This window comes from Marmota monax, unplaced genomic scaffold (assembly GCF_021218885.2).
Source record: "Marmota monax isolate L192 unplaced genomic scaffold, Marmota_monax_Labrador192_F-V1.1 WCK01_AAM20220418_F8-fsc00231, whole genome shotgun sequence".
Lineage (NCBI taxonomy): Eukaryota > Metazoa > Chordata > Mammalia > Rodentia > Sciuridae > Marmota > Marmota monax.
This window is the reverse complement of record NW_026693458.1, coordinates 109807-253985: the sequence shown is the minus strand read 5'-3', so window position 1 is coordinate 253985 and position 144179 is coordinate 109807. Positions and strand designations below refer to the sequence as shown.

The window sequence follows — 144179 nt, the reverse complement described above, 5'->3', positions numbered from 1 at the left end:
AGATAATTGTGTATTTTCTTAGTTCTGGTGCCGTTTAGGAACTGGGGTACAAGATAGGCAGGTTCTCTGCCCTTCCAAAGCAGACACCAGTGAGACAGACATAGAGGAGTCCACAAACTGATCAGCTCCTAGAGCTCTGCACAGATGTAAATTCCATGACAACAGTGCAAGGAAACCATGGGAGAGCGTTCCCTGGGAAAGGTGCTGCTGGCCCCTTGGGGACCCCAGCACAGGCCAGTCTCAAAACCCCAGGATCCTACTTGCTGACTCTCCATCTATCAGCCCACCAGGAAGAGAAGCAGCAACGGTCAGCCCTGTCCCCTGATCCAGAATAGGAGTGAGGCCTGCAGTTCATGGGATGCTTTGCCCTAGTAGTTCCTATCAGCACCAGGGACACTCACAAAAATCCTTTATGAGGAATAAATCTCAATTACTATATGTCCATTCACTTCAATTCAGCCATGAGATGTTTTTATTTCAAAGAAGAGGAAACTGAAACAGAGAGGAGAGGCAATGTGACCAGAGTCCTATGGCTAAAATATAATGAAGTCAAGAACTGAACCGAAGGCAGCCCTCTTCAGGGGGCTGGGTGGCTCTGTTGCTCAGTGGCTGGCATTCACGATTTTTACTGATTGGTCTCAAAGGAGATGTACACTGGGGTTGGGCTGTAGCTCAATGGAAGAATACTTGCCTAAGACCCTGGGTTCACCCTTTGTTCACCCTTTGTCCCATATTTTGGGACAAAGCTCAGCCAGATACACGGTCACTAGGTATCTGCTTGGGGATTTGGGTACAGGGCTAATCAGGAAATTACTTTGGCCTGGATTGACATGCTAGCTCTGGCTTCCATTCACTACCTGAACCCCTTTTCTTGAGTTTCAGTTTCCTCATCTGAAAAATGGACTTGGTGGGCTCCACCTAAAAGGGCTTAAGGTAAAAATGGTGGTAATGAAAAGGTGCCTTCACCCACTGGAGCACACAGCTGGTCCCTGATACAAACCGGCTCTTCTCCCTGCCTCTGCTCAGGGAGGGGGCTGGGTTCCAGACAAGCTTCAAAGCAGAGAGGTCCCACACCATGCCTTCACATGGCTTCCTGGAAGATACATGGCCCCAGGAGCAGCCCAAACCTCTCCAGACCTTCCTCCTGTCCATGCCCAGCCACCAGCCACCATTCAGACAGGGAAAGGAACTCTACAGAGATCCCTTGGGAAGGGGACAGAGCCACCTAGCTAGGGGTCCTCCTGGCTCTGGAAAGTTCTGAGCATTCCCAGTGGGAAGAGCCAGGCTGTGACCACAGAGTGTGTCCCTTGTGTATAAGAGAATGCTGGCTCAGCACCTCGGGCTGCAGGGGGCACTAAAAAACACCAAGCAGGGATCCCTAGCAGATACCTAGAGCACCTGAGGGAGGGAAGTCCTAGAGAGCCAGCACCCTCAGGGGTTCCAAGAGCTGCCTCAGGGGACCACGTCTAGAGGAGGAGGAAGAAACTCGGGGGAAGCGCTGAGGAAGGAGGGAGCTGATCATGCAAACGCAGCAAGACGGTTTTCCTTTGGTTTCCATTTCTCCGCTGCCTATCAAGCAGGGAACTCCCACATTTCTGTGCCCAGGGTCACTCCTGGTCTGCCCGGCGGCTTGACTGGGTTCTCTTCCATTTTATCACCACCTTCTGTAACCCTTCCATGTCTGCAGCCTTTCTCCGCCTTCCTCTCCCTTTCTACGCCTTTCTCGCTCCAATCGTCTCTCCTGTGGCTCCAGCTCCCTTTTCTGGTTTTACCTCTATTCTGCCCCATTTCGCACCCTCGCTTCCCCGTCCCTGCCGCCCTTTCTCTCTTCCTCTCTTGGACACTCTCTGCCCTCGACTGTCCATTTGTACCTCCTTCTCCTCTCCACCTCTCCCGCCCCGCCCACCCGGTGTTTCCCCGGCCTCTCTCTCGGGTTCAGGGTCCCCGTCTCTCCGCTCGCCCTCCCTCCACCAACCAGGCGGGTCCCCTTCCCCGGGGCGTGCTCCCGCCTCCACCTGCCCCTTCCTGTGCTCAGCGCCCGCTGCGCGAGCCCAGTTAATGCGTTTCGCATGGCGCGTCAGTCAAACGCCCTTCTAATGTCCTTAAAGCACGCAGAAAATTGCATCCTTATGAAAAAGAAAGGGGGTGGGGGGAGAGCAAATTGCCTGGCGGAGGCGGAGCCGCCGCGGGGCTGCAGCGGCCAGGCGCGCGCGCGGGGACAGTGTTGAATTTGAGAGGCACAACAGGCTGGAGGCGTCTGCCCCAGACTCTCCCTCCCTGGAAGCTGGGCTGGAGCCAGGACAACGCCGCCTCCTTGCGGCCACCTTCCGGGCAACTCCTGAGTCCACCTCTTCTGCTACAACCCTTGCCCACCCGGTGTTCCTCTTCCTTACCTTTAGGACAAGCTCATAACTGCCTCAGGACCTTTGCGCTTGCTGTGCCTGTTCTCCGATGCCAGCATAGTCATTTCCTTCTTGTCACTCAGGTCTCATCTCAATGTCAGCTCCACAGACGACCTCCCCTGACCACCCTAAGTCAAGTCCAACCCCACTCATTGTCTATCGCCTGCCTCATTTTTCCACATGACATCTGTCACTCCATGAAATCACCAAATCGTCATTTGTAACTTCTTCTGCATCTCTCCACCCTGCTCCCCACCTCCTGCCCCCAGGGTAAGCTCCACCTGGGTCACAGGTTGTAAGCACCATACCTTGAACTCCTGGCACATAGCAGGTGCTTAGGAAATACTTCATTTAAAAAAAAAATGGTAAGATGTATCATGGGTGAGAGGAGGCTTTGGTCCCTAAGGTATCTGAGGCATCCCACAGTGGTCCAGGAGGCTTCTGGGCAAGGAGTAGTGGAGACTCACGCAGATAAAATCAGACTCCAATTCTGCTGCTGGATCTGGTATCGCTGTGTAAGTTACCTAACATCTCTCAGTCTTTTCATCATTGGAAAAATGAGAGTAGGAGCATCTATTCACTGGGTCGTCACTGGATCAAGGAGATGCTTCAGGTTAACACTGGCAAGCAATGTCCCCAGTTCTGGAAACTGCCTGCTACCCTTCAGTAAATGCTTGCAAGATGAATGAAGGGTCTACAATATAAGAATTTAATAAATATTAGGGGCCCCAAGCTGCCATTTATATTAGACACAATTATTTCCTGAAGCACTAAGAAAAAAAATTTAAATGTTGCTAATGAAGCCACGACCCATTCCTTTTATATGACCTGGGACTGTTTTTTATTTACCCAAAGATCTCTTTTAGACTTATTAGGACTTACATTTTTAATCACAGATCATTACTAAGTTTACATTTTTAAAAAGTGGGGCAACTGGGAATGTAAGTCAATGATAGAGCACTTGCCTAGCATGCATGCACAAAGCCCTGGGTTCAATCCCCAGCTCTGAAAAATATATAAGTATATATTTTAAAAAAGAAAGAAAGAAAAGAAAACTATTAGGGAAATCCATAAGTTGAGGTGTTCCTTGAATATTTTCAAGGTCAGAGCCACCTCTCTGAATTGATATCCTCCTTCCACCCACACCCTTTTACCACCTCCCCCACTACCTGGTTTCTGCCTCACAGGTGAGCAGATCATTGTTCCTTCTAAGCAGTCCCCCACCCCTACCCCATGAGTTCTCACACCTCTTGGAGGACGTGCGCTCTCTGCTGCTTCTCCTTTGGCTTCCTGGCTTTGCCCACCCAGGGTTTGTGTCCGGGAGGCTAGGGGTCATCAGGGTCCATCCCCAGAATGGCCTCCTTGGCAGTACAGGGGGCGTGGAGTAGCATGGAGCCCACAGTGTCTGATACCCTCATCCCCCACTGTCATAGGAACCCAGAGTTGAGAAATGGGCCATGCTATCTTAAAAGTGAGAAGTAGGAAAATTAAACTTTTGGAGTCATACAACTGAGCCACCTCCAGAAGGCAGGGGCAGGGGTCCGGAAGGGAAGGTTCTATCCTTAAGAGATCTCTGTCGGACCTTATAGCAAATAGGGCTGGGAGTGAGGATCCGCCAGGGTCCTGGGCAGGGGTCTCTCAGCATGCAGCCTCAGGTTTACTGGCCCTGTGATTTTGTCACCGTTTTGCCTCACCCACTGTCTGGGAATGAGGAGTCCGAGCTCCCTTTCCTGATAAGTGGGGCTGGGGCTTGTTGGAGAACTTTCCTGCAGCTCTGAGTTCCCCTCCTGCAGAGGCAGAGCTGGGGACGGGGCAGAAGCTGATTTTCTTGGGAACTAGGGACCTGGACAAGACTTGGGGTGGAGGTTCCTAGCAGGGGCTATCTCTCGACTTCATTCTCCTGCGGTGTTGCTTCTGGGGTAGGGACTCCCTGGTTTGTGGAAACGAAATCAGGCCGCAGGGCAAAGGTAAAGGGAGAAAGTGCCTGGTTTCTGCTGGCATCCCGGAGGTTGGGGACGGTGGCAAGACAATGGAACTGAGAGGTCAGCATTTTGGCCACTCCCAGCTGGCCTCAGTTTCCCGTGAACCCAGTAAGAGAGCGCCCTCCGGCTCCGGGAGACCTAAAACTCGGACTCAACCACCGGGTAACTTCGCCCGGGGCGCGTCCCCCACCCGCTTTTCTCCCACCTTATAAAGTTCCCACCAATGACCCTCCAGGGAATCCAAAACTAGGAAAGGGAGAACAGAGCCCTAGAGGAGGGATCGGGTACCCGTGACGGCCCTGGCGGCGCTGGGGCCTTGCCTGGAGCTTGCAGCGGACCCGCTGTAGACCAGGTCCGCAGGAACAGGCCGTCGCTGGGCCGAGCTGAGTGCCACCTACAGCTCCAGGACCCTGGCTTCTCTTCCCTTCTACGGACCAGGAAAGAGACTTGCTTTGGGGCCAGGGACACCGAAAGTCGGGATGTGATCCAACACCCGCAACCCGGATCCTTCAGCCAGTTTTTCCCCAAAGTCTCCCTTACTGTCCAAACCACCTCGAATCCAGCACACCGAGGGCACACTTCGCGGCGTTGGGGAGCGCGGCCCGCAGCCAGGCTAATCCCAACCCTCCCACCGCCCCCGGTCCTTCCTTTCGGGAGGGTCCCGTAGGGGGCACGTGCTACCTCTTTGCCCTCGGGGCCCGGCTACGCAGGACGCCAGATCCCGCCCTTCCCCCAATCGCCGGCCGGGGGTGGGGGGAGTGGCGGACTCCGGGAAGCGCAGCAGCGACTTTGACCGCGGGTGCTGCCTCCGCGTTTTGTTTCCCAGGACCTTGGGGCGGAGTACAGACTTGTGTGTCAAGAGTCCAGAAGGAACCGGAGGGAAGGGACCTTCTTTCCCCAAGCCGCTGTGCGCAGGAAGGGGGTCTCAGCACTTGGTGGCCGAGCCGGGTGGCCCGCAGGCCGGTCCCTGGGAGCTAGGAAAGCCGGGATGCGGTCCTTTACCCCGAGTCTGGGCTTTGCGTCTGCTTCGCGCCTACGCTTCTCCCGGGAGTGACTTGAAGCTTCGATCGGGTCTCAGGAATTCGCCCAGCCAGGAAAGCCCCCAGCCGTCCAGATAGGACAGGCATTCAGCCCACTCTGGTTTCGGTCTCCGATCCATAGAATCAAGGAGCATAGGGACGCAGTCTGACGAAAACTCCCTCTTCCTACTCCCCCCTGCCCTAGAATCCGGACCCCCTTTTTTGAGGCCCAGCTTCCCCAGTGACCGGCTGGTGACCTCAGGATCGGAGTTCTGGAGTCAGGCTCCCCATCTGTGCCTGGAAGGAGCTGTGCGCATTGAAGTGTTGGGGTCTTAGTGCTCTGTAGCCAGATTCCCCTTTTCCACCTCCTAGAGCTCGGGTGGGAGGAGGACTGATTGCTTGATCCAGGCCAGTGAGGGCTGCCCTGGGAAAAGCCTTAGATGCAGAGTGCAACTAATTTGTGTAACGTTGTATTCCTCAAATTTAGTAAAACTGGGAGAATCCTCAAGGAACTGTGATCAGTGGGGTCAGACACCCCCCCCTTGCCCATCTTAAATCTTCTCTGGATTCCACCCTCTTCCTTCCACAATTCTGCAGAGTTGACAAAAACATAGCTGGAGTCTCAGTTCCCCTGGCCTCCTGGTGACAGAACTCCACATTCACTTTGCTCTCCTTTGAACTATAAAGGATTAAACTGGTCCTGAAAATCACCTGGTTGCCAGAGTCTGGTACGAGAAAGTTATTAAGCACTGATTGCTAGGTTGAACTGACCTGGATGTAACCTCAAGGGCCGGAAGGAATTAGGGGGCACAGTCACACATTGCTGATTCCTTCTTTCCAGGAAGCCAGGGTCCCACAGTCTTCCTTGGACCCCTGGGGAGGGGGAGTAGAGGCCTGGGCAAGTTGTCCAGGAGCTGTTTGCAAGGCTGACTTAAGAGCCCCGAGCCTGCAAGAGATCATTTCCCAGAGTTTTGGCAGAACTGGACACAGAATCCCCTACAGCCCTCAGAAAGCATGGGCTCTCTTCTTTCTCAATCCTTTACAGCTCCAAGTTGGAGATTCTGGGAAAGAGAAGTCCAAGGACAGGTTCTAAGAAGGGATGGACTAGCAGATAAATGAAAAGGAAGCCATCATCGATGTAGGTCTGGGACATACCTGACCATTGCCACATTCTGAAACACAAAGCCTACAGCTCAATGAGTGTGAATATCCTGGACTCTTCCTCATATTTGGGCTTTGAAACCTGGTCCTACTGGGAAAGGCATGGCCAAGTTGTGTCACCTTCCTGAGCTTTAACCACTAAAGTGGCCATCTTCCATTCCCACCCACTTATAATCACCTTAGGAGGCACAGGACAGAAACCCACATGTAAGCTTTGAGAACAGCCTAAATGGGTGAGACCTTTCCCCTGAGGAGGGGTGCCAGCGGGCACACGCTGCCAAGCTGTGCTCCTTAAAGCGTCTATCTGCCCCAACTGTGGGCTCGGGCAAATAGTAGTCTTCTCTCGCTATCCATCAGGTGCCCTCACTGCACGGAGCCAAGTCTCCGCGGCCCAGACGCCACCCTGCTGCGTGTACAGCGGAAAATGTGCAAACAGGTATTGCCCTGCTGAAAGAACTCAAGTGCTGTCTGCAGCTGAAGGCTCTGGGGAACCTGGGCTTCTGGTTCGCTTCAAAAGGGGCTGATCAGGACCTTTTCAAGGACCACACAGTCGGTGGTCTTTCAAATCCCTGGAGACCGAACCAAAAACCTACGCAGCCCTGAACCTTGGGCATGAACCCATGGGGGACTGCTATTGGCGATGGGCCCCCAGGCTGGGAAGGAAGGAAAATGGAGTTCAACTGAGCCTTGGCGCCCAGAGTGAAAAGGATTGGTAGAATCCTGCAGCAGCCGAGCAGCCTTCCCTTCCTATCCTGTGTCTCAGGGAGCAGGGCACCCCTCACTTCCACTGAGCCAGAGAAAAGGATGTTCTAGAAGCGACTGCGAGTGCCTTTCTTATCTTGCCTAGACCTTCAGCCCCCGTGAATCGAGAAGGCCCCGCAACACACCCCACTGTGTCATAAAATATTTTATTGGAAAAAAAAAAAAAAGTCACCGTCTTCGCAAGATGGGGGGGTAGGAGCCCCAGCGACGTCGGGGACCCGGCCTCAGGCCGAGCCGCTGAGTTATCCTGGCGCTGTCTCGGGCTCCGATGTCCTGCGCCCGGCCGCTGGGTCCCCGACGCGCGGAAGCGAGTGTGTGCCTGGCGGCGTCCAGGACCAGAGACGGGGTGGGGGTGTGGGCAAGGAGCGGGGCGTGAATGCACGTGGAGCGCACGGCGCCGCGGAGCTCCAAGGAAGACGAGTTGCTTCCGCGGCGATGGACGTCCCAAGTAAGGACCAGGAGCGCGCCGGGGCCTGGGTTTGGCTTCAGGGTCTCTGTCCTTCCTTGTTTGACCCCTGGTTGTCCGCATTCAAAGTAATAATAAAATGCTTAGAAAGCAAACGGTGGGGACGAGAAGGGACGGTCCGCAGGTTTCCGCGGACTCAGGTGGCCACTGCTTCTCTGGCTCCCTGGCTCCGCACTCTGCCGAGCTCAATCCTCGCGGCTCCTGTCGCTGGGCTCGCCTGGCACCTCCGCCGGCTTCTCCGCCTCCTTGGCGCGCTCCTGCTCTGAGAGTTGCTCGCTTGTGGGGATGGAGTTCTTCTTTGGCCGCCCCTTGGGCTTGGTAGGGGACTCCAGGCCGCCGCCCTGCAGTACCTACACGAAGGATGACCAGTACCTCGATGGGCGGGGAGGTGGACTGGGGACCCTTGTGCCCAGCACCCAGGGGTGACGGAAGGACCCAACCGGGTCATCAAGGACCGCTCCCCGCCCCTGGGAAACGGCAGCCATTTGAGAGCCGTTGGGAAGAGGCGTCCCCTAAGACTGCAGAGGGGTTCAAGGCCGCCAGCGGACCTGAGGGCTCCGCGGGACACCAAGGATTTTTGGCCCCCATAGGGCACCCAAAGAGGCAGAGGGTCCTCATATGCACCAGGTACGGAGGGAATTGGAAGGGTTGGGAAGAGGTCCTCGCGGAGCAGGGAGGAACAGTTCTTGCAGGGCACAGGGGCATGGCCCGGGAAACCGAGGGCCTACAGAGCTACCAGGCACACTCACTATTTTCTTCCACTTCATCCTCCGATTCTGATACCACGTCTTCACCTGCAACTGGCTCAGGCCCAAGGACTCGGCGAGATCTATTCTGGAAAGAGCAGGGCGCACCTTCAGCAGGGCAGATGGCCACCCTCCCACCGCCTACTGGCCCCAGCCTGGCCCAACACTACCTGTCGGGCGTGGAGAGGTACTTCTGCTTCTCGAAGCGTTTCTCCAGGCCCATCAGCTGCAGCTCGGTGAACACAGTGCGGCTCCGGCGCCCCTTCTTGGCTTTCGTGCTCGGCTCACCAGGGCCTGCGGCCTCCAGCTTCCCGCGGAGCTGCAGCTCCAGTGGCAGGTGCGGCGCACCCGCGGCGCCAGGCAACCCAGGCCCGGCGGCCAGCAGCGCTGAGCCCAACCCGGAACAGCCGAGCGGCGCCAGCGGGAACTTGAACACCGCCGCCTGCTCTGCCTTCAGCACTGCTGCAGGGAGAGAAGAGTGAGGAGCCCAGTGAGCTCCAGCTGCGCTTCTCTGCCTCGGGCATCGGCCGCACCAAGGGCCACGGGAGCTTCGGCACAGAGATTTGAACACGCAAAACCTCCACGCCTGGCTGCCTGGAGCAAGCATGCGAGCCACGCGCAAAGATTTGAACTAAGCGCAGAAGACAAGCCTCCTCAATGTTCTGTTCTCCAGAGTCTGGAAGAAAGGACCTCCCCAACCCGGTGCTCTGCTCTGGCATTCCCCATGCCCCAGCCGCCTCTGGATTGCAGCGTTCTCCAGAAACAAGTTCACAGGTCTGAGACGCATGCAGTGTCTCTTTCGTAAAAAAGGAAATTAAGAAGAGACCGGTGCGAATTAAGAAGGTGGGCGTCTTCCCGGACCAAATCCGGCTTGCTGCGTTCGGAAAAAGAACCTAAAGGACTGTGCACGGTCACTCTCCTGTGCTCAACACAGCAGCCACACCGCGGGCTGTGGCCGTGCTGTCCTCTGGGATGGTGTCGGGCGCTTCCTAGAAATTCCAAAGCACCCCGTGAACACGAAATTTGTGTTCTTGTTTTTCTGTTCAGGCTCTTCCCGGTGAAGATGCTTGCATGTTCTCTAATCCTAAAATGTTTTTTTTTCTTTTTGCCCGCTTCAAACGAACTACTAACAATACAACAGATAGAAGTGAAAGGCAGCCAAGACGCTGCGTCCCAAATTAACTTAGAACAAGCAAACTGGCTCTGCCGCCACGGGCGGGACAAGCTCAACCAAGAAGGGACGACAGGAGTGCAGAAAAGGCGGTTGGTGGGGCTGGGGTCCCTGCCAAGTTTAGTAGGCCTCCCTTCCCTTCAGGCTTCTCTGAGTCCCGTCCTAGTCCCTTGGAAGTACGAAGGGGACCCAACAAGGTGCAAGTAGAGGTAAGGAGGAGGAGAGGGGAGAAGGGAAAAGGACTCTTTAGGGGAAAAGTGGGAGAGGCAGACCTACACAACCGAGAGGATGAGGGAGGCCAAACGCTGAGCAGAGCGTAGATGAGAAAGGTTAAGAAGGGAATGGAGGTGGTGGAGAGGGCACTGCAGGCCAGGACAGGCACCCACCAAGAAAGAGATAGGGTGGGCAAAAACGGTTTGAGCAAGTGGTTCAAGTTCTGCCAAGACCCAGCCGACCTGGAAGTGGAAGGTCCAGCCCGGCAGCGGCTCACAGGCAGGCCTCTTGCTCACAGCAAGGCCCTACGGCAGCAGAGGCCTCATTGTCCCCAGCTGCAGCACTGGACTCCAGATACCCTGGGCCGACTTGGGCCAGTGTCTGTACCCAGCATTGGAAGCCGCGGGCCTCTTCTAGAGGTCCCAGCTACCCGGGTTTGGGTAGTCACAGGCTCCTCGTCGTCAGTTCTCCACGGCGAAGCCGAGAAACCCACGGTCTGAGGTCATTTTGACCCTCACTAATCCGCAGACCGGTCGTTCGCCCGAGATGGGAGTGCGGGTTCCGTTCCCGGGGCCCAGCCCCCTATCCTGTGCTGAAGGATGAAGAGCGGCCATGCAGCCAAAAGCTAATGCCCTCCCTGGCCTGTCCTTCGGGCACGAGGCCTGTTTCTACGGAGCCTGTTGCCCGCACTCTCCGCTTCCAGGCTGGAGCGCGCCTAGAAATCTGTCCCGGGGCCTGCGCGCTCAAAGCAATGTCCAGGGACGGTTCTGGGGCCCAGGTAAGAAGGGTAGGTTCTGGGCGCCGCCACGGCGTGGCTCTTACTCTCCCGCTAAGACCGGCCCACAGCCCCAAGGCCCCAAGGCCGCCGCACGTACCCAGGTGGCTGTGGAAGGGCCGCGCCGCCAGCAGCGCCTGCACGCCGAACTTGAGCAGCTCGCCCGCGGCGGCGGCGGCGGCTGCAGGCGCGGCGCCCTTGGGCCCGGGCGGTTCGGTGAGGATTTCCTCGATCATGAAGCTTCGGTAGCGGTGTGGCCGGTGATCTGCACAGCCCTCGGGCGGGCCGAAGCGCACGGCGCCCGGCTCCCCGGGCCGCTGCATCGCTGCGCCCGCGGATGCGCCCGCGGCTGGGCAGCGGCGGCGGCTGGGCTCGGGCGCGGGGCCCGCGCGGGGCTCTAGGCCGGCCCGCAGCTCCCGGCCGCGCGCGGGCGCCGGCTCATGCCCCCTCCCCCGCCGGCGGGCCGGGCGGAGGCGCAGGGCGCGGGCGGGGCGCTCGGGGCTCGGCCAGTCGGACCCGGCACTGCGCCCCCGCCCCGCGCTGCCGCGCCTCTAGCCCGGCCAGCCCCGCGTCACCGCCCCGCCCCGCCCGCGCCGCCCCGCCCCGCCCTGCTCCGCTGCGCTCCAGGCTGCGGCCCCCCACCCGCTAAGCGGAGCCGGAGGGAGGAACCCAGAAGGGGGGGAGGAGGGAAGGGAGGAGAGGCCGGCGTGAGAGGGGCCGGCCGACCGAGACCGAAAGAGAACCAGCGGAGCGCACGCCCAGGAAGGAGCAACGTAGAACTCGGGAAAGGAGACCCTCCCCTAGAGATGAGACACCGTGGGATCGAGAGACAGAGAGGTGAGAAAAGGTCCAGGCGGTGACAGTGGGGACCAGGAAAGATAAGAGAGTGACGGTGCCTGGGATGCCGTGGAGACGTGTGCAGAGAGACTGACGGGAGAGCGAGAGTCCGCGGCCCGGACGTGCCAGAGGGCACAGAGGCAGGCCGGACAGAGGGAGGGAACAGTAAAGAGAAGAGACAGGTAGGAAGGCCCGCGGCCTAGGCAGGGGTTAGGGAGGAGAATGGGCAAAGGCCCCCCGCATCTCAACGGGAAAAGAGTGACGGTGTGCCTCCCGCCAGGGTGCAGGGCCGAAGGCCGCGTAGGGGTGCTGCAGTGGGCAGGGTGCAACTCAAAGAGTGGCAGTCGCACCTGTGCACCACCACCAGGGCCCACCTCCGCCTCAGTTTACCATGATCAGCCTCCTTTCCCTCCGACTTGCCCTGAGAGGAAAACGTTCTGCAGGCGGATTTGATTGAAATGCAAACCCAAGTGATACGTGGACACATTCTCCTTGGCAACACGGGGACGCTGTGGGCTGGGTTATGTCCTCCTAGTTAGAGGATTGATGGAGAGGAAGAGAAAGGATGCAACTTCCCCATTTCCCACCTTTGGAGCATCAAAGGAACCAGGTGGAGCTGAGGGCAGGGATCAGGGGGTGCTCTGAGAGTCTGCCTCCCCATCTCTGAGTCTCAAAGGCTCCTGCAGGACTGAGGAAATCGGCAGCACCTCTTTTAGATCAGTCTTGTAAAGAGAGTATATAATCCCAAACCTGAGGTGAACAATCCCAAAGTAAACTCTCTACCGAGTTTGGAGTTTCGGTCCTTTGACTCTGACACTGCTGGGTAAACCACTGCCTGTTTCTGGGCTCCAGCTTTCTGTCCCTTCCAGAAGAGATATACTTGACACCAAGGAGTTTGTGAGGACTGAGGGAGGGGGTCCTTACCCAAGACCCACAGGATCTCCTTGTTAGGAAGGCGGGGTGTACCTAGGAGGCAAGAGGAGGAGCTGTTGTCCTCCCCTTCCCACTCGGCAGACTGGGTCCTACCTCCAGCCCCAACCACCACAATCAGTCAGCACCTGGCTCCCAGCTGGTGTCTTAAAGCACTCCTACTTCCCAAGTGAGCTCTACACGGAGCCTAAGTCCTCACCTCTGGGAAATGGGCAGCACGCCCTGCCCCCTCCCTAAGCTGATGCAGTTTCGGCAGTTCAGTGGATTGACCAGCGGCGATCTTGAGGCTCGCCCTAGATGGCCCTAGCCGGCGGCAGCTGGCCCAGACTCTGGGGAGACTAGGAGATGACCAAGACCCCTTGTTCATAGGGACTGGGGTAAAAGACAAAGTCTTACCAGAGGCTCTGAGCCACTGCTCCCCAGTTGTTGGGTGACTTCCTGAATCCTAGGGTCATCAGTTGTTTCCGACTCCCCAGGGTAAGTGGTTCAATGAGGAAAAATGGTTCTTTGGAAGGGGTGAGGTGAGACCTACTAAGAGTAACAGTGGCCCCCACCAAGGAGGCCTCTGAGTGATCAAGCGGCAGGGGCTGTGTTACGGCTTCTCTTGGCCCAGCACCCACCCCACCTCCTCCTGGGCAAGCAGAGGAAAGCCAATTTCTCCTGGGGTCCTCAGAAGCCCGGAGGGGCTCTCCCCAGTGAGTAGGCACAAAGAACCCTTCCCTAGATGGGGAGTCCAACCACCTCATTTTTCCGATGGGCAACTGAGGCCAACAAGAGAAAGGGACCTACCCAGGCACCCCAGTGTGTAGGACTGTCTTTCCATGGCCCTCTGTCTCAGGGTCCGTCCCCTGGCCTCTACCCTCCCCAGTGTTCTTTGCCTCCTCCTCTTCCTCTCTGCTTTCACGCCTTCCAAGGAGCTTAGACCAGGGTATTCTCTAGAGATTTAGGCCCAGACAGCCCCCACCCACCCCTCACCTCGTATTTGGATTCTGAGAGAAGTCACCCAGATTTGAAACGTCTGTGCGCAGCCCAGTTGCAGCCCTGAGGGTCTCACTTGCTCAGGACTGGGGTCCTACATCTGAGTATTCATATTGTTGATCACATGTCACCGAATCTGTTTTACCACCTGTCAGCTTCTCAGGGTAACTCTTTGGTCAGGTTGTTGTTGGTGCGGGTTGAGTGATTTTCAGCGTGGAGGTCTCAACTCTAGATTTCAGGGACTCAGTGGACTATGATGCAGCCTCCTCCCCATTCCGCAGGTGTGCCCCCCAGCTGCTTGGACTCTGGCCAGCGCTCTTTCCTCATCCCAGGCCTAGGCCTTCGGTGAAGGCGGTGAAGGCGCCTCTGGGAATGAGGCCCTAAGGGTTGTGGGTTTGCCCGCAGGGAAGGGCTGAGAGCCACGACACTCCCTCCCCTCCAGTGCGCAAAGACACTGCCGCCGCGGACCTGCCCCTAGTTCACCCCCCGGGGGACAGCCACGTCCTCGGAACTGAAGGCAAATCCTCAGATAAACAAACCCCTTTTAGGCGAAAAACTCAAAACGAATGACTGCGAGGCCTCCGCTGCTCAGGAAGGGGCTCACAGTGAAGGGGACTTCATTCTCCAGCCCAGGCTGCCCGAAGAAGGGGAGTCGCCACCCAGAGGCGCAGCCGCGGTGCCCGACGCCGGGGACCCGCCGGGGCCTCCAGCCGCCGCTGCGAAAATCCCGGAAACCGTCCACTTGCGGTGCTCGCAGTGGAAAAGATGACCTCAGCGCCCGGGGCCAGCCACCCTCCCTCGTAGCCTGGCAGCTAGGGGCTCTGGGCACAGGGGGCCCTCTGCGCCTTGAGGAAAGATGGGGGTTCCAGAGCACAGAACCGTTCCCTCCCCGGTGCTCTGTCCCGGTGACTCCACATTTTCAACTGGCACCGGAGGGGCGAGGCGGAGAAGGGGTCTCCTCACCCTATTAACCGAAACTCTTAAGCACTGGTGTGCAGATTCCAGGCCCCCTTCCCTCCTCCTGCACCCTCCTCCTGCCCCAGCGCCTCCCAGATGGCATTCTGGACCGGCTCCGGAGCCAAGGGGTCACAGAATAAAGACAGAGAGGCTGAGTACCCAAGGGGGCATCCCTGGGACAGGTCAGCGTCCAGCGTCTGGGGGCTTCTGGGTGGACTCTTCTCCTGCCCTCCCAGGACTGCCGGCCTATTTCTTTGCATTTCCTTCCCACCTGCCCTGGGTTTGTTATCTTACTTGGCCAAACGAAGTTGGGACCAGAGATGTAGGGAAGTTTTCTTTAAAATGGTCACCTCGCCTCTTGGTATAATCCTCCAAATAGCCAACACGCCACCTGTCCAACAACTTCCTCCCAGTTGACCAAGAGGACCTCGATCTTTGAGCGGCCCGCCATAGAGCCCCGCGCGCCAAGGGCACGTTCCTTTTTCCAGGGACGCATCGCTAGCGCCCTTGAATGGCGCGGGCTCTTCCCCGTTTTCTTTCTTGAAGCCTGAGGTTCTGACTGCTCCTAACCAGGGGCAAGCTGGCGGGGATGGCAGTGGTGGTGGCATTTGACGTGGGTCGAGGGCCTGTCTGGGTGGGGGCCGGGGGCTGCGGTCCGCGCCCTGCCCTTGTCTGGAGCCGGGACTGGAGACTTCTGTTCTGCCTTCAAACAGGATTATAAAATTGCTCCGTCCCCAAGCTCGCAAGTCGCTGTCTCCCGGAGACCGCCAAACGTTTTCCTTTGGAGAAACCATTCTCTGTGACCCCTTTTAAATGAAAATTTCGACGTCAAGCGTGGACTTTCGTTTTGAGTCATTTCAAATGTTTGGGAACCCGAGGTCAAATCGTATTTGGGGCGACAGCGCCTTTGGGTCCGTCCCTCTTTCCGTCTGTAGTTATCCCTCTCGGAGCACTCTATGAATTTGATCCTTTGGAATTGGTTATTTTTTGTTGTTTTATAAGGTTGTTTTGTGGTTTAATGTGTGATTCCCTTTGGAAGTGTGAGTTTTAAAAGATACATAGGTACATAACGACTGCCTTCCGAGACTGAGAAAACTCCAGGACCCGGTTCTTGGTGGCCAGGGTCCTGGGGCAGTCCTTGGTCAGTTCTTTCTCCATTTTACACCCACCCCTGGCCAGCCTGGGCGAGTCCCGCAGCGACCTCGGATCAGAGTCGGGTCTTGCGAACCCGCGGCGCTCGAGGCCACTTCCAGGACCAGGAAGTGGTGGCCGCTGGGGGCCGGGGCTCGCTGGGGCCGGGTGATGTGGGCCGGAGCTGCTGGGTGATGAAGATCTGGAGGACCTCCACCCGCTGTGGGCCTGTGAGAACTGAACCTCGGAGATCTGTTCTGGCGCCTTGAGTGCTGTGCGGGGAAGGAGAGGTTTGACCGGTCGGGGCGCAGGTTGGGGAGCTCAGTGCGGGTGTTGGAGCCGCCCTGACCTGGGGGGGTGGCGGGGAGAGAGAAAGCCACGTGATGACCGCCTGCAGAGACCCTACTGGCCCCTTCGGGCAGGTGCTTGCCGCCTACTTGCCGTTTAGCTCGCACCCAGGACCTTGCCGGAGCTCTTGAGGCTGCGGGTGACCCTGTTCTGAGGCCGCACTTCGCCAGGAGCACACGCACACGACAGGCCGGCCGGCGGGAAGGGAGCAAGCTGCAGCGAGGCGGCCAGCTCTCGCCAGCAGAGGACACCCGCTTGGGAACGTCTCGCGCTGTTCTTCACTTTCCCTTTGCTTGCTTTCTTGTCTTTCTTCATCCATTTCCCGGCTTCTTTATTACAAGTTCTCCCCATCCTCCCCTGCTTCTCGCTCTCGCTCTTATTCTCTCCGCCCCTCTTTTTCTTCCTGTTTTCTTTTCATCAGGACAACCAAACCACAGTTCTGTCCTCCTAATAACGAGAGACGGGATCTTCACACTGCTAGATACCAGCCACTGTGGGTTTAGTCGCTTCCATTATAGGCAGAGCCCTTGGAGGGTTCCACAGCCCTGTGGCCAGGGTCTTGGAGCCTGGGCACCCTGGGGAGCCAGCCCTCTGTGGGACAAGGAGTCCAGGTCCTGCCCCATCAGTAGGGGGAGCTGGAACACAGTGCCTCCTACAGGATGTCCTTGCCCACCATCCAGCAGGTTGGTGGATGGACACTTGCATCTGTCCTCCCTGACACAGACAGTGCTGTGACCATAAGTCTTTTCCTGCTCTGAAAATTTGAGTGAGGGGCAGGAGGAGGCCTGCCCCTGACTCCTCCAGCAGCACCTCCCATTGGGTGCCTTGCAGCCCTTGGGAGGGGACAGAACGCTGGGCACAATGCTTATGTTGTAGGTAAGGATTCTGGGGCCTACAGGGAACACAGAAAGGCCACAACACCCTGATCCTCAGATGCCAGCCCAGGACCAGCCTCATGCCAGGGCTCTAGGCCAGTCCTTCTGCTTTCTGCTAGAGATGATCAAGGGGAAAGAGACAGGAGCTGCCGCCATCTCCACAGGCCCTGATTTCCTGGGCCCTATCTCCCCACATTACACCTGCCCTGTCCCTGCCCTTGATCAAGAGCATTCCTTGTCCAAACTTCAGGCTCCCCAAATAAAAGGACAGGAGGGGTTTTTAGATGAAACCTTCGCCTAGCCAGTTTTAACAGCCTTAATCAAAACGCTTGTTCTGTAAAGAGCTAGATAAATAAATATTTTATGCTCTGCAGCCCAGAAAGCTTTGTTGCAGGGACTCAGTGTTGCCATTGTAGTGTGAAAGTAGCTGCAGATAATACATAAACCAATGAGTATGGCTTTGTTCCAAACAAACTTTGTTTATGGACACTGAAATTTGAATTTGATTTCATTTTTACATGTCATGAAATATTCTTTTCTTGATTTCTTTCAGCCACTTGAAAATGTAAAATCCATTCTGTTTACTGGCTTTATAAAACCAGGCAGAGGGTCACGATTTGCCAGTTCCTGGTTTAGAATCAATTCCGCTGATTGCACAAATATGTGCACTTGCATTTGAGAAGTGTTACCTTGTTTTTAAAATTCTTTTTCTTTTAGTTTTAGTTTCTTTTTTTTTCCCATGGAAGCACCCATTTGTTTAATAGCATGTGAGTCTTAGAAATATAGAATCGCCTGGTTCATTGCCTACTCCTGTTTCTGAATTCTCAACAATTAAAAGTTTTCTTTCTATGAATACTGTCCGCAGACACTGGACTGAATGAGGCAAAATCATCCTCTCACTTAATCCTCACAATGGTCCTTGGAGCAGAGATTGTTTACTTTGCCTTCTGGTTCCTTACACACTGCTGATTACAGGGTGCTCACTACCTTCGGTGGCAGTACTAAGGGACTACTGAGAGTCCCCTGATCTGGACCAGCAGCCCCCAGCAAGGGGGAAGGCCACGGCTGGTGAGACGACTCCCTCTTGGGCCATGTCCTTTCCCGTCTCCTCTCCTCTCATTCCGTTGACATCCCCTCCAGTGGCTGAGATGTAAGACAGACAGAAGGCTATGTCCCTGACTTTCTGGGAGTTTCCCAAGCCCTGAGCCTTTGCAGCTGCCAAGTGACAAATTTGCAAGAAACAAGCAAAGGGAAAGAATATGACATAAAAATAGCTGTTATAAATGTGTAGTTGGCTAAAAGCATTTCCAGGAAATCTTGCTCTGGGGGAGGCCAATGCCACATCTCCCATGACCCATGGTTCTTGTGCCCTCTGCTGGTCACATTCTGTCTACCAGGATCACCAGGAATCCTCCTGAAACAGAAAACCAGACAGCATGACCTGCTACATGTGGAATCTAAAGAGTGGAAATCCTGGAAGCAGACTGGAATGGTGGCTACTGGAGCCCGGGGTGGAGAAAATGTCAGTCAAAGGGCACAAACTTTTAGTTATAATATGAACAGAAGTTCTGAGGATTTATGTACAGCATATAGATGCTAGTTGATAACGTGTGTTGTATACTCATAATAATGTATTGTGACGTGCTGAGGGTAGATCTTGAGTTCTCACCATACTTAATGGTAACTACGAGAGGTGAAGATATGTTCATTAGTTCAACCAGTCATTAGTTCTATCCATCATGGTGATCATTTCACGATGTATGTGAATACCAGAATATCACATTGTAGTCCTTGAATGTATACAATTTCTATTTGTTAATTATACCTCAATAAAGTTGAAAGAAATGTTTTTAAATGATGAAAAGAAATGCACATTTTCTTTTCCTCTCTACATAAGTAGACCCCTTGTTGGATGCTGTAGCTACAAAGAAAACAGCATTTTATCTGCTTTCGGGGAATTCGGTTTAACTCTACTAAGACAGATGAGCTCAGACAGATAGCAAGGATGAAGCACATAGAAGGCGGTGGACACAGCAAGGCAGGTGGACAGCGTCCCATGGCAGGTGGCACACCACAGGCCCTGAACCCAAGGAAATTTCAGAAGCACACAAGGTGAAGTTTTCTTTGCAGGTTATTTTTGTATCTCAACCAAAAGACTGGCCACGAAGTTGGCTTATAAACATTCCAATACTAGGAGTCAACCCCATCTGGCCTTCAGGAATATGAGAGGCCTCAGCTCCATGACCCCAGGTTCTTCCCTGTTTTCTGAGTCTACTTCTGGCAAGGGGCATTTCTCAGAACAACTATGGATTCCATTGTGCATGCCCTGGCCACCATCTAAGAGCTCGTCCTCCATGTGAGGCCTTGTGTACCCCATCCTCCAACATGATCTCATTCAATCTTACATCTTCCATTCTGGGAAGGTGACAATTTTTTACCCTTCATTTACAAGCAAGGAAACTGAAGCAAAGGGGTGACCTCATTTGCCCAAGTTACCGACGTGGGATTTGAACCAGCATCTTCTCCATGGCACCACAGTGGCCTTTTTTAGGGCTCTCCACCTTCTAACTTGGCCCCCACTTCCCCTCCAGCTCTGATTATTGCTGAGGTTCAGACTTGTCACTCCAGGTGCATCTGGACCCATTATCTCACCCTGTGCTGAGTGGAGAAGATGGGCTGAAACAGCCGTCCCCTGCAGACTGACCACTGGTCAGGGAGGGCCACAGAGGCAGCACACACAGCGGGGAGGGCATCTCCAGTCAGAGAACAGGGTGCTGGGAGCTCAAGTCTGGTCTAGGATACCCAGGATACTGGACCCTCCATGGGCAAGCCCCTGTGCTAGCCCCAAGCCCCTGTGCTAGTCCCACTCTAGGACAGAAGAACTGTCATATATAAACCACATAACTTCTATGAGTGCAATTCCTGATTGTGCAGGTGCACAACACACATGGCTGTGCCCAGCAGTCCTGCCAATTGTTTCCTCCTGTTCTCACAGAACCAGATATGATTCAAAAAACTGCTATTGCTTTAAGATGTTGTCATTCTTATCTTTCCCAGAGAATAAGTGACATGTTGAAACAAGGGAGGAAAACAGCATATTGGAACATTTCCTGATAAAAAAAAATCCACTTTAGAAATTAGTAATTTACTGTCTGGCCATTAATGTTTCTATTACAGATCAAAGTTAAATTCATCCTTCAGTTTTGAATAAGGGAAACTCTAAGATCTGCTGAACTCTAAGATCGCCCCCTGGTGTCCACGCCACGCACAATCCATCTCTTTGAATTCTAGGATCCTATCAGTGTGTTTGGATAGGACTGTCTGGTTTGTTACTTTATAACTGAGGTCCCTAACTGGTTGACTTTGAGTTGATCACAAGGGAGATTATCCTTGACCTAACCTAAGTGGACAAGCCCTTTTAGAGGGCCTGGGATCCTCCCTGAGGTTGGAGACGATCTGTTGGCCTTGCAGAATAGAAGCTGGTCCTCAGAAGGGCTTCATGGACAGGTGCTGAAGAGCAAGGACAGAGATTCTACACACAGTCCAAATCATCCTTCCTTAGCTGAGCTCTAGGTGAGACCTCAGCCCCACGGCACTTGCTTGCAGCCTGTGAGCCTAAGCAGAGGACCATGTAAGCCATGCCCAGACTTCTGACCCACAGAAGCCGTGAGAGAAGAAAGCCACTAAATTTGCAGAGATTTGTTATGCTGCAGTAGCAAACTAATTACGTAAAGAAGTTGCATGTGAGCAGAACCTGGTGTCTGCCCGAGGGGATAGAACTCAAGAGGCCAGGACACCCCTGATTGTGTTTTCGCTCTTTATCATTACACAGAGGTAAACTTTGGAGTCCCCCATGTGAATGAACGCTCCTATCAGGGGACCAGGATGGCTCTCTGTTCCTGCAATACCTCCTGATGCCTGAGGAAGGAACCTGGCTGCAGCATAGACAGGACCTCTGTGGCAGGGAATGAGGGACCACATTTTGGTCAGCCCGTGTCTTAATGTCTTGCATCTGCTGTCTTGATGTGTCTAAGAGTGAATCAGAGGATGACCCCACCCAAAGAAGGAAGACCATCCCTACCCCTGGAGCAGGTCTTGAGTTGGACTAGCCCAGTGTCTGCAGTAGGTGAGATGGGTCATGTGGGTCAAAGCCACCATGCACCTCCTCTTCTCCCTAATTTTGGGGGAAGAAAGAGAACAGGGAGAATGAGAGCAGTGGTCAGGACACCACTTCAGAGCAATGGTGACCAGGACCTGGCTGGCAGAACGTTCGTCTCCCAGGCCATGTCAGGTGTGCAGGGGGACCTGGACCCTGGTGCCAGGAACCTTCCCAGAGCCAATGTGGGTCCAGCAGGTGAGGCTGGGATGCCCTGCTAAAGCCTGCTGAGGGGAGGAAGGGTGGCTTCCTGTGCACAGCACCCAACCCCTGAGAATGGGGCTGGGTAGCCCCGGGGCTGTGGCAGGGACATGGCCACAGAGCACACTGAAGACCAGGAGCAGAGCAGCCCTGCCTCGGCCGACTTCCATGTCTCCCCTGTCCTGCACCCCAGAGCCCAGAAGAGGTGACTGGGAGTCGAGAAAGAGGAGCCAGCATGCCTCTGTCTGCTTCCCCTGCTGGCCAGCTCTGCTTAGGCCCATGAACACCTGGCCACAGCAGGGAAATCACTTCCTCTCCAGCTCTTGGCTCATCTTTCTGACTCAAATCCCAAGTCTCATTCTGGTGCCAGTGTGGCCTCGCTGCGTCCACAGACCAGCTGTGCTGTCTCCTGGCACAGGCTAGAGCTTGTCCAGGGGACATCTTCAGACAGGACGGATTGATGAGCCTCTGCAGAAGCGTAGGGCTCCCTCTGAGGTTCGCAGACTCTGTGGCAGATTCCCTGTCCCAGCTCAGGGGGAGGACACCAAGGCCTTGTGCGTGGCACCACAAAAGCCTTCTGGGGCACTCTGTTCACTTGCTTCATTTGTTTTCACTCCACTGACTGAGGACAGCCTCTGCCAGGGCAGCTCATCTCTGTGCTGGTCAGGGTGCTCTGAAGGGATGCTGATGGTCAGCAGTGTCTAAGAGGGCCCAGAATGCGTGGGAGGCGGCCAGGGGTGCGTGGGAGGACGGTGGCAGTGCCAAGGCATCTGCCATCTGCCTCACCACCAGTGCAGGGTTTCCACACCCCTCTGCCACTTCACTCACCAGATGACTCTCCAGCAGGCACCAGGCGCCTGGTCTGGGGACTGTGGATCTGTATCCTGCAGATGCTCTGGGACGTAAGCACCAGTAGTATCCTCATTTCTCCAAGAAAAGGACTTAGGCATACAGAAGGAACCTGCCCTGGGTCACCAGGAACCTTCCCCAAGTCACCAGCACCACCAGAAAAGATCAAATCCCGCATCGTTAGCCTGATTCAATCCATTCCATGGTTTCTGGTGAGGGCTCATCTCTTCCACACCACTAGAAAGTCAAAAATTCATTACGTTGGGAACATTCTGTATTTGTGCCTCTGGGCTATATTGGGAGCCTGGTGAGTCCTCTCTGGGCCTTGGAGATGATGGCATCACCCCTTTCCAGCACCAGGAGGAAGTTCTAAGGGCCAGGCACTAGAAGCCGGAGCAAGCTTGGGGGCTGGACGGGGCTCTGTGCAGGACACACACACCAGGGACATCCTTCCTGAAGGTCTTTATGGCTGGTTCCTATAAAACCACTGTCTTGGGAAAATCACAGGGTGGTGAGGACTTGGGTCCTGTCTCCTCATGGTCCTGTCCCAGCTCACTCTCCCGCACAGCCTGCTCATGCCCACCCCACACACTTGGGCATTCCCGTGCATCTCCCCCCCTCCTCCAGCCCCTCTTCTGACAGGGTGAATCTGTTCACTTCTGCTGGCTAACAGATGAGCAGCTGCTGGTAGGACTGTGCTCCAGGCTTCTGTGAACACCTTCCTCCCAGGTGAGCATGAAGATGTAACACACCCAGGTGTTCTCAAGACAGAACCTGGCCCATGTCAGGTGCTCAATAACCTGGAGCTTCTGTCCCCAACACAAGGAGACTCAAGAGTCAGGTCATGGTCACTGCAGCTTCCTGAACTCTGCACTGGAAGGGATTCTGTAAAGTCCCTTTTCTGAAAAACACCCTCCACCCAGGGCCCTCACCCTCCCTGGAACTGTACTCTGTCTCTATCCTCGATGACCATCCAGCATCTGCCATGGTTTTCAGAACTTTCTCATCTCTCATCATCCAAACTCCCTTGTCCTCTGCCTTGGTCTAAATCCCACTCTGTAGCCTCATCACTGGATGAAAACACTTCCCACTACTTCCTCACTTAATAATGGGGAAACTGAGGCCAGAGAGTGGAGGGACTCAGCCACACAATTGCCAGCAGAATTGGGACAATGTGTTGGTCAAGACAGGATACTGCGGTGAAACCACCAACACCCCAGGCTTGAAGGGCTGAGCACCCTTCACACTCCTGTGACTTATCCATTATGTGGGTGGGGAGCCAGGCTCAGCCTCTCCTCCCAAAGCACCCACCTGCTCAGTGACTTGTTCATGGATTCATGTGGTATTTAGTGCAGCTTACTGTCAGTTAGACCTTACAACTTAGCTACAGTCTGAGACTCTCTCTAGCTGGTTCTTCTAGTAGAATAGGACTCCCTAGGGAAAGGAGGCCTCTATTGTTATATTTTTCAAAAAATCTTTGTCACTAGACCTTTCAATTCCTTAAGAATAAGATCCACCAATCCTCACCTGTACCCTAGTACTGAGAAATTTCTGGGGGAGATAAGGAAAAGTTCTGATATTTAGAAATGCTATCTATAAAAGAAAATTCTAGCATGGGGCCTGCTTAGTTTTCTGCTGTAAGAACATGCGGAGTGACTCAGAACAACAGCTTTCATTGACTCATAATTCTAGAGACTAAAAGTCTAAGATCAATGTGTTAGTCACTTTTTGTTGCTGTGACAAAATACCTGAGATAATCAACTTATGAGGAAGAAAGGCTTAATTTGGCTCACAGTTTCAGAGGTTTCGGTCCACGGTCTCTTGGCCCTGTCTCCTTGGGCCTGTGGTGACACAGTACATCATGGCAGGAATAAATGGTAGAGGAGGCCTGATCACTTCACTGTGGCTAGGAAGCAAAGAGAAAGGCAGGAGCCAGGGTCCCAATATCAGGGGCCAGATGACCTAACTTCTTCCTACTAGGCCCCACCTCTTACCACTTTCCAAAGACTCCACAGGCTGGGGACCAAGCCATTAATTAGCACATGGACTTTCAGGGGACACTCCAGATTCAAACTAGAGCAATTACAGTGTAGCAGGGCAGTGCTCTCTCTGAAGGCTCAGGGGAGATCCTTCCGGGTCTCTTCCAGCGTCTGGAGGTATCCAGCAGTCAGTTCTCAGCACTGCCCAGCTTGGGGCCTCACCCCGTCTCTGCATCCATCACCCCGTAACCCTTCCTTCATCTGGGTCTCCAAATGCCCCTTCCCTCATATCTAGTTGCTATGTGAGGGTCCATCATAATGGAGCCTGACCTGGTTCCATATAAGGTCACATTCAGGTTCCTGGGGGGCTCAGATTTCAACATATCTTTTTGGAGAACATAATTCACCCCACAACACTTCCCCCATGGCATTTTTGGACAAATTCGACAAAGGCACCCCCTCCTGTAGGTGGGCACAACTGCAGCCCAGGCTGGGCTTGAATCCCAACTTCCTGAACCAGGAGCCCCTTAGAAGTGGATAAGCCACACAACCGTGGACACCAGCTGTGTTCTGGAACTTATCCGTTTATAAGCTTAACAGCCATTCCTCAAAGAAAAAAAAAAAAAAAAACCCAGGCTGGAATTTCAACAAAAACCTGGGCCAGCAGGTGTTGCAAAGTCCAGTAAAGGGCCTCCCAGTAATGCCCCAAGGGTGGGGCCAAGGCAGGACGCCACTAGGGGAATGTTATCTGCAGAGAATTTTAAAATCATAACAAATCTAACTTAAGGTTGGACTACTCTTTAGTACCATCCTATATCCACATCATTCATGAAAGACTTCCCTGTCCTCAGATCTTTTGTTGGTTTAAGCTCTAAACAATTGCTGCAGCTATCACTGAATTTCATAACATGTAGTCCTTCCTCTGTATCCATGGCTCTGAATCGGCAGGTTCAATCAACCAAGGATACCAAGGGATGACTGCATGTGAGCTTCAAATTAGTGCACACTCATTACTTACCTTTACATCAATTCCGTGTTCCACATTTTGAAGTTACTTAGAGACCTTGAGGTAACCAGCAGTTGCTGTGTGAGACATGTCAGACGTGTTCATCATAAGACCACCTTTGTGAGGTTTCAGAATTGACATAGTTTGGATCTGAAATGTCTCCCAAAGGCTCATGTGTTAAAGACTTGCTCTCCAGCTTGCCACTGTTGGGAGGTGGTGGGAACTAGAGGAGGTGGGACCTAGGGAAGAATTTAGGTTATTGAGGGCATTCTCCAAGGGAATTATGGGATGCTGGTCTCTTGCCCTTTCTTTGCTTCCTGGTCACAGTGGGCTCGACCACCATGATGTGCTGCCTTACCTCAGGCCTGAAAGAAAGGAGGCCCACTGAACATGGATTGAAGCTTCCAAAACTGTGAGGCGAAGAAACTCCCCTTTTCAAGTTTTTGTTGTTGTTGTTGTTACAATAACGGAAAGCTAACACATTTAATCCTCATATTGATATGCTGATGGCATTTTGAGGTGGAAGTTTCGGAAGGTGATTGGGTCATGTGGGCTCTATGCTTGTGGATGCACTAATTCATTCATGGATTAATAAGTTATGGAGGAAGAGGCTTTACCACAAAAACAAGCTTTCTATGACTCATGCTTGTTCTGTCCTGCTGCTACATAATACCCTCTGCCATGTTATGATGGAGCACAAAGGACCTCACCAGAGGCCAGCACTATGCTCTTGGACTTCCTGGCCTCCAGAACTGTAAGTCAAACAAACTTCTATTCTTTATAAATTATGCTGTCTTGGGTATTTTTTATAGCAACACAAAATGGATTAAGCCCCTCGGAGATGTTGAGAAACTGGCATGGATATGATAAGTGATGGGGCCCAGGTTCAGGTTCACTAGCTGTTGAGGCCAGGCTGTAAGGAGTTTCCTGCTCCATGCCAAGGACTTGGAACTGTATCTGTGGCATGGTGATGAAGAGCCATTACTGCTCAGATGCATAGGTGTGAATGGTACACAGTGATAAAGGGAATTCTAGTAGTAGTGGAGCCAGCCTGGCCATGGGGTGGGAAAGGTGGAAGGCCCAGTGGGAGGCTGCAGGAGTTGTTCACACTGGAGCTGATACAGAGCATCTAAGGAAAGATGGTGGGGTGGAAAGACGTCTGTCACCAAATGGATGGGAAGGAGTGGCCTCAGACACCAAGGAGGGGTCCAGGGCGCATTCTGATGGCTTTTAGAGGGAGCATGGAAGAGACAGGTTTGCTTTAAGAGTGTTTTCAGAGTGTACCTGTTCTTGGTTTTATTTATTTATTTAGACTAGAGAAATAAAAGGTAAGAGTCAAGTCCCTTAATGCCTCTTCAATTCCAGTTCAACTCTCCCAGGCACCTTCCCACTTGATACAATTTCATTTGTATTCTTTCAGAAATTTTCTCTGAAAAATAGGATACAAGGAGAAGAATCCTTGAATCCACTGACACTGAGGCATCCTCAGACACTGGAGGGCAAGGACACACCCTGGAGGCCACTGGGAGAAGGGTCTGAGCTGAATGTTTCTGGTCAGAAAAAAACAACTTCTGAGGCCTGGCTATGCCAGTAAATGCCACTGTGATTATTCTCTGAGATATTAATACGAACTTTTTTCCTACATGTGATAGCTTAAGTGATAGTGCTCTTTTCTTTAAATTTGTTTTTAGTTGTTGATGGACCTTTATCTTATTCATTTATTTATATACAGTGCCAAGAATCGAACCCAGTGCCCCACACATGCAAGGCAAGTGCTCCACCACTGAGCCACAATCCCAGCTCAATTGTGCTCTTTTCTATACAGTGTCTATACATGTTTTGGTGGGATATTTCTCTGCCTGAAATCTTAGCTATTTAAGGAGAGGTCTGTTCCTTGTTTAAGATATGGGAGTCCATGCTGACTCCGATTCTCAGGGTAGGGAGGTTTTTAGTTGCACAAGTTTCAGCATGGGACATTACGTCTGCCCTCTTGGGTGCAAAGGTGTTACTTAAAAAAGGAATCAAGACCGAGTTTCACTTCCTGCAATGGTGGACTAACTTGGTACCAACTAACCCTTACACCAAGAACAACCAGACAAGCTGAATAAAATGTGTCTTTTCAACCATGTTGCAGAGAGACAAGGAGTCCAGAGGGGCAGCCTGATACCTGGTATATTTTCTTCTGAAGACATTTTCTAGTAATAAGGGCTGCTGCTGCTGCTGCTGCAGAGGCCAAGAGGCTGAGCAAGACTACAAGTGGTTATGTGGGCCTGGGGGACAATGATTCTCACACAAATTTGGCCAAGGAAAAGAGGCCGCCCTTTTAAACACCCCAGGCTCTCGGGTAAATAGGTGGCAGTTCAACTCTCAAAAGGATCAAAGCCAGTTTGGTTTTTGTTTTTTTTTTTAAGAATTTTTTTGTTGTTGATGATGATGGTCCTTTTAAAATTTATTTATATGTGACACTGAGAATCAAACCCAGTGCCTCACACATGTTAGCAAGTGCTCTACCAACTGAGCCACAACCCCAGCCCTCAAAGCCAATTTTAAATCAATTCAAGCTTTGATTTGATTACAATTATATGTCCCTCACTAACTGCGTTCCAGAAACAAAAGCAAATCCTCTCTGTATGAAATAGAATTCAAAATCTCATATTATTTTCAAGGTTTTTTTCAACCACAAAAGCTGGCACTTGATTAAAAATAGGAAGGCATACAAAAAGACATGAACTGACCAGAAGAGGTAGAAGAAAACTATGTACACACAGAATGCCCTGATATTGGGGTTACCAGGTAGGGATTTCAAAATAATTAAGTTTCATATTTCTCATCTTCAATACATCAAATGAGAAAATGGTTAACTCTTAGAGAACTGAAAACTTTTGAAAGTAATCAAATAGAAATTCTAGAATTGAAAACTATAGTAACTGAAATTAAGAGCTCAATTGATGACTCCACTTCTGTCCATGAAGGAGTAAATACTATAGAATTTACTCCCTCAGACTGTAAAAAAATAAATAAAGGAAGGAAGGAAAGAAGGCAGACAGGCTGTCTGGCTAGGCAAAATATCTGAGGCAAAAATGTTCAGACACCGAAAAACAGCACAGTAATGAGAAGCTGAAAGGAAAGGAAGGAAGGAAATACCTTGAACAACTGCCTGGAGTCAATTTCCAAGGTGCAGTGCAGGGTGGCACACAGAAATTCAAACAGGACCTGTGACTGACTCACTGAGTGGAGAAGTTAGAAATTAGAGTCTGGAGATGTCAAGAAAGTTGGAAATTTTAAAACAATGTATAGAAGATGGTGTTGCAGAGAGACGGAGTTCTAGAAAAATTGCAGAGGATTCCATTGACTCTGTCAGAGGATCCACTTATTTGTGCATATTTGGGAGGAAACTCTGCAAGACAAAGGGATGGAATCCCAGAAAACCGTAAGTAGAGCTAATTCTTGGAGCTGGGAGAGGTTGAGAAAATATTTTGTTCTCCTACAAGTCCAACTTGAGAGACTTCATAATGCATGGATGGGTAGCACGTTCATAAGGGCTGTGCTTAGTAGTAGAGCTAAATAATCCCCAGAAAAAAAGTTCTCTGGAATCACTTTAGTAAAATTAAAGTTTTGACATTTAAAAACCAAGTGTCAACTGAATCAAATTGATGCACAAGAAATTTAACTGAAGCCAGAACAATGCAATACCCCTTAAAATACTCTATCAATGTCTAGAACTGAACATTGTGGAACTTCAATTATGCAGCATCCAATCACAAATTAGTAGATATATAGGGAAGCAAGAAAATATGACCTGTAACCGGGCCAAAAATATCATTCAATAAAAACAGACTGAGAAATGATAGAGATAATAAAATTAACAGAAAAGGATTTTAAAACAACCATTAAAAATCATATGTTAAAGCCTAAAAAGTAAAAATATACACACAAGGTGAGAAATGGAAGCTATTAAAAAGACTCAAATGGAACTTGTAGAGATAAAGAATGATGGGGAAATGAAACACACTGGACAGGTTAGAAGCAGATTAGACACTGCAGAAGAAGAGATCAGTTCATCTGTAGCCATAGCAATAGAAACTATCCAAACTAAATTATACGAGGAAAAAAAAAAGCTTAGAAAAAACAGAACCTCAGCAAGCCATGGGCCTTGTCTAACACACTTGTAATTGGAATCCCAGGTGATGGAAGGATGAATATTGAAAGAAATGCTGCCTGAAATTTTCTAAATTTGAAGAGATATGAAACCCAAATTCTCACAAAGAGAATGATTTCACAAGAAAATAAAAATGATGCCACATGGAAATTGTTTACATAAAAGATATGAAGAGTACCTAAAATGGCAAATATGTGGATAAAATGAAACATATTTTCCAATTTCATGATCTTTTTAAAAGATAATCGTTTAAAGCAAAAAAAGAAAAAAACAAGTACAATGCATTATGGAGTTTAAAACACATGTAAAATTGAAATATATTAGATCAACAGTATAAAGATTATGGGGGGAGAAAATGGCAAGTATACTATTATAATATTCATACACCACATATAGAATATTTAAGTGTAGATTATGATCAGCGTAAATCCTAGAGCAACTAAAAAGGAAAAAAAAAGGAGAGATTTAGCTAATAAGCTAAACACGGAGACAGAACAAAATCATAGAAAGTACTCTGTGGGAAGCCATCCGTTAATTACCTGAGGGTCTTCTCTCAGTACGGTAGACAGGGAGATTTAGGTTTGGCCTTGGGCACTCTCCATGGCTCTCCCCTAGCAATAGATAGCCCAATGCGAGTGACTTTTATCTCTGCTCCACTAGGAGGATCCCTCGTAGTAGCTCTGGAGATGGGTGTAACCCATTGAGAACTGGACAGCCCACCTCTACCCTTTTTTTGGTGAAGAACATTCTATGGAAGGTCTTTGACATTTCCCAATATAAATAAAGCAGGTGCAGGCTCCATTTTGCCAGAGAATAGAAGCTCGATCCATATGATTGACTTTCCCATCTCGCTCCTGCTTTCTGAAATGATTTTCTCTGTCTCATGTTTTGTTTTGTTTTGTTTGTAGTTCTATTTTTCCTAGCTTTTATTTCTCAGCCAGCCCATTCCACCAAGGGGAACTCCATTTCCACCACCTGCACAGGAGGACATGGGCGAGAGTACTCACCTAACAGAAGGCATGCAAAGAGGAAAAAAAAGGAAAAAGAACATATTTTAAAGATAAATACAGCAGACCCAAATCCAACCATATAGAGAGTCACATATAATGAAAATGGTTAAAACATTTATACTAAAAAAGAGATAGATGGATTAAAAAACAAGCCCCAATTATGTGTTTTCTACTAGAAACTCATTTTAATATCAAAACATAAATAGGATAATCTTTAAAAATGGAAGAGATATGACATGCAAATGCTGATCAAAAAATTTGGAATAACTATAGCAATATTAGACAAAGTAGACTTCAGAACAAGGAATATTAACAAAGATAATGAAGGACAATATATAAAGATAACTATATTGATTCTTTAAATAGATTTAATTTTTTTGAACCATGGATTGAACCCAGGGGTACTTAGCCAGTGAACCACATCCATAGCCCTCTTATTTCTTATTTTGAGACAGGGTCTCACTAAGCTTCTTAGGGCCTTGCTAAATTGCTGTGGCTGGCTTTGAACTTGTGATCCTCCTGCCTCAGCCTCCCAAGCCACTGGGATTACAACCAGTGCCACCATGCCCAGCAAGGTTTAGTATTAAATCAGTGTGCATCTAATAATAGGTCTTCAAATTACATGAAATAATGCCGATAGAGTAAAAGGAAGAAGTAGACTCTCCCTTATAGTTGGAGATTTAAACATGTGTCTCTCAGAGCAATTGGTAGAACAAATTAGCCTCTAAACATTTTTTAATCTTCTACTTAAAGTTTTCTGCAACCCATCGTTCGTTCAGTAGCATATTATTTAGTCTCCAGGTGTTGGAGTGGATTTTATTTCCTATTTTATCATTGATTTCTAATTTCATTCCATTATAATCTGATAGCATGCAGGGTAGTATTTCAACTTTTTTTTATATTTGCTAAGAGTTGCTTTGAGGCATAGTATATGGTCTATTTTAGAGAAGGATCCATGTGCTGCTGAGAAGAAAGTATAATCTCTTGTTGAAGGTTGGAATATTCTATATATGTCAGTTAAGTCTAGGTTACTGATTGTATTATTGAGTTCTATAGTTTCTTTGTTCAGCTTTTGTTTGGGATATCTATCTAGTGATGAAAGAGGTATGTTAAAGTCACCCAATATTGTGCTGTGGTCTATTTGACTCTTGAACTTGAGAAGAGTTTGTTTGATGAACGTAGACACTCCATTGTTTGGGGCATATATATTTACAGTTGTTAAGTCTTGGGTGTGTGGTTTCCTTGATCAGTATGTAGTGTCCTTCTTTATCCTTTTTAATTGATTTTAGCTTGAAGTCTACTTTATTTGATATGAGGATGGAAACCCCTGCTTGCTTCCACAGTTCACGTGAGTGATATGATTTTCCCCAACCCTTCACCTTCAGTCTGTGGATGTCTTTTCCTATGAGATGAGTCTCTTGGCAGCATATTGTTCACAGCTACATTTTCTTTGCTGTGAAGTTAGTCTGTTGATCAGACACAGTGCTGTTAGGGACCTCGTGATAGGAGATAAAATACTCTGTGAGTATATGGATGGTGGTGCTGCTAAGGAAAGCAAGTCTATAACCAGACTATGTGTCTATTCCAATGAGGACAAGTCTCTGCCCCACTACATAGAAAAGTTCTGATGTAATCTATCTGCCATCATTCATCTTATGGGGGACTCAATATTGATTTTGTTTTTCTTTGTAGGAAGATTAGGTACCCAGCAGTAGCATCAGTCAGGTCAGCCTTGGTAAGGGGAAGTCCAAGTTTTCATGATATTCAATCCATTTAGATTTGTATTTCTGGAAAAATTCACTCATATTCCCCCCCCCCCAATAATAATATTTACTTCTCAAAGTTCTACCTATTGGTACAATTTTTCTTTATGGCTATTCTTCATGGTCACCCTTGAATGGGGTCACAGTGTCATAATTATTCATTCCTGGGTGGTAAACCAGACTCAAATTCTTCTTAGTTCCATGGTTATAGGGACATTGTGAGAGACAAAGAGCATGTCTCAGGAGAGAGAGAGGACAATGCACTGTGCTAGAAGTCAGTGTCGAAGAAGCTGAGTCATCTGTTCATGCCACTTACTTGACCTTCCAGAACTGTTTTTTGTTTGTTTGCAGTCCTGGGAACGAACTCATGCATGTTGGGCAAGCACTCTACTACTGAGCTATATTCCAGTCCTTTTTATTTATTTTTTTTAATTCTGAAACAGGGTCTCCCGGAGTTGTCCAGGCTGGCTTTGAACTTGTGATTCTCCTGTCTCAACCTCCAAAGTAGCAGGATCACAGGTGCCCACCCCTCTGCCCAGTGGATAGATTGCTGATGGGTATGCTATCTTATGATTTGGCAGGTTAGACAACACCAACTTCATGATAGGGTGCTGAGGTCACATGCTCACCTTACATTCCATGGCTAGGTGTTCAGTCTCTTGGAGGCCCAACATCAAGCCAGAAGCTGTTTCTCAAAGAGAATAATTATCCACAGAAGAGAGCATGAATTTACTCCCCAAATCTTGGGGGTCTGCACGGTGTTCTGCTGCTTGCCAGAGACCCCACCAGGCGATTCTGTTAAGCGCTGACATTGTGATTATCACTGGCTCTGCGGGATCACAGGACCAAGTAGTGGCAGGTGTGAATTCTTTGTAGTCTTCGTTCTTCCACAAGCTTTCACATTGACAACTTGATCAGAATGCTAATAACTCTTTTCAGGGAAGAATTCTTTTCCTTGTTTTCTGATCTGAGTATACACTTCTCCCCCAGACCCCAGACCCAGAGTTAGAACAACAGGAAAAGCTTCTGCTTCACTGCCCTTATCCCAACCTCTTTTTATCTGCCTATTTCAAAGTGTCCTTCCCACAGTAATTGGATAATGAATTAATGAACAAAGTTGCTGGTTAATTGGCTTTCATTTCTGGAAGCACTTCTAGAAATGTCAGGAGAAATGACATTTTTCACAGTTTAAAAATGCATCCCCCAACCCGAAATGCTGGGCTACAGAGGTGGTTTCCTGCTAGGCCAAATCAGCGTGAACAGGCTGTTATGTGTGTATGGGAAGGGGACAGGGAGATTTCTGTTTTTGTGTCATGGTTTGACGTGTGGTGCACCCTCTGCTCTATGATTCTGTTTCAGGAGGTAGAGGGGAAAGAGCACTGTGCTAGAAGTCAGAAGACTCAGGTTATCATCTCTATCACCTAGCTGCCTGACCTTGGATGTCAAATCCTATACAGTCGATATAAATCTATCTGATCTGGTCTTTTGGAAATTGTTATATTATTATGTATATAAAAGCACTTTGTAAATTGCAAAGTTTAATTACATAAAAGTTTATATGTAAAGTTTAGATGTAATATATAACCTGGTGATCCAGGATGGGTACCTAGCTCAAGCTGGGGATACAGAGGATGGGGGAAGCCTTCCTGAAAAAACTAATAACAAAGTTGAATGAAGAAGAATGATGCAAGGAAAGGAGGGGGGACATTCTGGGCCAAGATAGCAACATGACAAAGGTGAGAGAGGACCTGTCCAATTTGACAAAGTGGCCAAAGTATACACAGTTAGGTTTGAGAGAAATGGGGGTGGGAGGAGGGACCATGGGCAAGATCGTGAAGCACTTTGAACACCACCCTAAGGAGTTGGGACTTTGAATGAGGTGGAAACAATAAAAGCCTTTGGAGAGAGAATGGCATGATCAGATTTGCATTTAGAAAGCTTTCTTACACAGCAGTATGGGAGATGGACCGGAAACAGTTTAGCCTAGGCAGAGACCACCCAGGCAGGTGCAGTAACCCTGACAGGATCTAAGATAGTGAACGGAGAAGAGCATATGAATCCAAATGGTTCTGGGGAGGTGTAATCTACAAAAGAGGTGAGGTAAAGGTAAGGATTGCAGATGACTCCCCAGTCTCTGATTTGGACTAATGGACCAAGAGTGGTGGTTACATTAACTCCAACTAGAAGCAGCAATATGCAGGAGAAGAGTGAGTTGAATTTTAGAATGTCGAAACATTCTAAACTCAATATTTTGAGGTATACAGTTTAAGATCAAGAGCAGGAGAGAGAGAGGGGGCCCTTCCTTTCTTTCCTTGAGTTTTAGTTTTTTCATCTGTAAAATAAGAAGGTTAAACTAGATTGAAATCAGATTTCAGAGCTGGAATTCCCAGGGGCCTTCAATGACACAAACAGGGGTCAGTAAGCTTAATGAAGCCAAACTTTCACCCATGAAAAGGCTAGAAAAGGAGTAAATATTTCCTAAGTACCCACTTCCCAGGCTTGTTTTCCTCATAGTTACTTAATGAGGCAGGTGTTAGACCTATTTTACCATTTTCATTTTCAGATGAGGGTATAGTCCAACAGAGAGGAAAGATGACTTTACCAAGGCAGAACTGGGGTTTTACAAAGGTAAATAAGACACAATATTGAATTTCTTTGCTTTTATGTGGAGTTATGTCAGCTTTATAAAATAACCAAGAAAAAAATAAATTTTTGCTTGATTTATACCTTTCAAAACATGGGTCCATGAGGCATTGAAGATAATAAGTAGTATTCAATAAAGTTGGGAATCAATGAAACAGTTATTTTCTAAAGCAATGACTTTCCAGGTCAAAAAGAACTATGATTCTAAGAAAACCTGTTGGCACCATGTACTGACAGTTATCTGCCACAAGATGGCACAATTCTTAGTAAAGAACTGAGGTCTGTCCAAGTCTGAAATCTCACTTGGATTTCCGATTAAAATATCCCTATTCTTTTATAAATTTAGTCCTGGTTTTTCAATTTAATAAGAACTAGTTTACATGAATGTGGTTATTCCTTCAGCCTGCAATCTCTCCCACCCTTTATTCTTTCCATCCTCTTAATAACTCACATTCACCTTTAGTTATCACCTAAAATATTTCTTTCGAGAATCGACGAAGTCTGTCTGGTTCTATACTCTGTATAATGGTGGGAAATTAGCAATACTTATAAACTACTTAATAATTCTTTAGCATCACACTATTAACCACAATTATTAATGTAATATAACCTCCATCTCATGGAGTTGACCCATCTATAGTAATTTTAACCAAGTCTCCAGTGACTGATGAGAATAGTTCAGATCTAGCGTGGAGAGAAATTTCCTCCTGGCAGCCTTTGGAGAAAAGCTGAATGGCATATGCAGAAACCCTGAGCACAACCCATCAAGAAAGTTTTAGTATAATCTCTGCTCCTTTTTTATTTAGATGCTAATTTAAATTTATCTCAAATTAAGTTTAATTCAATACTGAGCACTACTGTGCCTACGAGACAGTGCTGAGTGCTTCAGGTGATATGAGATGTAGACAGAAGTTCTCCTGTCCTTGAAGTATTTGCTATCCAGTAATTCTTGTTTTGACACTGTGATTTTATTATTCACAATAAATTTATATTTTGAACATTTAATCCCCAGGAAAGTCTAATTGGACCTTGCATTGGGTGACAGGTGGGAGCAAGGCAGAGCTGAGAAGTGATTGAGAATAATAATATATTATTATTTGGCCCTTCTAACTCCAGAAAGTGAAGTTCAACAATACTATCCTTCAGAGGGAATACATGCAACATTCAAGGATGAGTAGATACCAATTATATGGATTAAAATTAGGTGGTATCTGACTCCAGTGCTCAACATATTGAGTGTCCTGTTTACCGATCTCTCTCTAGCTTCACCACTCAAAATGCTCCAGTAATAATCTATTCACAAACAGTTCCCCTTTACTGAATACCATCCCAGTCTTTAGAAATCAGCAAGTGCCATCTGCAGTCAGTCTTATGTCCTGGGTCTTCCCAGTGCTGTTGCCTGTTGGGGCTGCTGCAGTGCCAATGGCCTGGCAGACCACATGGCTTCAATGTCCAGCCCAGCCCAAGCGTTGTGTCCCCCAGTGCCAGCCCCTCCTCTCCTCTGGGCTTGGAAAAATACAGATCATTGATCACTCTGCAGTCACTGCATGTGTACACAGAGAGGGCAGGCACTGACTGGGCTTTGTTCCTACAGTACTTCTGAACCCTGGGCCCCAGTGTCTTCCCCAGATGAGCTGGGGGCTTTGGAAGAAGCCAGGAGTCAGAAATTCATATTTCAATATATCCATAGCAGAAGCCCTAAAATAACTGATTACTTTTCGTGAGGAACTGTCCTATAAGATCTCAGGAAGCCGTAGTTGATGTCATTGGATTGAATACTATTTCATTTGCATGGTCTTTTCTCAATATTAAAGTGCTTTCAAATGAATTGTTTTCCTTCAATACTTAGAAAACACTGCCCACTGCCCCCAAACTGGGCATTGAACCCAGGGATGTTCTTCCACTGAGATACACCCCCAGCCCTTTTAATTTATTTTAATTTTATGAGACAGGGTCTTGCTAAGTTGCTGAATCTGACTTGAACTCGAAATCCTCCTGCCTTTGCCTCCTGAGTCTCTGATGTTACAGGCAAGGGACACAAAGCCCAGGCCCAAACACTTTTTTTTTAAGAATCTTAGAATCATCTGAGCTAGAAAGGACAATAAAGATCATTTCTGACCTTCTTTCAAATAAAAATTATGACCAGAAAAGGTGAAGTATTTGTCTCAAGTCCTAAGATTTAACAAAATAAAAGCAAGGTGTATTAGTTTTCTACTGCTGCATAACAAATTTTCATAAATTTAAAGACTTAACAGAACGCCCACAATTCTGTGGTTTCCATGTCTAGCACAGAGTGGCTCGGCTCAGATCCTCACAAGCCTGGATGGAGGTGTCAGGCAGGCTGAGTACTCATCTGGAGGTGCTGGGGAAGGGCTCACTCCCAAGCTCATTCTAACAGAATTCAGTTCCTTCTAGTTGTAGAAGGAAGGTCTTGTTTCCCTGCTGGCCACCAGTCAGGGATTCCTCAGCTCCTGATGGCCCTCTGATTTCAAGGCAAAAATCAGAACATCAAATCTTTCTTGTTCTTCAAATCTCTGTTTTGCTGCTGCCACTGACCAGAGAACTCTTTTTAAGGTCCCGTGTGATGAGGTCTGGCTTACTCCTGTAAGCACTCTTTCTTAATGACTGTGCCTCGTACAGTGAATTCCATCAAATTCAGAGTCCCAAGGATTCTATGGGATGTGTACAAGGAGGTGGTAGAGAGGGGAATTTGGAAGACACAGAATCCTGCCTACCACATAAGGACTTGGGCATCATAGAGGAATGGATTTGATATCAGCTTTACCTCTCACCATCTCTACAATCATTACATTTCATAGAGCCACTGTTTCTTCATCTGTGAGATGAAAAGAATAATACCCTGCAGGGTTTTTGTAAGGGTTAATGAGAAGATGGTTATGAAAGTACTTTTAAGGTATAAGGCACTATCTGGCAGGGTCAAAGTGAAGTAATATGTACAAGTGTATGGTACTGCTAGTCTAAAAGATCCTTAAAGTTGGAAGCTATGTCTCTTTGGATGTAACAAAATCAGAGGCTGTCTCTTCCTGCAGTGTGAGACTTAACTTTCTTTTAGTCACAATAATGGAAGCTTGGGTGCCAGGAAACAGAGGGCAGATAAAGGGTTTGGGCCATTGAATTTTTATTCAAGGTAATGCTAAGCCACTCTATAGGTGGCTTAGCTCTCAGCTGCAGGTGCAATTTCTTCAAGTGATGGAACTGTCCGGCACCCCCAAGCTGGCATGGCTCACCTTGTCAATTTAGGAATCTAACTCAGAAAGACTATTCCACAGATCAGAGCAAGCACTGCAGAGATGACCAGGCCAGTGTTTCAGCAACGAACACAACCTGTCTATTCCTGCCACTTCTGAACATTCCTTAGGGCAGAAACGGTGAGTGATAATACCTAATCATAACTCTCTTAGTTGAGAATACTGAAGGAAGATTCTCTATTGTCTGAAGAACCACTGAGAGCAAAGCCAGCACAAGCATCTGTAGGAGCCCATTTTTCTCCTTCCATAGTGTGGCTTATTTTCTGAGAAAGGAGTACACAGGCCTTGATGTAACTTGCTTAAGGATAATGATTACATTATATTAACCCTGTTCCCCCCTTAAGCAAAATAAATCATTAGGTGATAGTCTCCCTCAACCCTTTCTTGCTAAATACTTTGAGCACAAAGCCTGGCATGTAGCAGATCTACTTCAGAAAGCATTTGCTAAATGGATGAAAAATAAAGAGCTGGAACCCAGTTTTCTCTCTCTTGCCATCAATCACTGTGCTCTAATCAGTTTTCAACTATACTGGCCTCCTGCCTGCCTCCTGAACAGATTTAATAGGCAGGTATTAAGGTCTTAGCTTAACTTAAATGTGCCAGCTCCAGCGGCCCCTAGGAATTTCAAGCCAGCCTGTCCAGTCGAAACTGTCTCTAGAAATAGCCATGCAGCTGAGGAAATGAGCAGTGCCCGGACCATCTGCTGCCGTTCTGCTCTGGGGATCTGAGCTAAAGGAATTCAAGGAGGTTAATGAGCTCTCTCTTGCACAATCTGGGGGCCTGGGTCCTGTCTATTTTAGAAGATAAACAGCCAACTGAAATGCAGTATGTGACATGCCTATGCAATGACCAGGGTTCTCTCACCAGAGTGATCTGGTGATTTAAAGAGGCTGTAGCAGAACACTGGAAAGTGACTTAGACTTTGTAATCATTTCAAATCTTGATTTCTCCACGTATTAATGGATACTTTTGGTTCTTTTTTACCTCTATGAGCCCTGTTTCTTCACATATAAAACAGAAATGATAGAAATACTTACTTCTTGTACAGCTACCATAAAGATTAAAGGAACTAAGGGTGCAAAGTATTTACTACAGAATAGGCATCCAACAAAAGGGCTACTGTGTTTACCAGCATGTAACTCTCTCATGAATATCTATACATTTATTTCTCCAAACTACCCATACTATTAAAACCTATGGTGGTAAAACGATTCCAAAAAGATTCACTAAGTGCCATGTATATGTGTATAAATATATATATCAGTCATTGTGCACTGGTGATAGAAATTGAAACAAAACAGAGGATGGATCAGGAGAAAGGGGGAGGAAATTGACATTTATTGAGAACCACAAAGAGCCAGGCACCACAGCATGCACTGGGAATCCCAGGCAAATAAGTCATAGCATTTAAAATTGACAATTTCTTTATTTTACTTTATTTTTAATTTATTTTTTAGTTTTCAGCGGACACAACATCTTTGTTTGTATGTGGTGCTGAGGATAGAACCCGGGCCGCACACATGCCAGGCGAGTGCCGCTTGAGCCACATCCCCAGCCTCAGACAATTTCTTTACTTTACATACTCATTCTTTAAAGGACATCAAGCTCACCAGATACTGTGGTGCATGCCTGCAATTCCAACAACCTGGGGGACTGAGGCAGGAGGATCACAAGTTCAAAGCCAACCTCAACAAATTAGGGAGGCTCTCAGGAATTTAGTGAGACCCCATCTCTAAAAAGTACTGGGGAGCGGGCACAGTGGCGCACGCTGTAATCCCAGCAGTTTAGGAGGCTGAGGCAGGAGGATTGCGAGTTCAAAGCCAACCTCAGCAATGTCGAGGTGCTGAGCAACTCAGTAAGACCCTGTCTCTAAAAAAAATGCAAAATAGGGCTGGGGATGTGGCTCAGTGGTCAAGTGTCCCTGAGTTCAATCCCCAGTACCAAAAAAAAAGACTCGGGAGATAGCTTAGTGGTACAGTGCCTCTGGGTTCAATTTCCAGTACAAAAAAACAAAAACAAGAAATTCAGCTCATGAAAGCTCCTGTGGCCTCCTAATTACCAGACTCTCCTTTGAATTTCACTAGAGCAATAGAGTGTGCCTCTGAGACTCTACACTTAGCCCGTCCTGGCCTATCTCCGCTTTCTACTCCTCCCTAACTATCTTCAGTGGCCTTTTAGCAATGATGAATAACTCCACTTTCTCAATAGAAGCTTTGGTGCCCTTGGTCTTCATGTTATTAATTTTGAAAGTAATTGTGCTGTGGCAAGATCACTGCCTTCTTGAAGGCTTTTGCGCTTTGGACCTTGTCCATGTCCTCCTGGCAATAATGCTAGCTTGTTCCCTTTAGCCAATTCTGGTATTAAGACCTTTCGTGTAGCACAGTGACATGCTTCCACAAAACTTCAGGGAAAAGTGAACATTATTGGGGGAAAAAAAAGTACTCAAGAGAACAGCATTCCACAGTTCTCAATTTCCGACAAGTCTACAGCAATGAGATACTCATTCTAGAGTTATCCATTTAGAATAATGTGATTAAAAAAAATAAATGGCCCATAAACCAATAATTCTTATAACACAATAATTAAAGAACAATTAAAATGTAAATGTCAGATAAAAAAACATGCCAGGCGTGGTGGTGCATACCTATAATCCCAGTGATTTGAGAGGTGGAAGCAGGAGGATTGCAAGTCTGAGGCCAACCTCAGCAACTTAACCAGACCCTCAGCAACTCAGTAAGATCCTGTCTCAAAAAAATTAAAAATGATGGGATGTGGCTTCATGGTTAAGTGCCCCTGGGTTTAATCCCTGGTACAAAAAAAAAAAAAAGTAAAATTTTATACTTAGGTGAGAAAGGGATTTCTAAACATGACATCAAAGGCAAAAAACATTAAGAAAATGATCAGTACAAGTTACTTCAGGAAAATATTTAAAACTTTTGTATAATCAAAAATCCTCCATAAATTATCCAAAGAAAGAAAATAACAAAAATATTAACATGTAAACTAGCAAAAATATTTGTAATCCACAAAGTGCACTTAACACACCAAATGCTTTTACAACTACAAAACCATTAAAAGTAAATAAAATTCAGAAAACACAATGTCCAGTAAACATGAAAACATTTCCCTATATAAATCAAAGAAATACTGATTAAAACAATGAAATATAATTTTTCACCTATTAGGTTGGCAACTATTAAATGTATGGACAATGCCAATGCTAGCAAGTCACGTGTATAAGCCAGGACTATCATACATTCTTAGAAGTATAAATGGGCTTATTTTGTGATATTTGGGAGAAAAAACATTCAAAAAGTACATAGCATTTGACCCAGCAATTGCACTTCTGGGTGTTATCTTAAGGACTATCATAGAGAAGTCACAAAGGGATAAGCATGAGGATATTCATTGTTCAATAGTTTAGGATAAAGAAAAATTTGAAACAATCTAACACTTATAGAAAATACTTAATTGTTACAGTGGAATATTATGATGCCATTAAAAATATTGCTTCTCTGTCCTCTGTTGTCTTTGAAGAAGCAAGCTGTCATGTTGTGAGGTCTACAGAGAAGGCCACAAGAACTGAGGGTGGCCTCTAGGAGCTGACAGAAGGAAATGACATCACTGTTTCAAGATGGATTTTGCCAATAAACTGAGAGGACCTGGGTATGGATCTTTCCTCAGTTAAGCCTCTGGTAAGACTACAACCAATGCCTGAATTGCAGCCTTGTGACAGACCTTAAGAAAACTGTGGGACATGTGTGGTGTTTTAACCCTTTAAGTTTCTGAAATTTGCTATGCAAACATGTCTAAGATATGTTAAGTAAAAATTAGATTATGAAACAGTATGCATGATATGGGTCTATGGGTCTTGCTTTAAAATACTGTTTGGAGTCATAATTAGACAGAAGGAAGTACTGTTGTGCTACTTACTGTGCAGAAGGGTGATTATAGTTAACAATAATGTATTATACATTTCAAAAAGGTAGAAGAAGTTTCTACCAAAAAAGAAATAATAAATGTTTGAGGAGATAGATAGGTACTCTGATTTAAACATTATACAACACATCACTTTATCCCCATCACGTTACCCTACTAAAATGTACAATTTTTAAATACATATTAATACTTTTTAATTTTTTTAAAAAAGTCTAACTATGAAATGTAACAACGTAAAAATAAATTCCAGATGGACTAAAAAATCTTAAAGTTAAAAAACACGACAGAGGCTTTAGAAAACACTTTGGGGAAATGTTCATATAACTCCAGTGGAGAGGAATGCCTACAGAAAATAGGAAAGCCTGAAGAAAAGTTGACAGTCCGTTCACACAATATAAAAATGCACAGGGAACATCACACCCCACTTCTTATTGGAAAGAAATGAAAAGACGTGATTTTACATTGGAGAAATCTAAAACACTACTTCTGCAAAGTGATCAAGGTTAATATCATTAGTGTTTAGTCATGTTAAGTTGCTGTGATGCCAAGAGGACCTCTTGGCTGTGAGAGTTTCTCAGACTTCCTGTTTTTGATGACCCTGATAGTTTTGAAAGAGTATTGATCAATAATTCCAAATTCTGTTGGAATTTGTCTTATTTAACCACCAAGATGAAGCACCATTCTCCCTCAGCAGCCAACTTTTTGTATTACCTAGTCTCTCTGCTTGGACCACTATTCCCCTCATGTGGCTTGATCCTCTCAAGTTTGATTTTCAAGACTGGGCTGTCATCATCTCTTTAGAAGGTCTTCTCTGACAAGTCCCTCTCTTCCTCCGGGTCGAATGCCTTTTTTATGTTACTGCACCACCCATATACAATTATCATGATGTATTCAAATTATCTGTATACCTTTATGTCTCCTCATAGGCCATGGGCAGGGCAACGTCTAGTTCATCTCACTAAGTGTTGATGCTTAAGGTATTTTTTAATTTTTTAAAGTAAAAAAAAAAGTCTAACCATAAAATGAATAACAATGTAAAAATAAATTCCAGATGGACTAAAAACATTTCCCCAAAGTGTTTTCTAACACCTTTGTCATGTTAAAAAAACATGACAAAGGTGTTAGAAAACACTTTGGGGAAATGTATACAAGTATACAATAGGCACTGCTTATGAAATACATAAAACCAGTCCCATTAGTTATTAGAAATCCCAAGTATGGGCTATGCTATCCTTTGGATAGTGATGAGAAATACCAAGTCAACTTCTCTTACTCTATTGTTTTCTAAAAACGTGTTTTACCAACATTACCACGTTGGTGTTTCGATTTGATAATCTGTTTGCATTGGTGTATTACATGGAACCTGCTTCCTGAGCTACAAAGCAGTGTCTTACTGTTTGTTGATTCTTGTGAGTTTTAGGCAGACTGGCCTTTGTTGACTTAGAACACAGAATTATATCCCTTAGGTCCCTGTAATGCTGGGCAGCAACTCATATCAGACCATTTGGTAGATCTAACAGCCTGTCTGCGTTCTTCAGTTTGTCACCATTTATTTCTTGCATTGTCATCTGTATCCTGGGGCTAGTAATGATATAGGAAAATTTATGAAAAGTGTCGAGCACAGGGTCTGCCAGGTGCTTCCTAAGATGTTCTAGGAGAAGGATTTATTTCTAATAAGCTGTGTAAGATAAAAGGACCACTTGAGAAGTTAGAAAACAGAACGTACAGAAGCTGACAGCCGTCTATACAAGTTCATTGGAAACCTCGGGAAGCCGCTGCAGGGAAGCAATATGCTTAGCTAAGACTTATATTTCACAGCTGATGAGCCCACGTTGGTAAGTTCCAGTCTGTAAGCTAAGGTATAATTTGTTGGGTAGGACTTCGAGAAAGGCCTTTTCTAAAATAATGACATGACGGCTGGAATTCCAACTTCCATTTTGACCTATGAGGCAAATTTGACCCATGAAGCCAAGCTGCGAGGCTGACAGAGCAGGAAAAGTTTGGGACCCTGGGATAACTACCTAACTCTCAGGAGGAGAGGAAAAGCCTTGAGTTTAGGATCCTGGAACCGGGGTTTCAAGGAGGAGAACTCAGCCAGCCCCTGTTCACGTCTGCTCCTAGCAGATTTCTCAAGGCCGCTGGAGCCAGCCGGAGGTAGGCTGCTGGAAGAGTGGCGGAGAGGACCAGGGGCGGGAAGGCGACCTCGGGAAGCCGCTGCAGGGAGTGCGATGAGACGCCTAGTGCCGTCAGCGCGGCCCCCGAGCTCTCCTGGTTCCTCCTCCTCGCCCACACGGCCTGGTCCGGCCTGGTCCGGGGAGAGCTGGGAGCCGGCGCCCAAGTCGGCTTTGCAGCCGGGCTCCCCCACGTTCACCGGACAGTCCTCACGCCGCACCCGCGCGATGCCCCGCCGCCCGCGCCGGTTCGAAAGCGCCGGGAGCCGCCTGCCGCGTCACGGGCTGCCTCGGCTCGCCATTGGCCGGCGCGTGTCACGTGCGGAAGGCAGCTTTTACCATTGGCTGGAGGACGGGCGCGCAGAGGGCGGTGTCAGGGCCACGGCCTCAGCCAGAGCGCGCGGCCGCGGTGTTGGCCCGTGCGCGCGCCAAGGAGGTCGTTGCCCGCGCGCTGGGCTGGACCCCTCTGCCCACCCTGCGAGGCGGGGAGCTCGGTCCCCGGGCGGCCGGCGAGGTCCGGTGCCCGCAGACCCTCGGAGGCAGCGCCTCGGGCCGGCCCCGCCTGTCCGCCGGCGCCCCCGGGCCCTGAACGACGTGCCAGACCGACCCGCGGGTTCAGAGGGCTCCGGATCCCGACTGCGAAGCGTCCCCCAAAAGGTTCGAACCGGTCGCCGATTAGCCGCACGCCCCGCCCCGCCCCGCCCCGCCCTCGGGATTCATTTCTTTCAAAGTCTGGTTCTTAGGCGAGGCGCTTTGGAGGCACAGCCGGAGTGAGCCTGGGGCCAAGGTCTGGGCTGAGGGTCGCCCTGCAGGGCCCCGCCGCGGCCAGGCGGGGCGCGGTGCTGGGAGAACCCCGCTCCGGGTGGGGAGCGCCCCTCGGTGCTGCTCGGAGTGATCCCCTCTTGTGATTCCCTTGACAAGTTGACTGTCTGGCTTTTTATGTCCAGTCTCTTGATTTGTAAGTGTCGGCAGCGAATTGAGAACAAAACACTGGGGGAACCTAACATAGGACAAGCTGGTTCCCAAATGCCGGTTTAGATCGAATTCTAATGCTAAATTAGTCAAAATTTAAAAGTGATCAACTCACTTTTCTCTCGGATATGCATTCTCTACATGGGTGACAATTGCTCATGTTCTTGGGGCGCTGGAAAGGTCTTAGCTATTAACAGTGACTTGTGGCTTTCCAAAGGGTCACAGAATATAAACGGATATGCAGTGTATCTGTGGCATGGAGATTTTACGGGGGTCGCAGGTATAGAAGGAAAATGTCCCAAGAGTTTTCTGGGAGCAGAGGGGAAAAGGAAGAAAAGTCGAGATGTAGTGCATTAAGGAAACCATTAAGCAGATAGTCCTGTGATAGAGGTATAGGTTAAAGAATTAACACACTCTGGACTCAGACTTTGAAAGCTGGAGAACCTGAGAGGTCCGACATCCTACTATAAGTTTCATGCCAGGTACTCTTAAGCACGTGCATACATATACACACATGCACACCTATACCCATAATTTTGTTGGATCTTCACAACAAAATGTCAGTACGCTTTCTTTTTTTCTTTTCCTTTTTGAAGTACCATCTTCACAACAAAATGTCAGTATGCTTTCTTTTTTTCTTTTCCTTTTTGAAGTACCAAAGATTGAAACCAGGAGTATACTACCTTTGAGCTACATTTCCAGCCTGCTTTCTTTCTTTCTTTCCCTACCCCCCCCCCCCCACACTTTTTAAATAACTTTGAAACAGGGTCTCACCAGTTTGCCCAGGCTTTGAACTTGCCATCCTCCTGCCTCAGCCTTCTGAGTAGCTGGGATTACAGGAATGGACCTCATGTGCAACTTTCATTCTACTTTCTATAGAGAAAATTGAAGATGACACGGTTGGGATGACTTACCACAATCAGAACTGAAAGAACTGGGATTTAAACACATGTATGTATGATTCCCAAATCACTCATCATGTCTCCTAATCTCCATTTGAACCCAAATCTTCATACCCAAGAATTTCACCTTATGACCATTTAAAAGTGTAAATTACCAGACCCCCCTCCAAAAATCTGAATTAAATATCTGGGACCCATCTGAGAGCTGCATTTTCACAACCTCCCTGTGTGATTCCCAATTGGTGATTCTGGGACCAGTTGGGTTTGTTTTATCCGAGAGACTCAAATTTCAATGTCCAAGCAGTGGTTCCATCTCTTCCTTCAGACAGAGTAACCACACAAACTTTGGAAGATAAATCTTTTGTTGGGGAAAGCCAAGGTTTATGAGAATACCACCTTACACTCTTGAGCAGCTCTCATTTTGAGAGTCCTGACAATTTTGCTTGGCAGTTTTTATAATATGGTCTTCCTTCAGCGCTGTTGAATCTCCTAAAAAAACAGGCTCAATGCATTTATTTATGTATGTATACATATATACAGAGGATTGAACTCAGAGACACCTTACCACTGAGTGATATTTCCAGCCCTCTTTTATTTTGAGACAGGATCTCTCTAAATTGCTTAGGACCTTGCTAAGTTACCAAGGTTGGCCTGGAACTTGGCGATTCTCCTGCCTCAAACTCTTGAGTCGCTGGGATTACAGGTGTGGGACACTGTGCCCAGTAAGGCATTTATTTTAAAGTTAACATTAAACAAACTTTTAAACACCATGAAAAAAGTTTAAAAACCACAATTCACCTATAGTACCAATAATCTAACAGATTGGGGACTGAACCCAGGAGTGCTTAGCCACTGAGCCACATCCCCAGTCCTTTTTTATTTTTTATTTTGTGACTGGGTCTCACTGAGTTGCTTAGAGCCTCATTAGGTAGCTGAGGATGACTTTGAACTTGTTATCCTCCTCCCTCAGCCTTTGGAGCTGCTGGGATTATAGGTTTATGCCACCCTGCCTAGCTAAACTCTTATTAATTAATTAAGGATGTCCCTACTGTTAGGCACATAGATTGTTCATGTTCACCAAATTTAGAAAATTCTTCTGAGAGAAGGGACTTAAACTTCAGAATTAGAATTGGAATTCTGAAAATTATCTTGAGGCTAAACCTTAAATCACAATTCTCTTAAAAGCTCATTTCATCATTTTTCCAAACAAAAAACGACCTCAATTTGAAGATGTCCTTTAGTTCTAAAACAATAGTATAGGGGGGGTTGTGAAAACGAGTACATTGAAATGTTTCTTAAAAGTCATCTTTTCTAGTGAATTTATCTGTCATTTCCAATATTGCTTTAATCCTGACTAAAATATGCATTTAGTTCATTTAATTTACTTATAAAGTCCCTTTTCTAAAATCGAAATAAATAGAATAATCAAAATATTAGTTTTCAAGTAATAACTGGATCATTTAATACAAATTGTGTTGTTACTAGAAATATATATATTTTGTTTTTCTCTTTCCTGTGAAGGCAACGTGAGATAGAAAAAATAAAGTTTATTTTGATTAAAGGAAGAATTGGTACTCTAATTCCATTTCCTAGTTTTGACACTGAGTGAGTGAATTTCTCTCACAGATTCTCACTGTTCCAGTCTTTAAAATGGAGGGAGTGCCGCCAGGGTCATGAGAGTTATATAATACAGCAGGAGTTTGAATGCTAAGCACAGCTGTTTTCCTATTAATATTATGTTTCACTCTCTTTAGAGCAGATTTGTGAGTTCCAATCCTTCTGTAATATTTAAGATCATTAAAAAATTTTTTTGTAGTTGTAAATGGACAGAATGCCTTTATTTTATTTGTTTATTTTTATGTGGTGCTGAGGATCAAACCCAGTGCCCCATGCACGCTAGGTAAGCACTCTGCCACTGAGCTATAGTCCCAGCCTTGAGATCATTTTGATTTCCAAAAAAAAGATGCATTTTTTGGAGGATTTAATATATGTTTCAAAATTCCATATTTAATTTGTTTTTGCTAAGAAAACTAAGGGCACAGTGACTATCTAGCTTTCTTCTTGTTTTTTTTTAATAGTATTGGGAATTGACCAGGGTCTAGCATGTGCTAGACAGTTTTGCTGTTAATTAACATTGTTAATTTAGCAAATATTTATAAATACTTATTACATGCTAGGCACTATGTAGGTATAGGTGATGTAACAATGAAGAAGATAGACAAGGTGTTTGATCATATAGGAAGAAGACCAGAAGTAAATAAAACAATGCAATTATAAATTGTGATAAATGCTTAGATGGTATAACTATAAATAATATCAACAAAGTTAACATGATTAAGAAATGTTTACCTCAACTGAGTTTAAATTTGGGACAAAATATTAGTTAGGAAATTTTCTTAAATTCTTAAATCTCAGTGAAGATTGTGAAAATAAATTGTGTGTCAGTAAATGGGAGATTGGAGGAAAATAACTGGGAACACAGTTAAAGATTTCCCAGGCCTTTCATGTTTTACGTTTGTTCCAGGAGACATAATTTATAATTCTTCCATAAAAATGTCGATTTTTTGATAATTCTTATTTTCCTTAAATACCATTTTCTTTAATAGCCACTGGCGTGGGTACCTTGTTTATTAGAAAGTTGTAGCCGAAAAGAACCTTTTATGTTGGTTTCCCAGAGTTTTTTTGTATTTTATTTAACTATACTCACCACACTGTGCAATAGGCATCAAAAAATCACAACAGGGGTTTGATTTTGTGCCTTTTGACTATTGTCTCCCCATCTCCTCTCTCTGCCTACCTGGCCTCTATTCTACTCCCTGCTTCTATGAACTTGAGTGTTTTAGGTTCCACATGTGAGAACCTGTGGTATTTATCTTTATGTGTTTGGCATATTTCATTAGCATAATGTTATCCACTTTCAGTCATGTTGTCACAAATGGCAGAATTTCCTTTTTAAGGTTGAATATTATCCTGTTGTACATATGTACCACAATTTCTTGATGGTCACTCAGGATGATTCCATATCTTGACTCTTGTGAATGATGTGCTACCACCAACATGGGATCACAAAGCCCTTTGGCAAACTTGATTTCCAGTCTTATGGGTAAATATCCAGAAGTGAGATTGCTGAAACATATAAAAGTTCTTTTTTCAGTTTTTTTGAGGAACCTCCAAGTTTTTTTTTTTTTTTCCATAATGGCTCTACTAATTTACATACCTACTAACAGTATATAAGAGTTTCCTTTTATCCACATCATTGCCAACACTCATCTTTGGCCTTTCTGATAACAGCTATTCTAACAGTTATAAGGTGAGATCTCTTTGGGTTTTGATTTCCATTTCCCTCATGATCAGTGATGTTGAACATCTTTTTATGAACCTGTTGGCCATTCGTATGTCTTATTGGGAAAAATGTATATTCAGGTCCTTTGCCCATTTTATAATTGTATTATTTGAGTTCTGTTTGTTTTTTGCTACTGAGTTGTATAAATTCCTGATATTTTGAATATTAACCCCTTAACAAATACATGGTTTATAAATATTTTCTCCCATTCTATAGGTCACCTTTTCATTTTGTTGACTGTTTCTTTTTCTGTGCAGAAGCTTTTAATATAATCCTACTTGTTTATTTTTGCCTGTTAGTTTTGTTGCCTGTTCTTTTGGTGCCATATCCAAAAATTCATTGCCAAGACCATTGTTAAGCTTTCTTCCTGTCTTCTAGGAATCTTGCAGTTTCAGCTCTTACATTAAGTCTTTAATCTATTTTGAGTTAATTTTTCTAAATGGTGTAAGATAGAGGCCCAGTTTCCACTTTTTTCCCTCTGTGGGTGTCAAGTTTTCCCAACACCTTAATTGAAGACACTATTGTTTCCCCAAGGCATATATTCTTGGTGCCCTTGCCAAATGTTGTTGACCATAAATGTGTGGATTTGTTTAGATTAGTTTTCTGTTACAGTTTAAAACCTAACATTTGACCTCATAGGTGTAAACCTTGTGATTTTTTTTTTAAGAGAAAGAATTTTTTTTTAATATTTATTTTTTAGTTTTCAGTGGACACAACATCTTTATTTTACTTTTATGTGGTGCTGAGGATAGAACCCAGGGCCCCACGCATGCCAGGCGAGCGCACTACCACTTGAGCCACATCCCCAGCCCAAACCTTGTGATTTTAATCAATAACTTTGAGTGGCAGCTTCCATCACAAGGCCATCACCTAGCCTGATTCTGGTTGTTACAAACGAATACTTCCTGAATTTGATCTTTCTGTGTGGAGGTGAATAAATTTCAGTCTCTGGATCCCACTGCCCTGCCTGGATGCCATAATGTTTACATAGCACAGGAACCTGGCCACTGTAGGTGGAGACTGGTTAGAAGGCCCACAATAATTACTTAAGGGAAACAAAGTCATTTTTGTTAAATCTCTTAAGAGTCATTTCTATTGATACAGCAACACCATTTTTTTTCCTACAGATAACTATTTTGTATAGTAACTTGTGACATTCTGTTCTTCAAAGGGCAAGTTCCCTTGCCCTATGTATGAACTCAGGCAATTTTCTTTCATCAAAAATAAAGTTTTGTTTTGTTTTTTTTTTGTGGGGGTTGGGAGATTGAACTCCTAGGGGCACTTTACCACTTAGCTACATCCCCAGCCCTTTTTATTTATATTTTGAGACAGGGTCTCACTAAGGTGCTTAGGGCCTACTAAGTTGTTGAGGCTGCCTTGAACTTGCAGTCCTCCTGTCTCAGCCTCCTGACCCTCTGGGATTACAGGTGTGCCACCGTGCCCAGCTCATCAAAAAATTCTAAGCACTTACTATGTGCCAGGCATTGTAATGTTTAAATAGATCTGCCACAAAATTCAGTGGCCAATTTCTATATGTTGAAAAAAGGCCTTGTGATCTTAGCTGCGTGGACATATTTTCTCATTTAGATTTACACCTTTGTAAAATTAGCCTTATAGTCTTATAAAGACTATTTAACTCTTAAGAGGAAAAGTTTCTAGAGAATCTATATTTCCTACATCCCTTGAGTCTTCTGTTGTAGGGATTAAATTACCTGTTTAATTCATGTTCTGATTGGGTTTTTATTTTAGTGTTCCCAATACTGTTTCCCATTAGACATTTGCAGTTTAATATAATCTTTAAGAAAATAATGTTTCTTTCAAAGATATTAAGGATCTAATTTAGAAAATATCAAAATCAGAAAAGAAAATTAAAGCCATCTATACTCTATCCTGATAAATATTTTGGTATATATTCTTCCAGTCTTTTGTCTGTATTTTATGTATATAAATGAGATCATACTTTACATTCTATTTTGTAACTTATATTTTCTTATCTAATAATATATAGTAAGTATGTTTTTTTGTAACTTATATTTTCTTATCTAATAATACATAGTAAGTAAGTATTCTTTTTTAAAAGAAAGGTTTTATTGTTAGAATTGGGACCAGGGAATCTCGTTAATAAATTACTGTACTGGATAAATGCAGAAATCCAAACTGCTGACCCAGGAACGAAATCCACTTCTCTGCCCTTTTCCTTCTTTAATTTCTGCCCCATTCCCAACTCTACCCCCATCCTCAACACAGGAGGGTTCTATGGGGGAGTCTCTGAAGGAAGATTTATCTAATCAGATCATAATTGCACCATAATTCTTTTTTCATGCTTCCCAGTCACCCCATCAGAGTGTTTATTTATACTTTATTGCTGCTAGAGGCAAAACATCAAAAGTGAAGTTAAGAGGATTTGAGTAATAGGGGAAAATAATATCGTATGCTAGAATTCTTCAGAATTGTAGGAAAGTGAGAGACACCTGAATAAATATGTTAGAGTTGAGAAATATTCAAATTTTTAAATTTTACTTCCAAAGAAAATGGCCCTTTAAAATTCCATTTTGCCTCTTGAATATAACCTCAGACTTTCTGGCAATTTTGTTTTCGTCTACTACTAATGTAAAAATATATTTGATTATTAAATTATTCTTGTTTTGAAATACTCAATATTTTGGTCTTCATTCTAAATTACTTAATAATCTATGAGAAATTATTTACACACTACTCAGGCCACAAATTCAGTTTATACCAAATACTGAAAAAAATGGTAGGAATATATTTTAAACATAGCATTAAAATAAATTCCTTTAAGTGTATATAATCATAAACAGTGCAATTAGTCATTTAAAAATTGCATTTTTATTTCTATAAAAGTAAACCACTAATTATAAAAATTTAGTAAATACCATTAAACCAGGGCTGGGATTGTGGCTCAGCGGTAGAGCGATCACCTAGCACGGGCAGGACCCGGGTTCAATCCTCAGCACCATATAAAAATAAAGGTATTGTGTTGTGTCCATCTACACCTAAAAATATATATATATATATATAAATACCAATAAACCAAAAAGAAAATTCCACTTGCAATCACAGCACTGTTAATATCTTATTAGTTTACGACCTAATTAACCTTATCTTTCCTAATCTATGGTGGATTCTATTCAGAGTGATTATTTCAAATTACTGCTCTCCTGTGAATGTTGTTTAATTCCTTTTAAAAACAAAACTTCAACAAATTTAATTTAAAGATCAAATTGGTTTTATTAGAGATTTATGAATCTTGACAGCATCACATCTAAAAGATTTAGAAAGGTGCTCCTAAGAGCTGAGAAGCAATGGGCTTTTATAGGTAGAGACAGCTAAGGGAAACAGAAATAAGGAACAAAAAGTGGATTGGTCTTTACAAAGTTACTTTCCTTATAAGGTTAAAATGGGATTTTCCTTATCATGCCAACGCAAGTAAACTGAGCCCCTTTTGACAGGGTACTATGATTCTTCTAATATTTGGAAAACTGACTCCTTTGAAAGTTCAGTTTGATGACCTGTCATTTAGTGCAGGTAACTCCAATGACTTAATAATTTTTATCTAGCACCTGTATTTGAACTGTATTTGAACCTGTATTTCCACCTCTGCACGTGCATCTCTCTCTCTCTCTCTCTCTCTCTCTCTCTCTCTCTCTCTCTCCCCCCTCTCTCTCTGTGCTGGGATCAATTCCAGGGTCTCACACATGCTAGGCAAGTGTTCTACTGAGCCATGATCGAAGCCCTTAAGTGTCTATTTCTATTTCTAACCTATTCCTTGAATGAACAGTTTTATTCCTAATTTAAGGTCAGCATCGATTATCTGTCCTCTGTTTAAACCACAGCAGGTTTTTAATTCCAGATTGACTTCCCATGGCTATCTGTAGACATTTGGGCCATCCTATATCTTTAGAGAAAAATACGGTCAAACTAATGTTTTATATGAGTATTAATAAAATAACAAGAAAATTATATAATGGAAAATGTAGAAATATATAGGGAAATAAAAAGTTAGCCATACTCCCATTTATTAGCATTTTGGCCAATCTTTTTCAAGTCCTTTTTCTGTGCATACTTCTTATTACTACAATATACACAGTTTTGTATTTGGCTTTCTTTAAGTTGTGGGTTTATCAATTAATTTTTAATATTTTAATGTTAATTAAACTTCATTCATTGAACTTTAATGTTAATTAAACTTTTTAATATTTTAATGTTAATTAAACTTCAGATGGGAGGAGTTGGTAAAGATATGTGCTAACATTGCCAAAATAATGTACTGCAGCAAATGTTAGCACATATCTTTACCAACTCCTCCCATCTGAAGTTTCCTCAATACCGGCCTTTCTGATGACATCTCATGTTTCTGGTCTCTCTCTCTCTCTCTCTCTCTCTCTCTCTCTCTTCTGTTATGTTTTGCTGGTACTGGGATTGAATCCAGGGGTGATCTACTACTGAACTACACCCTCAGCCCTTTCTTTATTTTGATATAGGGTCTCCCTAAGTTGCTGAAGCTGGCCTAGGACCTGTGATCTTACTGCTTAAGCATCCTGAGTTACTGAGATTACAGGAATGTGCCACTGTGCCTTGCTTTGTTCTGGTACTTTCTGTCAGTGGCCTGCCTGAACAAGTTTTCTTCACCGTATCCTATTGAACACCACATTTGGCTGCTTTCTCTTCCTTTCCACCTCACATCTGAGTGAGTACTTTCAGCCCCCATACCAACTCATCCCCACATCTTCTTCCAGTCTTATGTTCCTGTTTTTCAAAGGTCCTAGCATGCCTCCACTTAGCCTGCCTTATTTTGTCAGGAAAAGCTGTACAGAATCAGCTGACTTTAGTTTAGTGTTTTCTTTCATTTCGGCAAAAGCTTTTTGAAAACAGATGATAAGCAAGGACCACAGGGGAGGTTTTTTCTCTCTGTGATTAGTTGTGTGTGTTCCCTGGTACACATGGGAAAAGTATTCTCATTTAGATCATTTTCTTCTTTCTCATCTGATGCAAATGATTAGGTGGTTCAAAACAGAAAACAGAGTTCTACTAATTATTTGTGGATTTCTAAAGGGTGAATGACCTTAATGATTTAAATTATTATAAGCAGATGGTAAAATAATTATACTTTTAGTCTATGTGTTCCAAATTTGGTTTTCTAAGAGATTATTACTTGGATCAGTTATAGACCTTCCTTGTTTAGACAAATAATCTTAACCCCTTCAATTAGTGAAGTCAGATAAAATTGAACTATTTTTCTTTGTTAATATATTTTAAACTTTAAAATTTTTATACTTTTACAAAATTAACTTCTCAAATATAGAATGGAAGCAATATTCTTTCATTACATAAATTAGTGAAATATATTAGTTTCAACAGAATGGATCTTGTATTGGGCATTTGGGGAGGATTCCCCCACCTTCCCCTGCAGTGCTGGGAATTGAACCTGGGGCTGGTTCAATCTACTGGGCAATTGCTCTACCACTGAGCTACATCTCCAACCCAGAAATCTCTTTTCCCCAGCCCTATTTTGTATTTTATTTAGAGGCATGGTCTCTCTGAGTTGCTTAGTGCCTCGCTTTTGCTGAGGCTGTGTTTGAACTCCCAACCCTCCTGCCTCAGCCTCCCAAGCTGCTGGGATTATAGGTGTGTGTCAGTTCTTGGTACCCAGCAGGTGCTCAAATATTTATTAGATCGAATTGGACTATTATTCATGTGAGCCTCTCACTTGGTCTCCTGTTAAACATGTTCCAGTTTGTGTCCATATTGAGCTCTATTTCTGGTATATTCTGCCCTCCTACTTGGGAAAAATATAAACAGATAACCTGATTTTGTTATTGAGCATGTCATGTGTTGTGTTTTTTTTGTTTGTTTTGCTTTGTTTTTTTTTTTTTTTTGCTGGCCAGTTATAAATGAATACTTCCTTATTTATTTAGTTACTCAAATTGTCCTGCTTTTCCCCCTCATCTGTAACTTCCCATTCCATATTAGATACCTGGCTCCTTCCATTCACCATATTTTCACTAATTTTTTTTTTCCATTTTACATGTACAGCAGTATCAGAATGTTAATTTGCACCTCCATAAGATGCATTACCAACTACAGGTTATATTCATTTCCAAAGTGACTTACCCCTTTCTCCTCATCCTCTCAATGAAGTCATGTTCAATGTTTGTAATAGGATCCAGTTATTTTGTCACATTCTGCATTTCATGCTGGGATCCACCTCCTCCTAGTTGGGTTTTTAAAACTTGCATTTTAAAGAATGACATTAAGATTCATTCTCTGGGGCTGGAGATATAGCTCAGTTGGTAGAGTGCTTGCCTCATGTGCACAGGTCCTAGGTTCAATCCCCGGTCCCCCCCCCGCCCCAAAGGATTCATTCTCTGTGCTACAAAATTTCTGTGAGTTTTGACAAATAGATAATATCCTGTGTCCATCATGACACTAATAGACAAAATAGTTTCATGGCCCTGAAAAATAGTCTGTTCTTTAATTTTCTGTTCTTTTCAATACCCTTGCAAAACAAAACAATCCATTTCTGCCTCTGTGGTTTGTTTTTTCCCAAAGTCAAAGAAATGGAATCAATAGTGCATAAACTTCTCAAGCTGCGATTTCTCACTTAGCATGATGCACTTACGATTTATCCATGTTGTGCAGCTTAACGGCTCTTACCTTTTGACCATAGAATACTATTCCTAGTATGAATGTAACATCTCAATTACTTCCAATTTGGGGCAATTATAAATAGCACTGCTTTACAAACTCCTCAGGTTGAGTGGACATAGTTTTCAAATCAGTTGGGCAGATACCTAGGAACATATTTTAGGGATTTATGGTAAAACTATGTTTAACTGTTTTTAGAAAACTACCAAACTGTCTTCTAAAATGCTGTATACCATTTTGCGTTCATTCCACCAGCAGTAATGAAGAATTCTGATAGTTTCTTTAGAATGTTTTGCATAGGCAGTTGTGTTGTTTACAAATAAAGATGGTTTATTTCCTCCTTCCTGATCTGTATGACTTCTCTTCTTTTTCTTGTCTTAGCACTTAGCTAGGAAACTTCAGTGTGAAGTTGAATAGAGTATAAATCATGAGAGAGGACATGCTGGCCTTGTTCTTCATCTTAGGGGGAAACAATATTATTTTATAACAATATAACAATATTGTTATATATAATAATATAACAATATTGAGTCTCTGAATATTAAATATGATGTCGGCTATGATTTTTTTTTAATTGGTTGTTCAAAACATTACAAAGCTCATGACATATCATCTTCCATACATTTGATTCAAGTGGGTTATGAACTCCCATTTTTTACCCCAAATACAAGTTGCAGAATCACATCGGTTACACATCCACATCGGCTATGATTTTTAAAAGTAGTTTTTATTAGACAAGGGAGTTCTTTATCTTCTGATATTAGACTAATGCTGGCCTTAGGAATGAGTTGGAAAATGATTCCTACTCTTTTATTTTCTGAAAGAAATTGTAGAATTGGGATTATTTCTTCCTTGATTTTTTGAAGAGATCATTGGTGAAACCATATGAGTCTGGTGTTTTCCAGACTCTCTCTCTCTCTCTCTCTCTCTCTCTAGAGAGAGAGAGAGAGAGAGAGAGAGAAAGAGACAGACACTCCTCTTTTATTCCTGATTTTGGTAATTGGTGTCTTTTCTGTTTTTTGTTTTTTTAATTAGTGGTTTATAATTTCCTTCCTTTAGATTTAAGTTGGTTTTAATTTGGTTTTCTTTTTCTGGTTTCCTAAGGTGGCAGCTTAGGTTTTTGGTTTTAGTTCTTTTCTAAAGTATGCTTTTAGTTCTGTAAAAGTCTTTTTAAGTCATACTGAATCTGTAGCTCATATATTTTGATGATAGATTTTTTTAAAAAATTATTTTTAATTCTATAATATGCTTAACTAAAAATTTACTATCTTAACTATTTTATATGAACAGTTTAGTGGTGTTAAGTATATTCATGTTTGTGTTAGTCAGCCTTTTCTTACTGTAATAAATTCCTGAGATAAATTAATTTAAAAGGAAAGAAGGTTTATTTTGGCTCATGGTTTCAGAGCTTGCAGTCCAAGATCAATGGACTATTTTGTTGGACCTTTGGCATGCCAGTACATCATGTGGCAGAGAAAACCCTTCACCTCATGGCAGCCAGGAAGCAAAGAGTGGCAAGAAGAAACCAGCATTCCACTTTAGGGAGACATTCCTGACCCAAACCATAACAGCATTGCCGTGGAGTCACTTTTGTTTAGTTCAGATTATTTGAAAATTTCTCAGGACTTTTTAACCCACATGTTACTTAGAAGTATGTTGTTTAATTTCTAATTTAATTTCTAGTATTTGTACTAGACCCACTATCTTAAATAGATTTCTAATTTAATCTTTTATTAATTTCTAATTTAGTTCTAGTATGCTCTAAAAACATACTTTGTCTGATTTCTTTTGCATTGGTTAAGGTGTATTTTATGTCCCAGAATGGGATCTATCTTGATGAATGTTCCATGTATACTTCTGTCATTGAGATGAGTTTTCTATAAATATCAACTAGATCAAATTGATAGGGCTGGTCAAGTCATTTATATTCTCTCTGATTTTTTTGCCTGCTTTAGGTATTAATTTCTGAGAGAAGGGTGTTGATGCCTTCAATTATAGTGGATTTATCTATTTCTTTTGATTTTTTCCTTCTGTTTATAAAGTTTGTATTTTTAGCTCTTACTCTGGTCATGTGATTCAATTTTGAGTTAACTTTTGTATGTGATATTAGATTCTTTGAGGCTGATGTTTTTGCGTATGGGAAGTTGTTCTATCTCTTTGTTGAAAAAACTTTCTACCTCATTGCCTTTGCATCTTTGTCAAAAATTAGTAGTTCCAACAGATGTGGTTGTATTTCTGGACATTGTTTTTTTGTTTGTTTTGTCCTGTTGTTCCATTTCTCTGTCTTTAAGCTACTACCTCACTGTCTTGAAATTACTGTAGATTGAAATTAGGTAGTGTTAGTTTGACAATGTTTTCAAAGTTGTTTTTGCTATTGGAGGTCCTTTGCATTTCTGTATGTTTTAGAATTGCTTGTCAGTTTCTATTTATTTTTATTTATTTATTTATTTATTTTTAATTTTTTATTTGTTTTAATTAGTTACACATGACAGTACAGTGATCTTGACATATCATACATTTGAATAAAGAATTTGATGTTTTGTTTTTTAAATATTTTTTTTAGTTGTAGATGGACCTTTATTTTATTAATTTATTTTTATGTGGTGCTGAGGATTGAACCCAGGCAAATGCTCTACCACTGAGCTACAGCCGCAGCCCCAGTTTCTATTTTAAAAAAAGATTTATGGGATTTTGATTGGATTGTGATGGATCTATAGATCACAATGGGGAAAATTGGTATATTAATATCCAATCTTCTGAACTATGGACTGTTAGAGTCTGTAAACAAGTCAAAAATAACACCTGGCATTTTGCCAGGGGAATGTTAGAGTTCGTAAACAAGTCTGAATGGTGCCTGGCAAAATGCCAGAGGGAGTGGTTTGAGAAGTAACAAAAGCGAGCTATTAAGTGTGGAGATTCCTTATTGGTTGACTGATGTATCTAGTTTATGCTAATAAGATAAGCTGTGTGGAATGTATAAATACTGCTCCTGTCCTGCAATAAACGGCTCCTACTCCTGCTGTATCAATCTACACAAGTTGTTCGTCACCCCCCGGTTATTTTGCTGCAGCCAGACAGACTGTGGCAATGGACAGATAGAGCTTGCCATTTATTTAGGGCCTTTTTAATCTTGTTACATGTGGTGTTGATTGTGTGTATAGCTGATCTTTATCAGGTTGGGTAAATTCCTTTATGATGCTGGTTTATTGAATGTTGTCTTTTTTTTTTTTCTTGAAAAGATGTTGTATTTTTGTGAAATTTTTTTCTATTGAGATGAACATGTAGTTTTTGTCTTTTATTCTGTTGATGTGCAATATTATATTAATAGATTTCCAAATGTTAAACCAACCTTGTATTCCTGTGATTAATCCCAGTTGGTCATTTTTTAAATATTGTTGGATTCAGTTTACTGATTTTTTAAAGGACTTTATTATATACTCATAAGAAATATTGGTCTGTGGTTTTCCTTCATTTTGGTATCAATGTAGTATTGTTTATAGAATGAATTCTGTCATGCTTGCTTTTTTTCTATTTTTTGAAAGATTTTTGAGAAGGATTAGTGTTAATTCTTAAAATGATTGGTAAAACTCACCAAAGAAGCTATCCATCCCTGAATTTCCATATTAAGGAGTAATTTAATATCTATACTTGTTATGGAACTAAAGATTTTCTGTTTCTTATGGAGGCATTGTTGGCAGTTTGTGTCTTTCTGGAAATTTATTTCACCTTTTTACCTATTTGTTGGCATACTTTTCTCCATAGTATTCTTCTATAATCCTTTTTCATTATAATACAGTTGGTTATGGTGTCCCCTATTTTTTTCTTGATTTAGTAATTTGAGTTTTCTCTTTTCCTTGGTCAATGTAGCAAAAGTTTGTCAGTTGTCTTGCTCTTTTCAGATAAACAACTTGATTTAATTGATTTTTCTTTATTGTTTTTTTCATTTATTGTCACCCTGATGTTTTTTCACTTCTTACCTTGTATTTGTTTTATACTCGTTTGCTCTTCTTTTTCCAAGTTACTTAAGTAGGAAAATTAGGTTATTGATTTGAGAGCTTTCTTATTTTCTAATATGAATTTTCAGCTATAAATTTTCTTTTGAGCCCTGTTGTAGTTGTATTGCATAAGCTTTCATATTTTGTGTTTGTTTTCAGTCATCTCAGTATTTCATATTCAGTATTTCATATTTCCACTGTTTTTTTTGTTCTCTGACCTCTACCCACTGATTATTTAAGCATATGTTATGTAACTTTTATGTATTTGTTTCTCACATTTTCTTGTTATTGATTTCTAATTTGACCTCTACCCACTGATTATTTAAGCATATGTTATGTAACTTTTATGTATTTGTTTCTCACATTTTCTTGTTATTGATTTCTAATTTGACCTCTACCCACTGATTATTTAAGCATATGTTATGTAACTTTTATGTATTTGTTTCTCACATTTTCTTGTTATTGATTTCTAATTTAATGTCACAGTACTCAGAGAACATACTTTGTATGATTTCATTCTTTTTTAATTTGTTGAGGCTTATTTTATGACCTAGCATATGGTCTGTTTTAGAGACTGTTCCATGTATACTGACTATAAATTTTGCTGTTGTTGGGTCTGGAGTATTCTGTATATATCTTAGAACTAGGTATTCTATGGTGTTGTTCAAGTCTTCTGTTTTCTTATTGAGCCTATGTTTCATTTTTCCATTCATTATTGAAATCTCCAACTCTTGTTGAATTGTCTATTTCTTCCTTCCATTTATCAGTTTTTACTTCATGTATTTTGAGGCTCTCTCTGTAGATTCATATGTTTATAATCATTTTAACTTCCTGGTGATTGACCCTCTTATTATGAAATGTTCTTCTTTTGTTTGTAATTACAGCTTTTGTCATAGAGTGTGTTATATGATGTTAGTATAGCCACATTAGCTCTATTTTGGTTATTGCTTGGAGACTATCAATTTCCATCCTTTTACTTTCAACTCACTAGTGTCTTTGAATCTAAAGTGTGTCTCTTACAGACAGTGTATAGTTGGGTCATTAAAAATCCATTCTGCTGGTCCCTGCTTTTGGATTGGAGTGTGTAATCCATTTACATTTAATGTAATTACTGGTACATGAGAATTTGTGTCTGCTATTTTCCTGTTTATATATATCTTATGCATTTTATGTTCCTTTATTTCTCAAGCTCTCCATTCTTTTGTGTTAGATACTTTTTATTGTGTTTTTCAATTACCTTGTTTCATTTTTCTATATTTTTGAGTATGTTAATGTTTTCTCTAGGGATTACAATTAGCATCTTAACTTAAAACAATGTAGTTTAGATTAAATGGTAATTTAATTTCAGTAGTATACCATAACTTTCCTCCAGTACACTTCCATTCTCTTTCCTGTTTTTTTGTGCTATTACAGTCATAAAATACAAATTACATCTTTATATGATATGTACTCATTGACTCATTTTTATAATTATTACTTTATGCAGATATCTTTTAAAACAGGTGAAGAAAAGAGTTATGTTTTAGTTAACCTTTTTGGTACTGTATATTTAATTATTTGGGTTTGAAATTTATTATTCAGTGTCTTTTCCTTTCAACCTGGGGCACTGTTATTTCAGGGCAGGTCTGCTAGCAATAGATTCTCTCAAATTTTGTTCTGTTTTGTTTCAATCTAGAGATATATTAATTTATCCTTCATCTTTGAAGGAGATTTTAGCTAGTGTTATGGTTTAGATATGAGGTGTCCCCCAAAAGCTCATGTTTGAGACAATACAAGGATGTTCAGAGGCAAAATGATTAGATAATGAGAGCTACAACCTAACCATTGGATTAACCCGCCGATATGGATTAACTGGGTGGTAACTGTAGGCAGGTAGAATGTGGCTGAAGAAAGCATATCACTGGGGGCATGCCTTTGGGGTTTATATGTTGCCCCTGGTAATGGGGCTCTCTCTGGTTCCTATTCTGAGCTCCTTTCCTCTGTCATACCCTCCCACTATGATATTCTGCCTCACCTCAGGCCCAGAGCTATGGAGCCAGCTGACCGTGGGCTGAACCTCTGAAATCATGAGCCAAAATAAAATTTTCCTCCTCTAAGTTGTTCTTGTCAGGTATTTTGGTCACAATGCTAAAAAGCTAATTAAAACACAAATTTGTACCAAGAAGTGGAATTGTTATTGTGAAGAACCTAACCATTTGGTTGAAAAACTTTTGGAGTTGGTTTGTGGGAGGAATTTTGAAAAGTTTAGGGATGCAAGCTGGAAAAGCTTTTTGTAATTAGAGTTTAATGGGTGATTCTAGTAGGAGTTCAGAAGACCAGAATGTCAATAAAACTGTTGATAGTAAAGACTGGGCTCATGCAGTTTCAGAGAAGGACTCTATTGGAAATTAGACTAGAGGCCATTTACATTACATTCTGGCAAAGAAGTTGTTCACACTTTGCCCATGTCCTGAGATTTTCTGTGGGGCTGAATTTAAAGGTGATGACTAATTGACCTGGCAGAGAAAATATGAAGGTAGCACAGCATTCCGGCAGTGTCATGGATATTTCTGGAATCTTTTAGCCAAGTTTACTGTGATAATCAAGACTAGAAAGTGGAGCAGAAAGTTTTGAAAAGCTTGTAGTTTGTCCAGAAAAGTGTAAGTAAAGCTGGTACTAAGGAAGAAGGAAGATGTGGTTATTAAAGAGATTACAGCTACTAAAGAGATGCTAAGTACTTTACACAGAAAAGAGGGCTTGAGGGCATCTCAGGAATTGGCAAGACCACACCCATCTCAGGCTCAAGGGTATAAAAGTAAAATTTCCTCTGAAAAGAGACCTTGGGAGCACTCTGCTTGCACAGCAGAGCCTGGGAATTTATTTCACCATGCCCAGCCATCCAGGTACTCAGAGGCCTCTGTAGGTTCCAGGGGTCTGGCTACTCCTTGAAATGACAGCAGACTTTATGTCATCCACCTGGTGCTGGTTCTGCAGGTATGCATTATGCTGGAATTTGGGGGAATCATGGAGGCTTCCACTGAGATTTCAAAGGAAGGCCTGAAAGACCTTGCAAAGTGTAGCAGGGTCAGAATCCTTGCAGGCAGCTCCTGAGAGAGTGATGTGTGAAGATATGAGAAGGAATCTGAAGCTGCAGTGGAGACTCCCAAGATTAGGAAATGCCAGTAGCATGGAATGTATGCTGAAGAAAGCTGCAGAAATTGAGCAGAGACAAGCCAAGAGAGAGGCCATGTGGTCTGCAACCAGCAATGCCACAGGGGAGAGTATACAAGCCCCGTGGAAAAAACAACAGGATGTCATGTGCCCCAGATGCTGAAATGTAGGTACAAGACTTGTTTGCTCAGCAAGTTTTCAGTCTTGCTTTGGTTCCATACTTTCTATGCTCCTACTTCTCCCCTGTGGAATGGAGATGTTTACTCTGTGCCATTATATATTGGATATATATATAATTTGCTTTTGATCTTTACAAGGGAGAACATCCAAGAATTTGCTGTGAGTCTCAGACGATATTTTGGACTTGGACCTTTGGGGAATGCTGCAATTGTTAAGCCTATGGGGACTCTTGGAAGTGGACTAAATGTCATTTGCATTCTGAGATGGGCATGAACTTTTGGGGGACAGGGGAAGAATGTTGTGGTTTATATATGAGGTGTCCCCCCAAAGCAGGAATGTTTAGAAGTGAAATGGTTAGATAATGAGAGGTATAAACTAATCAGCAAATTAATCCAGTGATATGGATTAACTAGGTGGCAACTGCAGGCAGGTCAGGTGTGGCTGGAGGAAGTAAATCCCCAGGGTCGTTTTTGGATTACGTGTTATCCCTGGTAAGTAGGGCTCTCTCTCTTTACTGGCTGTCATGTTCTGAGCTGCTCTCTTCTGCCACACATTTCCACCATGGTGTTCTGCCTCAGTTCATGCCCAGAGCCACAGAGTTGGCTGACCTTGGACTGAACCTCTGACACACTGAGCCAGACCTTTTCCCCCTCTATGTTGTTCTTGTCAGATATTTTGGTTATAGTGATGCAGAAGCTGATCAAAGCAGCCAGATACAGGATTCTTGGTTGACCATCTATTTCCTTCAACATTTTGAAGAAGTGTCATTTTACTCCCTTCTGACTTCCATCTTTTCTGATGAGACACAGTCATTACATTATCTCCAGCATGATCATAATCTGGGCTACAACTTCCTTCACTCAGTTTCAAATGCCCCTTCACTTCCATTTGCTTTCTGTCCTCTAAAAGCTTACTGAGATAGCTCAGACACTTCAGTAATAATCCCCTTCTGCTCCTTGTTCAGCAGCCTTATTCTTTTAAAAATTTCTATAATGATCTTTTAACCATGGTCTAAGGAGGAAAGGGAGACTAGTATATGAACTTAGTCACTATTTAAACCAGATATCTTATGCATCCTGCTGTGGAAGGGCTGACCTCAGCTTTGAAGTCCCAGGAGCCACATACCTGGTATGTTTTAAGTTGTCAAGGCTTGTTATCAGGCACTTGAAATATGCTTCACAGTTTTTTCTTAGTTCAGTAATTGAACAGGTAGAAAATCTTATTCTTCATAGTCTTTAAATGAATAAGATATAGTAAAAGTGATTCTGCTTTACCCAGTATTTTAAGCTTTTCAGAGTTAAACTAATAAAATTATTGGTAGAAAAAATTAAACTACTGTCACAAGATATGTACTTAAAGGTAAACATAATTATATATTCACAACATTTATATTACATATTTAGATAACAAATATGTAACAAATATATAATTGATTAGAACTTCATATTGTAGTGTTCAAAATGCTGGAGCATTTGGTACACCAAATAATGGTTGATGTTGTGAGGGGTCTTTGTTCTTATGATGCTGTCATTTAGGTAGTAGAGCCTCAATTTCAGATAATTTATTTGGTTTTAAACAGATTTTTGGTAAAGGAACAACAGCCTACCCAGAAATATGAGCCAGTGGTGCTTCTTAAAAGTATGATTTTATGAGGATTGACTCAGAAATTGTAAAAACATGGTTTTTAATGTTTGAGAGCAAAATAGAACCCAGGAAACAGACCTTCATGATAACCTCTCTGAATATGATTCTCGGCTCTTAGGTAAATGCAAACTGCTTACCTGGTTTAGTGTTTCTTAAAGCACTAACATCACAGAAGCTCCACTTAGAAATTCAGATTCTCAGTCCCACCCCAGACTTTCTGAGTCTGAAATTCTGGGGATGGGGTTCAGCAGTCTAGGTTTTTAAGAAAGGCCCTCCAGATTATTCCAACGGGGGTTGCATGAGGAATCATTTACCTTTGATGAGTTTTTAAATACCTGTGCCTTTGAGGTTGATTTAAACCTGTAGGAATAACTAGTTTGGTGTGATTGCTGATGGAAAAAGGTTAGGGAATGTAGAAAGCAGGCCAAACTTTATCCAAAACCAGCTTCATCTATTGTTAACATTTTATTTCCTCTGTTTTATCACAAGGTGTTTTCAGAAGAATCTGAGTCAAACAGTATGTTTCTAAAATGATGAAATAGCAGGGTTCTCACTGAAGTGTTGTTTTTCCATTATCTGTGACTAATCTCCTCAGAGCCCAGAGACTTCCCTCAGGTGTGTCGAAGGTGTGAGATCATAGAAGCCTGTGCATAGTGAACTTGCAGACAGTGTATTTTTAAGATGGCCCCAGCCCTCTCCCTGAGGAGTGACCTCCTTAGAAATGTAGAAGGGCATCTGAAAAACAGAAAAGCTCTTTTATTTTTTATATTGCTTGCCTGACTCTGAGCAGTGATTTAAGAAGAAAAAGGAATTTATTTGGCTCTTTTGTTGTTGTTGTTGTTGCACTGTTTGTTTGTTTGTTGGAGGTCACAGAGTTAGAGGTGAGGACAATTCAATTTTTGAAAAGTGTGTTTTTGTTTTGTTTCGCTACATAAGGAATGGTTTAATATTTTAAGAACAAAATGCTACCTGGCATTAGGAGGCGGTTTTTGTACTGTCTGAGCCTCATCAACCTGGATGAATCTTCACTCAGCACTCAGAAGAGAGGGTCTGAGTAACATGCATTTGACAGTAGGGAAGGCATCTTAAAGGAAAGAAAATTTGGGCTGAGGTTTTAAGTTATTGTCATAGTGCATCTGTGGCTGAAAAGAAAAGAGATCCATCCCTCCAGGAGTCAGAAAAAACACACAAATCTGTCAGGTGGAATATCCACAAGAAATTAGGAATATAAATGTGACCAGGAAGACTACAAAAGGCTGTGCTGCTTTTTGCATTCGCACATTCTGTCACATAGTCATATGCCTTAGCAGTGACTCTGAGACAGCGAAGGCGTGACGTGACTCCTACTTTAGAGATGAAAAAGTTGAGATTCAGAGGGTTTAAATAGCCATAGTGGTGGTGGTGGCAGCAACATTTTACTGAATATTAATCCACTTCTTCATCTAACAAATACTGAATTCCTGGGTATCAGGGACTTAGAGGCTGCTTTTGCCAAAAGCATTCACACTTCACTTGGGCCTGCAGATGTCCGGTGGAAAATTCTTTTCCATACCACCAGAGCAGCACCCAGAAGTTGCAGCACCCAGTTTCATTGCCTGAAACTTAAAGGCTTAACAAACTCCATCTTACCTTTCCGATTTATTCTTTCTCTGAGTTGTTCTCTCCAGCAATCACCTTGGATTCCAGGAACAACATGTCTGTTGATGAACAGTTGTGACAAGAGTCAAAACAGCAGCAACTTATTATTGACAAGGCTCCAAATAACCGACTCTGAGATGATGATCCACCGGGCCATAGTTTGACCACGTCTCCTTGACTGTGTGTGCCTTCCTCACCCTCTGCTTTTGTTCCTTGCCAGTTTATAACACTGTAGCTCTTGTTGGCCCCTTGAAGACAGGGCTAAGGATGCTGGTCCCCCTGTTTTTTCCTAGTATGACTATGTTGAATAAATTCCTTTCCTTCTTCACTAACATTTTTTTCTACTCAGTCTTTTAGGGTGAATGACTGGACGTGGTCTGGTGAGACTCCCCAGAATCAGCCTCTGGCCTAGAGTTTCAGTAATACCTCCTACAATGCCATGTCCCATTCTAGCCTTTGGGGTGACAACATTTGATAAAGCAGATCAAGCGCGCACGCACACACACACACACACATACACACACACACCCCTTCTGCTTTTCTGGAGTTTATATTCCAGTAGGGGAAGGCAGATGATAAACAGGATAAGTAAGTAAATTACACAGTGTCTTAGATGTATTTTCTTCATAATTCCTATGACAAAAAATTAAACGGGGATGATTTAAGTTTTAAGTAGGTGGCATATAAGGTTTAGAAAAGAAGGCTGACATACTGGCTGAAGTTAACAGGATGACTCTGGTTGCTTTATGTGTCAGGTGTGGAATTAGGTCTGTGACCAGCTCTCGTGTAATCTTTTCAGTGACCCAGCAGGGTTGATAGTCTTGGAGATGTTAATAAATGTGCCTAGGATCACAAAACTAATAAGTGCCAACTACTCTATTAAAAATGTGTTTCAATTTTATAATCTTATACTTTGACTGAGTTCCTATTAGACAGGAGGAGGCTGAACTGTGTAAGGGGAACAGCAGTGAATAAAGATTTGGATGAAGGCTCACAAAATTATCTGAACAAAGCAAAACAAATTTGTATATCTGTGGAAAGGAAAACCTATAAAGTTTCTTACAAGCAAAGGAATTATAACTGGAAATCAATTATGTAGAATTCAGTATAGCTTATTTAAAATGCATAGAATAACAACTTCCCATTATTTAGCATAGGGTCTATTAAATAAACTTTATGGGACTCCATTGATTTGAACTGAGCTCCTGCAATAGATAGACCAAACCAAAATGGAGTCACAGGTACAAAATGCCATGTAATCAAACTGTAGCTTCAAAAAACTGGAAATCCCCAAACAGGCTAGTTTTCCAAAAATGAAAAAACCAGGAGATTCACAACAACCAACAGAAAAGGGCCTATTCAACCTGACCTGGTACACTAGGGAAGTTCCCTCTGTTTCAACCTATGCAAAGAAAGTAACCTGATGAAAACCAATCTACTGTTTCTATTTAATAGCTCTGGCTTTCAGCAAATTATTTGACTTCTCTTTATCTTCATTTTCTCATCCATAAAATGAGAGTAATATATGATCCAGCACTTGTGCTTCTTGGTCTGTTTATCCAAATGAGCTAAAAATTAGTTCCACACAAAAATCTGCAACACAAATGTTTATAACAGCTTTATTAATAATTTCCAAGTTGGAAGCAACCAAGATGTCCTTCAGTAGATGAGTGGATAAACAAACTGGTACATCCAGACAATGGAGTATTTTTCCATACTAAAAAGAAATGAAGTATCAAGCCATGAATAGACATGGAGGAACCTGAATGCATATTACTAAGTGAAAGAAGCCAGTCTGAAAAGGTGCTGGACTGTGTGATTCCAACTACCTAACATTCTGAAAAGCAAAAGGGTAGAATAGTAAAAAGATCAGTAGTTGCCAGGGATTGGGAAGAGGGAAGGATGAATAGGCAGAGAATGGGATTTATAAAAGGCAGTAAAACTACTCTGTATATCATAATGTTGCCCATGCGCCATTGTACATTTGTCGGAACCCATAGGATATACAACCTCAAAAGTGAAACCTAATTTAAGCTTTGGGCCTGGGGTGATAGTGATGTGTTGGTATAGATTCACCAACTTAGTCATAAATGTACCACTTCACAAGGAATATTAATAGTGTGGGAGGCTGTCAATTATTATTGACATATGGGAAATTTCACCTTCCACTCAATATTATCATGAACCTAAAAATGCTCTAGAAAATAAAGTATTTTTAAAAAGTGGGAAAATAATGGTACTCAGAGGGTTTAGTGAGAATTAGATGAGTTAAGATATAGGAATCCCTTGGAACAGTGCCTGTGTTTTGGTTATTATTATGTTATGAATGAGCATAACAATTTATATGGCTTTCATAAATTCACTCATGTACTTCCATGGCTAGTTTTGCATATGCAAGTTTAAATTCTTCAACCTAAATTCTTCTATGACTGCTGTCTAGAATCTAATCCTATTGACAGTATTTCTCTAAGTGTGAGCACAGGACCTCCTACATTAACCTGAAGTGTAAATTGATGAGGTATAGATTGTTACACTCCTCCAAACTCCCTAACTCAAGCGCTTTAAGAGTGGAGCCAAGGAATCTGCATTTCTACAAATACCCAAGGTAATCTTGATGCATTCCAAAGGTGGAGTGCAGAGCAGGGAGCATCTGGGAAGGATTACGACGTTTCTGACCTCCCAGGCACTGCTAAATGCAGCGGCCCACTTCTCTCCAAAAAATACACGTGGAGGTTTTGGCAGAACACTGTGTATCTGGAAAATAGAAGGGGAAGGAGTGATCTAAGCATTCTTCAGTCATCTCAGAACCTGGTCTCTGTGTGAAATGACTTTTTTATGAAGTCGAATATTGTTTATATCAAACTCGTACTTCGTGACTACTCTTCTTAACCTTATGAGTAATAGTTCATTGCTGCACTTAAGTTTTAAGGAGTAGGCACTAATTAGAGTGTGACTAATTCTAAACAGTTGAGTCACTGGGGGGGCTTTTAGGGATAAAAAGCAAACTGTAGGATAGAGTAAGCAAAATACTTGTCATGGGATGAGGAAAGGAAATTATATAATTTGTGATTGTGCAGTAGGTTTATAGAATTGCTATTCAAACCCTTTTTTCCCTGATTCTACAACCATATGAAATAAAGGCAGTTGTGAATGGAGGTAATGTTTTCATAAGTCCCTTTAGAAGCTCAGCCATTACTAACTACTAGCAGGACTATTGGACAGGTAATGAATAGAATCCTTTACAAATTCTTATAAAAATATGAGCAAAATGAAGTGAATACCAAGTTGAAAGGTGGTGGTTTGCAAGTTAAAATAACACTTACTGAATACCCTTTTTGCCAGACCTAATGCTAGAAACACACACAATCTCCTTCATTCTCACGAACCAGGAAAGCAAATATCATAATCCTCCTTTTACAGAAGAAGAAATTGAAAATTAAAATGATTCATATGGCTGACAACAATCAAGATTTCAATATGGAACTCTGACTCTATAGTTTAACATACTTTAACTGTAATTTTTTTGATAGTTCTGTACTACTGGACTATAATGTTTTAGTGTGAAGGCAGTGCACATGGGTACTGTTTCAGAGTTCCCTGGATTTGAGTTTTTTGAAGATGACCAGGGGGATTTCCACTTCTAACCAACTTTTGTTCAGGAAGGGAACCCAGACCAAGTTTTGCAGAGATATAGAGGGTAGAGCTCAGGGTGGCCAAAGTAACTAGAATTTGCAGAGATAAGGATTCAAACGGAGATGACCAGAGATGTGAAGATGGCATTCAAGGCTTTGCTAGCCCAAGGGGCTTGGTGGAATACTGATTTGTGTAAAATGTCTGAAGCTGGGAGAAAGATACCAGGAAGTAGGCAGAACAATACTCTGAGCTCTCAGAAGACTGGCAGTTTTTCCTGCTCCCCCAGCCAGTGGGAAGGCCTTGTAGTACCCAAGATTCTAGCAGGTAGATGTTGCCTTAGCAAAAGGTCTAAATCAGCCTAAAGTAAAGGCTGGTAACAAAACTTGGAAAGTAAGCCTTGAAAGGATCCAGCTGATTCTCAATAACTATTCTAATAAGACACTATCCCCCCATCCCCCCAAAAAAGTAGCTGAGACCTGTTGAACAAGTAGTGGATATTTCCTTGGGATTGTGCAGAAAGGGTTAAGAAAGGTAGAAGAATTACTTTTCATTAAAAAATTCTGAGCTCAAATTGTTTAGTAAAAAAACACAGTAATGAAGCTTTACAAATGTAGGTAACTTACAAGTAAGATTTTTTTAGTTTGAAGTGGACTACCTTTTATTCTGTAAATTAATTCAATACATTTTATTAATATGAATAAATTAATATTGGTTTATTAATTAATTTTCTTATTTCCTATTACTAAACTACTTCAGAGGGACAATACTTATCACCCCCAAATAGGAGACATTAAATTGGGATTTACATCTTGAATTGGAGAAGGCCTTTCTTATTATAGAAGGCAGTAGAGATAGAAAGTGTAAAGGAAAGATTTTTCAGTTTGGACTACATGAAAAGGTAAGACTGACAGGCAACTGTAATTACCGTAATTACAATATAATAAACTTACTTTAAAAAGATTTGCCACACATGATAAAGAATTGACATGCATGAGGAAGAAAGGAGTAACTGTTCTAATAGGGGAAAGAGCAGAGCTCTGAAGCAGGAGTTTATTAATAGGAAATTAATAAGAAACCTCTGGAAAACTATACCATTTCATCAAGCAAATTATCAGCTGAGTATGAGATAATATAAAGATATTTTCAGAATGAAGAGATGTAGAAAGTTTTACTTTTCATTCCCCTTTATGAAAAAATTACCTGTGGATAAATCAGCAAAACCAAAGCAGAGTCCAAGAAACAATATCCTTGATTCAGGGGCACCCCAGGCTGACAGTTCTGTAGTAGGTCTATGAAGCATTGGTCCTCATTAGAAGAGGAATCCGAAGAGCTCAGGAAAAAAATATTTTCAAAAAGCACGTAGATAATAAAATTAAGGTAAAGTGATTAAGAAGTCGAAAGATCATTAGACTGTGGTAAAGATTTATTTACTAGTGTCAGTAAGAAAACAGTGATTAGAAATCTGGGAGAAGTCTGTATAAGAAATATATTGTCCAAATCTGCAGTGGAACAAAATAAGCCCTTGTTTTAAGCAACTGATAGAATGAAAGAAAAGATAACCCATTTGACATGGATGCTTAGAGTGTTGTACTGTAAGCATCACAGGACTGTGACAGAAAGCTACCTGTGCTTTTTACTGTATGGGTCTGAGTGCAGTACTTGATTTTTTTTTTAAATTACTTGTACAGATTATATGTGTATATGCAGAATACATAATTATTTTGTCTCACATTTTAGAATAAATCTATAGACAAAGCATGAGAAATAATAGATTAACTGAAAATTAAACATTAAAAAATTTTATATAATAGAAATGATATAGTTGGCAGAACTTGAAAATAGAGAGGAAGGGAGACTGGATAGGAAAACTAATTTACCTGTTTTACATAGAATAAAGATACCATTTAAATTCATAGGAATTTACATAGAATCAAGACATCATTTAAATTTCATAGGAAATTAGATGCTTAAAAGATGTTATTTAAAATTACAAAGGTAATCATGATGTATTACATGGGAAAAGGTTTGGTATGGGGTGGGTGGGCATGAACCAGCTTCCTCATGTTTTGCACCAGAAATTCAGTAGTATGATTTAGAGATGACAACATAAGAATCAGAGGTCTAAATATACTGATACCCTCCAGAATAACCAAAGCAAATTTCTAAAGTGTTAATTTCTGGAGAATAGTACTTGACTTGGGGGATAGGAGGTGGGACCTTTTACTTTTCATTCTGTATTATTTAGTCACTTTGAACTTTTACTTATGTTTAACCATCCTTAGTCAATGTCTGTTTTTAACTTCTAGATGTTTTACAAATCATTGTTAGCCATTGTTAATCTGTTGATGCATCCTTATGTCTTGAGATTGCTGAAAAACTAATGTGCTGATAGGCACATGAACCGTCCCAACAAGGGGGGCGGCTGTTTTTGTTCCATCATACCACATCTGGGGGATAGACTTCAGCTGTTGTCTGTAGAACATTGACAACAATGGACTGAAATGAATGAATAGGAAAGGGTATCCAGGCTGGTGAGGCGGTCTAGAACATTCTATATGAAGAATGGTAAAGGGAACCACTGATCCATTGTTTGGGAAAATATAAACCAGGAGTGAGGGGAACATGACCACCAGCTTTAGATCTATGGAAGAAAGGGTGTATTGTTCTCTATGGGCAAACATAGAACCAATGGATAAAAATTAGAGAGTTGAAGCAATACAAAGAGCTTTCTAGCTACCAGAGCTGTGTAATGATGTCACTGTTACTGTTCAAACAAAGATCTAGTAGAGGGATGCTCACATTCAATTAGGATTCTGCTAGAGGACTTGTAAGGTTCCTTACAACTTTAAATTTCTGGGGGGCTAGTTAGAAAGAAATTCTTAAGGTATTCCACCATCATACTGTACTCTTGGTGATCAAAGTATACAATTAATTCAACACATGTTTTTTAATAGCCATCTGTTGGTGGACTTTAGAACACAGAGATAAGATGTGAATACATTCCACATGAATAGACACTGCTCAACAGATGTCACGAATGTGCCCTGTATAGGCTGTCCCCTTCTTTAGAGGCATAAAGATAAACCAATCATGGTCTCATGACCGCATGATCTACAGGGAGACAGTTAAGTAGAGGTGTTTCATTCCCTTATAGCCGAAGAACAGGGTGGAGTCAAGGGAAGCGTAACACAGAAAGTGCTGCCTGCCCTAGCTTGCACTGTCACTCCTGGTCTGTCCCTCAACATGCTGGGTCATCTTGGACAGGCCAGGAACCTTCTCTGTAACGTGTTCATAACTTTGACGTACAAAATAACCAGGGCTAGAATCCCAACCGTGGTAGAATTCTATGATTCCAATATGGTTATAATTGTTTTTTCCTCATCAAAATGTTTCAAGAATTTATAAGAGTAATATGTTAAATGTTTTTTCCTCTAAGAGTGTGTATACACACACACACACACACACACACACACACACACACATATTTTTGCATATGTTGGGTAAGCACTCTACCACTGGGCTACAGCCCTGGCCCTTCTAGGTTTAATCTTTAACGGGTATCCTTTCTGTTTTTTTCTCTTTGTTTTAGTACCAGGGTTTGAACCTAATGATGCTTAACTGCTGACCCACATCCACAGCCCTTTTTATTTTTTTAATTTTGAGACATAGTCTCTCTAAGTTGGTTAGGGCCTTGCTAAGTTGCTGAGGCTGGCTTTGAACTTATGATCCTCCTGCCTCAGCCTCCTAAGTTGCTGGTATTACAGGCGTGGGCCACCATGCCCAGCCTTAATGGGTATCCATTCAAGTTAAGTTTTTGCTAATGAGTTTCCTGGAACTCATTAACCTTTTATTTCATGTATTTTTTAATATTTATTTTTTAGTTGTACCTGGACACAATACCTTTATTTTATTCACTTTTATGTGGTGCTGAGGATTGAACCCAGGGCCTCACACATGCTAGGCTAAAGCTTTACCACTGAGCCACAACCCCAGTCCCTATTTCATGTCTTTATGTAACATTTCCTTTGAAATGTTAAGCACATTATAAAATTTTACATTAATTAGTATGATATTTATGACATTAATATTTCAGGAAATTTTATTTATATTTTAGATCATTTCTGTATTTAATTTCTGTATTTGGAAGGGACACAATTTCATCAAATTTTAAATTTTATACCTTTTGAGCATTTAAAAATTGGTTTTAGAAGTAAAATTTTACCAGAATTGAATTTTTCAAAGAATCATTGAGATCCATGAAGTGATTTTTTTTCCTCCAGAAATAAACAAATGCGTCAAGGAAAAACACTAAGGCTGAATTTAATTACTATTCTTAATTTTTTGGTGCAAGAGATTTCAGTAGGTTTATAGAGCCCTTTAAGAATCTCCATGGTTTATTAAAGTGATTATAGTATTTAACCTCATAATCATTGATACTCAGAATATGATTTTTTAAAAAAAATTTTTAAGTTGTTGATAGACCTTTATTTTATTCATTTATATGTGGTGCTGAGAACCGAACCCAGTGCCTCACACATGGTAGGCAAGTGCGTTACCACTGAGCCCAAGCCCCAGCCCCTCAGAATATAATTTTGCAACAACAAAAACATTAAGTCTTCCTGGGACCCCAGACCTTGACCACAACCACAAGTATCACCCTGGACCCTAGTCCCCAGTTTTTAGTCAGGAAAAGGGCAAAAATTGGCACCTCTTTTCACTGTGGGGTAAGTAAGGTCTTAACCATGGCTCCTGTAAAGCACTCAGCCACAAACTGACCAGGAAGCAGCCTCACAAGAGTTCACCCTCGACTGCAGGGGTGGAGAAACCCACCATCACAGGCACTTGTAGCATTTTTTATGTCTACATCTTATCTTCCCAGTGGACTCCAGATGCATAAGGGAGAGAATGTTTTGTTCTCTGTCACCTCCTTATTGTCGAGCACATGTGAGCCATATATGGGATTTAGGTTTCCTAATAGCAACAAAATGAAAAGAACTAGGAAAAATTAATTGCAGTAATGTTTTACTTAACCCACTATATCAAAAATATCATTTCAATGAATGATCAATATAAAAAAAATTATGAGATATTTTATTTTCTTTTTTGGTACTACATCTTCAGAATCATGTACTTTGCATTTAACACATCTCAACCTGGACTAGCCACATTTAAAGTGTCAGTAATCAGAAATGATTGCCATATTAGACAGCAGAGGTCTGGCATATTATGGTTAATTAGTAAATAAATATCTCTCACAGTAACTTTTAAAAATCTTTTTCCCCCCTCAATAGATTACCATGGCTGCGGGAGTCTTGCCTCAAAATGAACAACCGTATTCCACATTGGTGAATAATAGTGGGTATGCTGCAAACATGAAAGGTAATATCTCTTTAATATGCTTTTTATCTCTGTTCAAACTAGTATTTAATAAGTCGCTGTGTGAATGGATGTAAAAGAAAAGGTTCTATTCTTCATTTTAGAATTCTAAGGTCCAGGTGTTATTTAAGGCCTTTTTGTTTATTTCTGCCTTACCATTTTGGCCTTTTAGAATTTCTTTTCATTAAAACCTTAAATAATAATCTTGGCCTTTTCAGAAGGGATGTTGCAAACAGTGTTTGTCTCCTACATTATTATCTTAGACTGAAATTATGCGTTTGTTCCTGTCATCAAACGCCTACTTGTGAATCAACCATTCATTTTTTCTCCTGTAGTTACTTGCAAGTGTCACTTATAAAGCACATTCAGAAGCACTCAAGTCCTACTTCTCTCTGTGTTATTTTTTCTCTCCTCTGTTGCCCTCCCACACTGTTTTGATTTTCCCGTGGCACCTCAGCTAAGGAAGCGTGCTGTGACTTGGACTCCTACTGCCACACTTGCCCCTCACTCTACCACAGTTCTAAGCCGAGACCTGCCCAGATTCTACTTTGGCCTTGTTGGCTGTGTTATTCAGCTTTCCATCACTGTGACAAAATGTCTGAAATAATTCATCTTAAGGAGCAAAGGTTTATTTTGGCTCATGGTTTCAGAGGTTTCAGTCCGTGGTTGGGCGACCCTGTTGCTTTTGGGCCTGTGGTGAGACAGAACATGGTGGCAGAAGCAGATGTGCAGGAAACTGCTTACCTCAGGCTAGCCTGGAAGCAAAGAGAGAGTGAGGAAGGGACTGGAGTCCCAATATCCCTGTCAAGGGCACACTCCCAATGACCTAACTTCCTTCCATTAAGTCCCCCCTCCTAAAGGTTCTGTCACCTCCCATTATACCACGATGACAAGCCTTTAGGATAATGGGCCTGTGGGGGGACACTTAATATCCAAACTGTGACCTTGGCCTATAAGTGTTAGCCAGGAGGGATGTTGATTAATTTTTCTTCATAACGTTCCTTGCACTATTTTCTAACTGCCCGCTCTGGGTTTTACCTAAGTTCACTTTATTCCTATGTATAGGGAAATTTGGTAGAATTTCTTCACAGAGTACGGATTGGATGATGAAAGAGCAGAAGAGGAAGGGCTAACTGAAGGGATTTCAGTTCAGTGTCTTGCTCGGAGCAGTCTGTTCTCAAAGTAGATGTGTTCTTTTTGGAATCTGGCCACTCCACCAGGGGGAGCTCTCTTACATCAAGAAAACTAGGACTCTCCCTCTTGGCGAAATTTCAGATTCCTGTAGCTCCTCCTCCCCCTCCCCCTCCCCCTCCCCCTCCCTCCTCCCCCTCCTCCTCCTCCTCCTCCTCCTCCTCCTCCTCCCTCCTGTCTGTTATGTCTGGTTTAAAAAGCTGTAATGTTGCTGGTAACTTCTTTGTGGACAGCCTCTATGGGCCAATTTTACTGTCTGTTAGTTTCCCTGGTCTTAGAAGTACTTTCAGAAACAAATACAATAATGATGTCTGCTTGTTCTTTCAGTGTAGACTATGTTTTCCCCAAAAGGAACATTCCAGCCAACAAGTCTGATAGTCAGCACTATTCTTTTTTCTTTAGAATGTTATCTTTTAGTTGCTGTTTCTCAACAGGGGCTCTATTGGCTTTCGGGGGTGGAGCCCTAAGTATTGATGACATTTAGCATTCCTGGCCCCACCTACTAATCCAGGAACAACCAAAAAAAAAATATATAAATCACTACACATTTTCAGATACCTCCAGAAAGGGAAGGTTGTAACATCTCTATTGTGATCCACCAGGAAGCTGATTTTTACTTTCCAAAAATATTTTTTAATTAAAATTTCCCTCATTATACAAGTGTAGCTTTTTAATTGGAAAAAAAATACAGGAAAATAAAATGTACTTTATATCCAACTTTCTTGAAGTAGATATTTATAACGGTAATCAATTATACTTTATGGGGTTTTAGGGTGAAAGTAGTTTTTTAAATGTTGGCCAATGAATCAAAGGAAAATTTAATGGGAGGTACATATATAATAAGTATTTTCAGAGAAAAATAGAAAACTCATCAAGAACTAGCTTTGGAATGAGACAGACCTAGATTTAAATTTTGGTTCTATTACTCCAAATCAAAACAAAATTCACCACTTTTATACAGAGTAAGATAAATGTCCCCTTGTCCCCATGTATTTATCATCCCCCAAGTACATGCCCAACCTTAACAATTTCAGACACTCACTTCCTCCACTCACCTCCTTTGCATCTGTGTTTCTTTGAAGCAAACTTGAGGCATCACGTCATTTTATTCATTAAATAACCCACCATTGTTTCCATACTAAAATAATAAACAATTACTTAATATAATCAAATACATAAACCAGTGTACAAATTCCTAATAGATATATCCCATAGATGTACTTAGGTATAACATTTATGTCAGAATCAATACATTATAGTTGGTTGCTATGCAGCTCAGATCTTTTTTAACTTGGGTTTTGCCTCTTTTTCCTGACAGTCTATTAGTTGAAGAAATCAAGTTTTTTTTTTTTTTTCTTTTTCTCCTGTGAAGCTTGCCATGGTCTTTATTTTGCTAATTATGTCCATAAGATATTTCCTCTAAGCGGGAGGATGGATATAGTGTTAAGTCAGATTGTTTCTTTAACTGGAAAAAATATTTCATGAGGGATGCAATATTCCTCATGGAAGGATGTCCATGATGTCTCTCCCCCTTTAGGTAATGTTGATTTTTTTAAATTTTGAAATAACTTCAAACTTACAGAACAGTTGGAAGGAAAGCACATTAAAAACAAACAAACAAAAACAAAAACTCGTATTATTCACCGTAGATCCTCATTTGAATTTGTTAACTGACCCAGTAGGATATTTATGTTTTTCCAACCCTTTCAAGGATCTAGACCTTGGTGGGCCTTTCTTGACTTTAACATCTTTGAAGATCACAGGCTAGTTTTTTTGTAACGTGCCCTTCAATTTGGTTTGTCTGCTGTTTCCACATGGTGAGTCTGAGGTTATGCATTTTGGGTAGAAATGTCACAGAAGTGACTGTTTTTCTCACCGAATCCCTCAAGTGCCACAAGGTGTCATTTGTCCCATGATTCGAAATGTTTGTCGTCACATCATTAAAGTGGTATCTGCTAAGGTTTACCCACTATAAGTTATTCTTTCTCCCTTCATAGTTAGTGATTTATGGAAAGATGCTTTGAGACCATGTGAATTTCCTTGTTCCACATCCAGCTTTGACCCAGTAATTTTAGAACCCATTTATGTTTTTTTGCCTGAATTAGTTATTGTGATAGATAACTAAAGGGAGATTTTCAAATTCCATCACTCATTCTTTATTTACTATTTGGCATTCTACACCGTAAAGAAGAATTTTTTCTTCACTTATTTATCATTTTATTTTAGTGGGGAATCCTATTTGTTCAATGGAATATAATCTTATTATCAGTTGATGCTTCAGTTGTCTTACATTTGTCCAATAGGAGCCGCTTCAAGCTGTTAACTATGTTCTTTGGACACATCTTCACCATTCCTGCATTCTTTACTCTGTGGCCCAGTAAGATCTTCCATCTTGTTCTTTCTCTGCTCCAACCCTGAAATCAACCCTTCCTCTAAGGAACCATTGTTCCTTTGAGTGAAGAATAAGTACTACTTAGGAACCAAAATTTGGGCATGCTTACTACTACTGGCATGTTAAGATTCTCAGACTTCTCAGGGGACCAAGCTGGGGAATATGTGTTTGTACATACACATACGTATCTACCTACTTTTTACATGTATATTTGTTGCTATTTCTATTGACACATATTGAAAACCATGAATTCACACTGTTACTTTCAATTTGAATTCAACATTATCTATTGTTCCAGCTTTTCCTTTTTTTGTTTGTGATTTTCTTCTCCAAGAATGAGAGACCTGTGCTCACTTCAGCAGCACATATATTACAACTGGGATGATACAGAGGAGATTACCATGGACCCTGCTCAAGGATGACACACAAATTCATGAAGCATTCCATATTTTTCTACAATCTTCCCTTTTATAGTTCATCAGCTACAAAATAAAATAAAACTTTTGCATGATTTGCTGTTTCAAGAGAAAAAGAATGAGAAACCTGGCTCTTCTTACTCCTTATGTGCTTACTTATGTACTCAGCCTCCCTTTACCTGGCCAGTCTTTCAACCCTGCACAGCCATTATCTGCCTCAGCAATTTTTTTCCTCACAGAGCCATACTCTGCCCAGCCACATACTGTATACCACTCTGCTAGTTGCCTTCCCTGCCTTATCCCTGACATCTGTTAGATGACCTCTGCTTAGGGCTACCTAGTGTTTTTTTCTTTTCTTGATGACACATATATTTGTATATTCTTATACATTGAAATGTTGAGATAAGTAGATATTCCTATAAAGTTGTAAGAAATAGTACAGAAGAATCCCTCTTTTCCTTTAGTTTCCACTAATAGTAACATCTTAAGGAGCTATAGTATCATAATCATCACAGCCAAGATTTTGACATTGTTACAGTCAAGATCAACAGGAGGGTGCCTCTTGCTTCCTTTTATATTCAAGGCAATTGCTTATGTTCCCTAGTTTTATAATTTGTCATTTTAGCAAAGTTATGCAAATGAAGTCATACAGTGCATAGCCCTTTAGGATCGGCTCTTTGTTCATTCAGTGTAATTCCCTTGAGTTTCATCCAGGTTGTCATGTGTTTTGATAGTGTATTCCTTTGTATTGTAGAGTAGCATTCCATGGTATGGATGTACAACAGTGTGTTTATCTTGTCACTCATTGAAAGGTGTGTGGGTTGTTTCCAGTTTGGGACTATTATGAATAAAGCCACTCTGAACATTCACGTGCAGGTTTTAGTGTGAAGATGAGTTTTTATTGTTGTAAGGTAAAATCTCAAAAGCATACTAGGTCAGGTGATAGTTGCCTATTTCATTTTATATGAAACTACCAAACTTTTCTAGAGGTGTAGAACCATTTTACATTCTTACAGCACTGTATAAACAATCAAGTCCTCAGCAGCATTAGGTGTTATCACTGTTTATTCTAGCCATTCTGACAGGCATGTAGTAATATCTCAGTGTTGTCGTTTGTTTTTCCAACGTTGGGGATCCATCCTAGGAACTCGTACGTGCTAGGCAGGCACTCTACCACTGAGCTGCACCCCCAACCCCTCTTTGTGGCTTTAATTTGCATTTCTCCAATGGCTAATGATTATAACCATCTTTTCATGTTCTTATCTGTCATCTGTGTATTCTCTTCTGACCTGTCTATGCATGTCTTTTGTCCACTTTCTTAATTGGATTTTTAAAATTGTTGGGCATTAAGAGTTATTTATACAATCTGGACATTAGATCTTTATTTGACATATGCTTTTGAAAATATCTTTTTCCAATCTGTAGCTTACCTTTCCAGATCTTCCTGATCTTTTTCTGAGAAAAAGTTTTGAATTTCATGATGTCCAGTTTTTCTTCTGTGTATTGTACTTTTGGTGTCAGGTCTTCAGAATACAGCCTATTCCAGTGTCTTGAAATTTTGTGGGTCTGTTTGTAGATTCTCTCTTCTGTGTCATTGATCTGTACATCTGCCCTCCACCAACACCACCCTGTTCTGATTACTAAAGAGTAATGCTTCCCATTTATTTTTCTTTTTCAAGATCATTTTAACCAGAATCTGTGACTTTTCATAGAAATTTTAGAATAAGCTTATGTATGTCAACCAAAAGCCTTTCTGGGATTTTGATAAGAATTAAACCTATAAATCAATTCAAGGAGATTTCCATCTTTACTATGTTGACCTAATCCAAGAATTGACCCATTTCTTGTAAGTTGTCAAATTTAGAAGCACCAAGTTATGTGTACTAGTTCTTTATTATTTTTTAATAATAATAATATCTATCTTGATAAACTGTTTCATTTCTTACATTGGTCATTGTGTCTTCTTCTTTTCCTTTTGTCAGTCTTTCTAGAAATTTATCAATTTCATTTTTTCATAGAGCCAGCTTTTAGTTTAACTGATTCTCATCATTGTTTCCCTGTTTTTATGTTTTGATTTATGTTCTTACTTTTTATCCTTCCAATGATTGCTTTGGGTTATTTGCTCTTATTTTTCTATAGTCTTATGTTGGAACTTAGATTATTGATTGGAGACCTTTCTTCTTCTCTAACATAAGCATTAAGTGATATAAACTTCCTTTACCACTCTGCTTTACCAACAGCTATGTATGTCGTATTTTCATTTTGATTCAGTTCTATGTGTTTTGTAATTTCCTTTGAGACTTCCTCTTTGACTTATGAATTATTTTTAAGTTTGATGTTTAATTTCCAAGTCTTAGGAAATTCTCCCTATTATGTTTCTATTATTGATTTTTAGTTTGCTTCCATTATGATCAGAAAAATATTCTCTGTAAGAGCCTTTTTTTAAAAAAAAAAATCAATGCCAAGACATTATAATTAAAATTCTTGTGGATATTTTCAACATATCATGTATTTCTTGATTGTTTCTTCTCATTCGTTGTGATTTTCCTAGTTTGTGATATGACAAGTGATTTTCAACTGCATCCGGGACATTTTGGATCCTAGGTTTTCTCCTATTAGCAGGCAGTCTCTCTGTTGAGGTCTATCTCAGGACAAGGTCAGTGTGTGTATTCAGATCCCTGCTCAGCCTTGCTGACACCATGCCAACAAAAGCAAGGGCCTCCCTGCACATGGCCAGGTGGAATCTCAGCTCTCCCACCAGCTCTGTTGACACCTTCATGGTGAAGATGGGGCACTGCCTTGCACTGTCATGCTGTCTTTGAGCAAGGGCGTAAGATCAGCTCCCTGAATAAATAGGTTGCTAATGCAGGCCCCACTGCCACCTGAGAGGGGAAGTCGAAGGTGACTCATACCACTTTGTTGCTGCAAGATGTGGCTGAAGCTGATTTCCCTGCTAGGCCCTGGGGACCTTAGCGGAGGAGGAAGTAGGAAGCATAGTACCAACTACCCTGCCTCCTGCCACTGCTTTTCTCCTCATGGATACCATGTGGGGATACCATGGGGCTCAGCTTCCCTCTGGACCCTGTTGGCCCTAGGGAGTGGGTGGGGAATGTTGGTCATCCTGCTTCATTCTGCCTTATTCCTCATGGATGGCAGGTAGGAGTAGGGAGGCTCAGCCCCCTTCTGGGCTCCACTAACACTAGGGTAGACAGGCCATGCCAGCTAGCCTGGCTCCGTGCTGCATTGTTCATTTATATTGCTGCAATATATGTGGAGGTTTGTATTGTATGTGGAGGTTTGTCTCCCCACCGGCCTTCCTTAAGACATTAGGGGGAAAGCAGAGTGCTCACTGATCTCAGCTTGCACGTCTCTGATGCTGCATGGGTGTGGAGGTTTAGTTCTCCACTGGGTTACTGACATGGGATGGATAGTGAGCCTAATGTTGACTATCCATGCTTCAAAACCTGTAGTAAGACTTTTTTTTTTTTTTGTACCAAGGATTGAACCCAGGGGCACTTAACCACTGAGTCACATCTCCAGCCCCCCCCCCCTTTTTTTTAATGTTTTATTTGATACAGGGTCTTCTTAAGTTGTTAAGGGTCACAAAGTTGGTGAGGCTGGTTTTGAACTTGCAATCCTCCTGCCTCAGCCTCCAGAGCTTCTGGGATTACAGGTGTACACCATTGCACCTGGGCTGTGATAAGACTTCTTGTTGCTACGTGATGGTGGAGGCTCAGCTCAAGCAAGGCCTTCATAACACGGCTTTGGCAGAGGAATTGCAGCACTTCCAACTTCCATTTGATGAGGTGCGGGAAATTTTTTTATGAAGAAATGACCACTCAAACATTTAAAAAATTATTGAGATATAATGAAAATTATATAAGCATATAACAATTTAAATTATACTATGTAATTATATAATGAAATTCAGCCTTTTGAAGTAGTGTATACACATTGATTTTTAGTGTGTACATGAGATGGTACAGTCACTACTATCTAAATTCAGAACATTTTCTCAGACCAAAATGATACCATAAACCAGTTAGCAATCTGTCCCCTTTCCATCTTCTCGCTCGCTGGCAGCCCTTAGTCACTTTCTGTCTCTGTTGATTTGCCTATTTAGGACATTTAATATCAGAAAAATAATACAATGTGTGGTCTTTTGTGTCCGCCCTTTTCCACTTAACATAACGTTATAATGTTTTCAAGATTTAACCATGCCTTACCGTATATCAGCACTTCATCCATTTTATTTGAATAATACTGCATTGTGTATATGAGATTTTGTGTCTCCATTTGGGTTGATGGACCCTGGATTGCTTCAGCATTTGACTACTACAAATAGAACTGTTATGAAAATTTGCAGACACGTTTTTATGTGGATGTATTTTTGTTGTTGTTGTTGCTCTGGGCATAAATCTCAGAGTGGAATTACTGTGTTTAACATGTTGAGGAACTAACTGTAAGTCAAATTGTTTTGATTTGTGTATCCCTAATGACTAATAATGTTGAACATTTCTTCATCTACCTATTGGCCATTTGTATATCTTCTTGGGAAAAATGTCTATTCAAATTCTTTGCCCATTTTTAAAAATATTTATTTTTTAGTTGTAGTTGGACATAATACCTTTATTTTATTTATTTTTTTTTTGTGGTGCTGAGGATCGAACTCAGGGCCTCACACGTGCTAGGCAAGTGCTGTACCACTGAGCCATAACCCCAGCCCACTCTTTGCCCATTGGGTAATTGATCTTTTTATTCTTGTGTTGTAAGCTCCTTACATATTCTGAACATATTAGTTTACTGTTAATTAATTATTGATTATTATTAACACTAGTTTTTTGGTTTGCTCTTTCTGGCTTTCTTCATTTGTTCTTTTGAGTTTGAGTTCTTCATTTGTACATCAGCTAGACTACCAGAGGTAGTTTTTGAGGTCACTCTGAGGTTTGTTCTTACTCCACCAGAGTACTTCTTAGTTTATCTCTTTCTCTGGTTCTCTCTGGTAGTCTAGCTGATGTACAGTTTCTCTCATTGCTCAGGTAGCCACCAATCTCCTCTAAATTGCTTAACACCAAAGCCTCCCTTCCTTGTTTTTGAAAGCATCCATAGGCGTGAACTTAACCTACATTTGTTCTTTTGAGTTTGGAGTTATTGTTCGTACTTTGTTGCTTCAGTACAACTCTACTTCCACCTGTTTCCTTTATGTTTGTTATATAGATTATGTTTCTGTTTTGTTACAGATCCAACAGTGCAATTACACGCTTATTATTTTGTACATCCATATTTTTTAAAATCACCTAAAGGAAGAAAAGAGAAGAAATAAACATTTATACTATCTCATGTAATTACTGTCTTTTATGTTATACTCCTTTGTAATTTATGGGCATCCTTCCTGTTACATGCAGGAAGTTGTCATGGATAACGTGGCTTTCAACCTGAAGAAGTTCCCTTTAGTATTTCTTGTAAGGTGGGTTTTCTGGCAACAAATTCTGTTTCTTGTTTACCTGGAAATACCTTTAATTTCTCTTCATTTTTGAAAGATAATCTTGTGGGGTAAGAGATTCTTGGTTGAGCTGGACACAGTGATGCGTGCCTGTAATCTCAGCAATGCGGGAGGCGGAGGCAGGAGAATCATGAGTTTGAGGCCAGGCTGGGCAACTTAGCAAGACCCTGTCTCAAAATTAAGATATAAAAAGGGCTGGGGATGTCAAAAGACCAGCACTGGAGGGGGAAAGGAAAAGATTCTTGGTTGAGAGGGTTTTATTTTCAGCACTTTGCATATGTCATCCCTCTGCTTTTTGATCTCCATTGTTCCTGATGAGAAATAACTGTTAATCTTGTCCTTGTCTCTTATTTTGGAGCATTTTTACTATTTTATTTTTTACCATGGTGTTTCCTGTTGTATATCTTTGTATTATCCTGCAGAGAGCTGGTTGAACTTCTTCAATCTATCTTCAAGTTCTCCAATTCATCCTGAAGCTTCAAATCTGCTCTTCAGTGAATTTTTCATTATTTTTGTACTTTCCATTTTATTTATTTTTGAATTGCCACTTGCTTTTAAAAAATGATATTTCTTTATTGATAATCAATCTGAAGAGAAAATGTCATCATAGCTTCATTTACTTTTTTTAAAAATCTTTTAGTTGTTGCTGGACCTTTATTTTATTTATTTGTATGTGGAGCTGGGAATCGAACCCAGTGCCTCACACATGCCAGGCAAGCGCTCTGCCCCTGAGCTATAATCCCAGGCCTCTTTACTTTTTTTAACTTGGTATTTCTTTTAATCTAGTTAATTTTTATTGTTACATTCTAATTATACATAATAATGGGATTCATTTTGCCATATTTGAATGTACACATAATTTAATCAGTTTCATTTCCCAGTTTGTTCCCTTTCCTTCTCCCTGATCTGTTTGCTCTACTCTACTGGTCTCCCTACTATTATTGTCATTGTTATTTTAATTAATGCATTATATTTATATGTAATTGTGATTCATTATAGTATATTCGTATATGGACACAGCATCATTTGGTAGATTTCATTCCCCAGTACTTTCCCATGGCCTCCTCCCTCCCTCTTGATCCCCTTCCTTTTCTCTGTTGATTGCCCTTCTCTTTTCATGAGATTCACCCTTTTAAAAAATTCTTTTTCTTGTTTTCTCTCTAGCTTCCACATATGAGAGAAAACTTTCAACCTTTGACTTTCTGGGTCTGATTTATTTTACTTGATATTCTCCATTTCTACCCATTTACCAGCAAATGACATAATTCCATTCTTCTTTATGACTGAGTAGAACCCCATTGTGTACATATACCACATTTTCTTTATCTATTTGTCTGTTGATAGTACCTAGGCTGGTCCATAACTTGGCTGTTCCAAATTGCACTGCTATAAATGTTGTTCTACATGAATCAATATAATGTGCTGATTTTTAATACCTTGGAGGTATATACCAAGCTTCCTTTACTTTTTTAGGCATTATTTCCTTTAGGTCTTCAAATATAATGCACTAATTAAAGGCTGCTTTGAAATCTTTGGCATATCATATGTCTGGGCTCTCTCACAGATAGTTCCTATTGACCCCTATTTCTTTCCATCTCCCAATTGTTGTTGAAACTGGAAATTTTAGATGTTTGGCTTGTTTTTATTGTTGTTTACTTATTGCTTTGTTTAAAGATGACCATTTTAGTGAAGTCTGTTTTCTCCATAGTTTAAGGCCTTTGATGTGACTCCTCAGAGGATATGATCTGCGGCTAGGCAAACAGTCACCTTGAGATATCAATGAATCTATCAGGGCTCTCTTTCTCTTTCACAAATCTTACTATTAACCCTAACCCCTAACCCTCAATTGTTAGCACACTAGCTTGCTGGTTCCACTAATTGCCCTCTGATTACTCTGTTGTTTGACAAAGCCTTGGAACATCTATTGCTGCACAGTCTGATCTAGTTAAGTTTGAGCAGTGGTAGTTTTTGAGGTCACTCTGAGGTTTGTTCTTACTCCACCAGAGTACTTCTTAGTTATCTCTTTCTCTGGTTCTCTCTGGTAGTCTAGCTGATGTACAGTTTCTCTGATTGCTCAGGAGAAACCTGAGCAATCAGAGAAACTGTATATCAGATTTGGTGTTAAGCAATTTAGAGGAGATTAGAGCCACCAATCTCCTCTAAATTGCTTAACACCAAAGCCTCCATTGCTTTTGAAAGCATCCATAGGTTTTGTTCCAGATAAAGATAGTTTTGGGGGAGAGCTTCAGAAATTAAAGACTTTCTCCCTCTCTACAGAGTCTCTGGGCCATGGCTCTAGGGCTTGGGGCAGAACAGTGGCCAACTTCTCTGAGTAATTTCCGTGCCTTGCAAACTGAGTAGGGGCAGAAGCTTCTGGTCTTCATGACTTTCCTGAGTGTGGAACTTGTGATCTCTATAAGCAAGGTAGAGTGAGAGCACTTTAGAACCAAGAATTCTCAGCTTACTGCACTAAAAAAGATTAGTAAAGAAAATTAAAGATCTAAGTAAATGCAAGATGTCCTTTGTTCATGGATTAGAAAGCTTAATATTGTTGACATGTCAGCACAACCTAACATGAACTACAGATCCGTTGTAATCCAAGTTAAAACTGTAACAATGGTTTATGCAGAACTAGAAAATGATCCATCACAAAAATTCAGAAGAATCTCAGAGGATTTCCAAATAGCCAAAATAATCTTCTGATATATTGAACAAAGTTAGAGGATTTATTTTCTGATTTCAAAACTTTCTACAAACCATGTTGATCAAAACAGTATAGCAATGGCATAAGATAAACACAGACCAGGGGAATAGAATAGAGAGCCCAGAAATAAGCCCTCACATGGTCAAATGGTCTTCAAGAAGGGAATCAAGACCACTCAGTGGGGAAAGGACTGTCTTTTCAACAAATGGTGTTGGGAAAACTAGATATTCATATGGAAAAGAAGGAAGCTAGACCCTTACCTTATTCCATTTACAAATGTCAACATGGATCAAACACCTAAACAGCTAGAAGTCTAAAAGTCTTAGAAGAAAACCTAGGAATAAAGCTTCATGATGTTGGATTTGGCAGTGTTTTCTCAGGTATGACACCAAAAACACAGCAACAAAGAAAAAAATAGATGAATCGGACTTTATCAGAATTAAAAATTCATGTGCATCAAAGGATATTATCAGTAGAATTACAAGGCAGCCTACAGAATGGGAGAAATTATTTGCAAATTACATATTTAATAAGGGAGTGCTAAGAAATTATTTGCAAATCACATATCCAGAATATATAAAGAGCATCCAAACCCAACAACCAAAACACAAACAAACGCTGGGCACAGTGGAGGACACCTGTCATCCCAGCCCCTCAGGAGGCTGAGGCAGAAGGACCACAAGTTCAAAGCCACCTCAGCAACTTAGAAGCCTGGGTAACTTAATGAGACCCTGCCTCAAAAATAAATAAATAAATAAATACCTGGGAGGTTGCTCAGTAGTTAAGCACCCCTTTAATCCCTGGTACCAAAAACCAATCAAACAAAGAAGAGCAAAGGATTCAATAGACATTTCTCTAAAATAAGATATACAGGTGGCCAGATAAACACATGAAAATATGCTCAATATTATTGGCTATTAAGGAAATGGAAATAAAAACCAGAATTAGATACTACTATATGCTCATTAGAAAATACCATACACACACACACACACGTATACACACATATGTATTAGTGAATATAGACATATATATGTACATACACATACACATATATCCAAAATAATAAGTTTTTCTAAGGATGTGGATAAATGGAAGCTCTTGCATGTTGGTGAGAATATAAAATGGTACAGCTGCTCTGAAAAACAATATGGCAGTTCTTTAAAAACTTAAAAGTAGAATTACCATATGATCCAGTAATTTAACTTCTGGCTATATACTCAAAAGAGACTGAAACAGATATTTGTATACCCATGATCACAACAGTATTATTCATAACAGCCAAAGAGTAGAAGCAACTCAACTATCTACCAATAGATTAAAAAAAACAAGTACAATGTGATGTATATCTGTGATGAAACGTTATTCAGCCTTAAAAAGGAAGGAGATTCTGACACATGTTGCAACAGGGGTGCACCTTGAGGGCCTTATGTCAAGTGAAATAAGCCAATCACTAAAGGACAAAGATGGCAAGTCAGCTCAGGGAAGGCATCTAAATCATCAAATTGATGGAGACAGAAAGTAGAATGGTGGTTGCCAGGGACAGGGGGTAGGAATGGGGGACAATGCAGAGCTGTCCTTTAATGGGTGTAGAGTTTCAGTTTGGGAAAATGGAAAGAATTCTGGAGATGAATCTTGGTGATAGTTGCACAACAATGTGAATATACTTCATACCAGAGAACAGTATGCCTAAAAATGTTTAAAATGGTAAATTTTGTTATCTATATTTTGTTGCAGTTAACTAAGAGAAAGAAGGAAAAGGGGGAACTTCCTCTTCTTTTTTTTTTCCCTTCCTACCTGAATAATTCCAAGAGCCTCTTAATGGGGCCCAGCAAGGTTGGCATATACACCAGTGTATGGGGTGAAGCTGTCATACTAGGCCACAAAGGGTGAAAGGGGAATTCATGTGGGGCAGCCCAGCAATGCTGAGATGTAAGTCTGAGGTCTGAATGGGAGGTTGGCCTAGCCCGGGGTGTCAGGACTCAGGTCAGGGTAGGAGGGCTCCTGAATGGTGGGATGATCTTGCATGGAATATTAGAATACATTTAGTGCTGTAGTCTGGCTGGGCACAATTCAGGAGCCACTTGTCAAAAGAAACGAACTTTATTTTTAGAAAACACACACCAAACCACACAGCTCCTCAGGAAAACCTTCAGAGCCCAACTGCCACCACTGGCTTCCCACAAGCCTCTCAACCTCCCCCACTCCTCCTGCTCTTGAGGCCGATTGGCTGGGTCGTGTGGGCGGAGCCAAAAAATGTCCCCCAATGAGCAGCTCCATGGTCTGAAAGGGCGGGGAAACAGCCCAATGAGCATCACCGCAGAGGAGCCAATTAGTTGGCAGCTAGAAGTTGCTGGGGCCGCTGTGAGCCAATCATCAGCTGGCAGCTGGAAGTTTGCTGGCAGCTGGAAGTTTGCTGGGGCCCCTTCTGGCTGTGGCTCTCAACATCTCCCCCTCTCTGTTTAAACAACAACCATGTGGCTTAGGGATCCTGCCTGCCTTAGGTTGTCCAAAAGTACATATGGTTCGGATGAGCTGACCTCAAGGCGTCAGCCTCCTGTCTTAGGTTGGTACCATTGCAATTGGATCTTACCCGTCACTGACTACCGGTCCAGTATACAGCCACACCTGTGGATAGGTCTTTGTACCAGCGGGGTGGGGGGGGGGTGAGGTTCTTTGCCTCACCTCTGTTGGCCCCCAAATTTTAGCTGAACGACCATGACAAGCAGAAGGGAGGAAGGTACACCAAGCCAATTGGCGGCTCCTTTTGGAAAAATTGTACCACCGATGACATCATCAGCAAAAATACCCAAACACTACCACAAGTCGCTGCACCAACAGATAGTTCACAATGCATACAGGTGAGTTCACAATGCATACAAGTGATTCATAGTCCAGGCAAGTTCTGCAAGCAGTTCAGTGATGGCTCCTTTTGGAAAAATTGTACTACCGATGACACCATCAGCATAAATACCCCAACACTACCACAAGTCGCTGCACCAACAGATAGTTCACGATGCATACAAGTGAGTTCACAATGCATACAAGTGATACATAGTCCAGGCAAGTTCTGCAAGCAGTTCAGTGATGGCTATTGCAGAAGCTGTAGATTGGTTTTATCTTTGTCTTCACCGGCACTGGGATGAAGATAGGAATTCTGGCAATAATGGCTAAAGAAAAAATTATATAACATTCCAGAAGGCACTAAAAGAAAACAATTTTCTTAACAATGTACCTTATCTTCAACAGAATTATTAAATATAATGAAAAGGAAAGGTGAAAGTAAACAAACAGATCTGTTAACCTCCTTTTTTATTCATATATTAAAACAATCCTCAACAGCTGTTTACCCAATTTAAATTAAACCATTTAAATCACATGAAAAAAAATATTTGGATCCATTTTTTCATGAGCGCTCATCATATATGATATATGGACATATGCACATACAAACATATAACACAAAACACAAGTGTGCACACATAATATAATACATACAACACATAACATAATAGTAAAGGCCTTATAACTTTTTACAGGTGAAATCTCCATTGCAATGTTTAAAAACTCTATAGTCAAAAAATAGAACTGATCAGCAAAACATTAACCTAGTTCTGTATGAGCTCAAAAAGCAAAATAGAACTTCATGATGTGGGAAAGGGCAATAATAAAATAGATATTGAAAAAAGCATCCTGGTTCTGTCGCAGATGTAAGGGTAGCCAAACTGGAGTTCTGGATATCAGCTGTTATGGATTTGAGCCAAATCATCTTATTTTTGGTCTGTAGAAATCGCTTTAGTTAATCTCTCTGGAATCCAAATCGGCTGCTGTTCTCCCTGTGGAAACACACAAACAGACCCCCGACTCCAGACAATTACTGGGTCAGGACCTTTCCATTGTCCTGTTAGAATATCCTTCCAAAGTACCTTGGGCTTATGCACATTTTTTGGACACATATGCCTTTCTGCAGCACTAAGTCCTGATGAATCCAAATTTAAAAAGTTTAGAGTAAAAAGGGTTATTTTAAGTTTATCTTTGGGGAATATATACCCCTTCCCAATTCCCTCTTTTTGCTTTAATAAGTACATTTTAATAGTTTGATGAGCTCTTTCAACTATGCCTTGTCCCTGTGGATTGTATGGGATTCCTGTTATATGAGTAATGCCAAATGATGAGCAAAATTGTTTAAAAGAGGTAGAAGTATAACCAGGGGCATTATCTGTTTTTAACTGTTTTGGAACGCCCACAGTGGCAAAATTTTGTAAGCAATGAGCTATAATATCTTTAGTTTTTTCTCCGGTATGAAGGGAGCCCATCAAAAATCCAGAAGAAGTATCAACTGTAACATGCAAATATTTTAATTTTCCAAATTCTGGCAAGTGTGTGACGTCCATCTGCCAAATATGGTTAGGTATCAGTCCTCTAGGATTGACTCCAAGATTAACTTGTGGTAAAAAGGTCACACAATTTTGACATTGTTTTATTATTTGTCTAGCTTGTTCCTTAGTTATTTTAAAACGCTTTTGTAAAGTATTAACATTGACATGGAACTTTTTATGAAAATTTGTAGCTTTTTCTAGTGTAGAGAAAATATGTATGTCATGTGTAGTTTTATCTGCTAAATCATTGCCCAAACTAAGGGCTCCAGGCAATCCTGTATGTGCCCTGATATGTCCTATAAAGAATGGATCTTTTCTGTCCCAGATTAGACTTTGTATAGTGGAAAGCAAAGAGAAAACAGTAGAAGAAGGGGAAATCCTACCAGCATCTTCAAGGAATACTATAGCATTAACTATATACTGACTATAGGAAAATAAATTAAATACAGAATCTTTAAACATCACAAAAGCTTGTAATACTGCATTAAGCTCTACCTTTTGAGCTGATTGTTTGGGTACTAAAAATGTAAAAGTTTGATCAGGTGTAACTGTTGCTGCTGTACCATTATTTGACCCATCAGTGAATATATTTGGAGCATTCATGATAGATGTTTTTCTTGTCATTTTTGGAAAAATTACAGGATGCAATGACCAAAAAGACAATAAAGGATTAGATGGTAAGTGGTTATCAAATGAAACATTAGATTTGCACATGATTATTGCCCAAGTATTTAACTCATTAGCTAACTCATCAATTTGATTCATAGTATATGGAGTAATAATTTTATTGGGAGAAATTCCAAACCAAATGCCGAAGTCTGGCTGGGCACAATTCAGGAGCCACTTGTCAAAAGAAACTTTATTTTTAGAGAAAACACACCAAACCACACAGCTCCTCAGGAAAACCCTCAGAGCCCAACTGCCACCACCGGCTTTCCACAAGCCTCTCAACCTCCCCCACTCCTCCTGCTCTTGAGGCCGATTGGCTGGGTTGCGTGGGCGGAGCCAAAAAAGTCCCCCAATGAGCAGCTCCATGGTCTGAAAGGGCAGGGAAACAGCCCAATGAGCATCACCGCAGAGGAGCCCATCAGTTGGCAGCTAGAAGTTGCTGGGGCCGCTGTGAGCCAATCATCAGCTGGCAGCTGGAAGTTTGCTGGCAGCTGGAAGTTTGCTGGGGCCCCTTCTGGCTGTGGCTCTCAACAATTTAGGGTGAGTGGGCCACCACACAGGTGGGCAGAGTCCAGAGACAGAGCTGACCAGGTTGAGGATGGAACAGGGGACAAATGAAAATGGTAGTGGCAGTCAGCATTTTATTTAGAGAATCTTCCATGTCAGGAAGAGAAGCACTAAGAAGATGAGTTATATTGAGATCCGTTTCTAATGCCACATACTAGAACAACATTAAAAGCAGATTTAGTCCAAATAAGGAAAGTCTTGTAGAAGTTCTGTCTTCAGATATCTGAAAACCTTGCAAATCAAAGAAATGCTTGTTTTATTTTATTTTATCATATAATTTTATTTCTTAATTTGGAGGAAAGGTATAGAACCAATTTTAATTGAGAAGTGGATTTAGACTCAATAGTAGAAATTTTTTAAAGCTTTTTTTGTTGTTGTAGTTGGATACAATACCTTTTTATTTTATTTATTTATTTTTATGTGGTGCTGAGGATCGAACCCAGCGCCTCTCACATACTAGGCCAGCAGTCTACCACTGAGCCACAATCCCAGCTCAATAGTAGAAATTTTTAAAAAATGATTTTTTAGTTGTAGATGGACACAGTATTTTTATTTATTTATTTATTTATGTGGTGCTGAGAATCGAACACAATGCCTCTCACATTGAGATAAGTGCTCAACTACTGAGCTACAACTCCAGCCCCTCAATATTAGAAAAATTTTGAGCAAACAGTTGAACAGCTAGTTGCCTTGTGAAAAATGAACTTCCTGTTCCAAAAGGGAAAGCACAAGGCTGGGAAGTCATCATTATAGCCAAATTCCTGGAAGTGACTCATTTATGGACCTAGGACCTCCATCTCCCACACATTCCTGGGTCTGTTGTTGTATAAGGTTGTTTGAATAAGGAGAAATAGCCCTTGCCAAATCTTGAGTATAGAACGAAATGAATGACCAATTCTTGATTCCAGATCTGCTTAGGATGTTCAGTATTTGAACCGCCTATTGTATAGAAATTGAAGAGGAACAGACTGAGTACTCATTGGTACTGTTTAGCAGGTTTATGTTTTTATTGTGCTTATCCCAAGTGTAGATTCCTTTGCATTTACAGTGGCCAATATCTCATTTGGTTCCTTATATATTATTCTAGATTTGGTTCTGTCTGATTGCATGGCTATGAAAGCCAGTGGTCACAACCATGTTCGATCTAGAGACCATAGCATGGCACTCATCATTTTTATGCTTCTTATGCAGTGGTGATTTCGGTGGCCAGGGAGTACAGGACTGATCTGCCCCATGGATTCCTTTTGCATCATTTTCCTGCTTTCTCTTAGAACATACTTTTCCCCTAGAGACAGTATATTTGAAAGTAGGGAGAAGAGCAAGACAAGAATTGAGGCATAATTCCCTATGATTTTATATTCATGAAGTTAAGAAAACTGAACACCTCTTTCATATGTACTTATTTAGAAAAATGCATTGTCCTAGAAGGGAAAAAATAGATCAGTTGTTAGCAGGTAAGTGAGAAAACAACAGCAGTGTTGGTTCTTGTGACCTGCAAATAAATTCTGACCATGGAGACAGAAGAGAGGAAAAGAAAGATGATAAGGGTTTGTTGAGGTGATGTTCTGAAGACTCTCTGTGGCCTTTATGAAAAAGTTCTTTACCTATTGTCTGTGGAAAGCATGACCCTCCTTAAAATTACTCTCACACTAAAGTATTGCCACGTTATGTAAAATATGAAATGGGAATTAAAATAGTCTTGCTAGTTCTGTTTATCCAAAAATAAGACTTCTGTTTTTTCGTATTGGCAATTTTAAACCAAAGTTAAAATGTTCTATCAGTTTGAACAATTCAGCAATAGAAACTGATAATTCACTTCAATTTAAGTCTTTAAATTGATTTTCTTTTTTAAAAAATATTTATTTTTTATTTATTTTTTTAGGTGGACACAATATCTTTATATTTTATTTTTATGTGGTGCTGAGAATCGAAGCCAGTGCCTCACACATGCTAGGCGAGCACGCTACCACCTGAGCCACATCCCCAGCCCCTGATTTTCTTTTTTAAAAAAATATTTTTTAATTGTGGATGAACACAATACCTTTATTTTATTTGTTTTCATTTTTATGTAGTGTGGGGGATCAAACCCAGTGCCTCACCGCATGCTAGGCAAGTGCTCTACTACTGAGCCACAACCCCAGCCCAAATTGATTTTCTGTTTCAAAAATTATTTATTTGTTCTTTTTAGCTACATGTGACAGTGCAATGTCTTTTAACATATTATACATACTTGGAGTATAACTTCCCATTCTTGTGGTTGTTCTTGATGTGGAGTTACACTGGTTGAGTATTCATATTTAAGAATAGGAAAGTTATGTCTGATTAATTCTACTCTCTTTCTTATTCCCATTCCCATCCCCTCTCTTCATTCCTCTTTGTCTAATCAAATGAACTTCTATTCTTTCCCCCTTATTGTGTACTAGCATCTGCATATCAGAAAGAACATCCAGCCTTTGTTTTTTTGGGATTGGCTTATTTCACTTAACATGACAGTCTACAGTTCCATCCATTTACTGGCAAATGCCATAATTTCATTCTTATTTATGGCTGAGTAATATTCCATTGTGTATATATACCACACTTTCTTTATTCATTCATCTGTTGAAGGGCACCTACTTTGGTCCCACAGTTTAGCTATTGTGAGTTGAGCTACTATAAACATTGATGTAGCCGCTTCACTATAGTATGCTAATTTTAAGTCCTTTGGTTATTTACTGAGGAATGGAATTACTAGGTTAAATGGTGGTTCCATTCCAAGTTTTCTGAGGAATCTCATACTGCTTTCCATAGTGATTGCACCAATTTGCAGTTCCACCAGAAAAATGCAGTCCCCACATCCTTGCCAACACTTATTGTTGCTTATATTCTTAATAATTGCCATTCTGACTGGAGAGAGATGAAATCTCAATATAGTTTTAGTTTGCATTTCTCTAATTGCTAGAGATGTTGAATTTTTTTATATATTTGTTGGCTGATCATATTTCTTCTTCTGTGAAGTGTCTGTATTTGTGTTTTTGGTGTTAAGTTTTTTGAGTTCTTTGTATATCCTGGAGATTAATGCTCTATCTGAAGTGCAGATGGCAAAGATTTTCTTCCATTCTGTAGGCTCTCTCTTCATATTATTGATTGTTTTCTTTGCTGTGAAGAAACTTTTTAGTTTGATACCATCCCGTTTATTGATTCTTGATTTTACTTCTTGTACTTTAGGAGTCTTGTTGGAGAATTCAGTTCCTAAGCTGACATCATGGAGATTTGGGCCTAGTAAGTGCAGAATCTCTGGTCTAATGCCTAGGCCCTTGATCCACTTTGAGTTGAGTTTTGTGGAAGGGGAGAGATAGGGGCTTTAATTTCATTTCATGTGGATTTCCAGTTTTCCCAGCACCATTTGTTGAATAGGCTATCTTTTCTCCAACTTATGTTTATGGGACCTTTGTCTAGTATGAGATAACTGTATTTATGTGTCTTCTATTCTGTACCATTGGTCTGCATGTCTGTTTTGGTGCCAATACCATGCTGTTTTTGTTACTATAGCTCTGTGGTATACTTTAAGGTCTGGTGTTGTTATGTTTTCTGCTTCACTTTTCTCACTAGGGATTGCTTTGGCTATTCTGGGCCTCTTATTATTCCAAATGACAAATTGATTTTCAAGTGCTAGAGCAAATGTGCTTTCTTATGGATGCATGAAACCCGATGTGAGTACATAGAGCTAACTAAATTGACCCACAGAATTAAAAAGTATTTTGAAGAGAATATAAAAGTCCACTTTGGTTCCAGTACAAAATCTTTAATTCTAACTAAGAATTATAAAATAATCCCTTTAAAGTTGTTTGCATGATTTTTTTTTTTTTTTTTTTTTTTTTTTGCAACATAGTATGAATAAAAAATGTGTGCTTAGACAGCAGGAAGTGATAGAGGTGGTGAGAGTTCTGGGACAAAGGATATTAAGACAAAAACTTATCAGATGTAGTATAGTGTCCTTTAATCCTTATTTTCATGCTGTTTTTCTCTCTGACCCCAGTGAGGGGGGGAGTCTCTGTTGAGTTACCAAAAATGTTCCTTTTCTGCTTCTTCGTACATGCTTCTTAAAACCCAGGCATGGTGGCAATGCCTGTAATCCCAGCTGCTCAGGAGGCTGAGGCAGGAGGATCACAAGTTCAAAGCCAGCCTGGGCAACTTTGCGAAACCCTGTCTGAAAATAAAACATTTTTAAAAGGGCTGGGGATGTAGCTCAGTGGTAGAGAGCTTCCCTAACATGGGCCAGGCCCTGGGTTCAATCCCTGGCACCAGGTTTAAATATCAAGATGTGAAGAAAGACTCAACTAAGTAAAAGCATGAGCTTTGGAAATTAATTATTTTTACCTATCATCTCATCCCCAGGAATTTACTAAAGGAGAAACATAGATTCTAGTCTTGAATAATTTAATATTAGTCTTATTTTTATATAAAAATCATTGATAATAGCCTAAATGTCCAATAGCCAAGGAATAACTAGGTAAACTATGATGTATCAAATTAATGTGTCCTAATCTCTGTGATTCCATTAAATAAAAATCTGAAGGAAGAGAAAGCAATATGGGAAGATGCTCCTACACTGACTGGAAAGGCGTATGCACAATGTGATTACAAATATGAAGAGAATCTATACAGTATATGGAAAAATTGGGAAAGGGAAACCAGATGGGTACCCTGAAGGTCTGCTTCTCTGTTGTAAAGCTTTGTGTGGCATAAATAAAATTCATTTTAAAACAATGGATCGTGCTGTGAATTGGGGATTTTGCCAAGAAATAGTCCTGAAGCAGCCCTTTAGACAAGTGGCCAAGCGAAGGTTTATGTGCCCACCTCTCATGACCAGAGGTGGACAAGGTTCCACTTCGTCTGCCAGGTAGGTGCAGGTTGTATTCCCAGTGCTGAGAGGTTGCTCTCACCTGGCAGACCCTCTTTGTATTAGGCTCCACTTCTCAGCCCCTGACTCAGGGTTACTGCCTGTAATACCTTGAGTCAGCTCAGTTAGCCCGGGGTTGAGGTCAGCCCAGTTTTCAAGATTTTACAGCAGAAATTATTCATATATAAACCATACCTTCCTTAGTTGAAGTCCGAGTAAGTCCTGCACCTCATCAAATGAATTTTTATTTTCAGTACACTTGGGGGCAGAATCACTTTTGACTTTCTCTGTAGATGTCCTTCAATGCCAGATCTCTAAGTGTCACTCATCGACACTCCTCCTTGTTGCCTAGATGCCTGCACCCCTCTAGTGGAGCTTACCCCTGTCTAGCCCTCAGTGCATGGGCGCCACGTGAACTGCCTGAAAGATCTCACTGGTCACTTGAGCTGGGGCGCCACCATCACCTCCATCACCATCACAGTCCACCCTGACAGACCCATCCCCACAGCCATTGACCTCACCAGGCCACAGTGCAGGCTTCCTACCTTTCACCTGCTGGGCTCTCAAGTGTCACCTACTCAGGAGCACAGAGCCCTACCCAGAAACCTTTTCGGACTCCCTGTCATCCAGGCAGCAAACACGCAACTCCCTAGTTGGAGCATTAACAGTCCTGCCATTAGGTGCCACCTTGTTTTCCTTGTCATATCTTCTATGCTTTCTGCTCATGCAGATCTCTGTGCTGTGGGACTTCTATGTCCCTTGTCCTAAGGGTCATGAGGGCATTGCCTAGAATATTCCTCAGGCCATTTCTACAGACAGAGAAGCTGTGCTTTCTGGATTGGTGACAGAGAGGCCTTTTCCGTTGTTGCACACTAAATAACAAGGGCACAGTACTACATGCCAAATTGGACTTCTGTGGCTCTGTCTTATTTGACATAAGTACATACTCTTGGAGAATGAAGGTGGCCTTCGTCAAGGAGCTTGCTCATGACACTAATGATTGTTAAAGCAGAGAAGAGCCTTATCTGTGGCCGTAGTTATGTTTCCGTTCATGCTCTGCTGAAATAGCGTTTGTGCCGAGTGTGAGCCAGGGAGAGTGCGAGTGAGCACGGGCGCGGCCTGACATTTACAAGGGAAGAGGCGGACAATGAGTGCATTGGCGGGTTGTCGCAGTTTCTGTTTTCTTTATATCCTTTATCCTCAAATTGCAACCTCCCCCTCATCTAGTTCCTTAAAAAATGTGATACTTTAGGGAATTTTTGTCGTAGGCCTCCATTAGGACATTGAAGCTTTCTTTTCCCCCATAGCAACAAAAGGCAGAGAATTGTGTTCTTGTTTTTGAGAGGTGGGGCTGCTCAGATACTTGTACCCATGGCTAATGGTTATAATCCAACAGTCGCATAGCCAGGAATTGGGTTTTCATGTTCTGAAAATAAAAATGTAAAATTAAATGTCTTCTGATACTGTGCCAGCTCTAAAAATGTCTTTATTTGTTCTAGCCAAGTGTTTCTTAAATAATTAGATCAAGAAAATATCAAGGGGAACTTGGGTATGAAAAATGGAATAATCTTTAATAATGTTGTAAGGTATTCAGTATATTTTTTATTATAGTTAACTTTTTATGTGCCCTGTTTCAAAGAGGCTGGAAGTGATTTTTTTTTCTTTAAATATCAAGACAAGGCTAGAAAGGAATAATAGAATTTAAGCTTTTTAATGTATGTAAAAGGCAGTGTTTGCATCATAAAGACATTTTTCTAAGTTTATTACAATATTTTGGGAGTAATTCTCTGAGCAGTCAGATCCTTAAGTGTATTTGAGAAACAAAATAGAATAATCTAGATTGAGGGGTAATCTCTTTAAAGTGCATCTTATTCTTCCCTATATTTGAACAGTTTGTCCAAAATGCAATCCGTTCATGTAAGATTTTTGCCTGTTCAGATCTAAGTGGGAATCAGTAGTTTCTTTGTTGGTTACTATGGAAACGAGTCAGCCTATCCTGAATAGCTCTTAGATCACACAGAATGTTGCCTGTGTCTCAGTGTACTTCCTCCCTGAGCAAGCCAAGGCTGGTTTCTCTCTGCCTCCAACTCTTGCCCCTGTGGAGCCAGCACCATGCAGGTGCAGGGTGAGCCCCGGAGACCCTCAGCCGTGCACTTCCTGAGCTCCTTTCTGCAGGGCCGCCGGCACTCTACTTCTGACCCGGTCCTGAGGCTGCAGCAGGCACGCCGTGGCTCTGGCTCTGCCACAAAGCTGCTGTCCTCCTCTTCTCTCCAGGTGATGGTGGCTGTGTCCTCTGTCAGCCGAGCCGAAGAGAAACCAACTTTCCCAGAGAGGAAAAGTAAAACTGTCTTTCTTGTTTGTTACACCTTTGTATCTAAATTTAAGAATTTGAGTAGACTATTGTATTTATGCCTTTTCAAATATTGACAATTGTACATTTTACTTTTTACTGTTAGGCTAATAATTTGAGTGAGTATGTAAGAGGAGATAAAATGATTGAATGTTTTCTGTTTTTTCCATTAAAAATGTAGTTTTGAACAAAGCATCCACTTGAAAAGATCTGCTCTTACAATTTCTTCCTCTTCATTACCAGTTTAATGTGTGTATAGGAAAGCTTTTTTAATATTGGATGAAGGGGATTTAGCACCAGCTCTTAATCTATGATGCTAAGATGAAACAGGAACTATTCCCCCTGTTATCAGTTCCATTTGGAGACTGGGATTTTGAGTCTTCCCTCCTCGTATGTTCTAGGAAATTCAGAACGTCCAACACCGAAATATACAAAAGTGGGAGAGCGTTTACGGCATGTCATCCCTGGACACATGGCATGTTCCATGGCATGTGGTGGTAAAGCATGCAAGTATGAGAATCCAGCCCGCTGGAGTGAGCAGGAGCAAGCTATTAAGGGTATTTACTCGTCCTGGTAAGTGATCCTGTGGGTCTTCAGTAGCTGTATAGGATAAAGGAAGGAGGACGCCTGTGAGCCGACAGGCAGGGGAGTGGAAGGGGCAGTGTGGGCTTTGAACCTAGGGGACCTCGCCACCATCTCTGGCTTTGCTTCTAGACCAACTGTCGGATCCTGGCCTGCTCGACTTCAGTTTCTCATCTATGAGATGGAAACAGTTAAGCCAAAGCCATAGGGGTTTGTTTTTTAATTAAGAGAAATGATGCATGTAACATATCTTAAATAAATGGATAATTAGCTCTTAAATTTCAGAAATTACTAGAAATAATAAAAACATTCAGCTGTAAATTTGAGAAAATTTTGAGGTACACATGTAGTTCTTCAGTTTTATACAGGTAAGTTTTAGCCTTACTTTTATTTTGTTCTTATATTCCGTGTGAAAGGACATATTTTCACACAAATACTCTTTAGTCTGCCTTATTAAAGTGGCAGAAGTTGTCAGCTCGGTAGACGGCCTAAGATGCTTGCATTGTTTCTGATGTGTAAGTGCAATTAATATCATTCTTGAATCATACTGCCTTTTTATGAAGTAACAATAAACTAGTCAGGTATACCTTTTTTGATATAGTGACATCTGAAATTAGAATAAGCAAATCACATTTGAAACATGCTTAGGGAAATTAAAAGAATTAAAAGAATTCTAGGGCTGGGGTGGCTCAGTGGCAGAGCACTTGCCTAGCATGTATGAAGCACCGGGTTCGATCCTAAGCACCATGTATCAATAAATAAAGGTCCATTGACAACTAAAAAAAAATTAAAAAAAGAATTCTAATCATGAGTTACTTTATACATCAAGAATTCATGTATAAATTAGATATTTGTTAACCAGCTTATTGGACTTGTACCCTGCAGAGTTTCCTATTGGATTTGCCAGGTACATTTGTAGTGACTTAGTCTGGGGTCCACTGTCTTTTTTGTTCTCCAATATACAGATCCAGCACTGCCGTGCTAATGTATGATGAAGCAAAATGTTATTCCTGAGCCATAGTCAGCCAAGTAAATTTGTAGTAATATAGTTTGGGCTTTATTATTGACTAAACCACGTGAGTCTTTTTCACCTCTGCTGTTTTCACATTCCATCTCCCTCATTTTTTACTAAGTTCTAGTAAATATGGGGTATCCCAAACCTTTGGGGTCAGTGTTCAATCTTACACATTTTCCCATAGGGGAGCTCTTTTTGGATCCCTCCCTGGTAATCTAATGTCTCTGTCACTCCTCTGAGGTTCATATGACTCACAGCTTACTATAGACTATATATCTTTACCAGGCCGCTACTGAGAACTTTGAACAGAACAGAGTAAAGCCAAAGACCTGACATGAGTGATAGCTGTTTATTGGGCTTCTTTCCAGTCATTCATTCATAAACATTCATTTGGCTATGAACCAGGCACTGCACTGGATGCTTTCAAATTATTAGCACTTGTTTTCATAAAACTCTTGTGAGTTTTTAGTGCCATTTTATTGATGTTCCAGAGAGATTAACTTGCTTAACAACTAGATGGTAGAAAAGGCAACATTTAAGCCAGGCCTAACTGACTGGAACCCATAATTTTTGCTGAATTAATAACTCAGCATTTATTTATAACCGTAGGCTAGGATTTGTGCTAAAGACTTTGTGTCCAGATCATGTCAAATTCTCACACCAACCCTGCGAAGCAGACATTATTCTCCCCACTTAATACCTTAGTTAACTGAGGTTTAGTTACTGGAGTGCAGAAGTGCCTCCTGGTTGGCCCTCCTCATTTAGTCACTAACCATGGGGTAGCTAATCAAGACTGTTACCTTTGCCATTAGCTGAGGTTTCTCCATCATGCCACTGGAATCTTTCGAGAGTTCTTGGAGATACTTTGTTAGAGTTCATAAATACTTTATGTCCTGAATTTTTTTCTGGGAAGTGCAATGCCAGATTTGTATAAGAATATTCTTACAGGTTTCAGAAATCGTAGGAAAAGAACCATATCTCAGTCCTTTGAGGTTGACATTCTGGGTTCTGTGCACCATTTCCTCCCCTGTCTGCAGGATCACTGACAGTATCCTGGCCATGGCTCGCCCGTCATCTGAGCTTCTCGAGAAGTACCACATCATCGAGCAGTTCCTCAGGTGAGTCTGTGTCTCTCACGTGCTGAGTGCGAAGATTCACTTGTTGTATGTGCCTTCAAGTAAAAAAGTGCTTTTGTTTTAAAAATAGGCACTGAAGAGCTTCTTTTAAAAGAAGTTAAAAGTTTGAGAAGCAATTAATGTTTATTAATGCCAGAGATGATTTTTTTTTAAAAGCTCCAGCTCACAGTATGACTAATTGCTTTTTTCTTTAAGTCATGGCATAAAAACAATAATCAACCTGCAGCGCCCTGGTGAGCATGCTAGCTGTGGGAACTCTCTGGAACAAGAAAGTGGCTTCACATACCTTCCTGAGACGTTCATGGAGGCTGGCAGTAAGTTCCTTCCTACCTTCCTCTCTGTGAATTTGCAGGACCAGCACTCTGAGACTTTGTTGGCTAGGCTCTTAAAAGGTGATAGAAATAAACACGGCATTGTAGCAGGGCTCATAGAAGATGAAGATGGGCTAACATTGACCCTAAATGATGCTTTCATTCTTTGGGATTATTTTGCAATACAGGGTTTCTTTTTTCTGGGAGAGGGACGTTGGGAGGACACCCTGCAGGATAAGGCTTCCATTCAGCTGATGCCTGCAGCATGTCCATCATCCTCACAGAACGACTTAGAGTTGCGTAATACAGTTGTTATCTCTGTTTCATACTAGAGTCCACAGAGGCCTGGAAGGTTACTGATTTACCCGATATCACACAGCTTAGAAATGGCAATAAGTATTAGAAGCTGGACATGTTCCTAATTTTACTGCTGCCAGCCCTGCCTCCAGAAGGATATTCTTGTGGCAATCACAGAGGCTCCTCAGTCACAGGAACTTTGAGATAGAATCCATTCAGTGCATGTTATTTAAACCATGTTGAACTGGAAAAACGTGCAATCTTAGAACTTGTTTTTAAGATGTGTGTGTCTAGCTTTTAAAATTCTGGGTAGAAAACCTAAATACACTATCTTTAGTCATTTATCAGTCATTTAGATACGGACATTTCTGTGTTTAGACAGGAATGAATGCTTTACCTCCACTGGGGGGTCATAGATTTTATTAATTTGTAATTCTACTTTTTCTTAATTCTTAATGGCTGAGTGTCGGCAAGAAATGTCTTAAGTGATACAGAATGTGAGAGAGGTTAACAAATTTAACTGGAAATGTAAAGGGGCCTGTAAGTCTAGTGAAATCTATGTGCTTTATAGCTGTATACTTTCCATGATTCATTCATTTTCTTCAAATGTTTTTGCAAGTATTTTTTTCTTTATGTTAATTTGTTTTGCCTTTCTCTTTTCCATTGCCCAGTTTATTTCTACAATTTTGGATGGAAGGATTACGGTGTAGCATCTCTCACCACCATCTTAGATATGGTGAAGGTGATGACGTTTGCCTTACAGGAAGGAAAAGTAGCCATTCATTGTCACGCAGGGCTTGGCCGAACAGGTAAATTCTAGGGGGTGGTTTTATTATCTTGTAGGCATTTAAATATATAAGGAATAAGATTTCCTATTTATTTAAAAAAATAAATATTTTTTAGAATCCTATCAAAGCTTTGGTGTGAAATGGAAAACGTGAATAAAATATATTCACAATATCTTTTTTTTTTAAAGAGAGACAATTTTTCAATATTTATTTTTTAGCTCTCAGCGGACACAACATCTTTTTTTATTTTTATGTGGTGCTGAGGATCAAACCCAGTGCCCCGCGCATGCCAGGCGAGCGCGCTACCATTGAGCCACATCCTCAGCCCCGATCTTAAACGGGTGGTTACAATAACCACACATTGGTAAGAATATTTTCTGAATGACTTAGAGCTGAAAACCTAGCATATTTGAACAGACTTCTAAGATTACTTACATGCCCCCTCTGTTTTCTTTTAAAGAATAACGACACATTTTGATACATAATGTCTTTTTTATCTATAGATTTTTCTTAACCAATAATGAAAATAGCAAGTATTGTTTCACCTACTACTTTCTAAGAGTTTTATATTTGCTTTCTTTTAAACTTTTATCAACAGTATAAGCAGAAGAAACTGCAGTTTCAGAAAAGTTAAGCAGTTTGCTGCTTTAGCGTTTGCATCTATGACTGCTTACTCCAGAGTCATGTGCTCTCTGCTTTTAGAGGTGTAAGGATGTGTTTTAAAAAAAGAGTCAATTTTTTACATAGAATTCTGTATAGACATTAGTGATTTTATTTAAAAATTCAGTAGAATCTGTTATATTGCTGGTCTGAGGGCAGCAATAAAGGCCTTGGGTTGATATCTTCATTGTCACATGGCTCAGTCTGATCAAACCACCTGCAGCTCAGTTCCGTCCACAGAGTACCATACATCTGTTCGGGGATTTCCCATCTGCCTAGAGTACCCTGAGAGGTAGGACTCTGTTCTGATCAAGATGGTTAGGTCTTAGGGTCAAGCTGATATGTCAGCGTCCCTAGACATTGCACCGGATAGCTCTCCAGATAGTTTATCCTTGCACTAAAGATCTGCCAGTGTCTCAGTGAAAAAGATACATTGTACCTTACTTTAAACCAGGAAGCAAGCAGCTTTCAGAGGTTGGTTTCCTATGTTAAAAAAAAGTTCACGAACTTGTAAATTTCATAGGTATCTTTGATTTGCCTTTTACTGAATTATTAGTTATTATATTTAAAATGATTGATAATTACCTTTTCATTAGTTACTCATCTTAATTAGATCCATAATATGTACATTGGCAAAGCTGGCTTATAAAAAAACAGTTATATCATGGTCTGGAGAAAAACACAGATTAGTATAGACATAGTTTGGAAGAAAGATTGTCAGGAAGAAAAGTAGGCAGTGGAGGTGTATAATCTCCAAAGAGATATCCGAATAAGGAGAGCACTCTGGTGGAGCATTCTGGTGACTGATGGCAAAGATGGTAGGGGTTCAGGTACCAAGTGGTTGGATGGACAGAGCTTTTCAGAGTGGAAAACAAAGCAGGACTTGCTTTATTGTGTGTTGGAGTTGGGCAGAAGGATGGCGGACAGGCCAGATCCCAGCTCGCTCAGCCATGCCTTTCCCGCTCCGTGCTTCTTCACCTGCCAGCTCTGTGCTCACCCATCCTTGGGGTTTGCAGGTGACTCATCACAGGGAGGGACAACCACACAGACAGGTAAATAAAGTTTATTCAATAAGAGAAGCACAATAAATGCCTGTACACAAAGTTTCAAAGTTATCCTGGTAATTTCCCATCAGATGTGCCTGTGTTCATGTGACTTCATAATATGTATTCAAGTTTTAAATCTTCAAAGAGGGATAAATAAAATAAATGAAACTATAAACTTTTCTAATACCAATCTTCCCTTTTTCACTATTTAGGTGTTTTAATAGCATGTTATTTAGTTTTTGCAACAAGAATGACTGCTGACCAAGCAATTATATTTGTGCGGGCAAAGCGACCCAATTCCATACAAACCAGAGGACAACTGCTGTGTGTGCGGGAATTTACTCAGTTTCTGACTCCTCTCCGCAGTATCTTCTCTTGCTGCGATCCCAAAGCACATGCTGTCACATTAGCCCAGTACCTAATTCGCCAGCGTCACCTGCTTCATGGTTATGAGGCACGACTTCTGAAACATGTGCCAAAAATCATCCACCTGGTCTGCAAACTGCTGCTGGACTTGGCTGAAAACAGGCCAGTGGTGATGAAGGACACGTTGGAAGGACCTGGACTCTCTGCTGAAATTGAGAAGACTGTGTCTGAGATGGTCACAATGAGGCTGGATAAAGAGTTACTGAGGCACAGCAGTGATGCCTCAGACGCATTTAACCCTACTGCAGTGGTGGCAGAGTTTGAGAATCAGGATGTGATTCTTTCCACCGATCAGGAGTTTGACCCCCTTTGGAAGAGGCGGAATGCCGAGTGCCTTCAGCCGCTGAATCATCTGAAAAGGCGACTCAGCTATAGTGACTCCGACTTAAAGAGGGCCGAAGCTCTCCTGGAGCAAGGGGAGACTCCATGGACCGTGCCTGCGCAGGACCTGCTGGGCCACACCCTCCAGCAGCAGAAGCCCGCCAGACACCATTATGTCCCACCATCTCCAGAGCTAGAGCTGCAGAAGGAGGCACTGGTTCGCAACACGTTTTCTTTCTGGAATCACTCCAAGTGTGGGAGTTTGGAAGGACCCAAGGATAATGAATCACCGCTTTTCTGTAGGAGAGACATTCCAAAGGAAATCCAGCGAAGTCGAACCTTCTCTGTGGGTATTTCAGGCTCCCGCAACCCTGGGGAACCAGTTACACCCAACCTTGCAAATGCCCATCAGGATGTAAATCCTTCTCATCAGCGAGTGGCCCACTGTCGTGAACCACACAGTGGGTGGGGCCCCGGCTCTGTGGAGGAGGAGGGCAGGACTTGCTGCAGCCCTCCAGACTGTGGCTTCAGTCCCAAGACACAGTTGTTGGTTGAAACCCAGGACAGCAAAGGTCTATCTGAAGCAGTGCCACGTGCTGACTTGCCATCTGAACTGAGTGTTGACGCAAGGAGGATACTGGCAGCCAAAGCCCTGGCAAATTTAAATGAGTTTGTAGAAAAGGAGGAAGTGAAAAGGAAGGTAGAAATGTGGCAGGTATTTGAATTTCATTTAATTATATATGCTCAGGAAATAGTTATGTCAAAGCAAAAATATAATACATTGTTGCAAATTTATTTGTTATAAAAATGTGGAGATATGTTTATATTATACTTAACTTTTGAACTTTAGGTTTCCCAGATCTGACATGATAAAAGTGACAGGGTGGTTGTGGGGTTTCATTTAAATCTCTGTGCATGAAGGTATTTAGTCCACCCAAGGCACTGATGCTGCTAGCTTCCTTCTCACTGGGTTTGTGGAAACAGCCAGCCTTAAGAAGATGGCATTAGGAACTAAACCGAAATATCTCTAACCTGAGGCCTGGCAGAGAGCCACATTGAAAACCACTGACCTAGAGACATAAATAATTTCCCAAATCTCATTGGCACTAGGGTTGATTAAGCCTGCCCGCGTGGCCTCTTCTGCTTCAGACTTGCTGATCCCTCTCCAGCACGTGAGGCCAGCATTCAGGAGAGCAAACAGGAATGACCACAGACCACCGCGATGCTGTTAGTTTTATCTGAAAGGAGGACTTTGAGGTCCCTTTCTTGACTTTTATGTAAATTAGAATGTGAAATTTTAATTTTAATTCCCCTTTGTATTATACTTTCACTAGAAAGTCTTAAGTTGGCTGCACTCTTTGCCCTAAATGATTCAAGGCCTGGTCTAAAGAAAAGATGGGCATTATAAACCCAGTTATCAGAAACAGGCAAACCGCCCCAACATGGAACTGACTTGAGACTCCTGACCAGTGAAAATCTTGACTTATCAGCCCATAATCTACTTTAATAATTACTCTTCCTATTTAAAAAAAAATTACTTTTTAGTTGTAGTTGGACACAAGACCTTTTATTTATTTATTTGTTTATTTTTATGTGGTACTGAGGATTGAACCCAGGGCCTCGTACATGCTAGGCCAAAACCCCAATTCCTTGTCTTATTACAATATTAATTAAAGAAAACATGTAAATTTCTACGAGTTCTAGTATCTCTTCAGATGCAGAGGCATGAAAATTAATTTTGAAGCTATGTGAGGGGAGAGAATTTTGATAAAATTTCATCTTTGCCTAACAAATAGTTAAATGTATTATTTTCTTCCAAGATGAATTGTTTTCTTTATTTTATACTGCAAACTGAAAAACTCTTCCATTCAATCCGTAAGCATTTCCTGCTTACGTGTGTTACTGTGTCAAGAGTTAATAAGCAAGAGAGTCTTCCATTTTAGGTAAAGAATGTGGCGCCCCCACCACTGGGGGGCCAAATGCCCGTGTGAGCTACACCTGTACTGATGAGGTCAGGACTTGGTTTGGGCAGACTATTTCAGCAAGTAATATGTACAAAAAGCATTTTCTAGAGGTGAACATAAACCTTTGAGATAATTCCCCTCCCCCATCTTTTTTCCTTTTTAGACTTTATTTTGGGTCTTTCCGTAATTTAAAAAAATTAGTTACATTCTGGAAAAAAGAAACATTATTTGAATAGTATACTGCTACCTGTGCCTATAATAGGCCATTTCATGTATATTAGTGCATGTGATTTTCACATAAATCCTATGAGGCAAATGATATTATTTATAGATTCCTTGTTAATCTTATGAATTCAGTGTCACAGGTGAGGAAATTAGGGGTCATAGAGGTTAAGTGACTTGCTCAAAGTTGTATGGCTTGAGAACAGAGAGTGATGATGGGTGCAGCCACGTGTGTAATATTTTCCATTATATCCTTATGTCTTCCTCCCCCTACCGGAAAGCCTGTGGGAGGCTGGTAAAGTAATCATTTCCCTGAGAAGGCTCGTGGGTAGAATCAGTTCTGTCCAGCTTGTTTCCTCATGAGCTGCATAAAACTGAATCAAAAGCTACTGTTATATACATGATCTGTGGGATGGCAAGGAATGCAGACAACTAAATGTATTGGTTTATTTAAAAGATAATAAAGAAAAACCCAGTACCGGAGAGTCTCTGTGGCACAGCAGGCACAGCTGGAGTGAGGCAGATGAGGTGGAACACCTCCTCTACCATCTTCCAGCTTTGCAGCTCCCAGGCAAGTTCCTTCATCTCTTACTTGTATCTGTGAGTAGCCTCCCTGTGGAATTGCTGTGAAAATCAGAGATAAGTCAAGTATTATGGTTCATGTTCATAGTTAGTAGGCTGCAAATATCAGATGGGTGAAAATGGGTAAATTATTAACACTATTACTGCAAAACTACATTTGATTTACTAAAACATAAGTGTGATCCCCATCAGAAATTAGTTCAAATTCTATTTCACTTTTACCCAGCCCTCTGTGAGGTCAAGTTTTAAAATCTCAAGCTCAAGTTGTCTCCAGGTATTTGTAGTATTAGCAGGGCTGCCTAGTTTATATTCACTGTAGAAAACTCCAGGATGCATAGCTTGTTGTTTGGTAAATTTTACATAGAATTCTAAAACTAAATACATATTTCACACTTAACCAACTTGCATTCACTCTGAAGTCTTAAGCAAAAGCTTTGCCTGAGATCCCGGGTTAATTTTCAAATGGCCCCTTATTTTTTCTTTTTCATCTACCATTCTGCTTCCTTGCAATCAGTACTCTGTTTTGTTCATATGAAAAGGAAGGCTCCGTCTTCCTGAACTGCCTGTGTGGTCAGCCCCAGCACGTATGAGGCAGGCTGTGACCTCCACAGAGAGAGACTGAGGCTTCAAGAAGTTCCCTAAGTTACCTCAGTGCCTCCACCTGGATGTGTAGGGGCCGGGGGGTGATCCTAGATCGCACCCCAGAGCCTGAGCCTTTACTCTCCTGAGCAGCCTGTGCATCCATGTCAGCCCACGCACCTTTCTTCCTTGTCTCTGTGTCTGTCTCTATCTTTCTTTCTCTTCCTTTTTAGAAAGAACTAAATTCCCGAGATGGAGCTTGGGAAAGAATATGTGGTGAGAGAGATCCTTTCATCCTATGTGGTTTGATGTGGTCTTGGGTGGAGCAACTAAAGGAGCCTGTAATCACCAAAGAGGATGTGGACATGTTGGTTGACAGACAAGCAGATGCTGCCGAAGCCCTGTTCTTATTAGAGAAGGTAAAGTCGCTGCTGGACCAGCTAATGAGTTTCACAGGCTAAAAAAATCCATTACAAAAGGCGAACTCATATAAAATCTCATAGCTAGGTCTAAATTAATAGTTGTTCTAAGGTAAGAGAAGAAACTGAAGACTGAGGATGTAGCTCAGTGCTTGCCTAGTGTGTGCAAGGTCCTGGGTTTCAGCCCTAGCACTGCAAAAAAAGAGAGAGAGAGAAAAAATTAATCTATAGCATAAATGTTTAGAAAATACAAAAAAATAAAATGGAAAAATGTCCATAATCCTAGAAGAGTCATTAAATATTTTCAAATCTTTTATCATACTTATTTTGATTTAATAAAAATTTTAAAAAATATTTTTTGGCTATCAATGGACCGTTATTTTTTAGTTATTTATATGCGGTGCTAAGAATTGAACCCAGTACCTCACACATGCTAGGCAAGCGTTCTACCATTGAGCTACAACCCCAGCCCACAATAAAAATTATTTTAACATACAATTTTATATTTAATTTTTGCTTAAAAGTATACAAGTAGTATAAGCTTCTCATAAAAATTGGCTGCAGTGGATGTGTGGGGTTCTCAATCAGGGATATGTCATTAACCCCCTTTTCACAGCTGGGCATCTGTTTTGACTTATGTAGTATGAACATGTATATGTGAAAACTATGAAGTAGGTTGGAATATACACCCCTTTGTATTTTTAAAAAGGGGTGTTATATATATATATTCACACATATGCATATATATATATATATATATATATATATATATATATATAATTTATATATTATAAAATGTAGAAGAATGTAGAATGAAAAGAAACTAGTTGTAGTGGTTGCATTCAGGGAAGGACACTAGGGGACAGTGGATCTGGGAAGGAAGGGAAACTTTTCATTTACAATACTTTCATACAATTTAGTATTTTAAACAATATAAAGATACTGTTAAAAATAAGTTTTTGTTTCAGAAAACAATGTTATCCCATAACAACCTTGAGTTACTTTTGGTGCAATGTCTCATTGTTTTCAGAATGTCTCATTGTTTCCAAATCTACACACACACAGAGGTACCCTCACAAACATGCATGCACACAGAGACAGCACACAGTTGTGTGATGCAAATCTTTTAAGAAAAGATTTTTCCTGTATCTGGAGTCCTTTTCTTAGGGTATTTTTGTTTGTTTGTTTGTTTGTTCCTTTTTTTTTTTTTCCAGTAGTTAAATTTCAGAGATAAAACAGGAGAGGGAGACAGGAGATGAACCTTTGTGGGGCAGCTGTGGGCCAAGCCCTTCAGGATGTCATTGTCTTGGCTCTTCTGTTCATCTTGATAGTGCTTGGAGATAGAGGACTCCCCTTACAAACAAGGCAAGGTGGAGCAGCTTGCTAAGGATCCTGGCAGGTGTCACAGCAGGATTCAGACTCAGGTCTCCTTGGCACAAACCCATGCAAGCTCTGCCAGTCAAGCTCTGTCACACCTGTTTTATCATAATTCACCCAGCTCCTGTGTAGAACATTTACATTCTTTCAGGTTCTTTATTTCATAAGTATCACTGAATTGATAATTTCTGTTTGCAGGTTTTTCTGTATTTCATATTTTGCTCTTAGATTTCTAGAAGTTGAAATTGGTGGGTTACTACTTGGATATGTATTGTTCAGGTGATGGAACATCTCCCAGCTGTCAAGTCAATGGACCCATCCTTATAAGTCTCACCTCCTCAGGCTGGGGGCTGTCTCCCTAAGTACGGCTTCAAGGGGCTGGCCTCTCACTTTCTGCATCTGCCAACCTCTTCCTGAAGCATCTGCAACAGGCTGGACACACAGGTACTAATTGCCTGGTGCCAACTGATTAGTGCACAGGTCACCATGATGTGTCAGCATCTACTAGCCAAACCGAAATGATTGTATCCAGAAACAGCAGGAAGGAAAAAAATCTATTCAGTACACTGCAGGAGAAACATTTGTTTTCTGCACTGATCTTCAGTTGTACTTTTGTACAGTAGCTAACTAGCTTTGCTAACGTACCCTGAAAGGTTTTCAGATTATATTAATACATAACAGTAAATACTTGGTAGATGCTTTTTTTTTTTTTTTTGTATTTTGCCCTTTTTTTTTAGTTGTAGTTGGACAAAATACCTTTATTTTATTTTTGAGAATTGAATTGAGGATCGAACCCAGGGCCTCGCACATGCTAGGTGAGCACACTACCACTGAGCCACAACTCCAGCCCCTCCTGGTAGATACTTAGTTAATCACTTGAGATTGATTGTTGGGTCACAAACCAATTGCTCACTTTATGATTGTTTTTTGAGTTGACTTGTTGAGGCTTTTTTTTTTCCTTTGGTACCAGGGATTGAACCCAGGGCTCTCAAACACTGAGCTACATCCCTAGCCCTTTTTTAAATATCTTATGAGACAGGGTCTCTCTAAGTTGCTTAGAGCCTCGCTAAGTTAGAGAGGCTGGCTTTAAACTCACAATCCTCCTGTTTGCAGCATTTTTCAAACAACTTTTTGTTTTCAATTTCTGCAAATGCAGGGACAGCACCAGACTATCCTTTGCGTGTTGCATTGTCTAGTGAACCTGCAGACAATTCCCATGGAAGTGGAGGAAGCTTGCCTTGCCCATGCCATTAAGGCTTTCACTAAGGTGAGTCCAACTCTTCCCACCCCTTTTCCACACTACAAATCAGCATCATCTTTGTAGATTAGGAATCCAGAAGTCACCTTCCTCCTCTAATATAAACTGTCTAGCTGTGTTTCCCCTTAATGGAAATGTGTTTGGCATTTCTATAAGTAGTTACAGAGTTGGAGCCAAAAAAATTAAAGTTTTCAATGATATTAGGAAAAGCTAACTGGGGCTTTTTTGAAAGAGATTATTGGAACAAAGAGCTTTTATATAGAAGAAAGGAGAAACAATCGGGCATTAAGTATTTTTAAGTCATGTGCCTATTAGGAGTCAGAGAACTTTTTCTTGTTGAGCCAGTTCTACCTTGGGTTTAAACAAGAAACCATCTATTGAGAATTAAACATCAACATACCTGATTCAGTACTATGTCCTGATTGGCAAATCCTAAGCTAAGATTCAAAAAAAATATTTCCTTTCTGTGTACATCCTTTTGGCTTGCAGCCAGGTTCATGCCACGAGAGAACAGTACCCTCGCCCCTTTGCATAATTTGTTTGTTATCTGTCACATATGGTATGAAAATGTCATTAAACAGAAAACTCAGCTTTTGAATGATAACATCTGTGGTAAGCATTGATGATACGAGCACTTACTACTTGTACTCATTCATACATTGTGAACATTCTTCATTTTTTTTTAAAGAGAGAGAGAGAGAGAGATTTTTTAATATTTATTTTTTAGTTTTCAGTGGACACAACATCCTTATTTTTTATTTTTATGTGGTGCTGAGGATCGAACCCAGCACCCCAAGCATGCCAGGTGAGTATGCTACCACTTGAGCCACATCCCCAGCCCACATTCTTCATTTTTAATATTTGTCCAATTGCCTTCCCTTCAGCTCTTTCTAAAGTGATATCCTTGTTGCTGGCTCCCTTGTTCCTTCTCGGAGTTTTATGGCACTAAGCACTCAACATACTTGCAGTCTGTTTTCCGCAACTCACGTGGTCCTTTACATCCGTGTGCACTTTGGTAGCCAGAAGATCTGCCCATTCGTGGGAAAAGGGTTATAGTTTGATGTTGAAGAAAGTAAACAAGTTAAACTGTCATTAGTGCTCATAAGGAATTTTTGCAAATAGGATAGATACTATAGTGGCCTTTCAGAAAGCAGGAGGAATTCTTTTAAGCTTCACTTCTTCTGCCCATGTCCATGACTGGCAGGCAAGTAGGATAGATCCTCTGCAGTTGTAGAATTTATCTGAGAAGTGATTCCAGAAGGAGAGAATCTATGAGCCTGAAATCCTAACTCTCTGTGGATCACACATTACTTTGAGAATGGTACAGGGGCCCTTGCTCTGGTTCTCAGCCCTTCCATCATTCCTACATCCTCATCTTTGGGTTTTTTTCTTAATCCAAAATATGGTAAATCTTGGCAAAGAATCCAAGAATGTTTACATAGTTGCTTCCTAGCAAGGAGAAAGAAAACTAACTCTTTCTGAGGTTTTTATATGTACAGAATACATACTAGATACTCACAGGTACCACGTTTCACTTATTCTCACAAAAATCCTAAGACATGGGGTATTTTGGTCTCTATTTTGTGGAGGAGGAAATTGAAGCCCCGAGAAGTTCGGTATGAATGGGGCTACATAGCTGGCAGGTGGAGAGCTACACTGAGGTCACCCTGACTCTCGTCCATAGTGGCTATAGGGCCTCGGAGCACACACTTACCACTGATGTGCTTTGTTTAGTAGAGGAGACTTCCTTACAGCATCAGCAATTAGCTCTAAATTAAAAATGCACTTCACATTCACTGGTTTCTTCATGACTTTGGTGTATGTGATTAAACAAATATCCAGGCACGAGATTAATTTTTGAGTTTTCACTCATAGTTTGGTATTGACACAATTAACACAGTTCTAATATAGTCTATCAATTAAAATGTGAAATTTATTATGTGTATTTTTTAAAAAATATATACAATTTTGTTTATATAGTGTTAATATTTTTCTACCCCATTTTTTCTCCCCAAATTGTTTATGTTGTAGTGACTGAATAGAAATTTTCTTTGCCACCAGGTTAATTTTGATTCTGAAAATGGACCAATAGTTTACAACACTCTGAGGAAAATATTTAAGCACATTTTGGAAGAAAAAAGAAAAATGGCAAAGGACAGCACCAACCCAGGCCTCCTGTGAAGCTGAATTTTTTCTCATGATGAATATTTTAGATCTAAAGATCAAGATAGCATTTCTGTTCATATGTGAATAAGCTGAAGTTTTTCTCATAGCACTTTATTTTGAATGTTGTTGGCTTGTGCTAAGAATGATTATTCTTATTTGGAGCAATTATTTATTTTAAAATATCCTTGAGCTACATCTTAGTCTTGAAAAATTGCCATAAAGTCGGTGCCACCTTCTTTTATTTATTTGGCTGAATTGATATTGTTGTGTTAACATTTTAAGTATGTGTGTTTACATCCTTAATTCTTTTTGACATTTTGGGAAAAAGTAACTCCTCTTTCCAAAACATTTATTTTCCTGATGGAACTTTTCCTAGAAATTTTACCATATAGATAATTTTAGTCATAAAACCTCACTGTGTATGCATCACCCTGGACACATGACCTAAGAAAAGTCACCAAGTGTCTTAAACTGTTTTATATTTGTTACTAAGGAGGCTATTAATACATTTTTAAAGGACTTTTTAAAACTTTGTTTGAAATTTCCTGGTTTTTCTTTTTATAAATGTGTCAAAGAGTTTCAAAGTGTATTATTTTTCAAAGCAATTTAGTTTTACTTTAGTGGATAGACTGTGAAGTGACTGTGATTTTTTTACTTGTAGAAAGTGGGCTTGCCCTTTGTTGGGCTCCCAAATAACCTCTCAGCCTTGGCCGTCGCAGGAAGCAGGAGCAATTCTCAACACACCAGGCCTTATTCCCACTCCCTGAGTTCCTGCTGAGCCAAATTACACTTCACAGAGGAAGTGGGATCAGAGTGGGCAGTGTGGGAAGTTTCTAAGGAGTAGGACTTGCCTTTGTCCTCCTAGGGACTCCACAGAAAGCACAGTCGTGCTGGGGCAGGGCTCCATGCCAGCCCTGCTCTCTCCAGTTCCAACAACCTCTCTGCAAAGGCGACTCAGAGCCAGAAGCGGTCAGGGCTGGGCCGGCCTGCTTGTGCTAATACCCCATCCACACAGACAATGGCCCAGCACAGGCCCCACACTCCCAAATGGTGTGTGGCTTTCACAGGCCCACTTGTCTCAGGCCTCTGTCTTTGGCCGCTTTTTTACTATGAGAATTACCGTTTTGAAATTGAATTTGATCCCAGGTTGCATTCACCCTAACTGGCTTCAGATAAGAAAGGGTGACTGCCCAAACTCATGTCTTATAGGCCAAACTATCAATCAGCACTTAAAGCCATAATTTTTATTTAAATTAAATTAATATATGGGAGTAGAAAAGGCCAAGCCATGGAAAGGATGTTAATTTTTTGAGCAAAAGTCATATTAATCAGACCAATTTCAAACTAAAGAATCTACTACTTAATTTTCAAGATGGAATTTCAGGGGAAGCAAGACTAATTTAAAATGAATGAAATTTCTCTAGCTCCTTCATTTCTGAATTATGGGTCTAGCACATCAGAAAATATTTTAGTTATTATCAGTCTCACTAACTCCAATGGCAAAGGCTAGCTGTGGTCTTCTTCCATACTGTTTGAATTTTCTTAGGAAATCAAATTCAACAGCCATTGACAAACCGGCTTGCCCACTCCTGAAATGTCCCATGTTGCAAGTGCCTACCCTTGGAAAGAAGGAAAGGAAGCAATCGCATTTTATCCAGAGTTACATTATAAAAATAAGATTTTTACCAAAAAAATGCTTGTCCTTGCCTCCATCAACCTCAGTGGGCAAGTGACACCACAGCGCTTTTTTTCGTGTCGTTTTTTGACCAAAAAAAACAGCTATTTGCCTGTGTGTCCAAAGTACTTGTTTCAAATTATTGAATAGTCATGTTTTGACCACAGCACTGCACATCTGGAAATCCAGGTACACTAGCTATGTACAAGTGTTGTATTTATTTGAATAAAAGTGAAAAGAAAAACCCATAACCTCGTCTTGTATTTCTTTACCTTGACGCTCCTTGGCATCACGCATACCCTAACCATAAAGACAAGGTTTTACCCTTCCATTATCTGATAGGCAGATTGAGTTGTAGACGGAGCAGTCAGCTAGCCAAACTCTAGTTAGTCCCAACTCCATCTTGTAGTTGGTTCACAATGACCAAGGATGGAGGGTGAAATCTAAAAGGAATGGTTGAGGGAAATCTCCAGGCTAATAAAATTCCTGCCTTCCTGTATTTGAATGGATGAGGAGTTCTTTTTAGCCCAAAGGATAGAAATCTCACATATTGGGAGAAGTTTTAACATTGTAAAATTCAGCTTAACAGAAATCAGAAGGTTGAGAGCACATACACATTAGGAACTTACTACATAGGCCAACCACATGAAGTACCTCAATTCTCTTGATACACTTTGACAAAGGCATTATTCATATTTATATGATAAAAGGCATCAAGTCTCATGGACACCCACTACCCCCTCCTCCCTGCTCGTGCTGCCTGCCTATTCAGCTTTTAATCAGGAGCAGCTGCCCAACCCAGAGCACCCACAGGGTCCTCAAAGTCCCTTCAAGCACTTGATTCAATGATGGCATTAGAGAGTACCTATTATCCGTAACTGGGGTGGAAACTGGACACATCTTCTGTTCTAGGGAAATGCTGAGCCAGCTCTGTTTCTAATGTGTGAAGGTCTCTGGCATGTTGCATTTAGAGGTAAGTGATTCCTTTACCACTTGGTTTTTCCTACTTCGGTGAACTTGCTGATGCCTGTTGGGAGGAATTGCTTCTGGTGGCAGAGCTTCATTTATTTGCATAACTCACAAATATGCTGATTTTTACTTCATCATGTTTTCAACCAGCTTCCCAGTTTTATGAGTATGTGCTGTGCCACTAGATTTCATGAAAATAGTCTTAGATATTTTCTATTTTATTGAATAGTCATGTTTTGACCACACTCATAAAAGTGTCTCCATTTTCTCTTAAATGGAGAATGCTTGCTGATAAGCTTGGATGCCATTTCAGACTATTGTCTAAGATGTCTAAAAGGATATTTAGGGGCAGTGTGTTATAGACAGAGTGCATGCCCTAATTTCTTGACATCTCAACCCCCCCAAATGATGTTAAGCGTTGATTAAAAGTGATTAAAAGGGTTTTCTCATAGGACCCTTGTTCCAAATTAGCAGAGCAGGTAAATCAAGAATAATATTTCTTTGTGCTTTTTGTTTTTATGAATGTGGCCCAAGATTAGCACATTACCTTCAGGAATCCTCTCAGTGCTAGATGGCTGAAAATTGTTTACAGAAACAAAGTGGCCAGAAAGAAATTCAACAAAATCCTGCTCCTTGATGCTGTTATTATTTTTTAAATATGCTTTTAGGCATAAGTTGATCTCCAGTTAGCCCACTGCTGACAATAAAACCAATGTATAAATAAGCACAATGGACTCAGTAGTAGGACTTGAGGAGTCTTCATTCTAAGTCATCCAATCACTAAAAATAATATCCCAATAAGATTTAGATGTCACAACACCTTTTGTACTTAAAAAATTTCATGAACCCACTACAATTTATACAGTGAGAGAAGGTTGTTAAACCTTTGCCTCTTTCTTGATTAAAAGGAAAAGATGTCTTATCCTTAAGCTATCCTGTTTGGGGGTGACATATTTTTAGGATGGATTCTTACCTGACCATTAGATTGCAGTTTTTCACAATATCATTGGGGTTTTTGTTGGTGGTGGTGGTGGTTTTTTTTTTTTTTATTTTTTAATTTTTAGTTTTAGGTGGACACAATATATTTTTATGTGGTGCTGAGAATCGAACCCAGTGCCTCACACATGCTAGGCAAGCGTGCTACCACTTGAGCCCATTCCCAGCCTGACCATTGGGTTTTGATTTAATGAATTGCTTTATTATTTTCTTTCTCTTCTTAAAAATAAACAAGCTTCATTAGGCGTGGACATACCTGTAATCCCAGTGGCTCTGGAGGCTGAGGAAGGAGGATCTCAAGTTGAAAGCCAGCCTCAGCAACTTAGCAAGGCCCTAAGCAACCTAGCAAGACTCTGTCTCAAAAAATAAAAAGGGCTGGGGTTCTGGCTCAGTGGTTCAATGCCCTGTTACCAAAAATAAATGAATCAATAAGCAGACTTTGATTTAGACTGGTCCATATTTAATTTTCATAGGTAACAAGAAATTGCCAAATAATTGGCCATTTCATATGGTTCACCTAATATTAAACTTAATGTTCCTGAGCCTGGTGGATGACATTTCCTAAAGTTTGATAAGGTCATGATTAGATCAGTTATTTTCCAACAGATCCTGTATGCTCACAGATTTCCAACACAAATTTCAGAGAGCATTACGAAGCTTACATTCTCTCAGCTACAGATTTGTGTTTCCTGTGTGCTCGGGCCTAGGCTGATGCTGGGGAGACATAGGAATTGTTTAGTCACCCATTCATCCCCCTGTCTAGGAGCCAAGCTCCTGTGGTCTGAATGTGCCCCCAAAATTCATGTGTTAGATACTCAGTCCCCAAGGTAACAACAGGGGTGACCTTTTGGAAGGTGTTTAGATCATGAGAACTCCACCATGAACTAATGCCATCACAAAAGGCCTAATAGAGGGAGTGTGGTCATTTTTTGCTCTCTGCCATGTGGAGATACAGTATTCCTCCTCTCCAGAGGACAGCATTCAGTGAACCATCTTGGTAACAGACAGCCCTTGCCAGATACCAGCATCTTGATCTTGACCTTGCAGACTTGAGAATTGTGAGTAATAAATTTCTGTTTGTTATAAATTGCTCAGTTTCAGGTATTCTGTTATAGTGGTACAAAATGAATTAAGACAGAAATTGGTCCCAGGTGAGTGGGGTGTTGCAATAACAAGTACCAAAACCAAAGCAGCTTTGGGTCTAGGTAATGGGTAGAATGCAGAGCAGTTTAGAAGTGAATGCTAGGAAGGAAAAAAGAAAGAAAAAGAGGAAGGGAGGGAGTAAAAGAGTGAAAGAAAGAGGAAGGAAGGAAAAGAAAAGGAAAGAAAGGAGTAGCAGAATTTGAATTCTGTAGACAGCATTTGTTTGAAACAATTCTGGTAAGGGCTTAGGAGAAACACGGTAGCCTCATTTTTAGATATTATTGTAGTGGTTGTGATCAGAATGTTGGTAGAAATATGAACAGTTAAGATCATTCTGATGAAGTCTTAAATGGAAATGAGGAATATCTTATTGAAAACAAGGAGAAAGGCCATCCTTGCAACAAAGTATCAAAGAACTTGGCAGAATTATATCTATGTCCTAGGTCTACTTTGTAGAAGGCAGATTTAAAGAAAGATGAACTAGAATATTTGGCAGAAGAAATTTCTAAGCAAAGTATTCAGGCTGCTGTGTGGCATAATTGTTTATGAAAAAAAGAAATGACTTAAGGACAGAATTCCTAATGAAAAGGGAAGCAGAAAGCAAAGATTTGCAAAACCAACAGCCTGACTGTGTAATGATTGAGAGAAGACCAAGGGTGTGGCCAAGTAGCCCTTTGATAAGGAGATTATGGTCAGAAGGAAGACAGGTGCTGGGGCTGTAGCTCATTGGTGGAGCGCTTGCCTAGCATGTGTGAGGCACTGGGTTCGATTCTCAGCATCACATAAAAATAAATAAATAAAATAAAGTTATGTGTCCACCTACAGCTAAAATAAAAATATTAAAAAAAAAAAGCAAAGGGAGACCAGGTGGTGCACAGGCCTTTGGCAAGATCTTGTCTCTAAATAAAACATAAAAAGGGCTGGGTGTGTAGCTCAGTGGTGGAGTCCCCATGGATTCATTACTCCTACTGCAGGGAAAAAAAAAAAAAAAAGCTGGGTGGGGGAAGCATTTCCAAGATCTTTCTGGCAGCCATGCCTGTCAGTGGCCCAGAGTACTAGAGCCTTGGGGATAGAACAGTTTCAGGAAGGTGACCAGGATGCCTGGAGGACTTTGAGGCATGCTGCCCAAGGTCACCTCAGGTCTCTGCTGCTCACGTTCCAGCACAGAGCTCTTCATCCACCTGGTTAGGATCGAGCGGGCTCCAGTGCTGCTAGGCCATTGCTCAAGAAGGCCCAAGCCGTGAACTTCTGCAGGGTTCACCGTGGGGCTGATTCTGCAGGCCCACAGAATGTAAGGTGTGGGGGCGTGGCTTCCAAAAGATGCTTCAGAGAGCCTCCAGGCCTGGTAAAGACCTGCTACAGGGCCAGAGCCACCGCAGTATCCCTATTAGGAACATGTATAATGGAATTGTGGGAGCAAGGCTGTCCATGAAACCTATAAGAGCTACCAGCCACCAGCTGGGAGAGCTGCAGGCATGGGCTGAGCACAGTAAGGACATGGGGTGGACTGTCTGGCCTTGGGGAACCAATACTTACCCCAGTGTGTCTAGAAAGCAGGATATGGAGTCTAGATTATTCTCAAGCCTCATAATTGAATATTGTTTATCTGTTGGTTTGGATTTATTTGGTTCCTATTACTCTTTCTTTCTTTCCTCTTGCTCCCTTTTTGGAATGGGAATATGTATCCAATGCATTTCCCACCACTGTGGTTTGGAAATACATAACCTAGATTTCATGGGCTCACAGCTGGAGAGCAGTTTGCCTCAGGATGAATTGTACTTTGAGTCTCACCTCTACCTGATTTAGATAAGACTATAAACATTACTTTCAAGTTAATGCTGTAATGAGTTAAGACTCTTAAGGCTATTGGGATCTGATTGGGGAGTCAGGGTGGGATGGAATGGTATGAATGTTTGTGTTCCTGAAATTTCAGATTTGGAAAATTAATCCCCAATGCAACAGTGTAGGTGGAGCCCTTTAGGAGATGTTTTGGTCATGAGGACTCTGCCCTTGTGAATGGATTACTGTTGTTATGATAGAAGCTTCACACAGGGAGTTTAGTCTTTCTTTTGGTCCATTCACCTTCTGTCATGTGAGGACATGTTCCTCCCCCCCACACACACACACACACAGGAGGCAGTGTCCAAGGCACTGCCTTGGAAGCAAAGAGAAGTTCTTACCTGAGGCCAGCACCTTGATCTTGGCCCTCTCAGCCTTCAGAATTGTGAGAAATGTTGTTTATGAGCTACCCCATCTCAGATATTCTGTTACAGAAGCACAAAATGGTCTAAGACATAGGTTTAGTGTATCTGCCTATTCAGGAATAGCTGGAATTACAGGTATGCATCACCAGGCCCAATTCCCCGTACTATCTTGAATAAATGTAGTAAAAGTAAGCATTCTCGCCTTCTTCCTGATCTTAGAGGAAAGCTTTCAGTCTTTCCCCGTCAAGTATGATGTTTGCTATGGGGTTTTCATGTATAGATTTTATTTTATCAAGATAGTTTCCTTCTATTCCTAGTTATTTTAGTGTTTTTATGATTAAAGAGTGTCAAATTTTCTCAAATAGTTTTCCCTTCATTGATTGAAATGGCCATGTGGGATTTCCCCCCTTCGTTCTGTAATGTGGTATATTTTGTATTTTGTTGATATGTGTTTTGTCTGTTTGTGGTGCTGGGGACTGAACCCAGGGCCTTATGCATGCGAGGCAACCACTCTACCAACTGAGCTACATCCCCAGCCCTGTTGATAAGTTTTTTTTAATGTTGAACCATCCTTGCATTTCTGGAATAAAATCCATTTGGTCATGGTGAATAATCCTTTTTAATGCTGCTGAATTCAGTGTGATAGTATATTTTTTGAGGATAATTTCATAAATGTTCTTAAGTAAATACCTAATTAAAGAATAGTTAAAAGGAGTTCTCTAAACAAAATCAAATGATACCAGAACACCTGGAACTTCTGAAAAGAAAAAGAACATTGGGATGAGTGAATATGATGGACTGTCCTCATAATAAATATAATATTAAATCATACTCAATGGTTAAGGTAAAAGTTATAACACTCTCTGATGTGGTGTTTAATGTCTATAAATGAAATACCTAAGCCAATTATATTTAAAAACTAGGGAGGAGCCAGCTGCGTGGTGCTTGCCTATAATCCTAGCAACTCAGGAGACTGAGGCAGGAGGAGGGCAAGTTTGAGGCCAGCCTGGGCAATTTAGTCAGACCCTGTCTCAAATTAAAAAATAATAATAATAATAATAATAATAATTTTGGCACACAGGATTGAACCCAGGGGTGCTTAACCACTGAACTACATCCCCAGCCCTTTTTATTTTTAATTTTTTTTTTTTTGATACAAGGCCTTTCTAAGTTGCTGAAGCTGGCCTTGAACTGTGATCATCCTGCCTCAGCCTCCTAAGTCTCTAGGGTTACGGCCATGTGCCACTGTACCTGGCTTCAGAATAAATTTTTTAAAAAAGGGATGAGGATGTAACTCAGTGGTAGAGCACCTCTGAGTTCAATCCCCAGTTTAAAAAAAAAAAAAAAAAAAACTCTAGGGAAGGCATGGGGACATTATGGAAGTAAGATTTTTCCGATTCATTCAAAATAGTTAAACATCAATACCCATTGACTGTTCTGAATTACATTTAAATATATGTAAGACCTAGCGCAATCACTAGGAAAGTGATACACTCAAACCAAATATGTCAAGATGGAATTTTACATTTTCCTTGAACACAAGAAATTAAGAAAGGAAACAGAGGAATGAGAAACACAGAAAGCAAGCAGAACACACATAATAAAAATGCTACCGAAAACTGGGCACGGTGGCGCCTGCCTGTAACCCCAGCAGCTCAGGAGGCTGAGGCAGGAGGACCATCACTTCAAAGCCAGCTTCAGCAACAGCAAGGCACTGCACAACTCAGTGAGACCTTGTCTCTAAATAAAATACAGAATAGGCAAAATAGGGCCAGGGATGTGACTCAGTGGTCGAGTGCCCCTGAGATCAATTCCCCATACCCTCCCATAAAAAACTACTAAGCTGTAATATACCAATAATTAAATTCAAATGATGTAAAAGACAAATTGGCAAAGTGGATTATTAAAGAACATTATTAACAACATGCTATCTCTAAGAATTCACTAAAACAATGTCATACCTAGATTAGAAGTAACACCATTTAAAAAACTACATCATGCAAATGCTGTAAGTGTGTGTGTGTGTGTGTGTGTTAGTGTGTGTTACCAGGGATTAAACTCAGGGGTGCTCTACCATTGAACTACATCCCCAGCCCTTTTTATTTATTGATTTTTTAAATTTTTAAGCTAAATTGCCGAGATTGGCAATTGAACTTGCAATTCTCCTGCCTCAGCCTCCAGAGTAGCTGGGGTTACAGGTGTGCACCACTGTGTCTGGCTCAAATATTAATTTTTTTAAAAGTAGAGATTTGTATCATACAAAGTACAGTTTAGAACAAAGACAATTAGCAGACATTGCACAATGATAGAAAGATCACTTTCTCAGAGACACTACGTACAGCCAAGTAACACAGCTTCAAAATACATGAAGCAAAAACTGATATAGATAAAAGGAGAAATAGATAAGTCCACAATTTATAGCTGGAGACTTTAACATGCCACGCTCAGCATATAATAGAAGTGCTAGACAGAAAGTCAGCAAGGACACAGAACAGAAACACACACACACACACACACACACACACACACTACTGCAGCAGTCCTAACTTTATCTCAGGACCCTTTTACTCTTCTAAAACCGAAGACATTCCTCAGAGAGGTTTTGCTTATGTGCATTATTCTATTGCTATTTATATACTAAAAATTAAAACAAGTCTAAAATAGTAATTCATTTAAAAGAATGTAATGAACTCATTCGGGACTTGATAGCATAAATATCTTTATGAAAAATAACTATATATTCTAAAACAAAAAAAAAATCTGTGAGAAAAATGACATTATATACTGCAGCCTGTGGTGCTACTGGGAGGTGGTGGAACCTGTAAGATGTGACCCTAGTGGAGATATTAGGTCCCTGGAGTGTGCCTTAGAGGGGGATGTTGGGCCCCTTTTCTCTGTCTCTGTCCCTCCCTCTGCAATCTTGCTGCCATGGGATGAACAGACCTCCTCTGTCACGCACTTCCACCATGAAGCTCCGTGCTACCCTGGCACCAAGTTATGGGATCAGGCAGTAATGAACCAAAGTCTCTGAAACCATAAGCCAAAGTAACTGTCCTTCTTTAAGTTGATTTTCTCAGATATTTTGTCACAGTGATAAAAAGATGACTAACATAGCATTACTTTAAATTCTTTCCAAGTATCTTTCAGGCCTAATTTCATAGAAGACAGCTGAATTCTTATAGCCAGCTGCTTCTGCATATACTCCATACTTCATGGTGTCAAATATCACACAGCCTCTGGAAAGTTCCACTGTACATTCATGAGTGAAAATGCAGATAATATCTTAGTATTATAAGAAAAAAATTTTTAACCTTACAAGAATCTTGGAAGGGTCTCAGGACCCCCAGGGTATCCCTGACAGTATATTGGCTTTACAAATTAAGGAGATACTGCTGGAAGAACTCAATTTGATGACAAGGAAGAAATGTGGGGCAAAGGAAAGAGAAAGTCTAGTTAAAAGTAGGAAGAGGAACAGAAAGTTTGAGGCCATTTTTTTTTCATTATTTTTCAAAAACCACAGAGAAAGAAGCCCTTGAGTCATGAAGTTAGGAAAGCAGTTCTGCCCCAATTCAAGTATCATGAACAACCGTAGAGGTCCATAGTTAAATCCCATATAAAATTATTAATAGAATAAAATATTAATGGACTAATGTGTAGAAGTAACATCCCTATAAACATGGAAAATATGCCAGAAATATGTGCTCATAAAGTAAAGACAATACCTAACATTTCAAAATGAGCTTTTAAAAAAACATGAAATTATATAAGCAAGGCAAAATTTAGAATTTGAAAGATTCAGAAACGAATTGATTTAATAAAAGGAAGATATGAAAAAAGATGATGAGTTCAAGAGAAAAATTAGAAAGGGGAAAACTTTCAGAAACTAAAGAGTAAACTACATGAAACACAAGAGCAAATAAGTCTCTGAAAAAACTTTGAAGGAGGAAAACAAACTAAATTTTTAAAAATAGGGATTTAAGACATTATAGAAAAACGTAATAGATATAGAAGATAGGAAATGAATATTCAACATAAATACAAGAGGAACATCCAAAAAAGAAAAACTGATGGGAAAAGTAAATATTTTTAAATAAAGCAAAACCAAACAAACAAACAAACAAAAACCACCCTAATTCAGTAAAAGAAAACTCTATCCTGGAAAGTCCTGTTTACACAGGAAAATCAACCCAGCTGACCGACAACATGAAATGTTCTAGTATAATTGTTGGATTTTAAAGGGAAAATAAAAACTTCTTTGGACCATCAGAAAGACCAAGACATTTATAAGGGAAATAAAGCCAGACTGACATCAGGCTTTTCAAAAGCACCACTGTGCGAGAAGACAGTGATTTAAGATACTCAAGTGAATACCTTGTTAGGATATTACTGTTACCCAAAGTGATCTACAGACTCAATGCTATTCCCATCAGAATTCTAATAGCATTTCTTTACATGGATCCAGCCAAAGCAACCTTACTGTATAGAGAGCACAAATTGGTACGAACATAAAATAATTCAGGAGATATTGTTTGCGTGACTCATTCCTGCAGGTCGGATCTGGCCTACACTTGTTCTTGTCTGGTGCATGAGTCAAATGAAAAGCATAAAATAAATATCCATGAGCCCATGTACATGCAAATCAATGATTGGGCAATAAATAAGTGGGGGAGATGAAATAAATCAGTACAGAAGAATTCCAAATTAATTTATATAGATAGGCCTCTCTTCCCCCTTAAATGTGGGATGTACTTAGTAACTTGCTTCCAAAAAGCAGAGTAGAGAAGTAGGCGGAAAGGGATGGTGATGGAGAGTAATTTTACAGTGAAAATATCTGAGAAACTCTGCCTCAGCTGGGTTCCTGAGGCTAACATCCTCAGGATAAGTCTTGCTGATAGCATGTATCCTCGATATGATGGGATAAGAGTGACACTTTACCTCTATGGCCTTCCTCCAAAAAAAACCCTGAATCCCAGATTATGAGAAGAACATCAGGCAATCCCAAATTAAGTAATCTTTTAAAACAACCTGGGATGTGTTCCTCAAAACTATCATGGTGACTAAGGACAAGCAAAGCGTGAGAAACAGTCATAGACCAGAGGTGACTAAGGAGACTTTTTTTTTGATGACTAAATATATTGTGACATTCTGGATTAGATTCTGGAACAGGAAAAGGACATTAAGAAAAAATGGGTAAAAGCTAAATAAAGCCTAAACTTTAATTAATAGCAATATATCAATGTTAATTTGTTAGTATTAACAAAGATACCATGGTATTATAGAGTGCTAACAATAAGGCAGTGGGGTCAAGAACATACCAGAATGCTCTGTATTGTCTTGGCAAATTTTCTGTTCACCAGAAACTACAAGAAGGAAAAAAAAAATACTGTCTTTAAGAAAGACTTTTTTTTTTTTTTTTTTGAGATAGGATCTCACTAAATTGCCTAGGCTGGCCTCAAACTTGCCATCCTCCTTCCTTAGCCTCCCAAGTACCTGGAATTACAAGCATGTGCTAAAAGGAACAATTTTAAGGTGCATTATAGTCTGGATGTTTGTATTCCCCAAAATTCATATGTTGAAGCCCTAAATCCCAATGGGACACATTTGGAGTTAGGGCCTGTGAAGAGTTAATAAAGATTAAATAAGGTCAGGTGAGTGCTAATCTACAGGGCTGGCACCTTTATAAAAAGAAGAGACACTAGACCTCTTTCCCTACAGATTGAGGACCACAACAAGATGGTGATTGTTTACAAGCCAGGGAGAACCCTCAGCAGAAACCAAACTGCCAGACCTTCATCCTGAACTTCCAGCCTCTAAAAGTGTGAAAAAATACATTTCTGTTGTCTAAGCCACCTCACCTGTGGCGTTTTGTTATGGCAGCCTGAGGTGTGTGGTTGTACTGCGTAATGTGCTCAGGACACGACAGACAATAAGATATTATGAGGGGCCGGGATTGTACCTAGCATGGGTGAGGCTCAGGGTTTGATCCTCAGCACCACATATAAGTAAATAAATAATAAAGGTACCTCAACAACTAGAAAATATTTTTTAAAAAAGATATTAGAAATTCCTGATGGTATTATACATCACAATGTATGAAATATTTGCCCAAAACTAAAACTTGAATTGCACCTCACTGTAGGTTTAACAGGTGACTGAGAACCATGTTGAAGACGACATGGGGTTGCCACCAGAGTATCCATTCTCTGGGAAACTATGCAGGACAAAGGGCCTGCTTTGTTTATTTATTTATTTTGCCATGCTGGGAATGAAACCCAGGGCCTTTCATAAGCTAGGCAATTGAGTCATATATGTTAGGGGTCCAGACTGAGATGTAATATCTGCAATTTGTTTCCAAAGCAACTAGTAGAATTAAAAAAAAAAAAGGTCTTCATAAGATCTGAAAGTAGGCAGAATTATAGATTGGCCATAAATTCTTCATTGTGAAAGATACGTGATGGATATAGAAAATTTATTATTCAATTTTCTCTATATACATTTGAAATTTTCCATAATATAAAGCTAAGAAAAAACAATGTTTTTTTAAACTTACACAAACTATATATGACCCTATCTTTCAGCCAAAATGGAATCACAGGGACTAGATTTACGTCCCTCCTAAAACAACACACACACACACACACACACACACACAATAACAGTATTTAAGGCACTTGACCTCAGGCAACAAAAGATTGATCCTTGAGAGATAGGACTAAATGTCATAAGCTGCCCAACTGCCACAGCTCACCACCTTGAGAAACTTTCTTGACAGTAATGAAGGAAAAGGAACCAAGACAGGACCTGGCTTGTTCTCTGACTTGGGGAGGTGGAGATGAGCATCTGGGGAGACCAAAGTAGCTCAACTTGACAGGGCAGAGTTCAGAGAGGAGAGAGATGCATAGGCTGAAAACCCAGAGATCTGTGGTTAAGTAAACTAAGGAAATGACCATATTAACAAATTGAGAAAAGAAAAAGTGTGTGATCCTCCTGAGAGATATAGAAAAACACTTGACAAAATCCAACCGTCATTCCTGATTTTAACAAAGTCAGGTGTGTACACTCTCACCACTCCCATCTGACACTGTATTGGAGGCTCTACCTAGAGCCCTTGGGCAAGAAAATGAAATGACAAGCCTGGAGAGAAGAAAGTAAAAACATTTTATTCTCAGACATGATTGTCCATGTAGAAAATCTGTTGGAATCTACAAAAACAAAACTATCAGAACTAAGAAATGAGCTCAGCAAAATGGAGAAATAAAACATCCATATTCAAAAGGCAGTTGTATTTCTACACACTAGCAATCCCAAACTGAAATTGAAAAGAACAATGCCATTTACCGTAGCATCAAAAATACTATACCAAGATAACATACTAAGCTTTAAAATGGCCAGAAAATATGAAGGAGCTGTTGAGTTCATTTCCTAGGGTGGCCATGAAAAATTATCACATACTTGGTGCCTTCGAACAATGGAAATCTATTCTCTCACAGTTCTGATCAAAGGTGTTGGTGGGGCTCAGGTCCTTTTAAAGGCTCTAGGGGACAATCTGTTCACCTTCTGTGGGCATCAGATGCTCCTCAGTGCTTCTTGGTGCCAAGTCTCTGCCTCTATTTTCTATCCCCCTGCCCTGTTCCTCCTCTGCATATCTCATATAAGAATAATTATTTGTGGATTTAAGGTCTATCTGGACAAGCTGGGATGATTGCCTTATCTCAAGACCCTTAACTACATCTGCAGAGAACTTTTTGTCCCCAATAAGGACACATTCTCAGATCCTGGGGATTAGGACATGGACATGTCTTTTGGGAAGGGGTATAATTAAACTTGTATACAGAAAACTACAAATATTGCTGACTGGAATTTTTAAATAGACCTCAAATAAATGGAAAGATACATCTTGTTTATGAGTCAGAGGACTTAAGATCATTAACCCCCCACACACTGGTGTATATTTCAATGCAATGCTAATCAAAATCCAAGCAGGATTTTCTAGCACAAATGAACAAGCTGATTCTAAAGTTCTTGTGGAAAGACAAAGGACCTAGAATAGCTAAAACAACAGGAGAGTTGGAGGGTAAATATTACCTGATTTCAAAAACTATTCAAAAGCTAAATCAATGTACTGATGTAAAGATAGACAAATAAATTAATGCATCAGGATAAAGTCTAGAAATAAGCCCACGCATATATGAATGCTTGATTTTTGACAAAGGCAAAGCAATGAAGAAAGGAGAGTCTTTCAACAAATGGTGTTGGAACTATTACATATTTGTATGCACCCAAAATCTTGGATCTGGATCGTCTTGTTTCATATAAGGAACTCAACTCAAAATGGGTCATAGACTTAAGTGTAAAACTCTGAAACTACAAGATCTCTGAAGAAAACAAAAGATAAATTTTGTGACCTCGGGTTAGGCAGAGATTAGTTGTATACATACAATCCATAAAGGAACAGATGGGTAAATTGGATTGAATTTAAATTTAAATGTTTGCTTTTCAAAACACTATTGAGAATGAAAAACAGAGGCTAAGGAAGACCTTTGCAAAGCATATGTCTGGCTGAGGGTCGGACTCAGGGGTAGAGTGCTTGTCTAGTGTATTAGTCAGCCTTTCCTCTCTGTGACCAAAACACCTGACAAGAACAACTTAGAAGAAGAAAAGTTAATGTGGGCTCATAGTTTCAGAGGTTCAGTCCATGGTTAGTGAAAGGTAACGGAGAATTGCAATCCCTGGGGAGAAGGCAAACATTAATCCTTTCCCAGTGGCAATGGATTCCAGAGGAAGAAGATAAGCAATGAGTGCTGGGTTCCAGATGTTTCATCCTTTCCCAGCAATAATGGGGTTTGGACTTTTATAACCTGTCTCCTGACTGCCCAAACTGACACATTCTACTGAAGTCTCCATAGATTAAGTCACTCTCATTGTAACCTAAAAAACACCAACCTCTTTTGTAACTGGTGGTCATGTTCTACCCTGAAAATGAGCCCCTCTGATGCCTGACTGATTGACTCCATGGCTTAATAAATGACATTGCAAAATCCGTTGAGGTCTGCTCCTGCCTCGGTTATTTGTGCTTACAGTTGGCTGTTTCCACAGCTCTGGACCCAAAGTGAGGCCCAACATCATGGTGGAAGGATGGTGGAGGGAAGCTGCTCTGTTCATGGCAGCCAGGAAACCAAGAGAAAAAATGGAGGGAGTCACAGGGAAGCTGAGCCCTTCCAGGTCATGTCTCCTGAAGTCACAGCCCACCTGCCTACAATTACCACTCCGTCTTTTCAAACTAGGATGGACTAATTAGGTCACACCTCTCATAATCTAATTGTTTCACCTCTGAATATTCCTGTGTTAACAAAGGGACTTTTGGGGAACACCCCAGCATCCTGTCCTGCCAAAAAAGGATTTATCTGATAAAGGATATATTTGAGTTCAGCCTGTTTTAAACCTCTCAAAACTCAGTGATATTTTTTTTACACTGTTCTTGTGGTACTGGGAATTGAATCCAGGGCCTTGCACATGTCAAAACTTAATAATCGCCAGGCGCAGTGACCCACGCGTATGATCTCAGAGGCTAGGAAGGCTGAAGCAGGAGACTCAGAGTTCAAAGGCAACTTCAGCAAAAGTGAAGGGCCAAGCACAACCCAGTGAGATCCTGTCTCTAAATAAAATTCAAAATAGGGCTGGGGATGTGGCTCAGTGGTCAAGTGCCCCTGAGTTCAATCCCCAGTACCAAAAAAAAAAAAAAAACAAAAAACTTAAAGGGGAAAAAAAAAACTATAAAAAGTGCAAACGGTTTTAATAGATCATAAAAAATATAGAGTGGAAAGTAAACATCTGAAAAGATGCTAAGTATTAGTCATCATTAGAGAGATGCAAATTAAAACCAATGAGATACCACTGCTTTAAAATAGTTCAAATTAAAAAGTGACCATATCAAGTGTTAAGGACGAAAAGAAACTGAAACTCTCATACACTGTCAGTAGGAAGACAAAATGACCCAATCACATTGGAAACAGTTGGCGATACCTTAAAAAGTTAAACATGTTAAAATACCTTAAATAGTTAAAAAGTTAGACCTAATTTGTGATCCAGCCATTTCACCCCTATGTATTCTCGCAAAAGAAAATCCATGCATGTTATAGGGACCTACAACTCGAACACAAGTGTTCATAGCAGCTTGACTTGGAATAGCCCAAAACTGGGAACAGCTCACATGTCCCTGAATAGGTAAATGAATAAACAAGTTGTGGAATATTCATATGTGAAATACTATTAAACAATAAAAAGGAATAAATTATTGATGCTTACAATAGCCAGGATGAATATCGATCTAATTATATGGATTGAAAGAAGCCAGACCCCCCCCCCATACACACACAACAAAATACATACTGTATGAATCCATTTATTTAAAACTCTAGAAAAAGCAAAGTCATCTATAGTATCAGAAGGCAGATCTGTGGTTGCCTGGGGGCAGAGGGAGGAGCAGGAAGGAGGTCTTACAAAGAGGATAAAGGAAACTTTTAGGTTTATGGAAACATCCACTACATCATTGATTGTGGCACTGGATTTCATGGGTGTGTGTATACATATGTCAAAACTTGTCAAAGGGGCCTGGGGATGTAGCTCAGTGGTGGAGGATGTGCGTTCCACGTAATTAGAATGCATAGACTCTAGATTCAATTCCCAGTTTCAAAACTTACCCAGTCATACACTTCAAATATTGCATGTCAATTTTACCTCAATAAATCTGTTAAAATAAAGAAAGCAAAGAATATTTGTAAATGAGTAAAAAAAAAAATTCTGGAAGGAGCATCATTTAAGTAGTCACCATGGGGATTGAGAAGGATTGTTATATTTCAGGGAATTTGAACTTTACCTGTAGTTATGAATTCTTCTAACACAAATGTGCCCACATAGTAACTATGATATTTTTTAAAGTTAAAACAAATGGTCTACTTCACAACTGAGCTTTGGTGTTTGTTGATTCTAAATCTTCCACAAACCTCTATGTAATGTTTTTGCAGTAGGAGTTTTGTTTTCACACTCTAAAACATTTTTAAATGAAACGGAATTTATTTATTTATTTTTTTACTTAAAATGTTTTTTCTTGAGATTTTCTAAAGGACTGAGTTTTCAAAAAACCTTGTGTTGTAGCAGATGTCTTACATTCCCTCCTCAGCCCTATCTCTAAATATTACTTGGTAAAAGTAAAATACTATTTTTCTAGACTCTGACTAATGCTTTCTTTTTTCCCCTTTTGGTGTTTTTTGGCCACCGCCCATTCAGAACACAACCTCTATTACCAGATGTTTAGCTTCCTGCTTTCTATGTTTAAAAGTTACAGAGAAGATATAGCTGTAATCACCACGATCATTAATTTTTTGTCAACAACTTAAATGTTTTGGACAATCCTCATCGACACACTAATTTGAAGGCCCCCAAATCTGCATGTCATTAAAGGGGCTTAGGAGAGGTTTCCGCCTGTCTGCCAGGAGCAGAGCAGGGAGGGAGGTCAGGCTGTGGTGTTCAGAGGCCTCCTGGCCACTGCCCAGAAACTGAGTCATAGAGAAACCCCGTGTGCAAAATAAACCTTCAGGCTAACGAGAAATGGGACTTCAGGAAGGACTGTGCCAGAGCCACGGATCAGAGATTTGAAGGAAATACAGGGCCAGCGGAATTCTTTCTCTCTGGTTCACCTTTGGTGTCCTCCCTGGGTTAGGGACGCGGCAGAGCGCTTTCTGCCTCCAAGCAGCCCACAGTGAAGGAGGGGCGTGAACCCTGGGAACACGCTGCCGCCCCAGGCAGGATGCCAAATCCTATGGGGCCACATATCCTTTGGGAAGACGGGGGAGACCACATAGGAGGGGACACCTGGGCTCAGCCTTGTGGGGTTTGTGAATTCTGGACAAAGAAACAATATATGTGAGTACTTTTGTTCTGAGAAGATCAAATAAGTCTTTATCCCTGGAACATGAGGAGAGGTTGAGGGTGCATGCAAAGTTAGAGGGACATTCTGGTGACAAATTGCAAAGAGCCCCACCTCTCACTTTCTTTTACATCCCAAAACACATGGACGTAAGCAAGAAATATCACATTTCATTGCTATCTTCAAATCAAACCAGCATTGACCCTGACCCACCCCTTATCTTCCCCCAGGATGGTGAAATATGTCCCCTCTGACATTCTGGGGCTCCAAGATTGTGCCAAGGTTCCTTGGGCCCTGGATTTGGGCTGGGTTTTCTGCTCTCCTTCAAGTCAGAAATTGTTCCTGAGGCCAGCATTTCCAAAGCACACAGAGAGCTGCTCTCTGAATATTTGCCAGGCAGGGAGCAACAGCAAACCCCAGGCATCAAGCATGTCCCCACTGCACAGTGAACAGTGGTGCTCTGTCTGACCTTTGCAACCAGACATCCTGGTAAACATTAGGAGTTCAGAGACCTGTCTTCTTATTCAGGATACTTTTCCGACCCTAAGGAAGTCACTTATATCTTTCTCTTTGTAATGTAGACAGGCCATCTAATTTGTCCATAGATTATTGGGCAAATGTCTTTCAACTCCATCTGGCCCCGTGCCCTCTACTAATCTCTGGGTCATTCCATTTCTATTCCCATTCCCCACAGCCTGTCTAAAGGACACATTCTCAGCACATCCTTTCCCATTTCAAGGTCCCAAGGTGTCCCTGGCTTTGTTTGAGAGGTAGCAAAATAGGCCCCAGCCAGAGCCTAGCTCATTTTCATTAGTGAGGGCCACTGTCCCTGAGTCTTTACAGCACTGATTACCAAAGAATTGGTAAATTTTGTTTTGTTTTAGTAATTTTTTTTTCAAAAATGAAAGAAAAAATCTGGGTGCATTAGTGCACAACTGTAATCCCAGCTACTCAAGAAGCTGAGACAGGAGAATCACAACTTTGAGACCAGTTTGGACAACTTAGCAATATCCTGTTTCAAGACAAAGTTCTTTCTTTTAAAAAGGTGGGGAGATGGCTGGGGGTGTAGTTTTGCCTGGCATGCATGAGGGCCTGCATTCAACCCCAGGTACTGCAAAAAAGAAAGAAAAAATAAATGAAAGAGAAAGAAAGAAAGAAGCAGTGTCATGCGACACGATTGCCTATGGTTAGATGGGACGGTGTACCGGAACGCTGAATGCAGTACCCAGCTGTCAATAGTTTAGAATACACCTCCAAATCCGTCCCTTGATCCACTCTCACAATCCTCCAGTTGCCTGCTGGACACTCCCACGTACAATATACAATCCACAGTCCTCAGGGGGCAAACAAGCAAGAGTGGACCGACAGGAAGTACAGCCCAGGGCTTCCTCTGCCCCTCTGCTGGCATCCCATACGTGGGGCCAGATGGAGGAGCCAGGGTGAGATGGAGTGGGCCCCGCCAGCGCACCTCCATGGGCATTCCCCATTTGGAAAGCGGGATGTAGAAAGCAAGAATGAAGATTTAGAAACTGCCAATTTGACCATGGCTGATGAATAGAAGAATTTAAAATTAGGATTGTACTCTGAATGTCCTTTTTTTTTTTTTTTGTATTTTTTTAATAATTTTTATTTCACTTTACAAAAGGATTGAATTTTTTTAAACTGGCCCTTTACCATAGTTTGAGAAGCCCTGAGCTAAACTGTGTCACCATAACAGACTCCCTCCTAAATCTCAGTGGTTTAGCCACAAAGCCTGTTTCCCTTTTAAACTCCCATGAGGGTTGGCTGGGCTGGCCTAGAACCTGGGTTGCTTCACGGGGGCTCGGAGGAAGCCAGAGGTCAACTTCTGTCCTGCTGCCTGGACTGAACCAAGGGACTTGAGGAGGCTGGGAAATGCAGTGCTCAGGTGGTTGTTGAGCAACTGTGACTGTCTGCAAGGTACATGTGAACTGGGCTCCTCCTCTTGGGCTTACCCAGGGAGCCCCCTTGTTTCCATAAAGGAAATGGTCTTCACTGCCATGGCATCTTCAAGTCTTAGAGTCCAATATCCATCTCTGACCCCTACTTGCCCCACTTTGCAGATCCTGCCTCCAGAGAAGCCGTCAGCCTCTAGCCCAGGCCCCATTTTCCCACTGTTTCCTGCAAACTGTCAAAGACGCCTTGAATTTCCTTGGTGCCTAGGAAACTGCTAAGGCAGTTAAAGCAAACTACTAGCTATCTGCCTCATGAATCTCCTGCTGTCCTGCTCCACACCTTGGATCCCAGTGGCTCTTTTTCTGGAATATGCCTCTCCCCAACCCTCTCCTCCACATTCACATGTCTAAACATGACCCATCCTTCAAGTCTCAATTCAAATGCCAAGTCCTCCAGGAAGCTCGTGCATGAGCCAAGAGTGAGAAACAGAACCCGCCAACTGATGGTAGCTCCAGTCCCAAAGGCGTGTCTTGTTACTTACAGGAAGTTTCCAGGGAATTGGTTCCAGGGATCTTTCTGCAGTTCACTGACATCAATGTCCAAAGTCTGGGTCAATCTCTTTGCAGATCTTGGGACTTTACTTCTTAATCATAATCTAGCCCCTAGTTCCAAGATCTTCCTGGAGGTGAGACATACACAACAGACATTAAGAAAAGGAACAAGCCAAAACCATGGATTTGCAGAAGAATAGAAAAGGGTTCAAGATGACCTAGTTCAACAGACAGTGGATCAAGAGCATCTGGAGGCTCCCGGCCCAAGACAATATGGCAAGCAGAGAGTCCTGGGCTAGAAGCTAGAGCCCAGGACTCCTCCCACACCCCATGTGTCCCCCTGTCCCTGCTAACTATTGATGTACAAATGGGTGTGCACAGGAGGAGAAATATTTCCGTCATATTTATCTTCTAAACTAAGACAGGTCTCTAAACAGAGACCATAAACTTTCTGGAAAAAAAGTTGGCAAGTAAATATTTAAGACATTGTGGACCATGGATGATTTCTGTTGCATGTCCTTATTTTATTTTTTATTTTTTTTTTTGCTTGTTGTTTTTACGATGTCTTAAAAAAAAGTGTATGAACCCTCCTTGGTTTCTGAGCTGTACAGAAAGAGCGATGGGTTGGATTTGGTTGCTGGCCTCCTGTGTGTTCCGGTGTTCCCTGGGGTGTCTGAGGCACTTCCTGGCTTCTTCTATCCTGAGGAAAGCCACGCCTGGCCACAGTTCTATTGTGAGTTGTCTTCTGGAGAGGGATTCTGTGCCTGTTCTAGAAGCCAGGCAGGCGTGTGTGTGTGTGTGTGTGTGTGCGTGCGTGAACATGCATGCTGAGGGTTGTGGAGGCACTGGGTGTGGTGTTGTCCTGCCCTTGGGTGTGCAGCTGCTCACGCCCCCAGTTTTACTGCTCTCCTGCTCCCACAGCTTCTGCAAACAGAGCCTGAAGCTGATCCTGGCTTAGTAGAACGGCAGCCATGTCAGTGTTCAGTTCTGTCCAGAGGACAGGAAAGTAAGAGAGACTTCTGCTGTCAAGTGGCAGTTTTCTTTCTGGTCAGTACCTATCAGACCCTGGCCCATGGAAGAGCAGGGGATGTTGGGTCCCCAAATGGAGTCCTTTGGGCCAAACACACATCTCTGAAAGGTTGTAGGGGGACAGTTGGAGAAGGTTTCTTCTTTAGTCTTAAAAGACACTGTGGGACCAATAGGTGGAAGCTACAGGAGGACATGCATGGTGGCCTGTCAGGTGGAGAAAATGTTCTAACAGAATGGTCAGCTTTCACTTAGTCTGTATGCAGTGGGATGGGGGTTCATTTATGAGCACCTACTAGATGCCTTCTCACTGTGGTAGGATCCCAGAGACAAAGCCAAGGAGGGCTCAAGCTTTCCCTACAGTAAAAGATCACATCATGCAGGTCTGCCCTGTGCTACAGGACATAGCACTGTTCAGAGGATGCAACTGCAGGGGAGAATCTATAAAGCAGGGCAGACATGAATGGTGAACATGTCCCAGGAAGAGAATAGCAGATATCAAGGCCCAAGAAAGAGGGCCTGGGAAAAGACGAGTTTAAGGGCTGGGCAGCAGATAAGAAAGGCTTGAGGGTAGGGTGTTGTGGGAGATATCTGGGGACTTACAGTGCATGCTTAGGTTAACCAGCTTTCTGTCACTATAACAAAATACCTGGAAAATTCAGCTTATAAGGAGAAAAGATGTATTTTGGCTCATGGTTTCAGGTTTCAATCCAAGGTCACAGCCTGGTTGCATTGGGGCTGGGACAAAGCAAAGCATCATGGCAGAAGCACAGAAACCTGTTCACCTCATGACAGCCAGGAAGTGAAAAGAGAGAGAAGAAAGGGGCCACACCTGACTTTCTTGCAGTAGGACCCACCACCTAAAGGTTCTTCCACCTCCTGATAGTGTCACAGGCTGGCGACCAGGGTTTTAGGGGACATTTAAGATCCAAATCATACACTACCAGAGGGTAGAGTACAACACATTTAAGGAGGTTTAATTGTCAAGTAAAAGGCCTTGCATTTTATTCTGGAGTAATGGGGATCCAATAAAAATGTCAAACCTGGAAAAGGTTATCCTAATAATGTTGACTTTTGAAAGTGCACCATTGCCAACATCATAGGTTCTTGCAGAAACATTTTGTTTAATTACTGTGTTAGCATTTCTTTCCCCAGCTGGACTATAAGATCCATGGTTTGTATTTCCAGGTTCTTTGGATATTGGTGGAAGGAAGGAAGAACATATAGGCTTGAGAGGAGGTGGACCTGGGTTTGAATTCTAGCTGCATTAGTCAGGTTTTATTGCTGTGACAAAAGACCTGAGATAATAAACTTAAAAAGAGGACATGTTTATTTTCATTCATCATTTCAGAGGATTCAGTCTATGGGTTGGCCTCATTCCTTTTGGGTCTGTGGAAAGGCAGGTCATTATGGTAGGGAGCACGTGGTAGAACAAAGCTGTTCACCTCATGGCGGCAGGCAAGTGAACGGGTGAACAGAAAACCAGGGCCTCCATCTCCCCTTCAAGGGCACAGCCCCAGTGACCTAACTTCCTTCCACTTGGCCTCACCTCTAAAAATTCCACCACCTTCCAGATGTGCCACAGGGTATTGATCAAGCCTTCAACACATGGGTCTTTGGGGGTCATTTAGAATGCAAACCATAGACCCAGCCCAGCACATACTGTAAAATGCCACTAAATCTCCATAGTTCAGTGGAATAAATACTTCATGGAAGATGAATTGGTCAGAACCCAATACCAGCACCTGGGATCTTGCAAAGTAAACTGAAGAACATTGAAAATGTCCCAGAGTGCCTACCTCCAGAGCTGAATGTGTTTGGGTTTTTTTTTCCCTACCCTTCTCTCTCAACTCCTTACCTCTAGAGGGAAATTCTGAGTGATGTAGAAAAGAAATCACTCTCCTGCATTGCTTCTGAGGAGGCCAACAGATCAGGAGATGATTGCTGTTGAAAAAGATCGTTTGTAAGTCACAACTCCAGGGGGAGGGGCCACACTGCTCAGAGGGCCCACGTGAAAGCCAAGTATATGACGCCAAGAAAAAAGTCAGCTGTGGACAGAGCCTTTACTGTGGTTTCCACAGGAAGAAAAAGGTAAGAATGGTTAACAAGCTTGGGTCTGGCTAGTTTGAATGAGTGCCGAGAGCTTGAGGCACAGGTGTACCTGGTTGTCTGGTATCTGGCCCTGGGGAGATGAGGGCAGCGTGTGAGGTGGTAGGTTATGGGTTGGTTGGTTTGCAGTTGTGAAGAGCATTCTCAGGAGAGTCTTTTACTGTTTTTGGAAATTTATCATCCCTGAAAGAGGTAATCCCTCCAGGTTTTGCAAGGCACAGATGTCCAAGCATCAGAATATGGACAATAAAATGTACAGCTAACACAGCCGGGTCTTCAATGCCTCATCCTGGTGCTATGTTCTGGAGACTCCAGCCCTGACCTCTTTCATCCCCTCAAGGTGCCTCAGTCTCTCCTTCTCTGTGCCCCCCTCATGCATTCAACCATATAGTCATTGTGAGCATTCATCACCCCCAGTGGAAGACAGTTATGGTTAGTATGAGGTGTCCCCCAAAAGCTCATGTGTGAAACAATGCAAGAAAGCTTAGAGGTGAAGTGATTGGGTTAGGAGAGCCTTAACCTAATCAGTGCATTAACCGTAGATAGGTAGGCTGTGAGTGGAGGAGATGGGCTGATGAGGGCGTGTCTTTGGGGTTCATATTTTGTCTATGATGACAAAATATGTCTCTCTCTCTCTCTCTCTCTCTCTCTCTCTCTCTCTCTCTGCTTCTCATGGCCATGTCCTGACCTGCTCCCTCCACCACACCCTTCTGCCTCACCTCAGTCCAGAGCAATGTGACTGAGACACCTGAAACCATGAGCCCCCCAAACAAACTTTTCCTCCTCTAATTGTTCTTGTCAAGTCTTTTGTGGTCACAGCAGCAAAAATTTGACTAAAACAGATACAGAGTGGGTACTGATGAAAAATAATTAATAAAGCAGGCTAAAAGAACGCAGGTTCCTGTTTTGTCTGATAGAGTTTGTGGTGGTTTTCATGACTGATATTAATGACAGGCAGTGTCAGCCTGAGGTGTCATTTTATGGTGGTTGGGAGGCCTCTCACAGTCATTTCCTTTTGAAGGTCTTATCAGCGTTCTCCAGGGTGGGACATGAGTTCTTTCCTCCGCCTGGTTAGTGTTTATGTGCTCTGGAAGGGAAGTGTCTCAGCCTTCCCCCAAGATGAGGTAACAATCATGGGAATTTGCCACAAATTCATGCTCTGGGTGCTTCAGGTCATTTACTTGAGGGGAAAGAGAACAAATGGATCGCAAAGAAACATCCTGGCTAAAAATGTATTGGAAATGTTTAAGGAAGCACATAAAGCACTTCACACCAAGGAGCAAAAACAGCTCACTCAAATGTGTGAAAAGCATAGAGAAATCAGGAATCTGGTACTCAATTATACATTTTACTCTTTTATTTTTGCCTAGTTTCCCAATCTGTCAAATTACTCAGCAACCTTAAGTAGTTGGAACCTTAAATCGTTGGAACCAGGAGCATAGTAGAGGACTATTTTATAAATAAATTCACACACCGATGTTGACATCATCCTTCATTCTTAACAATAGAGCCCATGGATGAATATGTGTGTGTGTGTGTGCACACACACACACATATCTGTACCCTGGGTGTGTGTGCTGTGTGAAGCCTTGCAGCCCACAGGAGGATTTAAGGAACCACAGGTAGATGGAACTCCAATAGTTACAGTAATAGCAACAGTGAAGTGGCATCATAGCTCATTTAGAGTTGTGTGAATTCAGCATCACTTGGTCACCTGAAAGAGAATGAGGTCAGATGGAACCATGCAGTTCCTTTTGTTTGGTTTCTGCATTGCCTAAGAGGGTTGGATGGTTTAGAGAGCTGAATGTGATTCTGCTTTGGCCCTGATTTCAGAACACATCCCTGTGTCCGACGTGATGCTTCTTAAGCTTTAATTCTTCACTGTTGACAAAGTATATCCACAGTGTTTTGCCCATTTGATTCTCCCAATGACTCTGCAGGGGCAGACAATGGCAGAATTTCCACATTTCAGTGATTATGTAACATTAACCACCAAGTTTAAGCTGTTTATTAATTATCAAGTTTCAGTTAAATTGATGATTTCTTTAGAGGAAGTCAAAGACGCTTTTGAGGATTCATAATTTCACTGTTGCTTAATGCTCTGAAGCCAAATCCAAATGTGGCTCTGGAAGCAGGTCTTTTGGTTCCAAATGAGAAGTGTGTCCTTCACCGGTCTGGGTCTTTGTGATGCTTCACCCTCAGCCAGTCAGTCACCTGGGCCACTCAGAACATCCTCGGCCTCTGCAATCCTCCTTCTAGCTGTTGCCTCTCCTGCTAAGACACAGTTTGGCATTTTACAGCCATCACTTGCACGTAACCCTCACCATCACCCCATGATGTAAGTGGCATGGCAATGTGGGAAGAGCTTTGGCCTTGGAATCAGAAAGACCTTGTCTTCTAATCCCAGCATTGTCCCTCCCTGGAAAGTTACTTACCATTTTGGAGCCTTCTGAAAAACAGTCATCACACTATCTACACCAAAGGATTGTTGTAAGAATTCCAAGAAATGGCAAGTGTGGCATGCGCTTCCCAAATTATCATCAGAGCGGTACTAGCATCACCTCTATCCTCCCACAGGGTGTCCTGTGACACTGACTTCCTGCCTGTTTAAGAATAGATTGAGAATGTCATCAGCCTGGGTTATAGCAGGTCTTGAGTGGGCAGGCTTGAAATGGGAAGGGAAATAAATTTCAATGATTTTTCTTTCTGCAGTTAGTTGTGCCTAAGTGATGAAGAGCCCTCACGTGGAATCTGTAAGCTCTTGAGGGTTCACAAGTCTCACTAGGTGGCCAAGATGGCTAGTGCCTGCACAGAGAGGAAAGCTAGCTTTGCCGGGAATATTTAGTCAGTGCTGTGCACGGCCCGGGCAGTGGAGTTATAGCTCATGTGGTTCATGTCCTCTCCATGTAAACAGCAGGACAATGTTTGGTTCCAGTTCAAACAGTTTTCCCTTGAAGGCACCAGCTGACAGAGGCGGTGCTTAAGTGCAATGAAGATATTACAGATTCTCTAGATACAAGCTCTCAAGTTTGTCCTGAAATGTTTCAAGTTTTGAAATGTGCACTTAAGAAATAGGTAAATTCTGAATCCTTTAAGAGTTTCCAAATAGGGGAAGTTAAAGGCCACATCAGGATGAAAAAGTAGGCATGCTACATCATCTAGAGCCCTCTTTCCTCATTTTATGACTTTTCCTCCCTGCAATAAAATGTTAAGGGCTAATCTCTGGACACATTTTCCAAGAGAACAAAATTTTCCAAGTCACATGTGCATGCGCGTGTGCATGTACATACACCCACACACACACACACAGTGAAAAATAGGTGGTCATTTAGAACTAAATTCTAGTGGCGAGTTTTCAGTTCTTGTAGACAAGTGACATTAATGGAATGGGTCATGGCAGAAGTTCCTAAGTTACCTAGGAATTGGTAGCACAGGTTGGGTTTTCTAGAAGCAACTCCAGAAAGCAGACAGAGTTAGTTTGCGAGGTATGTAAATCAACACCTACAAAAGGAAAGGAGGAGAGGTAGCAAGAAGCAAAGAGGAACTTCAGTGACCACGCAGGCCAGACAAAGCAGCAGCCCATCCTGGTGTGGACTCTGGAACCAGCACTGCCCATCGAAATAGCCCATGGGAGGCTGGAATGGCTGGTCACAGGATGTGACTAGCATAGCTGAGGACGATCCCACAGAACTAGTCACTGGAAGCTGATGACACCCACCACAGGAGGGTGAAAAGCTCTTCCTTGAAGGGAAATCTGGACAGAACTGTGTCTGCCACAGCTGAATTTAAACATTTCCTTTTTAAAAAATAATTATTTATTTTTTAGTTGTAGATGGACCCAATACTTTTATTTTACTTATTTATTTTTATGTGGTGCTGAGGATGGAACCCAGGGCCTCGAACATGCTAGGTGAGCAGTCTACCAGTGAACTATAACTCCATTCCCTTATAGATTTCCTTTCTAATACTAAACAATTATTTGTTAAAACTGGGTTTATTACTTTCTTTTCTGGCTAAGATGGGGTGCCAGGAATTGAATAAACCCTCCCTTTTGAAACAACAAT

General features: G+C 41.8%; 2 protein-coding genes and 1 non-coding gene across 4 annotated transcripts; 2 read left to right on the top strand and 1 right to left on the bottom strand.

The window, feature by feature from the left end:
* Nucleotides 1-7499: 7499 nt before the first annotated feature.
* Nucleotides 7500-11039, bottom strand: Barx1 (BARX homeobox 1). Its single transcript, XM_046457754.1, has 4 exons — nt 10798-11039; nt 8709-9000; nt 8542-8626; nt 7500-8142 (listed from the first exon to the last, which is right to left on the bottom strand). Exons 1-4 carry the CDS (start codon nt 11018-11020, stop codon nt 7978-7980), a joined length of 765 nt encoding a protein of 254 aa, XP_046313710.1. The 5' UTR covers nt 11021-11039; the 3' UTR covers nt 7500-7977.
* A 33314-nt stretch (nt 11040-44353) lies between these two features.
* On the top strand, nt 44354-117528 carry Ptpdc1 (protein tyrosine phosphatase domain containing 1). Of its 2 annotated transcripts, XM_046457761.2 has the most exons (10): nt 44354-44555; nt 75316-75403; nt 100855-101026; nt 103088-103168; nt 103382-103500; nt 104466-104603; nt 106501-107750; nt 110616-110801; nt 113335-113445; nt 115498-117528. In XM_046457761.2, exons 2-10 carry the CDS (start codon nt 75322-75324, stop codon nt 115615-115617), a joined length of 2259 nt encoding a protein of 752 aa, XP_046313717.1. In that variant the 5' UTR covers nt 44354-44555; nt 75316-75321; the 3' UTR covers nt 115618-117528. The 2 variants fall into 2 exon arrangements, with proteins under 2 accessions (XP_046313717.1, XP_058439431.1); XM_058583448.1 differs by lacking the exons at nt 44354-44555; nt 75316-75403 and adding an exon at nt 99043-100441.
* Nucleotides 79330-79436, top strand: LOC124101658 (U6 spliceosomal RNA). The gene has a single exon (XR_006854679.1). It is a non-coding gene; the product is annotated as a U6 spliceosomal RNA (small nuclear RNA).
* Nucleotides 117529-144179: the final 26651 nt, after the last annotated feature.

Bases quoted from the DNA above. Each gene is read 5' to 3' on its own strand.
- Ptpdc1 (XM_058583448.1), top strand. From the start codon at position 100,216: ATGCAGGTGCAGGGTGAGCCCCGGAGACCCTCAGCCGTGCACTTCCTG. The intron at 100,442-100,854 runs GTAAAACTGTCT...CGTATGTTCTAG, and splicing joins AACTTTCCCAGAGAGGAAAA to GAAATTCAGAACGTCCAACA. The intron at 110,802-113,334 runs GTAAAGTCGCTG...CTGCAAATGCAG, and splicing joins CCCTGTTCTTATTAGAGAAG to GGACAGCACCAGACTATCCT.
- Barx1 (XM_046457754.1), bottom strand. From the start codon at position 11,020: ATGCAGCGGCCCGGGGAGCCGGGCGCCGTGCGCTTCGGCCCGCCCGAG. The intron at 9,001-10,797 runs GTACGTGCGGCG...CTCTCCCTGCAG, and splicing joins GCCCTTCCACAGCCACCTGG to CAGTGCTGAAGGCAGAGCAG. The intron at 8,143-8,541 runs GTGAGTGTGCCT...TCCTTCGTGTAG, and splicing joins GGATGAAGTGGAAGAAAATA to GTACTGCAGGGCGGCGGCCT.